At 37.0% G+C, this 143,592-nt stretch overlaps 10 protein-coding genes and 4 long non-coding RNA genes across 19 annotated transcripts in view; 10 read left to right on the top strand and 4 right to left on the bottom strand.

The window, feature by feature from the left end:
* The first annotated feature begins 4,206 nt into the window (after window positions 1–4,206).
* On the top strand, window positions 4,207–6,564 carry LOC135071514 (uncharacterized). The gene is made up of 3 exons (XR_010257266.1): window positions 4,207–4,399; window positions 5,611–5,841; window positions 6,512–6,564. It is a non-coding gene; the product is annotated as an uncharacterized LOC135071514 (long non-coding RNA).
* Window positions 6,565–13,249: 6,685 nt separating this feature from the next.
* Window positions 13,250–17,758, bottom strand: LOC135071082 (GTPase Era, mitochondrial). The gene is made up of 5 exons (XM_063964834.1): window positions 17,415–17,758; window positions 17,067–17,191; window positions 16,675–16,849; window positions 14,192–14,377; window positions 13,250–13,886 (listed from the first exon to the last, which is right to left on the bottom strand). Exons 1-5 carry the CDS (start codon window positions 17,601–17,603, stop codon window positions 13,521–13,523), a joined length of 1,041 nt encoding a protein of 346 aa, XP_063820904.1. The 5' UTR covers window positions 17,604–17,758; the 3' UTR covers window positions 13,250–13,520.
* A 318-nt stretch (window positions 17,759–18,076) lies between these two features.
* Window positions 18,077–20,867, top strand: LOC135071515 (histone-lysine N-methyltransferase 2D-like). Of its 2 annotated transcripts, none has more exons than XM_063965296.1 (6): window positions 18,077–18,258; window positions 18,349–18,597; window positions 19,027–19,328; window positions 19,559–20,113; window positions 20,223–20,582; window positions 20,667–20,867. In XM_063965296.1, exons 2-6 carry the CDS (start codon window positions 18,351–18,353, stop codon window positions 20,811–20,813), a joined length of 1,611 nt encoding a protein of 536 aa, XP_063821366.1. In that variant the 5' UTR covers window positions 18,077–18,258; window positions 18,349–18,350; the 3' UTR covers window positions 20,814–20,867. The 2 variants fall into 2 exon arrangements, with proteins under 2 accessions (XP_063821366.1, XP_063821367.1); XM_063965297.1 differs by lacking the exon at window positions 18,077–18,258 and adding an exon at window positions 18,655–18,782 and having other exon boundaries at window positions 18,348–18,438.
* Window positions 20,868–21,108: 241 nt separating this feature from the next.
* Window positions 21,109–22,622, bottom strand: LOC135071083 (mpv17-like protein 2). Of its 2 annotated transcripts, none has more exons than XM_063964835.1 (4): window positions 22,590–22,622; window positions 22,177–22,407; window positions 21,864–22,102; window positions 21,109–21,784 (listed from the first exon to the last, which is right to left on the bottom strand). In XM_063964835.1, the coding sequence occupies exons 2-4, from the start codon at window positions 22,403–22,405 to the stop codon at window positions 21,644–21,646; spliced, it is 609 nt and encodes a 202-aa protein (XP_063820905.1). In that variant the 5' UTR covers window positions 22,406–22,407; window positions 22,590–22,622; the 3' UTR covers window positions 21,109–21,643. The 2 variants fall into 2 exon arrangements, with proteins under 2 accessions (XP_063820905.1, XP_063820906.1); XM_063964836.1 differs by having other exon boundaries at window positions 22,502–22,592.
* Window positions 22,623–28,960: 6,338 nt separating this feature from the next.
* On the top strand, window positions 28,961–34,798 carry LOC135071084 (uncharacterized). Its single transcript, XR_010257208.1, has 3 exons — window positions 28,961–29,300; window positions 29,651–29,775; window positions 29,866–34,798. It is a non-coding gene; the product is annotated as an uncharacterized LOC135071084 (long non-coding RNA).
* Window positions 34,799–37,313: 2,515 nt separating this feature from the next.
* LOC135071309 (uncharacterized) lies at window positions 37,314–41,023 on the top strand. Its single transcript, XM_063965101.1, has 7 exons — window positions 37,314–38,116; window positions 38,528–38,650; window positions 38,764–38,941; window positions 39,026–39,180; window positions 39,258–39,413; window positions 40,048–40,268; window positions 40,843–41,023. The coding sequence occupies exons 1-7, from the start codon at window positions 37,679–37,681 to the stop codon at window positions 41,021–41,023; spliced, it is 1,452 nt and encodes a 483-aa protein (XP_063821171.1). The 5' UTR covers window positions 37,314–37,678.
* Window positions 41,024–41,436: 413 nt separating this feature from the next.
* LOC135071085 (uncharacterized) lies at window positions 41,437–57,308 on the top strand. The gene is made up of 12 exons (XM_063964837.1): window positions 41,437–41,502; window positions 45,609–45,772; window positions 46,658–46,940; window positions 47,173–47,256; window positions 47,508–47,798; window positions 48,323–48,519; window positions 49,327–49,411; window positions 52,628–52,810; window positions 53,315–53,482; window positions 55,268–55,352; window positions 55,462–55,667; window positions 55,753–57,308. Exons 1-12 carry the CDS (start codon window positions 41,446–41,448, stop codon window positions 56,674–56,676), a joined length of 2,727 nt encoding a protein of 908 aa, XP_063820907.1. The 5' UTR covers window positions 41,437–41,445; the 3' UTR covers window positions 56,677–57,308.
* A 30-nt stretch (window positions 57,309–57,338) lies between these two features.
* Window positions 57,339–66,026, bottom strand: LOC135071087 (dihydrolipoyl dehydrogenase). Its single transcript, XM_063964838.1, has 12 exons — window positions 65,911–66,026; window positions 65,430–65,552; window positions 65,071–65,307; window positions 63,957–64,097; window positions 63,421–63,586; window positions 62,476–62,633; window positions 61,660–61,796; window positions 61,237–61,324; window positions 60,966–61,067; window positions 60,055–60,192; window positions 59,320–59,409; window positions 57,339–57,882 (listed from the first exon to the last, which is right to left on the bottom strand). Exons 1-12 carry the CDS (start codon window positions 65,950–65,952, stop codon window positions 57,817–57,819), a joined length of 1,488 nt encoding a protein of 495 aa, XP_063820908.1. The 5' UTR covers window positions 65,953–66,026; the 3' UTR covers window positions 57,339–57,816.
* A 227-nt stretch (window positions 66,027–66,253) lies between these two features.
* On the bottom strand, window positions 66,254–67,651 carry LOC135071088 (uncharacterized). Its single transcript, XR_010257209.1, has 5 exons — window positions 67,297–67,651; window positions 67,106–67,212; window positions 66,891–66,987; window positions 66,741–66,797; window positions 66,254–66,544 (listed from the first exon to the last, which is right to left on the bottom strand). It is a non-coding gene; the product is annotated as an uncharacterized LOC135071088 (long non-coding RNA).
* Window positions 67,652–68,288: 637 nt separating this feature from the next.
* Window positions 68,289–69,676, top strand: LOC135071127 (uncharacterized). Its single transcript, XR_010257211.1, has 4 exons — window positions 68,289–68,615; window positions 68,703–68,993; window positions 69,095–69,157; window positions 69,366–69,676. It is a non-coding gene; the product is annotated as an uncharacterized LOC135071127 (long non-coding RNA).
* A 683-nt stretch (window positions 69,677–70,359) lies between these two features.
* LOC135071116 (protein FAM107B) lies at window positions 70,360–106,125 on the top strand. 2 transcript variants are annotated; one of them, XM_063964887.1, is made up of 4 exons: window positions 70,360–70,527; window positions 92,663–92,867; window positions 102,086–102,189; window positions 105,946–106,125. In XM_063964887.1, the coding sequence occupies exons 2-4, from the start codon at window positions 92,746–92,748 to the stop codon at window positions 106,095–106,097; spliced, it is 378 nt and encodes a 125-aa protein (XP_063820957.1). In that variant the 5' UTR covers window positions 70,360–70,527; window positions 92,663–92,745; the 3' UTR covers window positions 106,098–106,125. The 2 variants fall into 2 exon arrangements, with proteins under 2 accessions (XP_063820957.1, XP_063820955.1); XM_063964885.1 differs by lacking the exon at window positions 70,360–70,527 and adding an exon at window positions 72,984–73,069.
* A 7,020-nt stretch (window positions 106,126–113,145) lies between these two features.
* LOC135071089 (GATA zinc finger domain-containing protein 14-like) lies at window positions 113,146–118,973 on the top strand. 3 transcript variants are annotated; one of them, XM_063964840.1, is made up of 5 exons: window positions 113,146–113,896; window positions 114,056–115,191; window positions 116,263–116,454; window positions 117,019–117,194; window positions 117,625–118,973. In XM_063964840.1, the coding sequence occupies exons 1-5, from the start codon at window positions 113,254–113,256 to the stop codon at window positions 117,854–117,856; spliced, it is 2,379 nt and encodes a 792-aa protein (XP_063820910.1). In that variant the 5' UTR covers window positions 113,146–113,253; the 3' UTR covers window positions 117,857–118,973. The 3 variants fall into 3 exon arrangements, with proteins under 3 accessions (XP_063820910.1, XP_063820909.1, XP_063820912.1); XM_063964839.1 differs by having other exon boundaries at window positions 113,146–115,191; XM_063964842.1 differs by lacking the exon at window positions 116,263–116,454 and having other exon boundaries at window positions 113,146–115,191.
* Window positions 118,974–126,449: 7,476 nt separating this feature from the next.
* LOC135071090 (protein yellow-like) lies at window positions 126,450–140,532 on the top strand. The gene is made up of 8 exons (XM_063964843.1): window positions 126,450–126,529; window positions 129,648–130,083; window positions 132,644–132,765; window positions 134,970–135,196; window positions 136,527–136,641; window positions 137,440–137,520; window positions 138,804–138,914; window positions 139,135–140,532. Exons 2-8 carry the CDS (start codon window positions 129,654–129,656, stop codon window positions 139,273–139,275), a joined length of 1,227 nt encoding a protein of 408 aa, XP_063820913.1. The 5' UTR covers window positions 126,450–126,529; window positions 129,648–129,653; the 3' UTR covers window positions 139,276–140,532.
* A 1,998-nt stretch (window positions 140,533–142,530) lies between these two features.
* The window catches only part of LOC135071516 (lambda-crystallin homolog), a 4,908-nt gene continuing 3,846 nt past the window's right edge, over window positions 142,531–143,592 (top strand). The window contains exon 1 of the mRNA XM_063965298.1: window positions 142,531–142,632. Coding sequence (XP_063821368.1) covers window positions 142,589–142,632 — 44 coding nt within the window. The 5' untranslated portion in view covers window positions 142,531–142,588. The remainder of the gene's footprint in view (window positions 142,633–143,592) is intronic.

The following is a 143,592-nucleotide window of genomic DNA, read 5'->3' on the forward strand; positions in this document are numbered from 1 at the left end:
TAAAAATCATATAATATTTTAGTTCTACGCTTCAGAAGTTGTCTACTTACAAAGTCAGCCAACACTTCAAAAGCTCGCATAAAAAGCAAAATCAAATTATTGTTTGCAAAATAATTTTACATGTTCGAATTTTTGCGTGTTTTCGTGATTATTCGTGTAGAGTAAACAAATCGCGAACACGGGTTGTGTATCCGAGTCTCCGTTAAAGCCCGCATTGAAGTGTGAAATTCAAAAATCAACTAAAATTATTCTGAACCAGTGAACCTCTCATCCCTCAGTACTCTTTTGCTTGAGGTGTTTGTTCAACGCAGAGATTTCCCCCTCGGAGGTACATTTGTTGATTCTACATTGTTTACAATAAAATCCTTTTAGGAGAGGCTGAAGGCTTGTTTTTATTTTTTAAAGAAATTGCAAGATTTGTTTTGCCGCTTTTTATAAACGTTGCTTAAAATACCAAACACAAAAACTCTTACCTTAGTCATTTACCTACAACTCGTGGGGGTAGGTATTTATCAGTGTTTAGAATCTATTTAAAACCAAACTTCGGAATAATAAATACTTTTTTCTTGAAAATCTACTCTGAAATGAAGACATTGTTTTAATTAAGTTTAGGTTCGTCCTGACTATTCTTCTTCTCTGTCGGTACACTCTTGTCAGAGTGGTCGTGGTCATCATTTTGAATCACGATTCAGAGTGATGTTCCTCGTAATACGGCGCCATTCCTCCTGACTATTAGGATATTGTTATTTGATATCTTTCAGGAGATCAGTACTACCAATACCAGTAGATACCAATCCACGTCACATCATGTTATGCCAAGGATTAAACCATTAACGAAGGATTACATTGTGTAATGCTCCTTGGCAAATTCGTGTGATAGAGAGAATGTTTTGCTACAGATTAACACGGCGTCATTAATTGATCAAACTCCGGTAAACCTATTACAATACGATGTACTTACGGCTTAATCAACGGCTGCCATTCCTCGTTATAGCTATAATCATATCTGAAATGTTCAGGTGTTACGTACTATTATGCTAATATTGTCTATTAGGAGGTTAATTGTTTGAGTACCTTACCTAAGTACCTTTCTTTTCATTTTTTTAAAGGTTTAGGTAGGTACATAAGTATGATCAATCTTAGTAGGTACAAAACGTTAAATCGCGTTTGAATAAAGGTAAGTTTTGGTCAAAGATTTGTCGAACACAAACTCTCCAATACCATCGCCACAATCGGTCGGAAACCGTTCGAATGTCACAAGAGTCTGCATTTACTTAAACATTGCGCTCGTGAAACCGCGTCGAAATGGTGCTTTTATGAAACAAAACTGTATGTTTATGCATAAGCATTTCCCTCAGAGGGTTATGTCCTAGCGATAGTTCGTATGACCGCGGCGTTCCTCGCCTGTTATTTCCATTAACCCCTTATCTTCAAGATTCATGGCCAGCCCCGGCAAAAATGATGGTCGTTAAAGAAATTGAATACCCTTTACTCATGCTTAAACTTTCTCTCATAGTCACTTCTTAAGTTTGAGAGCGGGTCTTGCACAATGCCACGATAAACTACCGCGGGGAAATTTAAAAGGTATTTTTGTGGCTTTATGGGTGGGTGTTTCATAAATCATCAAAGTTTATAGATAACTATTAAAATAAGTACCTACTAGCGTATTTAAAATATTGATTCGAAGCGTCTTCTTCCAGATCTCTGAAAGAGAATATGTGAATCAGCCGAAAAAGGACCGTTGAACTTGTTTCCTATGATTCTTTTAGTCTAAATTAATTAAAATCTATTATTAATACTGTTACTCATATGGACACGAAGGTAATCAAGCCCTTGAATGGGTCGCATAATTGTAACGTTAACCTTGTTACCAGCTCCGTTTGTGGACATTGTTGTCTATAATTTCAATAATTTGGTTTGCCAATAACAGAAGCAATTTATAATGACTGTTTGCAATATTGCAATGCTTATAACTAAGTAGGTAAATTCTACGAGTAGGTATATGTTAAGTTTTTAAACTGACTACTTAGAATAATTTTAACCTTAACTTCGAACTCCTATGTTCTTCTGATTAATTTCGTTGCGGATCAAAACTAAGTAGGTCTTCACGGTTAGGTTTTTATTGGCGGTCAAGCTGTAGATCCTGGCTACACAGGAGTTGCAGCAGTGGAAAGAGTCCCGAATATTGCAATGCTTTTCTGATTAATTGAATTAATGTTTCATTTAATGTTTGCATTAAAGTATATACCGACATATTCGAATTTTGTGCACGTGGAATATCAATTAATTAACAACATTATTAGCCTTGATAACCGTGTTTATTTTCCTCTTAGGTATGTAAGAGGGCGTAGGTTTTTTCAAAGAATTGTAGATATAACACGAACACGATATTTAATAATAGGTAGAAATCAGATAAGTAACCTACTGGTATATCTATTAGCGTTTACGATAGTGAATCGTTCTTTTTCTTTTTCAAAAACGGAAATTTTATCAGGATCTTTTGCTTAAATTGTTTTAGTAGGTAAGATCTACTTAAGTATAAAATATTGGGCAGCTGTATCCAACTAACGTAACATTGGTTTTGAAAAAGATCTTACGGGTGTTTAGAGTTTAAAAGATTTCTCAACCGTTTAATAATTCATTTTGCTAATGAGCTAGGCAGTAGGTAAGGTACTTACTTACGCCTACCACATATCAAAACGAGTGAAGGTAACGGGTCGAGCTTTAAATTAGTTTACAACACTAGAAAATAGAGCCCCTTTTAGTAATATATGTACCTACTACCTAATTAAGTATTTATAGGTAGGTTGAATGATGTTACGTCATGTCTTTTAATAATAAAGAAAGCAGGGTAATACGAGTTACCTACCTATTCTTAACCGAATTTGCGAGCACATTTTATTTCGATCACATACCCACATGCCTCCTGCATCCACCAGCGTACAATTCTACCATGTCTTCATCTGCCATCAAGATAAATCTTGAAGATACGGGTCCTAAGGAACACATTATGTGAAAATATCGCCGGGTGATGCCGGGAATGAGCTCGCGTGTTTCTTTCACTTGGGACGCTATATATCGTCGCGATATCAATCGTCATTCTCAAGAAAATTGAACTTACAACTAGGTCTTTCAGCTCAGATGATATGAAGGAGAAATGGCGCAGTTATTATCTAAGATAGCCTATTCGATCGGTTATCGAGATAATAAGATGACATCAATAGCGCTTTTTGATTGCTCAGGGGTGCTCAGGATGCGGTAGCTGACGGTTGCTAGCGACTTCGTTTACGTAGCTAAACTCATAAATTCACATAATGCAGTCGTATACTTAATATGAAATCTATAATTTCAAGTTCATGTTAGGTAGTTTAGTAAAGAGATTCGTGAAAATCAGCATCCAAACCATTTTCCGTTATAGTTCCGTTCCGTTCCGGAAACTTTTGTTACATTTTTTTAATTAATATATTTTTTCTGCTAGTAGATATACCTACGCATGCGCAGCGACGTATCGCAGGGTAGTGTAGATATATCGGTAGGTAGATAGAGCCACTCGATCCTAAAGTTCCCACAACAATTACACTCGTTTCGGTTTTATGGAACTTTTCAGCTTTGCAGTCAGCGATTATTATTTTGGCCGCGCTTCACTTCTACTCGTATTTCGAATTTTTATGATTGCTGTTGCCGAGTTTTTACTGTTGGCGGGAAGAATGCTCATTTTATAGGATTAACACTCAACTTTTCTGCACAACTATAAAAGTTTGGTTTTATTGACGTCACGGTGAATCAAATTCAAAAGTTTCATGAAATAAAAGTTCACTTCGCAGATCTATTTTTATTTTACGAGGAACATCACTATTAAATAAAAGTATCTTTGGAAATCCCGCTAAGAAGTGTTTTGAAATATGGGAAATCAACTTTGGTATACATTAACTTTACTCACTGAAACTTGAGATTTTGAGTAAGTAAAAGTAAAAATTTCTTGGCCCAAAATCGAATGAGTTCTATTGGTAGGTATCATATCAAAACTGAAAGAAAAATAGGTAGGTACTTTACGTTGGTGCGAGTATTGTTAAAACTGAAACGACGTTACCCAACTAAACAAAGTTCAATTTAATCAAAACAATGTTAGCATTATTATATCTACTAGGTACTACAGTTTCTCCTGAATTCTCCCATTGACTGAATTCGCTTGCCTTGCAGTGCGCCTCGTGGTCGAACATTCAAAATGTTAATAAGGGAGGTAACTTTCTGCTGGCGACTTAGACACAGCCGGCAGGCCAGCGCCTCGGGTGGATTGTAAATACCGTCTCAGCAGTCGGCTAACATCTGCGGCTATTTACCGACGGAGCCGATGGCCGATTACAATAGGTATGCTGTGAGCACAAATATCAGCTATCAGGTAGGTAGGTATCAGCTATCAGGCAAACATTTGCTTGCTTCCGTTTCAGTCCTTGAGATATTGTGTCCGCAATATTTGAACGCTTTATTGTTTACTTAGCTACGATGCTTCTTCATCTAGCTATGGTATAATTTCTTGTGTCACGTGTTACCTACTTACGAAGTTTCTGCTGGAAATCCATTCCGGCGTGTGGGTCTACCGCACGCTTTGAGAAATTAGACGAATTTACACAAAACTACGAAAAAAGGTTTATGCTCTGTGGTTTCCGATTAGGGTTTCTGATTTCTCGACTTATTTTTTTTCTCGAGTTTCGGGAATTCTCGAGGCCAAAGTCTCGAGTTTTCTCGGGTCTCGAGTCTTTTAATTAAAACTGTTGAAATCGGTTGAAATTTAATAAAAACACGGGTTTTTATTAATGTTATAATGTGTCTGGGTTATAATCAATAATACTGTAAAGTTTCAACAAAATCCGTTCAGTAGTTTTTGCGTGAAAGAGTAACAAACATCCAGACATCCACACAAACTTTCGCATTAATAATATTAGTAGGATAATTATAACTTAGTAATTAACTAAAGGAACAAAAGTCATAAAGTCGCGTGTACTTTAAGGATAAATAACCATACATATCTGGAGCTCCAATTGAATCACTTGTTTTCCAAAGAACACAAGTCCAAATTAATAGAAAAATTACGATAATAAACCTACATTTACAAACAAAAAAAGACTTTTAAATAAATTTTTAAACTTAAAGATAAAGACTTGAATAAACGTATTTACGAATAGGTACCTAAACTAACAGATAGTCAACAAAAAAATTTCAGTCTTTAAATTGTTTAAATCAGTCAGTTATACAAACATAATAAAATATAGCATACTCGTAGGTGAACATTATTAGTTTCGGTTAAGATCATTACTTGCAAATCAAATTAGTTAAAAAAAGGAAAGACTAGGCCAGTCTAAACGCAACGTTAACCTATTAAATAATTGAAAACTTACTTTTGTCTAAGAAAATAGGCTTTCAAGAATATTAAAGCTTCAAAATCGAAACTCGAGAATTCTCGAGCTCCGGTAATTTTTTTCTCGTCTCGAATGAAGCCAAATTTCTCGAGTTTTCTCGAGTTCGAGAAAGCTCGAGCAGAAACCCTATTTCCGATCATACTCAGAAATCACTGAGCTAATAGGCCTATGATTCAATCCTTGAAAATTTCAGATAGCTAAGTAAGAATTACTTATCGGTTGGAAAACTTCGATTTGAAATCGCTTTATGAGGCAAACAAACGCTGTTCTTACCTGGAGATGTTGCAAAGTTTGCCGCTTGTTACTAAGCAGGCCCTAAGTTGGTAAACGTGCGCTGGCACGTGTGCGGTTAAATTTTCGGCTTGCTCAGCTAAGAGCACTGCACACAGGATGGTTATCAAACCAAGCTGCCTCTTAAAAGTAGGTACGTAATCAGATGCTGCTAAAATAAAAGATGATGATCTGAGATAAAATGAACCTTCAATCATAAGAATTAATCACCTAAAATAACCGCTATTAAGATGGAAGAGATAATTATAAATGGCTTCTTAATCCTCCTGAATTACTTATATCTTAAACTTTGGTATTCCTAAAGACAATGAAAAACGGAATGGTGGAGAATTGTATTATTTAGCAAAAATAAAGCTTTATAGAGTCAATTTCGCTCTTCAAACAATTTTCATTGTATAAACGTATTTACAAACCTTGTAAAAGAACCTAGACATTAATCTTGTACTAACCTGAAGTGTATTATAGAAACAGTAATTTAACTAATATATCCAGACAATAGTCGTCGGCCGTTTGGTGTAGTGGTTCGAAACGGACTACTATTCCGGAGGTAGCGGGTTCGATTCCCGCACAGTACAAACATTTGTGTGCATGAACATATTTGTTTGTATTGGACTGGGTGTTTTCTATGTATAATAAGTATGTATTTACAAAAAAAAAAAGTATTTAAGTATGTTTATATCCGTTGTCTAGTACCCATAGTACAAGCTTTGCTTAGTTTGGGACTAGAAGCGCAGTGTAAAATGTCCAAGGATATTTATTTATTATTATTAATAGATAGTCAACTATCAATATTCATATTCCAGGCACTCTCCATCCACGAGCGAGACAACTTAAAATCACAACAAAATTGACGGTGGGGGAATACCCAACCAACAGAACTGACGGAACTATAACTTATCGTAACTTAACGAACAACCAAATAAAGTAATATCAATCAATCAAATGGAAGGTGCGATAATACCTTCCCAAATCCCACTGGGGATTTATGGGAATTACAGGCCAAGAAGCTCAGAACAACTGAAGCTATCCGATGATGATTAAAATCCTTTTATTGAAACAAAAACATTACTTTTTAGTTAAAAAGATGTATCTGAGTAGGCCTAATAACATAATAGATAAGTAAGTACCTACTGTTAATATTATTTTTGCTATAGCTCCCTGCTGAGCAATCGTAACCAGTGATACTACCGCATTATCAATATCCAAAGGACTTGGGCTTATGGCTAAATCCCACAACTTGCAAAGGCTTTCTATAAATAAATTAAACCCTGCATGACGGCAACTATGGTCCTTTGAGCCGGATCTAATTCAACCGTTTTTGTTGGGGCTATAAGCTTTGATACACACTGTTATAGACGTGAACCCGTCATTCGGGGTCCGTCTTGCCACAACATTAAAATTCAATAGTCATGTCTAAAACAATTCATTTACCTAACACTTATGTAACGAAAATCCCTAGACCGTCGTATGTCATAGCGTACATGGACTTAGTTTGTACACATGTTTTGATTCCATTTATAAAGGTAAACCTAATCCTTTTAAAGCTATCCCAACACAACAGTGACACATTAGATCTAGCCGAGGAAGTATTACCTCTTTGAACGCGAGTTACCTACCTAAGCCAGAGCAACTTTGTTGTTGCAACTAATGGCAAATTGTAACTTTTGGGAACTGGACTTAGTAGGTACGATCGAACTCTCAGGGCTACGGTACACGAAAATCAATTTTGACCCTCCAGAATTTGTAGAAGGATAATTTGAATAATCAGTACCTAGCAAAAACGTTTCACTGCAGACCCACGATACCCCTGGCGATACCCCTGGTGGTATCGTGGGTCTCGTTAAAGAACTACACTTCAGACTTTTTTTCTCAAGGGCTAACTACTCATTTAAATCATTATCACACACAACGTGGTAGATGAAATTACCTTTTTATCACATCAAATAACACAGATTAAAGTACCAGAACAAAAATAAATAATTATAGTCAAAATGTTAATTTATAAGTGCTATTAATTAATTATTCGTTGTATGTAGGTATGAATTGTTGTTATTTTATTTTTATTTTTAACGATATAAATTTTATTGCATGTTCAATGAAATCAATTTAGAATTCATAGAGGTATTCCACAACACTGTGCGCGCGATGTGCCGCGCCCGCGCCGCGCCCGCGCCGGTCCTCGTTTGCCAACTTTACTCCCAGGGGTATCGTGGGTCTGAAGTGTAGTTCTTTAACGAGACCCACGATACCACCAGGGGTATCGCCAGGGGGTTACCTACGCCATATCGAATGACAAATGATCGAAAATCAAAATATCGAATACGTTTCATCGAACGATCAAAATATCGAACGATCAAAATATCGAATGCTCAAAACATCGAACGTTCAGAATATCGAACGATCAAAATATCGAACGATCAAAATATCGAACAATCAAAATATCGAAAGTCGATATAGACGTTTTTATTTAATTCATCTACCTTCAGCAAGGAGCCGAGGAACATTTGTTGAAAAGTTGTACGACCAAACACAACCATGCACCGGAGCCGAGCAAGGTAGATGAAATTGAATAAAAACGTCTATATCGACTTTCGATATTTTGATCGTTCGATATTTTGATCGTTCGATATTCTGAACGTTCGATATTTTGAGCATTCGATATTTTGATCGTTCGATATTTTGATCATTCGATGAAACGTATTCGATATTATGATTTTCGATCATTTGTCATTCGATATGGCGTAGGTAACCCATCGCCAGGGGTATTGATGTGCCGTTCCCGAGAACGCTCTCTCGACTGAGAATATTCTCGGGAGCGTTCCCGGGAGCGTTCTCCTAAGTGAGAAAGGTTGAGAATCATGTTTATCAAATGGAAATAAACAAACTTTCTTAAGTAAAATAGTATTAAATTAAGTCAACAGATAAGTGTATATTAAACAATACACTCTATCTGCAGTGAAAGGCTATATTCTCAGTGTTCCCGAGAATATTCTCGGGAACTTTCTCGGCAATATTCTTGGCAACTGCACCTTGATTATATTTTTTTTTTTCGTCGTGAAATGTCGTTTTAATGATATGTAAGATGACAGAAATTTCTTTTTACACGTAATTAAATAATGTAACTGTCTATTTTTTCGTTTTTAACACGCTCTTATTAGGTCGTCGTGTATGTAACTAACTATGTAATGGAATCTTAGAATCTGAATTACACGCACTTCTAAGTCTTGTATCATCATGAAACTTGGCAATTATATGTAGATTAGAAATGACAATACAATATTGTGGTACCAGCTGGTCTGATGATGGGACTGGAAGGTGGCCAAAAGAACTCCTAAACGAAACGGCGGAATCACATCGAGCTTGGGTTCATTGGATGTCTTTTCGAGATCTTTAAGTGCTAGAAAATGTCCAGGGTCCTAATGATGGAGTCAGGAGGTAGCCATAGGAACTCCTAAACGAAACGGCGGAAAGTCATCGAGTTTGGGTTCATTGGATTTGTCTTTTCGATCACTTTAATGCTAGATGATCTCCAGGGTCCTGATGATTTTTTGGCTTTTTAGTGCTGTTAGTAATTAAAAGCGTGTTTTTAGTTTTTTAAACTATTCTTATTTGACATTAAGGGCATATTTCACAATCGCTTAGTAAGGGCCTGTTTCGCCACTTCTGGATAAGTTGTGGATAGCCTGTCTGACGGATCATTTGACACATTTTTATAGAAAATACGTGCTAGCTAGATTGATCCGACACTTAGAAGAATGGTAATACTCCTCTTCAAAAAAGGTGACAAAACCTTGTTGAAGAATAATAAATTATAGAGCCATTTTGCTTCTGAGCCATGTCTACAAGCTGTTTTCGATAGTCATTACGAATTGTCACGCTAGCAGGCTCGACGACTTTCAGTTCAGCCCCCCAAACAAGCCGGTTTCCGAAAAGGCTTTAGTACCATATTATACCATAATAATATACGCAACGGCAGATTATACGGAAGAACAAGGAGTAAATCAGCCACTTTGCGTTTGTGAACTATGAGAAAGCCTTCGATTCATTTGAAACATGGGCAGTGCTTCAGTCTCTTCAACTGTGTCAAATTGACTATTGATACATTAAAGTGTTGAAAGGCTTGTACAAACACGCCACAGTGACAGTCCGTTTGAAGATCAGGACCCGAAACCTATCCAGTTGCAGCGAGGGGTGAGACAGGTAGACGTCATCACCACCGCCTTGGAAGATGTTTTCAAGCTTCTGGGCTGGAGCGGAGTCAGCATAAATATCAACGGCGAGTACATCACCCAGACAGCAGACGATATCGTAGTCATGGCTGAGATCGTGGAAGATCTAGGCACAATGCTCGATGGCCTCAATAGAGTCTCAACAAGTGGGTCTCAAAATGAACATGGACAATATTTAAAAATCATGTCTAAAGACCGTGTTGCACCCACTCCTCTAAAAGTTGGAGACTCTACACACAAGGTTGTTGACAATAATGTGTACCTGGGACAAATAGTCTAATTAGGTAGGTCAAATTTCGAAAAAAAGGTCGTTCATCGAATCCAGTTCGGCTGGGCAGCCTTTGGGAAGCTTTACGATATTTTCACGCGGCTTCTCCGTCGCGTCGCCACTCCGCTTTAAATCCACTTTGAATCCGCTTTGAATCCGCTTTGAATCCGCTTGTAATCCGCTAGGGTGGCAAGGGCCTTAAAACTCAGAGGCACACTGATGTTCAAATACCGTAGCCGAGTCCTAAAGCCGAGGTACGCGTTCGCCACGAAAAGAGTGAGCAAGACAGCAATATTTCACTCACACGTTTCATGCCTTGTTTATAACGATTAGTCTTAACGCCCAGTTAATAAAACATCGAAACATTACAAATAATATCACATATAAACAACAAAATTAAAATTAAAACTAAATGTATTCTGTCGAGAACACTGAGAATATTCCCGGGAGCGTTCTCGGTTCTCGAGAATATTCTCACTGGGAATATTGCCGGGAACGAGAACTTTCTCAGCGGCACATCTCTAGCCAGGGGTATCGTGGGTCTGAAGTGAAACGTTTTAGGTACCTATTTAGAGTTCTCAGTATCATTTCATCCTTAAGCTTTAATATAAATGGACAGTTGGATATTTGTAACAAATTATGAATACGAAATGATGAAATTAACTTCAAGCAAACGAATTTTCAAGTTACTTCTACTCATCAAGAGCATGAGATATAATTACGAAAGAAGAACTAGAAAATGCATGGTGTTGAGGCATGAAATAATTTATTCAAAGTTATATCAATATGCCTATATAAAATATACTGAGGATCACTGTGGAACAATCAAATCAATCTGAGTAATGTAATTAAAACGCGATAATGTTTAATTAATAAGGGCGGGAAAACTTGACGTTTGATAGCAACGCACTTAAGATTTTAAAAAGACAGAAAGAATTCTCCCCAGCGTCCAACTACGGTTGTAATTAAGTTAATTTGGTTAAACGCCCCAATGCGACAAAAATACAGAACAGGAATAAAATAGGTATCTATCTAAAAAACCTCGGAATAGCTACTTATTTAATGTACCTAGATGAATTATTATTGTCATTTGCTACTATACTTACTCAACATCAAATAAATCGCACCTTCCTCGACGCGAACTTTAAAGATTTTCTTCTGACACAATCATGGTGCCTCATCAATATTGGTGTTATTTGAAAGCCCAATAAATATCCTTAAAGAAAAACACATTCAATTTCTTAATAAATGATTAACATATACCTACCATAAATGTGACTTGAAAAAGACCTCACTTTGGGCTGACCTCTGGGATCAATTAGACCAATTTTTATGTTTATAAAACCAAATAATGATCTCACGTGTCCTCTTTAACCGATGGATGGAGCGATTAATCCCAACAGTTTTATAGCCATAAAAGTTGGCTCAAGCGTAACTACCCATTTTTTGAAGAAGTGACTCTGGATCCTTCTAAAGACACATTTTTGGGGTAAAAACCTTTCCTATAATGAAATCAAGTTTAGAACTAGGCTTTTAAGTAGTGCCAATATTGGTGGGAAGTGGGGATGCATACGTTTAAAAGTGCTTGTCGCGGGAGGTGCGATTTATTTGACGAGTGTAGATTATTTGCTAAACGAACCATAAATTGAAAACTGAGGGTCCCACCTGGGAATTGAACCTAGAACCCCTAAACTCTATATTTCGGGTTTATCTGTCGCAGTCGCGCGTGCCAATATCTCGTTAAGACTGATAAGGATAGCTTGATACAAAAATACAGAAACGTAACGTAGGTAACATAGGTCTAAGTCGAAAGCGTCTATAACTTTACGAACGGAGTTATCATTTTGATTGTGTGCTAAATCCAACATATCTCCCATTCTAACTTTATTACTGGAATCTTGGTGACTATGAAAGTACACAGTAGGTAGGAAATGTTAAATACATAGCAACTTAGAGACCGCCATCACATAAACCGAAACTGTAACAGTCCGTAAACAAGTCTTAACAAAGTTGTGCGGTTAAGTTGTAGACAGTCTCTTTAGTGTTCCCTACAATTCTATTGTTAGGCATGAATAGCTTAACACGGAGATAACTTTAAACCACTTTTATTTATTACCTCGATATGCAAATCTCCCGTAGTGAAACTTTACAGGCACTTTAAATGTTTATTCACTAACAACCTCACCTTACACAACATTAAACGAAATACCTAAAGCCTGGTCCGTGAGCACGTAGAATTTTGTCCAATGACCCCAAGCTACCCATCCTTATCGCTCGCGCGTAATTATGTTGCTGTTGCGCTCGAACACTCACTGCGGGCGCACGTCGCACAGTCGCGACAGCGATAAGGATGGGTAGCTTGGGGTCATTAAATAAAAAATCAAATAACCTATTTCATTATACAGGGTGTCGCAAAAAGTAGCGTCAAGCGCCACAGTGAGCAAAAACAGAAACGTAAAACAATTATAACTCGAAAACTATCAAAAATCGTAGATCATAGACATGGGGGTAGCCCTAGTCATGCTCTACCTCTGGGCTTCAGCTGGACACTACTTTTTGGGACACTTTGTATATTACTTACATGCTAGCGGCTACGCATGCATGGATTGCGGTCTGTCATTAAATGGATAGTTCAATAAGTTTTACGTATTTTCGCGGGATAGCAGCAGATCAAGCGCCGCAAGTGGAACTGGATTGGCCACACTCTCCGAAGGGATCCCGATCACATCCCTAAGCAGGCTCAGGATTGGAACCCCCAAGGAAAACGCAAACGTGGTCGCCCCAAGCAAACTTGGCGGCGCACGTCGCAGACGAGGCGAAGAAAATCGGCAAGACCTGGAGCGAGATAAAGCGCGAAGCTAAGACCGAACGCGATGGAGGACTGTTGTGCACGTCCTCTGCCCCATCTAGGGGACATAAGACCTTAAGTCAAGTAAGTCATTTGCGTGGGATCCGAACTTTTTTCGAAAATAAAATAGGTTGGATATCTACCTATACTATACTACGCATGTGAGGCAAATTGAGACAAATTAGAAAAAACTACATAACAAATAAAGCCATTTTATTACAAATAAGTTAATAGTTAACATTACATTCGTCCAGGCATATTTTTAGAGTTTAATTGATTACATAGTTTGTGTGTTTGTAGTTGAGGCACAATAGTAAAACAGTAGGTATTGAAGATTTTTAGTTCAACCACACCAACGCGTGCAGTGCAGTTCCGCTACCTGTCATTGGCCTATGATCGCACCGGCGATGGCGATCTGCACGCGTTGGTGTGGTTGAAGCTTTATCAAAATCTATGTCATTAAAAAACTACTCAGTTCTAATTTTGGACTTCAATTTGATATCTATTACAACTAGTTTCTTAAATAACTCTGTGAGATCGGCTCTCACATGTGACTTAATTTGTTGCAGTCTGCCTCCGCCCGCACCACTCACTAATTTCACCAACCTCTCAGTAGGACATTCGGCTGAGACGAAGCATATTATTTTATTTTCCTCTACATTATCTTCATAATACTCCAATTCTACCTTTATATTATAAGGTATTTCCTTTGAAAGAAAGTCTAGGAATTTGGCTCTCACCGCCTCTATGATTAAGGTCTCGGGTTTCTGATCTGTCCATTCGTTTGGCGTGTAATGTAGATTTGCAGGTTTTGCATTACTAAGTAGGTATTCCTGAAATAAAAGCAGATAATAATTTTCATTTTGAATGAAAGAAAATATAATAAAATGTGCTACTGTCTACGTAGCGTCGCTTCATAGACGCGTATTCGTCATTATACGGTTGTTGTACATACGCTTGCGAAATTATGAAACGCTGTCAACGGAAGGCCAACGTCGCGCTCTCGTCGCAGCATCGCTGCTGTCGACAGTATTTCATAGTTTTTTATGAAGCGACGTTACGTGGACAGTGGACAGTAGCAGTAACAGAATATTATTTGACTAAAACAAAAGGTCTTAATTTGATTGGTCTCACTTACTCTTATATCAGTAATTCCATCTCCCTTCAAAGCTGACACCAAGAATACATCAGAGAACTTGCTATACCCCCTATCTAATATTCTCTTATCTCTGTCCTGAGCAGGCACGGGGTTTCCAGCAATAAAACCATTGGTCAAGTTTCTAATGCAAGTTAGCAATTGCGTTTTCGATTTCAGTAGATCGACCTGTAACAAAACAGAGATATGATTTTATTATTTGGTCTTAATAAAGTCATTTAACTTTTTTTGTTAAACTAATTCACACTTGATCGTAAAACCACGTCATGTCATATTATGATATTCTTTATCTTATTTCCAAATAAAAACAAACACACAAGACATGGTGTTTTTTTATTTTTCAGAACTTATTAACCGACTCAAAAAAGGAGGAGGTTATTTATTTATATTTACATATACACCATCATAGCTGGGCATTAACTCGTTAATCCGTTAATCGTTAATTAACGAAGTTAACATTTCTATTAACGGATTAACTTTTAAGTTAACTTTAAAAAATGTTAACGGACCCGTTAACTTCCGTTAAATTATCCTAAGTCCGTTAATCGTTAACCAGGTACCTACTATTTACCAAAAAGATACAGCAGGCACGCTGAACAACGCGTTCTGACAAGTACGTTCGGACTTCCAGAACTTCCAGCAGAACCCAAAACAACAGTTTTTGTAACCATAACGAAACGATATAAAAATGCTGTTTTTTTATTTATTTACAAGCTTTATATTGACTTCACCTGTTAGTATGTGTGGGACAAATCTTGCAACTGAATTTAAGACCAGTTGTAGAAACCAGTACGATGAAAATGCAATGTTATGGTACCATTAAGCTGGTCTGATGATGGAGTCAGGAGGTGGCCATAGGAACTCCTAAATGAAACGGCGAATTTGGGTTCGTTGGATTTGTCTTTTCGAGCACTTTAATACTAGATGATGTCCAGGTAGGGTTGCCAGGTGTCCGGCTTTAGCCATGTTCGGCTTTTTACGGTCTTGTCCGGCCAAATATTGCCTTGTCCGGCCTGTCCGGCTTTTGTTAGGCCTTTTATTTGGCTGCCGCGCCAGGCGAAAGTCGAGCCACAGAAATGAGCGCACGCATCAGGATGGTTGGGCAACCGATGATGATAGTACTCACTCGTGAGCTTTGCACCCCCCTCCCCCCTCACATGTCCGGCATTTAGGGTGAAATGTCCGGCCAAATGAAGCACCCTAAATGACCCTAGATGACCTGGTAACCCTATGTCCAGGGTCCTGATTACGGAGTCAGGAGGTGGCCATAGGAATTCCTAAACGAAACGGTGGAAACTTATCGACTTTGGATTTGTCTTTTCGAGCACTTTAGTGCTAAATTGTATTGTAATTAAACCAAGGCTCTGAGATTGAGATACTATAGACTAAGAGCTGGTGAACGCCGTAGGTCTGGCGTTCATGCATCATTTTATAAAAGCTGAAAGTTTGTCAGCGTATGCTCCCAATATAGGTTAGAATGTTGGTGGATTATGAAGTTTGGGTCATCGTCGCTTTGGCAGCTATCCTAAAAAAACTGTCTGGCAAGGAGTTGGAACTGTCAAAACTGTGTGGCTGATGTCGAAACAACTTCTAATCATTGCCCAAATATTATACATAAAAATCAGATTTTATGGTATAACATATTGAATATACTTACAGAAAAAGCCACCGTAAAAGTTAGGCTTACATTATACCATAAAAGCTGATTTTTATATAAAATATTAGGGCAATAATTAGAAGTAGTTTCCTCATCAGTCAGACAGTTTTGACAGTTCCAACTCCTTGCCAGACAGTTTTTTTAGGATAGCTGCTAGAGCCACGATGACCCAAACTTCATGATTCACCAACATTCTATCCTATATTGGGAGCATACGCTGACAAACTTTCAGCTTGTATAAAATGACGTAGGCGTTCACTAGCTCGGCCCAGCTACTACTAAAAAGTGTAAAATAAAATTATAATAATAAAATACTTTTTTAAAAACAAGCTTTTATTCTTAAATGCAGTTGTTACTAAAACGAAAAAAATAATTGTATGCTAAGTTCAAATAATTTCGAAAGCTTGTAGCGCAAACATAAAAGAGGAATAAATTCCGTGAGCGATACAAGCTTTCGAAATTATTTGAACCTTGCATAAAATTACTTTTTTCGTTTTATTATCATGTGTTAACGGATTAACGATTAACGTTAACTTGCGTTAAATCTTGCTAAACGTAACGTTTTAACGTTTAACGAAGTTAACTTTTTTATTAACGGTTTAACGATTAACGAAGTTAACTATTTGATTAACGGTGCCCAGCTATGTACACCATGTCCCAAAATTCAAAGAAGCCGGCGCCGTAGGGTGGACATGACTACTTTAGGAAAAGTCTTATTTTTTTTCTTATTTATAAAAGTATTCAATACCATGTCCTACAACACAGGCTTATCGTTGAAATTTTGGGACAGTATGTATGTATCATTTACCTTATTTATAATTAGGAAGCTTGGTGTGTCTTTGACAGATTCTAGCATGCTGACCACGTCATGGTGAAGGCTGTCTTTGGTGAACCGATTGGAAATATCATGAACCACTCCGACCACGTCAGCGCATCTTAGGCCTTTGTAACACGAACCAATCATTGATTCTGGTAGCTTGTATCTGAAATAATAAATACAAAGCATTTTTGTTATAAATATTTGTCTTTATTTTTTTATGAATAACTTGTTTGTGCTTGAAGTAAAGTAAGTACAGTCTGCACATCTGAATTACAATGCAGGTTGAGATTAATTTTAATTTTCAATATCACACTAAACATTCTAATAACATGGTTAATAATTTATTAGTTTAAAGTCGATGTTTATTCTGTCAAACTTACTTCTTTTGCTCCCTTTCAGTCACCACTCCAGGCGTATCTAAGAATATTATCTGTGTATCATTTTGAAAATACATTGCTCTTATCATCTTTGTAGTCGTATGAACTTTATTAGATGCAGCACATATCTGAAAAAATATTTTCAATCTCGATAAATTCAAAAAATATGACAAAATATGATTTTTACAAATTTTTAGTGTATGTAATAGTTTAATTTTAGGCTGTTAATTTGTTTAGTTCTGACAGATGTAAATAAATTCTCACTTATTCAAAAAGAACATTGCATTTTTAGTAATTAATAAGCAGTAGTGTACATTTATAAGGTTTTTAATAATGATAAAAAGAACTAACCTTCCTGTCCACTATTTTGTTGATAAGTGTACTCTTTCCTGAATTAGGCGCCCCAATTATTGCAACGTTTACAACTTTAGCTGCATTATTTTTGTTTGCTTGTTTAGGTTGAGATGAATAATTTGCAAACCTCAAGTAACATGGCTTGCTAAATTTACAACGGAAAACACTAATTACCAGTGTAGACATTATGGCAGTTATATAAAATCCATCTAAATAAATTAAATTAATATTACTCAAATGCTTGGAGTACTAATTATTTATTTTCTTAAAATCTTTTGAATACAATTTTAACATTTAACTCTTATTATCATAACCTAAAATACTAAAATTTGTATTCTTGATGCATACGGATTATTTAGGAAAATTAAAACGATGTACATTACAACCAATCAAAAGCATGTACGCTGTCCAATGACCAATAGTAATAGCCAATGATTAAATAGATGATTATCCTGAAAAATCCATGATCAACGATGGCGTAGTATTATTTGTATTATGACATTTTGACATTTGTTTTTTTAAGGTTTAGAAGGGCTGCACTAGCTTCTCGATAAAAATATCGACATTAATGAGCATTTAATGAGCTAAAAATTTACTTGGGTACTCCCACACTTACGTTTTTTTCTGTAGCCCAACACTACCAAACTGATAAAAAAAATTAAAAAAAAAGTAAAGTACACCAAAAGTAGAGCGAGCGAGTTGACGCTTCGTCGATTTAATTTAAATTAAAATACCTATTTGTGAGAAATGATTGTGAGCATGTTATTTTCCACGCAACTGGTTTAGTCACCTATCTTATTATTGAAGAACCGTTCTAATTCGCCGGCATGTTTTGTCTTAGGTATGTATCTAAGTGCTATGTCTAACTTATTAGAACAAAGTTATTTCCACTCCGTATTTGTACTGTATTTAATAATTTTAAATATTTCAGAAATGTCAGAGATAAAGTATAAGAATCAAATTTTGGCTGCAATAGATCATTTACGTGCTCGGAAGTCGAGACCAGACATCAATAGGATCTGTAAGTTCATGATAAAGTGCTATAAAGTAGCTCCCAAGGATACTAAAGCTGACCTAAAACGCTGTTTAAAGGAAAAAAGTATATTTAAAGTAGACTACAAAGATAATGTAAGCTACAGAAACGCTGCTAAGTGGCGAAAAAAGTCGAATCTCAGTGACAGTAAGTTTTCCTTTTATTTATGTGCTATTGCTAAACTAATAATTGTTTTTGTTACAGCATTGGCTATATTTTGAAGAGGGTCGCATTGTGCTAAAAATTTTATTTATTTCTGATTTTTGTGAGCATAAAATAAATAATTGGCTAACCAATCAAAAAGACTGAAACTTGTTACATATTTATAGACAGTAATAATTTTTTTGTTTACTTACATACATATTAATATCGCTTTATTAATCTAAGTTAATATCTACATTTCTAAGTACCTACTTTAAGAACAACAGAACACATAATTTGGTTTAATATCCACCATGAAAACTAATCTACAAACTTTTACCCTTTCTTCCTTTGGAGAACACCAATTTATGTTGTTTTTTTGCCACATATTTGCTGTCTATAAACATGAAACCATATCTTATTATTAAAATGCAGACATGGCGGCAACTATTGCAACTAACGAGAGAAGAATAATAACATCAGCAATAGCAACACTAATTTATCAAGATCAAAGTTACTTGGAAAATGGTATTGGATTCGATGACCTTATCAAAGCAGCAGTTTCCCAAGAAACTAAATATACAAAGAAACAGCTGGAAGCAATGGTTAACAAAGAACTGGCTACAGGAAGTCTGGTAAAATTGCCTAACGGCAATTTGGCTCTTGGCCCCGCTGATCATGATGGTGATAGTTCAGATAGTTTTAAGTTTGAATATACAATGGACTCTAACACCAAAGTAAGTAGCACCATTTATTGTTTAATACTTAACCTTTCTAACGCTTGGTTTTATATCAACTGCTGTGACTCTAGCACCCAACTAAAAAAAAATGTTATAACAGCTCATAAAAGTTAAAAGAACAATGCATGAATTAACATGCAGCATAGCATTTTAAATCCAATGTGTAGTCCACAGCCAGGTGGCTGTTAATAATTTAATACTAAATCAATTATATTCATATGTTTCAGATGACTTCTTCTGCCAACTCATCATGTCGATCGTCACCTCAACGAATGAGAGGTCGCCCGAAAAAGAGGGGAGGAGCTAATTCAAGCACAACAAGTAACAGCAATACTCGTAATGCTGGCGTGAGAGTAGGCGAGAGGCGTAAAATGGCCAAAAAAGTATTTGATCCATCTGATAATAATCTGCCAAGCAAACGTAAAAGAGGGAGACCTGTTGGTTCACTCAACAAAAGTACAATAAAAAAAAGACAGATGGGAGGTCCTAAAAGTGACAAAGAAGGCACTCCTTTATCTGATGGTGAAGGAGAAGTAAGCGCTGAGGAAATTGAACTTGAAGAGCCAATACCGCATGAAACATCAGGAGGTGTATGCTCCGTTTGTCTTGTACAGAAGCCTCGTGGGTCCAGCGATAGGCTGGTGGAGTGTCGCGACTGTAATAATAAAGCTCATTTGAGTTGTTTGCAATCAGGTTCCGGCATACTCAAACCCAGGCCTGATAACACATGGCAATGCCCCCATTGTAAAACATGTGTTGTTTGCTGTGAAACTAATGATGCTGTAAGTTTAATAGTCTCTTTATTATTAATTCTGTTACATAATCAACATATTGATCAATAATTTCTTCAATTAATTAGTACCGTACATAATTACTTTCTTTTGTTTACAGGGTATACTAACTGTATGCAGTATTTGTTCAGATGCATATCACGCACTTTGCCACACGCCGCGCATACCAGAACGCCAAAAAGCTTGGGACCAATGGGAATGCAATAATTGTCTAGAGTCACGGCCTACAGTAGTGGGTTCCCCAGCCATCATTCCTAGGTGTATTGACTTTGAAAAGCAAAATTCACCTACAGCTGACCCATTCTTAAAACCACACGAATTAGACAGGGCACCTTCTAAACTTAAAGAAGAAGTGCCAGTAGACCCAACTATCCCAGACATAACGAACTGGACTACTGAAGAAGTGTATGAATACTTTACAAAACATTTTCCAGAGGCTGCACCAATCTTGAAAGAACAGGTAGGTACATAGAAATAAAATTAATACAATTTCCTATATTTTACTTTTAAATTCCTAGTTGTTTATATTGATTTTTTCTTTCAGGAATTTGATGGTCAAGCCCTGAGCATGGCGCGTCGGGCTGATATCGTCAGGGGTTTAGGATTGCCATTGGGCCCAGCCCTGGCGTTATATCGAATCGTGGTCAAATTACAAACAAGAAAAGACGATTGGACTATGTGCTGGGGCTAGACGATATTTTATATATTTTAATAATTTTAGTGTAATAAACTCTCAGTATTTTTATTCTAGACTTTCATTAATGTAACCCTCAACTCATTAGGAAGTTCGATTTCGGTTCCCGCGCAACACATGTAGGTACATGCGTTTTAACATAAACACAGTAGAGCTGGAATCCAAGGTGAAAAGTACTACATAAGTAGGCAACATAGTAGGTAGGTAAGTAGGTAAGCTTTTTAACCCTATAAAACAAAGTAACTATTGATTTTAGCTTTACACTAGTGATATAGAAATTAAACAATGAACATAATAAATATAAATTTTATTTACATAATACTATTTACATTCACTGTACAGATATAACATTAAGCTAAAAGTTTTTGGTTTACTTCAATACCTGCATTTATTACATTTGTATGTATGTTCAGATAGTTATTATTGTACATTACCTAAAAACAGGCACCTACCACACTCATTTAAAGTAATTCAAAGACCTTGAATTCACAATGGCAAAAGGGGTGTCCAGTAATGCATTCATTATCATCTTGCAATAAATAATGTTGTTATGAAAGTCTAATATTGTATTGGTCATGCAACAAGAGTTAAGGCCATCAACAAGTGTGGTAGCTAGTGTATTTGATGTTTGAAAATGAATTTGTGTTCTGTATTCAAATATTACATCAGTTTGAGTATTGTGTTCACCTCAACTTTCGTAGAGTGACCTAATATTATCAGAGGTTAAGTGCAATGTAACATGAAGGTTAAACAAAGTCCATCCACTCATTCTATCGTTCACAAATAAGGAATATTATAATTTGTGCTACCTATAAAGTATTTTCTTATCAGTGTTGATCATAATGTTTCATGTAAGATAAAAAGATGTTAAAAATCATTGTTGCCCCATTAATGTAAAATACTCTATACTCTGTTGGTAGATAGTAGAAGTTAACAAACTGCACTGGAGGCCAGTATAGACAGTCACCCTGAAATAAATTACAAATAATTAGGTTTCACATAATAACAAATAAGCAAATCAAAACCAAAGTAATTAGTTCCACTTACAGTGTAGACATATCTAAATTTCTGAGTTATTTCACTAGTACTTTGAGAAAATGACTTTGATTCTAAGAAACCCATGCCATAGAAGAAACAAAGTATGGTTGCTGGTGAGGCAAAAAGTTGGTCACACATAATTTTTTGAAAGACTGTCTTCAAATCTACTTTGGGTAAAACCTTATCAAGGTATAAGTAGTAATAATGATGCATCGGACCCATCAGAGTTCCAACAATAAACATTCGACCTGAAAATTAAGTTTCAGTGAAAATTAGGTATAAGAGTATTAGATACGGCATCTAAATAAATTATACAACTTACCTAACCGCGCCCAATCATATCTTTTTAATAATACTTTTGATTGGAATTCAAACTCCTGCTGAACCAAGTCACCAATCGCCATGAAACCGCCAGAACTGATACTATTTGTGATCAACAGATTTTTCTTAAACAGAAAGTTCACTCCACGGCGAAAAGATGAGTACATATTGGTACGATTTCTAGATAGGTTCCCTCCTTGTCTCACAGAAAAACATCGAACTGGAAACATTGCTGAAATAAAGAAAAGAATACAATCTCAAAAAAATCGACAGGTTAAAACATTTAGTTTACATTGAAGACAGGAGACTTAACTAGATAACCTTACTTTTTCATACAATAAGAATACATTATTAATAACTCAGCCCTTACTATTAATATTATTTACATAAAAATAAAGTAAAATTACAACTCACAAGGCCAAGATTTTCAAAATAATTTGCGCCCTTCTTCTTCTTCTTCTTCTTTTATTTTGGCGACGGCTTGGTTTTGAGAACCATGATTTCGCCAATGTCACGTAAACAGCTTTGACAAAGTTACAGGGTTTTTAAAAAGAAAAAATAAAATTTACAATATTTAATTTTTTAACAATAAGCGAAATTATTTGTGTGAGTACCTAAAACAAAACAAAAAAGACATCACAGATTGAGACAACACAAATATATACATAATACAGGGATTAAAATAGTTGGAAGGAGGAGGGTAGGATGGGAGATTGGGAGAGGAAAAATAATTTTGATTATACCTACAAGCGAATTTTTCGGGATTGGATAAATTTTGATATTTGTTTTATAAGCGGAGGATTCATGGAGTTTAGTAAACATTTAATATTAGTAGGACGAGGGACGCTGTCAGGGAGGAAATCTAATAAGGAGGAACCTATGTTTGGACAATTAAAAAAAATATGATTGGTTGTGCCTTCGTCTAAGCCACATTCGCACAAGGAACTATCCTTTATATGCATCTTCGCGAGGTGAACCGGAGTACACGCATGACCAATTCGCAACCGACAAATAATTGAAACCGAGCTTTTAGGAAGGTGTTTGTATTTAAAAAACCAAGGTCTAGGGGGAATATCTTTCTGAATATCTGCATAATATTTGCCAGCCAACCTTTTTGAGTTATCCCAATGAGTTCTCCACGATTTATAGAGATGGGCTTGGGAGAGAGATGCAGCATCGTGTGAGAATAAAAAGTAGTGCTCTAGTGAACCAAAGGATATGGCATGTTTAGCACATGAGTCGACAGATTCATTACCTGGGATTCCTCTGTGACTAGGAATCCAAGCCAATACTATGTTGATATCCTTCAGTCGACAATCGAAAAGGGCTTGTCTTATTTTTAGAACTGTGGGAAATTTTACTTTGCATTTGAAAGGGTTAGCCAAAATTGATTGGAGGCAACTAAGGGAATCCGAGAAAATTAAAACGTTATTTAACGAATGGGATTTCACATAAAGTATGGCTTCTAAGATAGCTGTAGCTTCACCGGTGAAGACCGATGTAACCGGGGGACATTTAAAGCTAAGTGCGACTTTGTACACAGGTATCCACACTGCTGCGCCGACACAGCCGTCATCAGCGAGCTTGGACGCATCTGTGTACATCGTGAGCCATCCTTGCCAGTGTTCGGACAAAATATTTCTAAATTCTTGGGGAGCTGTAGGAGAGTCTTTTGAAATACCAAAATTTAGAATAATAGGAGGTTGAAATATTAAGGATTCGAAGCTGTTTGAGAAAAGGGGGAAAGTAGTAATTTTAGTAATGGGACATGGGAGACGACCAAATTTTTGAAAGCTTAGCAGAATGCAAGGGGTTTTTTGAGATGATGATGGGTTGTTAGGAGAGGAGAGAAGCTCAAGTTTTTCTAAAAGAGGGTGGGAAGCATTCTGAGCAACCTTGACAAAGAAACGGTCACTGAGGTATTGCCTACGTAAATAGAGGGGAGGGTCAACGCACTCAACTTGTAACGCGTTTATAGGCGAAGATTTCATGGCTCCCAAAATTATACGTAAGCACTTTGACTGGCTTTTAGCTAATTTATCGAGGGGAACTTTATTGCAAGGGTCTAGAAGAAAAGACGCGTAATCAAAGTGGCTGCGAACGATGGCGTTATAAAGAAGCTTTTGGGAGTAGGGGTGGGCCCCCCACCAAGTGCCAGAAAGGGCGCGAATTACATTGATTCCTTTTTCTGCTTTTTTAAGGATGTAGGTAAAGTGAGCGACACCTGATAATCTAGTATCCAGGATCAGACCTAAGAATTTAACCTGGTTGCAGTTAGGAATAGGGTCACCGTTTAAAGATACCTCGATATCTGGAATGTGCCGTTTCCGGGTGAAAATAACACAGCAACATTTCGGCACAGAGATGGATAGGCCGTGAGTAGTCATCCAGTCGCCGAGATAGTTAAGAGCAGCACTAAGGCGTGTGTTTGCCTCATCTATCGATTTAGATGTAATGTAAAGGGCAATATCATCGGCGTACTGTAGAATGTTGCAGAAGGAATTCACAGCTTGGTCAAGGTCGTAGGTGTATAAGTTATAAAGAAGTGGGCTGAGCACCGATCCTTGAGGGAGACCCTTCCAGAGTAAACGGGGCGGGGATGTGATATTTTGGCATTTAATTGAGACAGATCTTGCCATTAGAGAGTTACAGATGAAACGTACCAACTTCTCCGAGCCACTCAGATGTAGCAGTTTTTGCCTGAGCACTGGAAGCAAGACGTTATCGTAAGCGGAAGAAATGTCCAAAAAAATTCCCACCAGGAATTCCTTATTTGTGAATGCCAGTCTGATATCCGTAGTAAGTATGCTTAGGCTGTCCAGAGTACTAAGACCTTTGCGAAAACCAAATTGAGACTTCGCCAGAATACCGCGAGACTCCATAAACCATTCTAGACGGTTTCTAATCATGTGTTCCATGATTTTTAGAAGGGCAGAGGATAGGGCAATAGGGCGGTAGGAGCTATGTTCCAAGGGGTCTTTCCCTGGCTTCGGTATAGGAATGACGATTTGTTCCTTCCAAGAGTCAGGAACGATACCCTGGTCAAAAAAGTTGTTAATTAGTTGTAGAAAGAAAGATTTAGCACGAAGGGAGGAATTAATTAAAAACGAATATGGCAATCCGTCGGCTCCAGGGGAAGAATCAGAGAGGCCACTTAATGCGGACAAGAGTTCATCAACGGTAAAGAGGGAATCTAAAATACCGGTTGGAGCGATGGAAACAAGGGGAGAGGATGGGAAGCAATCTATATAAGGAACAAAGGGAGGGGCTAATTTGTCAGCAAATTTATCCAACCAAACAGAGGGATCATTAGAGGGAGAGTTGGATGCTGAAAGGGATTGGCGGTACCTTCTTATCTGTTTCCATACCACAGAAGACGGAGTCCTAGGGGACAAAGACTCACAGAAATTAATCCATCCTAACTTTTTCTTTTTGGATAAAAATTTCTTTGTCTGGGCAGCTGTCTGCTGATAGTGTAGGTAGTTCTCCATAGTCATAGACCTATTATATTGCTTTTCGGCCTCCTTACGTTTAAGAATAATGGCTGAACATTCTGCATCCCACCACGGAGGGGAGATCTTTTGAATAGGTTTTTTTTGGGGGAAATGTTCATCTGCAGACGACCGAAGGATATTTGTAAAGTTTTCGTATACTAAAATAGGATTTAAAGGAGTAATTATAGGGAGGGAATCTAATTTGTTATCCACCGATACGGAAAAAGCTGACCAATCGGCGTTCTTTAATTTGTATCTCAGTAAAGGAGGGGGTCGGGCTGTTGGGGATGATTTGTTAGGGATGGTGATCAAAATAGGGAAGTGGTCGCTGCCGAAAGTACTTTTCAGAACATTCCAGGAAAGCAGAGACATAAGGTTGGGGGAGCAAAAAGACACATCCACAGCGGTAGCTGGGTTCTGAGATGGAGAGCATCTTCTAGTCGGGCAGCCATTGTTCAGAACGCATAGGTTAAGGTCGTCTAAAAGGTCTAGAAGTAAGGAACCTGGAGAGTCCGTATGGTATGAGCCCCAAGCGGTATTATGGGCATTAAGGTCACCTAGGACAAGGACGGGAGAAGGGAGAGCTAAAATGGCTGAACGCAGTTCATTAAGAGAGGATGAGTTAGGACGGGGAATATATACGGATAGGATGGAAAGGTCGAAAATTCTCACAGCCACGACATTAATGTCTTGGCTGTGTGAGGGAAGAGGGATTTGGGAGTAGGAAAGGGAACGCCTTACAAGAAAGGCGCTTCCTGCGTATCCGTCGTTTCTATCATCACGGAGACATGAGTAGCCAGACACACGGAAGTGTGATTCCGGTACAAGCCAGGTCTCCGAGACGGCTAGAAACGACGGGGAATATTTATTGATTAAGTAGGATAATTCATGTTTCTTCCGTCTAATGCTCTGGCAGTTCCACTGGACCGCCTGGATTGCCATTATTGTTGGATAACTGAGAAATTTGGAAAAGTTTGTGGGCAACGTTGGACGGTATATTATTTTTGTGCTGGGTAACAATCTGAAGGATGAGAGTTAGGACGAGGTCTAATAGACTCTCGTCGGATAACGGCGATGATGAAGAGTTGTTGGTATTAATGGCACAACCATTAGGGAGGCTAGACGCACAATTGCCAATAATGGCTTGGTGTGCCTGCCTATCATAACCTTTTCCTAATGGCGCGTGAGAGCGGGGGGTGCGGGAAATGGTTTTCTTGTAGGAGAGAGGGAGGTGAGATGAATGCGAATGGAGTGGTTGGGAAGGGGAGGATAGAGGTTGTGAAGATGGAGACTTGGTGATGTCGGCATAAGACCTACGAGTTGATGGGTACAGGGATGAAGCCTCAGCGTAGGAAATATTATCTTGAGACATGGCTATTTTAATTGCTTTTTGTCTGGAGTGCTCAGGACAGGATTTGTTGAGTGCAAAGTGCGGGCCAGTGCAGTGAATGCAGGTGGCCTTTTCCTCTGTAACATCACAGCTATCCGCGGAGTGAGGTTGCGTGCATCGAAAACATCTTGCCTTCGACCTGCATTGGGCTTTGACATGGCCAAAGCGGCAGCAGTTGAGGCACTGAATGGTGGGGAGCTGATATGTCTCGACCGGTATAGAGTTGTGGAACAAAAACACCCTTTTTGGCAAGACCTGTCCTTTAAATGTAACAACCACTGATTGAGTAGGGACCCAGGACGCCTGTCCATCTGTGGTCACTTTTCTATTTAAACGTCGGGCTTTCAGAAGGATGCCACATCCATCAGGGATCGTCAATGACTCTGCAAGTTCTTCCATTGGAAGGTCAGAAGGGATTTGTTTAATAAGGCCCATGCGGGTCACATTATAAGTGGGGATAGTAGCAGAGTACTTACAAAGTGATAAGACCTCACTATTTAAAAATTTGTTCGCCGCACTGGCAGAGGAGAACTCTACGGAGATTCGGTTCCTGCCAATTTTTTTAACACCGTCATTGATGACGTCAGATATTTTGTTGGTGACCAAAAATTTTCCAAATCGTATTGGTTGGATGAAGGTTGGGGAATTAGGCTCCGATTCAATGCGTGAAACATGAACCAAGAAAGGGCCTTTGTCAAGGTCAGTATATGTTTTAGGAGCAATAACTAAGGATGGGTGCGTGTACACCGGTTGACTGCTTGGGGATGTCATTGGAGCAGAAGGGTTGTTGGATCTCTTAGCGGGCTCTGCGATAACCTCCGTATCTAGGCGGCGCTTTGTCGCGGCTTGTGAAAAAAGCGGTTGAGAAATGTCCATTGGGAGGGAAGCCGGGTCCGGGGGATCCGGGGGTTCAGGAGGGGTTAAATCCATTATACTTACGGTTTACCCGATAAGACCGTCACCTGTGTTTACTTATTAGAAATAACTAAGCTTAGAATTAAATTATTTGCTTAAAATGAACGCTAAAGCTTTGATTTTTCACTGAAAACACCGAAAACACCTGAAACACGTGTTGCCACTGTCACATGCGGCGAGCCAGTCATTTGCGCCCTTGGCTGGCCGAGAGCGAAACCGGAGACATCAGCTGTCACTGTCACTGATGCCTGTCTAGTGATGTTACGTTATTATCGATATTTAAATCCAATTGAGCTCATAATGAGCTCTAAATCTCAGATTTTAAGGACTTTTTCAAATAACATTTTTTTTTGAGCTAGTTAGTCCATTCTACGGGTGGAAGATATTAATTGAATAATCGGATAACATTTTAATATTATTCAATTGTAGTAAACGTGTCCAATCCAAACCAAAAACTTAGTCGAGTATTATACTAATTGATTAGACGAGCGAGTCAATTCATTTGTGCTAGTTTGACAGGGGAGTAGCACGTTCCTGCTCTGAATCGGGCGGTCATTTATAAACCACTTAATATTACAACTTGTACTTCTTGTTACTCGACCAAAGTGCGAACAGTTTTTGGTCAGCAGCGATGTTTAGTAACTAAAGCAACTCGGCTTTACTAAATGTCCCGACTAATAATAAGGCTTTTAATATAATTCTCCAAAACTGAGATAAACTTAGTCGAGTTAATGTTAGATGTTAACTAAGTACCTATTAAATTATTGTGACTTTGCTACACCCTCACAGGGTCAATGTATGAATGCATGTATACCTGTATGTGCTGAATATGTTAATGCAAATGAATAAATAAATAAATAAATCATCGATTATTAAAATAAAATAGAAAGACACGGGTCTTAACGCGACGTTTATTAATGAGTTTATTGTTTTTAATTGAAATGGAACGCGAAAGTTTAAAATCTTAAATCATCGATTATATTCGATAATTTGTATATTGATTTTCAACTAAATCGGAGAGCAGCACTATTTAGGTAACCAAAAAAAAGCCAACCAAGCGAAGCGAACGGCTTTCTGGGTTCTAAGGACTGCTTTATGAATCAGTAAAAAATAAAATCATTTTGTACGTATTCATAATAAGTCTCTACGGGTGATATTTTTATTCAAATAAAAAAGTTGATCAATCGATTTTTGATTTCCTAATTCAAATTTGACATGACAAAAAAAAATTAATCTGTCTGTTTGTTTGTCGAAGTCGAACCGTCTTGTGGGGTTATAAAAATTTAAATAAATATTATTTTAATTATTTTTACTGCTTATTGATTAGTGAGTACCTACTATTATTTATTAAAATTTCATTTTTTTCTTTTTTCAATAACCAACTTGGTTATTTTTAATAGCACGATTTTAAAAGAGCTGGCACGAATGAAGCTTTTAAAAGATGTAAAAATACTTTTTCTACGTATTTGGTTATCATAAATGCATTCGTGCCAATTCTAATAATTACCTAATAATTTTGTTGTAATTTTTGTAAGGTAAGTGTTAATAATCATAACCTATTAATATTTTATAAGGAGCTAGCATGGTATGTTGAAATTCAATATTATCAGCATTTTATGAATTACTATCCAGGTGCAATTTATTTTTCATAATATCTGTTTTATTCCAACTTTTAGCTAACCCAACATGGATGATGATATAGACATCGAAGAACATGATTTGTTAGACAATCCAGCCATGAGAAACATATTTCCTGATCTCTCTGTTGTAAAGAAAGAGTTGACTGGATATTTTGAGGAAGGTAAATACTTGTTTGTTCCATTTAATTGTATAAAAGCTTAGCTGTGCATGCACACAATATTCTTTCTATTAATTATACTTTAATTTTCAGCTTCAACAATAAATTGTCAACCAAACACATTTCATATTGATAAACTGATCATACCAAAAAATGAAGAGCATGACCTTTTGCCAGATTCAAATAGTATGCAGACAGGAATAACACAGCCTCTTGATAATGCTTCTTTTCAATCTGGAGTGTCTGTTAATCAGATAAACCAAACACCTTTTAAGACAAATAAAATCATTTTGGGGTCAAAGCCAAGTCTGACTCAGAATGTAGTATGTGAAAAGGCTGACAGAGATGTATATTCGGCACAGGTAAAATTGATTGATATTGAAGCCTACATAAAAAACAGTGAAAGATTCTGCAATATTTGTCTTATACTATTTCCTGAAAAAGAAGATCTTGATGTACATACAACATTAAATCACAAACAGATTAGTCTATGCAATATGGCAAGAAAGAAGAATACGATAACTATTGGATCAGTCGTAAGAAAATACAAATGTGTTGAATGTGGTGAAATTTTTACACAGCATAATCAATTAAGAAGGCATTTGATTAATATTCATAGAAAAAACCACAAAAACAATTGGACTGCCAGAAAACACATTACGCACCAGTTATCATCAACAGAAACTAAAATGATATCTGAAACAGAATCGCATGAATGTTTTCATTGTAAAGTTACATTTTCTTCAAAAAAATTGCTCATTGATCACATCTATAAAGTTTTACAATCAAAACAAGTCAGTGATATTAATGGTCCACAAGCTTTAACAACCTTAGGGAAACTAGCAGAAGATAAGTTGAAAAATAATCTACAAGTAACTAAAAGGGTCTTGAGTAAGGAAATGGGAGACTCTGATTCTACACATGGCACTAAAATTAGACCCATAAGACAGAAAAGATATGAATCTGGTCAAAGAAATGTGAACGGAATACAGAAAAACATTTTAATATTTAAATGTATTTACTGTTCTTATAATTTTTCACTTCTGAAGTTTTGCTTGAGTCATATTGAAAATAAACACAAAGATTTCAGTTTAAAGAAAATAAAGCCAACAAAATTTAATGAGCAATGTGATCATTGTTCAAAAAAATTAGTTGATTACAGAGTTTATAATTCACATTTGCGATTATATCACAAAGAAAAAATTGAAAAAACGATTAAAGTATATCCAAAACTATGTTTACCGAAAATAGACATCATAATGCCTCTAACTGAAAAACCTAAAGTAATGACTCAAGGAAATAACTACAATAATTTGACTATGAGAAGCTTAAAGGTTGATCACTGTGAAAACCTTGATTCTGAAGGTAATAAACAAGGTGAGGAATCCTATTCAGACTGTAACGAGCAGCTTGTACTGAAATCAATTTTATTTAAATGTCTGCGATGTGATATTCACTTTTTATCAGCTAAAACTGCAATGAATCATGCAGATCATATGGAATTGTTAATTAACTGGAAATGTTTATCATGCAATAAAATTTTTAAAAAAGTTGACGAAAAATTACATGTAAGGCAGCATTCGTTTTCTGACAACTTCACAGTATATGAATTTTCTGAGACTCAACTATCACAATTGTTATATAAATGTTCCAAGTGTGCAATCCATTTTAATGCGAATGGTTTTGAACCACATATAAAAAAATGTGAAATTGTTGTGGCAGAATCAGTTTATTGCAAGATTTGTGATATTCTTATTGATAGATGTATTGCTGGAACTCATGAAGACTATCATCACAGGAGAAAATTTAAACCAACTGACTTTACTATATTATTATCTGAACCTATTGGTGCTGAATCAGTGCAAAAACCAGAAACAATACCCATGGTTAAAAAGTTACCCAAAAAGAAGATAAAGCAAACACGGGATAGGAGTAATTTCAATCTAAAGTATTGTCAAACATGCAATTCTTTTATAAGAATGAGAGGAGTTAAGCGTTTAGTTCATTTGGAATCACGCTGTGCACATTTACCAGTTCATATTTGTAAAATATGTGGACTTACGTTTACAAACAAATCTATGGGCGCCCACAGAGCTATGCATTTAAAGAAAAAAGGCATAAAATTACAAGACTTTACATTTTACTGCTTTAGAAAAAATAAACAAATTTCACCGCCCGTACCCAAATATCCGGAGTGTAAGAATTGCAACGTTCATTTCATATCCAAAGTTGCTGTATTAAATCACATATGCAGTGAAGATTATCTAACATGCCACATTTGTAATATAAAACTATCCGAAGCAGTTTTTAAATTACATTTGTCATTCCATTACTATTCAATCACAAATAAAAATAAAAAAATTATACTGTACCAAAGTGATGCAATACATTCAGGCGAACAACTGGAAGTGCGTGAAATTAAACGTCCGCGACCACCTCCGAGAAAAAGAAATTTGTCTGAACCAGGTCATAGCTCGGAGGCAGAGATCCAAGAACCAAAATGCTCGGCAAGATCTGATCGGAATCTGTCAAGTCATACAGAAAGATTACATGAAGGACAGGGTGATGAATACCTGCATGAAAACGAAAATAATTCTACCATAGCGGATGTCAAACCTGAACCTGAAATTGCTTCTGAGGAGTGCAAACTTACATCCTCAAAACATATAATTTCTGTTGAAAAACATTTAGTAAATCAAAAAGCTGGACAATCGGACTTTGTTCTCTTTGAAGTCCTATATTGTTGCACAAATTGTCACATCACAATTGATACTTATGATAAAGTGGTAGAACATTGCCAAGATCATTTATGTGGAGTGGAAATTGAGAAAAAAGGATGTGAAACCTGTAAAATAACACTGGATCGTAACAGCTATGATAACCACATTAAAGAATTCCACAGTGATGAAGTAACAAGAAAATCTTTTAAATTACTGGAATTTGACACATTTTATTTTACAGAAGATAACAAAATTTGGACTAAACATATATTTCGAAATATTAGTCAAGAAAAGTCACTACAAATTTTAAGAAGATCGATTTACAGATATGGTTGCAAAACTAAAATGCAAGTAATTCAAGATGGATCCCCTGATTTAACAGTTTATAAATGTAATAGCTGCTTTGTTATTGTAGATCCAGAATCTGTAATTAAACATGTGGAAAATTCATGTTTTAAGTCACGTAAACATCCATGCTCATATTGTGGATTACCTTTCATGTCTTATTTGTCGTTAAAAGAACATTTAAGTGTCCACAAAACAATGAACATAACGCTGAAATCGTACAGGATTGTTTTAATCAATCAAGAGAAGGATAAAAAGAGCAACAAAATTATAAATGGTCACAACAAATTCTTCCTTTTATATAAGTGTAGAAAATGTAACTGTATCCTTGATCAGTTTCAACGTCATAGTCATACATTGTGTTCCGAAATGGATTTGAAAAACTGTCCTGTATGTGGCTTACTGTTTTACCATTCTGACTATAAACTCCATAAGACTAAACATGAATTAGTTTATAACTTTGAACCAAAGAACATGAAAATTATTTTATTTGGGGATAGAGCTTCGAAGGAAGCATCTCTGGATTCCATTGACCAAAAGACATTCAAGGGCACAATTGTGGACTTTACATTTATTCAATGCTCAAAATGCGGTGTATGCCTGGAGAAATCTCCAATAACTACAATAAACCATATTAAATGCTATGAAGACAACGAAAAATCAAAATGTCCAAAATGTGAAATGTATGTTTTAAAACATAAATTTTCTCGTCACTCTAAATTACACGATATTAATGTTCATTTTGTTAAAGAAAATATTAATATAATACCTTACGATCATAATGAACAGTTAAAAAAGTTTATACCAGCCTCATTAAATCTATCAAATGAAGCAAAGAATGCAAATCAAACAATAAACAGAATTTCACATCAAACGAAAGAAAAAAGTCCAATACTACCAGAAAAAACAGTAAAATTGTTTAAATGTACTTGTGGGTTACATTATTTGGATAAAAATGGTATAGACGAACATTTTGGCCACTGCAATCCTAAAACATCTAAACAATATTGCTCTAAATGCAATCTTTTGTTTACTCCATCCGTTTTATTTACTCATTTGTTGTTACATCATGGTGACAAAAAATATGTTTATAAATACAACATTATTGAAATGTCTCAGAACAAAAATCTAATTATAAATATATACAATTGTGCACATTGTAGAACGCATTTCATAGAATATGATAAAGCTTTAGAACATTTTGGGAATTGCGAAGACGTTGAAGTGGAAAGAAAAGAATGTATAAAATGTAAGGTATTTTTCCCTATTGACTCTATTGCAGAACATGAGACTAAACATCACAATGAAAGCGTTGCAGATATTAACATAATAGATGTTACTGACAAAAAGGACCAAAATAAGGCAGATGCAAAATCTATAGATAATGTAATTGATCAAGCGGATATTGTAAGAGAAACGAAATATAATATTTCTGAAGAGAGTCTATCACAAATTGATTTAAGTCGGTATGACAATACTATTTATAAATGCGAACCGTGTAACACCCATTTTTTAACCGAACATACTTTAAGACGACATGTCGCCCATGATAGGCATGTGTTATCTCCTCAACAGACATGTGATTTTTGCAAATTGAGTTTTTCTTTGCAGTCACTTACTAAACATATTTATATTCACCATGATAGAATGAAGATCAATAAAAATGAATTTATAATCAAAACTAATTAAATCAAAATTGTTGTAAATAATTTTGTTAATAGATTTTCTTAACTTTGTAATGCATGTAAATAAATAGGTATATTAATAGAGGTAGTTCGATTAAATTTTTTGTTGAAATAAGTACCTACATCTTGCTGATGACCATTGCAAGGATTAGAACTTTTATTTGTAATGGTTATGTTGGACTGTTAATATTTTATGTTAGAAAGTGACCTTCACAAATGTTTGATTATTTTAGTTCATTGTGGTATGTTTGATTTTAATAAAATGCAATAAATTGATTTTGTTTTCTTTTGTATTTAATTGTTTTATTTGAACCCCTCAGTTTGTTAAGAAAGTTGCAAGTCCTAGTGGACTCTAAAAGACACTGCTATAATTTTTGAGAAGTAGGTACATATAAAATCTTTATCCAAATGATACACTCTATTCGTTTTTTAATTATTTTAGAAATTTTATGTGGGTTTTATTAAATGATGGTGTTAAATAGTATTAAACAATAACAAAAAAATAAATTTTTTTGGCTTTCAATATTCAGTTCTGAATTATTGAAAAATAACTTAAAAATACCTATTTCAATTGAACAGAGATTTTTTTACCAATCGCCTAACCGATGTGTAGGATTTTATTGGAGTACCCAAAGGACCTTTACTTAGACCGAAACTGTATGTATAAAAATTATGGAGCTGCGATCCAAATGTGCTAGTTTAAATAATAAAATTATTACGTAATATCATAAGAAAATAAAACGGCATTTTAATTATTTTGCTTAGATTAATAATCAAAGTTATTTTGTAAAAAGATACAAAAAAATGAATGGGGGCGTTTGGCCGAAAATAGCATTATTATCGCTAGTAAGAAAAATGGAGTCCTTTTATATCACTGCTAAAAAATTTATAAGAAAACGCCACTTTTGAAGTTCTAACAAACGTGTCCTCGCCGAAAACGTGCTGAAGTTGCCAAAAATGGCGATCGCAATTTTGCTAACAAATTCTATTTTCGGCCAAACACCCCCATTGACAGTTCGTCTCAGGGGCTAAGGATGTTAAAAGTCAGAATTATCGATATCACAAATTAAATTAAGACCAAAAATAATATTATTCTTTACTTCTACTATATTATAGTCTCCATAGATTAATAAAACCTATAGATAGTAAGCGCACGAAAAGTGAGGCAACTTTTAGTAGACCATTTTGGTCCACTTGAAAATTAAAACTTTTTTTGTTTTAATTAAATGTCTTAATAAATAACAAAGTTTTGACAGTAATGACATAAGATTTTTGCCTCTAATTTTTGACGAAGCGTTTTATGAAGACTATCCATCTAAGCTTTATTTATCTAAGATAATCTAATTTTTAACCAACTTCAAAAAAGGAGGACCTTCTAACCCTTCCATTCTTCCAACCTTCCATCTGTTTTTGATTATGTATTTTTATCTTACAACTAAGTCAATTATGAACCTATTTTAAAAGATTTTTATAAACATTAATTCTCTTTACAATGACGTAAAAACATCACAGTTTCATTCTCCAAAGTTAGAAATTTACTAAAATGAAATTGCCGGAAATTCGAAAAAAAAAACGTCATCGCTTGTAATATTTCAAATTTTAAATTCGAACTATATATTTTCAACTTTATAGATGCCTTAATGTATTACCTATCTACTAGTATCATTGTTTTCGTAATCACAACTATACTTTTCTTTAAATAATCGTTTTTATCGGGACGCGTACCGCGCGCAAATGTCGCGCGGAAGCGCAGACGGTTCTGCCGGGTCATAGTCTGACAGCGCGGAGGATGTGACCCCCAATTTATAAATTTGTATTTTTATGTCATCTATGTAAAATGAAATTGCTAGTTTTTTTAGGTTATATGTAGTCCCAAAATAATAAGGCAACATTTCTATCAAAGTTAATCGATATCATCGTTATCTATGAAAATCGGCTATATTTATCTACGCACAGACATCGCACAGAGCACGTAATATGTAGTACTACCAGGCCTGGCTCACTCCGCGCGGTACATCCGATAATTACCTACAGCGAAGCGCCCCGCCGGCGGGTATTATATCAGTCGAGTGTCACGCGCGCGCCCGTCAGGACGCTGGCGTGCGTTGTAGTATGATTATAATTCTATGATCGAAGTATTATTTCAAAATGGACATAAAGAGAAAGAAATATTGTGCGGCGTTCGGGTGTTTAAATTGGAAAAGAAATCTACCGGATTTATCTTTTTTTTTGGCTTCCCAAAGATGCTGAAAGGTATGTTGGCCATGTAGGTAATCAATAATTCTTAGGATAGTATAGGAACCTAACCTACTATGACTACTGCTCAGAATGCGTTCGTTCGTTTCAGCCAAATGACGTCCACTGCTGGACAAAGGCCTATCCCAAGGTTTTCCATAATGAATGCATACTTACCTACATACGTACCTCATTACAAATAAGTAGATTAATTATTTTTTCACTAGACAGCAACCCTAACAGTGTAAGAAGAGTTCAGAGGCACGCGATAGAAAGAGACAAAACTTGTAGGTGAATAAAATTGTAGGTACGTAGTGCTGTGCGAGCTGAATTCCACTGTATCGCGTCGTAGCAAGACTCGCATTTATTTAAATCGTCTTGCGGAGTAATCCTTCTGTACCTGTACTATTACTTATTCTGTGGTACTACTTAAAATTAATGAAAAGGAAGGACGATATAATAATAAGATCTGAAATTGGGTTGTCGTGTACTATCACAGTATAACATTGTTTGTTTGTAAAAGGGGATAAAGTGTGAAATTGCCGATTTTTTCTTCGATATTCATTAGTGCCTAAATAATTCCTTTAATACAATAAAGCCCGGTCTGGGAGCACGTAGAATTTTGTCCAATGACCCCAAACTACCCATCCTTATCGCTCGCACGTAATTATATTGCTGTCGCGACCAGACTATAGCTTTGACGCTATGTATATGTTATAAAAACTAATGTGCATGGAATTTAATAATATCGATACTATTCGAAATTTTTGACATGTCTAGTTAGTTTGACAACTGCCTGCCTGCTTCTTCTGCGTGATTTGTGCGCGATTTGTTGCTATTTTGCAAGTGAATCTGAGTGAATCCAGTGATTTGATTTTGGAAGAAATGTTCATAAAATTTACTCATTATTAACAATTAACAATGGCTCAGCAAAGTGAAAATCTGGATTTCTCTGGTTTATTTAAATTGGATGTTTTGGTCCATCTTGATATTGTAAATTATAGTTTCTACGAAGTGGGTCTGAAGAAGTTCCTAGCATTTTCTAGTGATAAAGAATTGTTGTTCTTCTACATCAATCCTCAGACAGAAAGATTTGAACGAAATTATGATTGGGATTTCGTCGACAATCCTATTTATTGCATGTGCTTTGAGCCAAGTGGCACTTGGGTTCTCATTTTAAGTGAACAAAAAGTACTCCTAGTACCATTTCTCCCTTTATTCATCCCGCAAAATACTTTCGATCATAAATGGTCTCTATCAAGTGTCACTGTTCTTCCGATCGCAAATATACAGAAGCCATCCTCTGTTGTGTGGTGGCTTACAAAAGAGTCTGAAAATATACTAATAATTGGATCTAAGGTAATTATAAAAAAAACGTGTTATTGCTTGATAATGTTCTGGCTAGCAATTAGCAAAATGATTGATTATTACACAAACTATTACAAATACTTTTATTTTATTTTATTAGAAAAAAATAGGTTATTGAATACAGTTTCAAACCTCAAATTTCTACATACTACTTAGCTTTAAAGTTTTTAGAAAATGGTATTTGCTTTTAAATTCACAGATTGTGTTCTTTAAATGTTTTTTATTTTTGTCCCATGCATATTTTATGGCTAAGTAACAAAATGCAAAAGCACTAAGTTTTTCTGTCATAAAACTAATGAATGCTGCTTTTGCTAAAACCATGAAAGGCTAAAACATACTACGTAGGTACTAACTTTACTATCATAATCATTATACACTGTAATGAGGCTCTTTTTATCTTAGACAGGAACAATCACATTTTATTCATTGGAATCTCAAACAATAGTCGGAGAATGTAAAGTTTCGGGGGAAATAATTGACTTGCAAATGTGTTTTGATGACTCCCTCGATTTGTTGGCACTGTTGGTGAGTAAACCTTAGTACACTTTGATGTTAATTTGTTGGAATAATTTTGAAATTAAAGAATTATTACTCTCTTAGTATTGGTAAAGAATCAGAATGTTTTATTAAAATTTTAGATATCAAGAAATAAAGCACAGCAATGGAAGCTTGTCTTAGAGCACAGGTCTTATGGCTACAACTGGCTACAGCAGACTAGAATACAAACTGACAAAGAGAAAAAAGATGGCTTCATGTCCTATATAAAACAGTTGTCCAAAGATAAAATAACTTTATTCATACAGGGTGGTTCAAAAGGTAAATTTTAGAATTACACTTGTAGTATTGCACTCATACTTAAAGGAAGTAATTGTTTATATCTTAATGATTTATTTTTTGCAGATGACAGTAAATCTCAGAGTGTGGAATATGTCCTGAAGCCTGTTGAGTACTTACCATTATTTCGCAAAGGCTCTAATAATTGGGCACTGTCAGCCCAGTATGTCAATGGAAGACATTTTCTGACTGCTTTCGAGTTAAATGAGGGGACTTTAATTGTTAGTTTCTTATCTGTCTGTTATTATAAATATGTAATAATTTTAAAATTGTTTTTTAAACTTGTTCTTAATTTCAGCTTGAAAGTCCTGAAGACGAAACACCATCTAGAACTTTGCGACCTAAAATCAAGAAAGATGGCTTGTATATTCAAGGACTTTGGTCCCAGAGACTCATTTATTTAATGAGAAAAAATGAATTGGAAGTGCACAGTGCCAACTTTTCTGTGATACAGGTATCTATATTTTGTTTCATAGTTGCCAATCTATTATTGTTTTATTATTGTAAATGTGTATGTGACAATGATTATATTGCATTTTCATGGTAAAATCACTAAATCGATTTAGGTTGAATTTTGTATAAAGATAGTATGAGACCCAGGCATAGGATAGTTGCTTGCTGTCCTAGTTTTTGATGGGAGGAATCTATAGACTATCGCCTTTTTGTGGCAGGTCGAAGCCGTGGGTAATAGTAGTATATTTTTGTGCTAGGTATTACCCCTGCTTGTAACAGATAGACTAGACATACCCTAGCTTCTTCTATACATATCACATCAAACTGCTATAATTTCCTGATTAATTTCATTGCGGGTCCAATGACCAGTCCAAACTTGACCTTCACTGGTTGGATTTTTATTGGCGGTCAAGCTGTAGATCCTGGCTGCACAGGAGTTGCAGCGATGGGAACGAAAGGTGGGAATAGTCCCGTGTATATCCTAGGTCACGATTATTTACTAAAATAGTAAGACATAATGTAACTCATTAATAAACGTCGCGTTAAGACCCGCGTCTTACTATTTTAGTTGAAATGGAACGCGAAAGTTTCAAATCTTATGATTATTTACATTTAAAATGACTCTAAATTCCCAGGGTGAAGGTTTGCTAGGTGCGAAGCGGGAATTCTCCGAGCTCTGGTCGGCTGAGCTGATAGGGGATGTGCGGCGAGCGCACCTGATGTCTGCCAAGGAGCCGGCTGCGGGTAGCAGTGGTTGGCGCGAGCCCACCTTCCTCTGTGACTTGCAACTGCCGCGGTTCAGCGTGGAGCCCTGCCTCGTCGTTACGAATTGTGGCGCGTATATTCTGAACACTGTGTAAGTTCTTTTTCCTATTTTATGATAACTGAATAGTGTCCTTCTGAACTTAGGAGGGCCACTCTACACCAAATGATCTTTTGCTGTGCCATATTTTTCCAAAAAGCTGCAGACAAGAGCGTCTTTTACATACAAGTTCACTTCACAAAAAGTTATGGAGCTACAATTCAGAATTTATGACGTGGATTAAGAGCCGTAAGGGCGGGGTCGACGAACCGTAAGCTAGTTGACCACCGTTCGTGAGCTTCTCCCGAGCTGATTCAATTACGTTGTGAGTTCGATTAGCGTGCGTTGCAGCTTACCCCTTAGAGTTTCATAAAAGAAATTCTGAACGGCTTGAGCTTATACAGTGACGGTCCCTTTCCGAGTTGATAAGTGTGCTTAACCGTATCAACTCGAGGCGGACAGTATTCTTTGTATGGAATTCCATACTGCGACGCACACTTATCCGCATCGTAAAGTAAACGCCTCGCTTCGCGGCGAAAGGCGATACGATATTGATTCCTTTCCGAGTTTACAACTATGCATCGACCTTTAATCTACTTGGAAAGGTACAAAAGTGTTTTGTTTCTAGATGCGAGCCGTGCGAATGGCTGGTGGGTCTCATTATGCGCGGGGGCACCGGCGCCGAGCAGTCCGCGGCGGCGTTGGGCGCGCCCGTGGCCACGTTGTTACGCGCCGCCGCCGATATGCTCATGTCACGCGGGAAAGTGGCGCCCGCGCAGTATCTCTACTCTCTCTCGCAGGTACAATAGGTTATATTGGTACAGAACAAATCTAGTGATACCGCGAAGTTGAACGGGACAGCGCCATCTCCTTGTCAAATCGGCAACTAATACTAGTAAAGGTGTTTCACGAGCCGGGGGGCGGGGCCTACAGTCCGCGGCGGCGCTGGGCGCGCCCGTGGCCACGTTGTTACGCGCCGCCGCCGATATGCTCATGTCGCGCGGGAAAGTGGCGCCTGCGCAGTATCTCTACTCTCTCTCGCAGGTACAATAGGTTATATTGGTACAGAACAAATCTAGTGATAACGCGAAGTTGAACGGGACAGCGCCATCTCTTGGTCAAATCGACACTTAATACTAGTAAAGGTGTTTCACGAGCCGGGGGGCGGGGCCTACAGTCAGCGGCGGCGTTGGGCGCGCCCGTGGCCACGCTGTTACGCGCTGCCGCTGATATGCTCATGTCGCGCGGGAAAGTGGCGCCTGCGCAGTATCTCTACTCGCTCTCGCAGGTACAATAGCTTATTTTGTAGATTACACAGGATTAAAACTCGCAAGGACTAAACAGCGCCATCTCTTGGTCAATTCGACAACTATTAACTAACAATGGCGTTTCGCGAGCGCCTACAGTTCGCGGCAGCTCTGGGCGCGCCCGTCGCCACGTTGTTACGCGCCGCCGCTGATATGCTCATGTCACGCGCGAAAGTGGCGCCCGCGCAGTATCTGTACTCGCTGTCGCAGGTACAATAGTTTATTTTTGGAGCTTACACAGGATTAAAGCGGCGGAACAGCGCCATCTCTTGGTCAAATCGGCAACTATTGACTAATAAAGGCATTTCGCGAGCCGGATGGGGCCTACAGTCCGCGGCGGCGCTGGGCGCGCCCGTGGCCACGCTGCTACGCGCCGTCGCCGATATGCTCATATCGCGTGGGAAGGTGGCGCCCGCGCAGTACTTGTACTCTCTCTCGCAGGTACAATAGCTTATAACGGGTGTAAAAAAACCTATCCCGAAGCCGAAGACTACTTATTCTCCACATCATGGGGATCATTTTTTTCTTTGGGACCATACCTGGGAAACTTGTGGTTTAGGAGATATTGAAGGTCAAAGTCAGAATATTTTTTTCAAGATTTTTACATTATCAATTTCAATTCGTTGTTTAAAATTTTTTTTTCTAAGAAACCTTATTAAAATTTTGAGTATTTTCGTCACAATAAGGCTTTTGTCTTTACAATAAGAAATGAACATCAGCGCGCGCACACACGCTCAAGCGCTGCCCCCACGCCCCGAACCGCAACCCGCGCTCGCCCATGAGTCATTCAACTCTACTATGAGTTCAACGACTACGACTGGACCAACTGAACTGAGCTTAATCCAAATCTACCTAGTTTGTAAAAATGAAATGAGTACTTAAATTAGTTACTTACACCTTAATATCACCTTACCAGTTTAGTTTTTATTCTAAAAAATAATAAATTACATTTTAATTAATAAAAACCCTTTACACGAATTTGTTTCTTTCCGCAAATTAAATAATCTTACAGAACCTAGGTTGTTAACTAAACCGTGCTTTTACGCATAACCGTTATTCTATCACAATGTAGTATCACAGGTCTTATTAGCTACGCAAGTGTGATAAGCGTAAGTAGGTACCTAGGTATCATTAAAAAGTACCGTAAACAGATGAATAATGATCTTTTGAATGAGGCCTGTCATTCTTTACATTAATAACTCTCTACTTCAATAACTTAAGTCTTTACGATAGTAATAAAATTCATAAAGTAAAACTCAAATTATTGCTTACACCACACCGCTCTAAACGCCTAGAGTAAACACCTGGCAATGTTACTCCTATCGTTGATTAAGGCATTCACTTTCGATAGGAGTGATGATTGTGTGTTCTTTAAACTTAATTGATTTCAGCAACTAAATAAAAAGGTCTCTTTTTCAGTCTTCCTTCCATACTCATTACTTCCTTTCTTCATAATTTACTTGAAATAAATAATGGTTATGCACGCGATTCTAAATAAACGTAATTTTAATCGTTAATCACAGGCAATAAGCAGATGTGATAAACTTGTATCATTAAAAAGTACTGTAAACAAATGACAAATGCTCTTACATACAGGTTCATTATTTCTAGCTCTCTAACTTAATAAATTTTACGTCTTTACGATAGTAATTAATAAAATAAAACTTAACTTACTTATTACTGCAATCTGAACGCCTAGAAATAACACACTGGCAAACTCTTGCTCCTTCACTTTCGATGGGAGATTGAAAGATAAGATTTTATTTTTAAACTCGATTGATTTTAGAAACTAAACAAAATTTCATATCTTTTAGCACTTCTTTCATACCAATTACTTCCATTCTTCAACATAAAAAGATTCATCGTCTTGTTCGTGATTATTTTAAATGAACGTAACTTTATTACACGGAATAACTATCAAAATGTATTGATATTCTTATTGTTTTATTAATAACCATTGCGCATCTACAATTCATTCAAATTTGAGTATTTTGGAAGCTTGCTTAAAGCATTAATTATTATTAAGTATGCTAGGACGGATCTTTAGTTAACAAAGATTAATCAAAGTATTTTTGCCGCCGCTTTTACAATCTCATTCGTTGATAGACTTGCCTGTACTAAAGTGATGAAATTACATTTTTGTTAAGTTAAAAATTACGTAAATTTGTAGTTGAAAATGAAGAGTAATAACAAAGCGCTACCGATTCACGACGACACATTCGATAGACGTATTGCTTGACTGTTATTGGTCAGTCAGTCTCGCCGCGCGGGGCAGTGCCTTTGTTCGAGGGGCCGCTCGCGCCTCGTACGGCCAGTTCGGTTTCTTCGGCCGTCGAATGCGCTTGCGACTTTTGATTGTTTTCGCGTGCGGATAGTTAGTGTGTGAACGTGTGATAGTGAGTGTGGTAATAGTGAATGTGTGTTAGAAAGATGCCTAACCATACGTACAGTGCTCGTGAGTACGTAAACATGGTTTACTGTTATGGGAGGGCACGTGGAAACGCATCTGAAGCCCTGCAGGCTGTAGGTATCGGGCTGAACATCCTACAGCGCACCACCGTACTGATGCACGTATTATTGTTCTGGCTGTACAACGTCTGTTGGACAATCAGCCGATTGTGCCTCCGTCCGCCTCGTCTAGGCGTGTATTGTGTCGGATTTGAGGAACTTAAATACCGGTCTGTACGTGAAGGAATACTGGAGCGCGCATCAAAACACGATTTACCTGGCACGCGTTTGCTTGCACGTGGAAGGCCGTCAGTTCGAGCCACAACTTGTCCGGTTGGAGCGGCCGATTCCAGACGACATCGAAGGGGATTAGTCGGTAAGTACTTAGTTCTAAACCTAAACAAATGCTAAAGGAATGTGTTTTTTAAATGTAGGAAGTGAATAATCTGGTAATTTTGTGTACAAAATACTTCTGCGGTCGCGGTAGGTAGTGGCGGGAAAGCGCGTACGCTCCAATACACTCACACACACATAGGCACGGTCATTGCGTTGCGTGGCGCGCTGTACATTGCGGGCTGCGGAATATTGTATTTTTTTTAATCATAAAAATAAAAAATATTTCCCACCAATAATATTTTGTAATATTACTTGGTTGGGTGTACAGAAGGCGTAGTTTCAGTCTTCGTGATAGGTTTTTTTACACCCTGTATTTATACAGAAAAAATTTAACGATACCGCGAAGTAAAACGGAACAGCGCCATCTCTTGGTCAAATCGGCAACTAATACTAGTAAAGGTGTTTCACATGCCGGGGGGCGGGGCCTACAGACAGCGGCGGCGCTGGGCGCGCCCATGGCTACGCTGTTACGCGCCGCCGCCGATATGCTCATGTCGCACGGGAAAGTAGCGCCCGCGCAGTATCTGTACTCTCTATCTCAGGTCAGTGGCGTCGTAAGCTTGCTGGTGATAGCGCTATGGTCGTGCACTCCCTTTTAATTCCAGATTACTCATTAAATACATATCACAATAGTTTATTTTTGTAGCTTACATAGGATAAAGCGGAATAGCGCCATCTCTTGGTCAATTCGACAACTATTAACTAACAATGGCGTTTCACGAGCGCCTACAGTCCGCGGCGGCGCTGGGCGCGCCCGTGGCCATGCTGCTACGCGCCGCCGCTGATATTTTCATGTCGCGCGGCAAGGTGGCGCCCGCGCAGTATCTGTACTCGCTATCTTAGGTCAGTGGTGTCGTAAGCTTGCTAGTGATTGATAGCGCTATGGTCGCGCACTCCTTTTTAATTCCAGATTACTCATTCATTGCACTGACTTTAGGGCTTTAAACGGCTTCTCCAGTTTCACCAGTCGCCAATTTCTTGAAACAGCGCCATCTCTTGGTCAAATCGACAACTATTGAGTAATAAAGGCATTTCGCGATCCGGATGGGGCCTACAGTCCGCAGCGGCGCTGGGCGCGCCCGTGGCCACGTTGCTGCTCGCCATCGCCGCCGCCGATACGATAACTTTCCCAATCGCTTAATGTATTTTTGCCCTGAAAAAATCAAACGAAACCGCAAAGTAAAACGGCCCAGCGCCATCTCTTGGTCAATCCAAGAACTAACGAAGTTGTTCTGCTTCACAGAGCCAGCCAGACGGCTGGGTGGCGCGCCTAGGAACCTTCGGGCGTCTGCAGGAGCTGGCTTTATGGCGCATTAGCTCGGGCGCGCTGGGCTGCGCCGCCGTGGCCGTCAAGCTGCTAGCTTCGCTGCTGCAGTGCGCCACCCGAGATGAGGCCATCTTCGACCCGTGAGTGCTTATCATTCATCATCATCATCATTTCAGCCACAGGACGTCCACTGCTGAACATAGGCTTCCCCTAACGCTTTCCACGTTGATCGATTGGTAGCGGCCTGCATCCAGCGCTTCCCTGCTACCTTTACGATGTCTTCGGTCCACCTGTTACTTTTACTATGTATAGAATGGCTCAATCATTACCATCGGGTTATTTGGTCTGATGGAGAGTACGACATTATAACTTTCCCCTGGGACAAATTTGACCTTCACTGGTTGGGTTTTAGTTGGCGGTCACGCTGTAGATCTTCTACACAGGAGTTGCTGGGGAACGAGAAGTGGGAATAGTCCTGTTTTTAGGAGCACGCACGACCCTCTCTTAGTGTCGGCCTAAATGGGCCACCGATCACAGCCACCGGTGGTCAGCGACGGCGACTTAACACACTTTTTAATATATTTTGTATACACGCGCCGCACACGTGTATCCGGTAGCGGCCACTCGCCACAGTAGTGTCCGCGACTCGCCACTATACCAAAAGTGTGTTAAGTCGCCGTCGCTGGCCACCGGTGGCCCATTTGCGCCGAGTCTTATTTACTAGAGGTAAATAAAAAATTCGTACTCCCCATCCTGGCTGTCTAAACGGGTCAACGAGGTCTGATATTCGCATATTTGTCTCTTGATCGCTTCTTACGATATTTTTCCTATTCCAGAGTAGTATCTACAGGATAGTTTTCTTATTCTGTGTGTCCACACAAGGAGTACTTATAGTAATAGAATATATCTAGTGAACACTGTTATTACAGCCGTTGCATGAAAATGACGTATCCTTTATTACTTTATCACTGTTACACTATTGATGCACCAAATCGTCACACCATTAACTTAAACCTTTTTTCCAGGAGCGTAAAGTTCACATCACTCAGCACGATGGAACTCTCTGAACTATCATCCATAGCCGCTTCCATCGGCTTATGGGATCTAGTGCCCATATTCAGCGTACACCGAGGACAACCCAACCTAATGGTGACCGCGCTAAAGGCCCGCAGCGAACTGTGTAGAGGCGCCTTAGACTGCTTGCTTGGACAGAGATGCCTTGTTCCGTTGCTGTTGGAAGAAAACGCACAGTGGCTGTTTGACTTCCTGATTGAAAAGTGCAACAAGTTTGACACGAAGATTTTGAAGGTGAGAATAAAGTTTTTGAAAAGTAACAAGATAAATAATAACGCTACGGAGATGCAAATTTTCAAAATAAATAAAAATACTCCACCGTGCTTAATATTTGTCGCGGGACAAAAAACTGAGGCTAATCAAATGACAAAACTACTCACTCTCTATCTTGTTCTGTAACAAATTTTCTATATGAATAACAATTAACAAATTACTTGATTACATAATGCAGCTTTTTAATTTTTAGCGCATCTGTTTATGGTTGAATCCGTTACAAGACCAGCTGCGTCCAGTGATCCGTGATATGAAGCAAGGAATTAGTTCCATTTATGTAAGTTCTACATTTATAACCATCAAAACAGTTAAACGGGTTTTTCATACTAAAGCCTGGTCCGTGAGTACGTAGAATCCCGTTCGCACGCTCGCACACTCACTGCGGGCGCGCGTCGCACAGTCGCGACAGCAATATAATTACGCGCGAGCGATAAGGATGGGTAGCTTGGGGTCATTGGACGGGATTCTACGTGCTCACGGACCAGGCTTTAGTAATTTTTTTTCTAATGATGTTACAACTAATTTCAGACAACCAGAATGCTGTATCTAATAGCGACATTCATGCACGTGGCCTCTGCTATCGAGTCTCGGCACCCCTGCCCTGATATTCACTTAGCAATCACTCAGACCGCTGAGACTTGGAAGCACCAGTTTGTTCCCCGAAGGGCCGTCAGTAGCGGCTTAGCCCATTGGGCGGTGGTGGATGATGGCAACGCCAAGGTGATGATGACGAATACGCCGGTGAATACGGAGTTAATCGGGAGGGTGATCGATGTGGCTTGCGGCAGACATCACACGCTGGTGTTGACTGAGAATGGCGTAAGTTATTGCTTTGTTACATACATTTTGATTCAGTAGTCTTACACCTTACACCCGTTTTCACAAACATTACTATGAGGTCTTACAATGCGCGTGGACGTACAGGGTCCCAAAAACGTATTCATAGACAATACTTGAGTGGCGGATTGACAAACACGAACTAATCACAAAGCTTTATTCAACGCTGTACGTTCGCCTTCGCATAGCGTTGCTGCTTTACGTTTGTGAATACAGGTGATTTCTGTGTTGTCACTTCTTTTGCATAACTTAGATATCAGATAGACTTTTGATACCCAGTCACTGTGACCTACCCCTACGGCACTCTACTCGTATTACAATTTGGCAGCCATCGCTTCGACCTTATCCAACTTAATGATAGATTGCAGCCTACGTTTAGCAGTGGTCGTCTTATGGTTGAATGATGATAGATCACCAATATCTATGCTAAGACATATCTTGTGGTTGTTTAAATCTTACCATCTTAGTTAATTACCAGTTTACTTTATTTCAATTGTTTCCCACAGATATACTCAGCAGGGGAGAACTCCTTCGGTCAACTAGGCGTGGGCTCGGCTTGGGCGGGCGCCGTGGGCGACGCTGCAAATTCTGCTGGGGCGTTGATGCACGTGCCGTATGAATGGACTGCACCCCTGATATCAGTGGCCGCCGGGCACTACCATTCTGCTGCTATTGATGCAGGAGGCCGACTTTATATGTGGGGGTGAGTGTATTATACAAGATAGTCTTAGCAGGCCTGTTCATCTCCGCGAGTTTACATCGAAAACAAAACACGCACGATGGCCCACCTACAGGATACTATTCGACAAGGCCTCACATACGAGCGAACATTGACTCACGCACGCGTATTCTTGTGTATGATGGAAGAAAATAAAGAAAATGGTGTACTAAATACTGTGCAGTATTTAACTGCCTAAATAATAATAAAACACAGAATGTACTTTTTTAAGTTGCCTCAAGACACTGAGAGGTAAATAAGTAGTTAATATTATTCATGATAATTCATGCCAAATCATGTATTTCCTCCGCCATTTTCCGCAGTTTGGCACCTCACGTCACATCATTTTACCGAAGTCAGCCCTATAGCTTCGGCGCAGTGCCGATCACTGACGTTTGTCAACAAAATGGTGCTTGACTCTTGAGACAGGCTAAATTACACCATATTGTTAATGACATTGAGCATACATTTTTTTAAATACCTTCGCGAAGTAAAACTTCTGTACGTAGTACTTATTATTATTCTGTGGTCTTAGTTCGAGTCTATTTGGGCAGGCTATGGGCTAAACCGCGACTCCTAATTTATTTGTCGAAGCGCTGACGCTCAATATGTGAATCAGCAAATTCAGCTGAACAGTGTCTTCGAATTATTATGACTCGAATATTTATTTATCTACTTATATGCATATTCGTTACTATTGTTGCTGTTCTTGGTAAAATCCTTTTTCCTCCTTAAGCCTTGTTTCTAACACAAGCTAAGCCACATAAAGTGTAACAAGAAACTTTGTTTCAGATGGGGCGTTCACGGCCAACTCGGTCTCGGTAGCATTGACGATGAATGGAGCCCTAAAATGGTAACCAGATTTCAAGGAAGAAAGGTAAATAGCAATACCAGTTTTACACGTAAAGTTTGCTAAACTGATGTACTGTTTTTTTACGCCTGTGGCACACCTCCGCGGAGTTCCGCCGTGAAACCAAACCATGACAACGAAACGATTTCAATATACATCTCTGAAATGACATCACCACATTAGCAACAAGGCCAAGTAAACGCAGAGATGTATATTGAAATCCTTTCGCTGTCATGGTAAGTCGAGTGGGCCCGATGGAATCCCTCCTATCGTGCTGAGGACGTGCGCTCCAGAGTTAGCACCGGTTTTAACGCGCCTTTTTCGGCTCTCCTACCTCTCTGGCATAGTCCCGACCTCATGGAGGACAGCTTTGGTGCACCCGATCCCTAAAAAAGGTGACCGCTCAAATCCGTCCAACTATAGGCCGATAGCAATCACCTCCTTGTTCTCGAAGATAATGGAATCCATTATCAACAGCCAGCTCCTTCGGTACCTAGAGGCCCACCAGTTGCTAAGTGACCGACAGTACGGTTTCCGTGGAAGTCGCTCGGCTGGTGATCTTCTGGTCTACTTGACACATTGTTGGGCACAGGCGATCGAGACTAAGGGGGAAGCATTGGCGGTCAGTTTGGACATGGCGAAGGCCTTCGATCGGGTTTGGCACAAAGCGCTTCTTTCGAAGCTCCCTTCCTATGGGCTTCCCGAGAAATTATGCGGATGGGTCGCCAGCTTTTTAGCAGACAGAAGCATTAAGGTCGTTGTCGACAGCAAATGCTCAGACTCTATGTCTGTGAATGCTGGTGTCCCCCAAGGCTGTGTGCTATCGCCTACGCTCTTCCTTCTGCATATCAATGATATGCTGCAAATTAGCGGCATTCATTGCTATGCGGACGACAGCACGGTTGATGCCGCTTATACCGGCCGCGCAAATATCTCTCGGGAGAACGTCATTGAGAGCCGTAACAAACTTGTGTCCGAAATTGAAACCTCCTTGAAGGAGGTCTCAGACTGGGGTCGACGCAATTTGGTCCAATTTAACCCTACAAAGACACAAGTTTGCGCGTTCACCGCCAAAAAGTTGCCGTTTGTCGTATCCCGCTGTTTCGAGAGCACTCCCCTAACTGCCTCAGCCAATATCGGAATCCTTGGTGTCGACATATCGAGCGAAGTCCAGTTCCGTGGTCATTTAGAGGGTAAGGCTAAATTAGCCTCGAAGAAGCTTGGTGTGCTCAATAGATCGAGACGGTATTTCACTCCAGCCCATCGTCTGCAACTTTACAAGGCGCAGGTTCGGCCTCATATGGAATACTGTTCTCATCTTTGGGCAGGTGCGCCCCAGTACCAGCTTCTCCCTCTGGACCGCATTGAACGGAGAGCAGCTCGAATCGTTGACTGCCAGGACATTTCGGATCGGCTTGACCCCTTGGCACTGCGTAGAGATGTATCCTCACTGTGCATCTTCTATCGCATTTATCACGGGGAGTGCTCCGAAGAATTATCCGGACTTATTCCTGCCGCCACTTTTCGCCACCGATCTACCCGACAGCACTTCCACCCCCATCACTTAGATGGTTGGCAGTCCACAACAGTACGTTTCTCTAGAAACTTCCTGCCCCGTACAACCAAACTGTGGAATGGACTGTCGACTGCGCTAAGTTATAATCAATCTTTATCAGTGTGGATGGCCATACCGGTAAATTGCAGATCATCTGAAATGTTCCAAAAACATGAATCTACGATGCAGTGGCTTATTTCAAAATCATGAAACCACAGAAAGTATGCCTAGAAGGAAGAGGCCAATAAAAACACTCCCCACAAGATGATCGCAGAATGGTCACTCTCGCAAAGAGAGACCCCTTTAAGGGTTCCGTTCTGATCAAGAGCGAGATTTTTGGACCAGAACCGACTGCTGGAGTATCTGCGAGGACCGTCAGAAGGCGACTGGTGGAGGCAAAGCTTGTAGGAAGAGTTCCTCGAAAAGTTCCACTACTGAAGATGGAACACAAAGAAGCAAGATTGGCGTTTGCATGAATGTATGAATTAGGCTTTTGCTCAATGGATAAATGTGCTGTTTTCTGATGAGACCAAGATAAATCTTATTTCATCCGATGGCAGACAATACGTGCGACGACCTATAAAGTCCGAAATTATACCAAAGTAAACGAAGAAGCAGGTGAAACATAGTGGCGGCAATATAAAAATCTGGGGCTGTTTTTCTGGACATAGAGTGTGACCTATAAAAACAACTGAAGTTAAACTTGAGCAATTCCAATTCAAATAAATATTGGAGAAAACGATGCTATCGTATGCTGAAGAAGTCTTACCAGTCTCATGAACATTTCAACACGATAACGACCCAAAACATACCGCGTTCTCTGTTTAATCGTTCCTAGCGCAACAGTCAGTGACGGTACTAGATTGGCCCGAAAACAACTCAGACTTAAGCCCTATAGAGCTTATGGTATGAAACGAAGGAAAAAGTTGCAGCTCAACGTACTGGCACTAAAAATCAGCTTTTCGTGGCATTTTATGGTGTTTGGAATAATATTTCTTTAGAAACCTGTAATGATTTGATTGCATCCATGCCGCGCCGATGTTAAATGGTTATAACCAACAAAACCTACCATATTGGTTATAAAAATACGTTTGATGATTTTGTTTTGTATTCTATATTTATTAATGAAAACTTTTTATGTAATAAACACTTAAATAATTTCCAATTTATTTACATTTACAGTGAAAGTGTTACGTGTCCCTAATTAGTTGTCCATCCCTAGGTCAATAAATGTGTAGGTGGCAATGATTTATCTATTTTAAAAATATTGATCGCAACTAGCTAGTTTCTCTTCTGGCCTGTAAATATTTAGAATACTAGCCAAATTACTTGTTATTAATAGGCACAAGCTACAAAGCCTCGTAAAGATTTTTTTTTCGGACTGGAGAGACGGTCTTTTGTTTTAGTCATATAACGTCCCTAATTAGTTGACCACGACTGTATATCCCTTGATATATATCCTCGAACCCTGGGAATAATGAACTAAAAAGTTCAATAATCCCCGTTATATTAGGATTTTATTTTTAACGTAAAACGTATAAGCACAGGTATAAGCTCCAATTGGCGTTAACAGGGATTGTCAACGGGGAATAGTGGAATAAGCCGTTAATTTGAAGGATGTTGTCTTTACAACATCCTTCCACTATTCCCCGTTAAATAACTTTTATGATTATTTTTATATTCTGTAGGTTCTTAGCGTCGGTTGTGGGGCCTGTCATACGGTGATGTTGATGCGTAACGGCGAAGTTTGGGCGTGCGGCGCGGCCGTGTTTGGGCAACTGGGCTCGGGCAACCGGGAGAAGAGCTCCGTGCCGGTCCGAATTACGTTCCCTGATGCTATTGACGCTATAGCGGTCGGATACTTCCATAACGTGAGTTGTTACTTTCCCATATTGATGAGCATGCAAGGGTAGTTGTGGGTGGGTGATTTTGAATTGTGAATCGAGTGTTGTTTCATAATAAAAAAATCTTCTAGCCTAGCCCTTTCCCTACGGGCTCTTGGAAACCAAAATGCGTCTCTCAATACGAGGTATTTTTGTAAAATTTTTTGCTCACTTTACATCCTTTACATCAAGATATTTTAAAAAGTATGAGACTTACGGTATAGAAATTCGGAATATTATATCTGCAACTAATGTAGTTTCGTAATTATATTATTATGCTCTGTTTACACTTCATTTGCAATTTTTTTGTTTATCGTAAGTCGTGATTTAGATTTGTTTGCCACCCGTATTGAGAAGTGACTTTTACCTTGGCATTAATAGGTGCCTTCCGTAGGGAAAAGGCTAGAACGGGTAAAAATAGGTACACCAAAAGTTGTGTCTTGAGATTATCGGTCACTAGAACTGTTCTTTAATATTGCTGTCATTCCGTAGTTGGCGTTATCGTGCAAAGGGCAGCTATACACGTGGGGAGCGAGCCCGCAGCAGGTGCGAGCGGCGCACGCGCGGCGCCAGGCCTCGCCGGCCCCCGACCCGCCGCGCGACCCGCACCTACTACCCGCGGTCGTGGATACTGCCACTGTGCAGGGACACATTGTGCGGGTGAGATGTTGTACAGGTCGCTACAGGTCTTCGCAGCTGGAACTGACTTCTTAGAGGCTGCTAGCTCTCCACAGCTGGCCCTACCTCCTATATGATGCTATACACGCGCGGCGGCAGGCCTCGCCGGCCCCCGACCCGCCGCGCGACCCGCACCTGCTGCCCGCGGTCGTGGATACTGCCACTGTGCAGGGACACATCGTGCGGGTGAGATGTTAAAAGGTCGCTAGAGCTCTCCACAGCTGGCCCTGACTTCCTAGAGGCTGCTAGCTCTCCACAGCTGGCTTTTATTTCCAAGAAGTACTAAACACGCGCGGCGCCAGGCCTCGCCGGCCCCCGACCCGCCGCGCGACCCGCACCTACTACCCGCGGTCGTGGATACTGCCACTGTGCAAGGACATATCGTGCGGGTGAGATGTTGTACAGGTCGCTGTAGCTCTCCACAACTGGGACTGACTTTCTAGAGGCTGCTAGCTCTCCACAGTTGGCTTTTATTTCCAAGAAGTACTAAACACGCGCGGCGCCAGGCCTCGCCGGCCTTCAGGTTCAGAATGTCCAATTCCCAAAATGTCCAACGGTTTCAAAATGTCCAGTTCCCGGAATGTCCAATTCCCAAAATGTCCAATTCTCAAAATGTCCAATTCCCGAAATGTCCAATTCCTGAAAATTAAATGTCCAGTTCCCGAAACGTCCAATTCCCAAAATGTCCAATCTACTATTATGATGGGTTTGTTAAATAAGTCCTCATAGGCTTTCTTAAAAATATTAAATAAATAACCATACCTAAATTTAAACAATCATTTATTTATTTACAAATTATTAAAAATATAAATAACTGTACATACTTGTACGAGTATAAAGTGCAGTAGCTACAAATTTTTTCTACATACTTTTTGCAAATATGTAATACAAATTTTCTATGTTTATATGCCGATTTTGCAAAAACTAAACGCATTCGTACAGAAATATATTAATTACTAATTTTTAAGAAAGGCTATGAGGACTTATTTAACAAACCCATCATATTAATAGATTGGACATTTTGGGAATTGGACATTTCGGGAACTGGACATTTCAGGAATTGGACATTTCGGGAATTGGACATTTCGGGAATTGGACATTTTGGGAATTGGACATACTGGGAATTGGACATTTTGAAACCATTGGACATTTTGGGAATTGGACATTCTGAACCTGAAGGCTCGCCGGCCCCCGACCTGCCGCGCGACCCGCACCTGCTGCCCGCGGTCGTGGATACTGCCACTGTGCAAGGACACATCGTGCGGGTGAGATGTTAAAAGGTCGCTACAGGTGTCCACAGCTGGCTGACCTCCCAAGGGGCAGATACATTGAGTGTGGCTCGCGCCTGACTCACTTCTAATAATGACACTGGGCGCTCGGGCTCGCGTGGCACGCTGGTCATCCTGCTCACCCTGCTCTTGAGTGAGCAGGATGTCGAGTTTGCCGCGCGAGCCCGTTCACCCAGTGTGGACGCACCATAACTGCGCCTGCGACACCGCCGCCGTGTAAGGACTTATATTATCGTGCGGTTGAAATGTTGTATAGTTCGCTCCAGGTGTTCTAGAGCTGGACCTGACCTCGCACACGCCTGTTAGTTTCACAGGCTGCAAACTGTGTGAAAACAGCTGTGAAAACCAGTTGCACGCACCTGCGCTGCTCATTACATTTCAAAAGAGACGCGCGTGGATGCGCCCGCGTAGATTTTAGCGTAGTCTCTTATGAAACTCACTCGGTTAACTTCTGATAATATGATATTTTTTGTTACAGTTGGCGGCAGGCTGGCATCACTCATGTATTATGAACAATTTCGGCACTCTGTACTCTTGGGGCTTAAATTTCGATGGACAATTAGGTACATATTATTTTACATTGTTTTTTAGCTCACGAACCCTCTTAGTTCGTAAAAATCTATTTAATTATCATGAAATACGTGTGTATAAATTAGGTATTATGTTTCTCAGGCAGTGGCGACCGTAAACAGGTGAACGTGCCGACTGAAGTGAAAATTCGCAATGAAAATCAAACAGTTAAAAACGGCAGCTCCAAAACGCCCGACATTGAGAACAAAGACTTCAAAACTAAGGCGTTGATGGCTTGCGGCGGGGATTTCACCATATACATAGACGAAGAAGGTCGTATATACGCGACAGGAAATACTCATTTGCAAGTAAGTTTTGTACAAATTAAGTTTTTATGCATTTATTATTCCAGTTTAAGTTTCGTATTTATGTATGTCTTTTTTTCCTCCTCAGATAAACAATGAAAAAGAAAAAGGTACTAACCGCGTGATAATGATGAAAACCACAAAACGCGTCATCAAAATACCCGCAAGCCGCAGCAACAACAAGTTCATCTTCCAGCCCATCGATAGGATCGACATCATGTTTCCTTTCGACCTCGAGGACTCGAAAAGAAAACCTATCGAACCTCGGCAAAACCCACTTCGATGCATGAACGATTTCAAGAAGAAGTCTTGGGCTGACGACATAATACTCCTCCTCAAACCTTGGATCAACGACGAAACGTTGAACGGGAATCTCAACATGGCTGCCAAACTGGCTTATCACAATAATATTTACTCTGACTGTTTGTCTATGCTCCTAGACGATCTGAAAACGACGCCCCAAGACGACTGTCTCTATCTCACTCACACTGAAGTTTTAGATGAACAGGAATTAGATAAAGATTCGTCACGAAAGAAAGACGAACTCAAGATTATCGTAACAAATGTTATGTCAAAGCGAATCAAAGAAGTTTCATTGACTATTTTGAACGAGGAGCCTTATCCTGAAATAGATCAGGCGGTCTGTCAGTCTTTGCCTTGTTGTTGCGATGAACTCAAATATTTGCCCAAAGCTGTGACAAAAAGTTCCGTTATGAACGTTGAACGAAACCTTTCTATTCAAGCGGCAGATATAGTAGACAAATGCATGAGCATTTTCCCAATCGATACTCAGCTGTGGGAAACATGTTTCAGGAATGCGAAGAATTTTTTTATAGACAACAACTTGTCTATTCCAGATTTGGAATCAGTGCTGAAGAAATATATGGAATCTGATGCCACTACTATGGCAGCAGCTATAATGTACTCAAACGATTGTGACCAGTACAGCGAGATACTCTCGCCGAAGTTTTACTTGAACATGTGCAGTCAAGTCCTGGACACTTGGGGTTGAAGTCACCAGTGTTCAGTGAATGGAAAAGAAATTTGAACCTTCGGGTTTTAATCCAGTATTGATCATTATTATAGAAAGCTATTTTTGCATATTTATGACATATCTTAACGAGGGAAAGCAAAGTGAAAGAAATTGAAATGTGTGATATTGCACACAAATAGATGAACGTTGAAAATGTCGGATTCAATTCTGAAAACGGCGCCAGTGAAGCAGGGATACACGTAGACTCTAATATTATCGTATTAAAACTCTTGCCTTGATTAACAATGCTCATAGGTTTTTTGCTTTAGTATTATACTTTGTAGCTAGTTGCAATTTTTTGTCCCATTTACTAGTTGTGTAAATCTTTGTTGTGAATTCATTGTTAGTGTTATATTTTTACATACCCCAATTTATTTTAATACTGATGTAGTCAATGTCCATTGTTTTTATGTATAAGCTATTATGAATTTAACCATTGTTGTGACTCATCAAGTATACTAAATACATGTGTTCTCTCTTGCATCTAGTCATAGTTATAGAATTTTTTGAGACTTTTATGTTGGCTTTATCAACCTGTTATTTTCTTAATACCCAATAACTATTATACCATATAACTCTAATCAAATTAAATCAATTATTATGCATCCATATACCTTCTTTTCATTTCTAATAAAACAATATTTAAACAAAGTAAGTTTTTTATATAATTGTATTTCTGTATAACTATTTACAAAAGAAAATAAATACACCAATATACACAACATTTACTCGCAGTAAATGCAGGCGGTTTTGGTTACTCTCAACGAAACGGAATGAGTCAGCTCAAAAACAAGGTAGATTAAAAAGAAAATAATCCGAAATAAATATATTAAAAAGAAATATCACATGTTTGGATGATATCGGCACATCGGATTGCAATAAATTAATGTGTACACATTCAAGACGAAAACGTGAAAGTTTTTCCTTGCGAGTGCTTCGTTTAAATTCTACGATAGAATGACGATTGATTATGCGTGATATAACATTTTACATCCAAAGTCATTTAAATCAGATTCATACAAGATTCCTTAGAGCAGACGAGCGACGCGACAGTAGCCTACGACTAATAGTACCCTGCTGGTCTGTGGGTTACACACTTGCACAATAACGTTACTAAAGTTAGAAGTTGATGGGCTTGCCGCAGTACGCGGCCAGGTTCGCTTCGCGGAGGGCCTCTGCACAGGTCTGCAACGAAAATACACATGATAATGCGATGGCTATAAAATTTGTAAATATACATGATATGGGATGGCTTTATGTTTTCTTTATATTTCAACATAATTTACATAGTTTCGTGTCAATGCTTCACGTCACAGCTTTGTGGAATGTCGCTAGATAATGACGCTTGCTTTCAAACGGAAGCCGTTCTGCGTCACGTAAATGCGTCAAACATGGCGATCTGCGTCACCTAAATGCGTCAATCGAGTGAACGTTGGGGTTGCTGCGCGTCACATTATTGAACAAAAGAAACAGCTAGAGAAGGGAAATATTCCAATCTGGTGGTACTGGGTTCGTTTCTCAGAAAGGGCACAAATTCAAGGGTACTTTGTGCATTCATATTCGGTCGGAACGTTCAGCAGCGATCGACGAGCATCGAATGAATCCCCGAATCGTCACTCCGATGCCGATACTTTTGTGTTATTTTCATCTGACAGCCCATAAAGTGAATAATTCTTTCGGAATAAAGCAATAATCACGAGCTGTCTTCAGGATGTCACTGGATGTCATTTGTGTGTCAGTTCTCAGGATTTTGTATAATAAATCAATCACTGAACCAGTCACCACGTTTTTGAAGCACTATTTCTTATAAATATCACGATTTTACTTACGTAAAATTTGAAAAAATCTCAGAGCTTAAATTTTTAGCGTATGCGTGTGTTTCAATGAGTGCTAATGAACCTTTAACTGTTAAATAGTGCAAAAAAAACGGTTCTGTTACGTTGCATCACGCATCACTTTTTATCACACAGTGTTGCTGCTAGTGATATCTCGCTCGCTCAGTCTTTTGTTGTTCTATTCCGTTAGGTATAATAACTTTATGTGACATCATCATCATCATCATTTCAGCCACAGGACGTCCACTGCTGAACATAGGCCTCCCCCAATGACTTCCACATCGCACGGTTGGTAGCGGCCTGCATCCAGCGCCTTCCCGCTACCTTTATCAGGTCGTCGGTCCACCTTGTGGGTGGACGTCTCACGCTGCGTTTTCCGGTACGTGGCCTCCATTCCAGAACCTTGCTGCCCTATCGGCCGTCAGTTCTGCGTACTATGTGCCCTGCCCACTGCCACTTCAGCTTGCTGATCCGTCGGGCTATGTCAGCGACTTTAGTTCGTTTACGGATCTCCTCATTTCTGATTCGATCTCGTAAAGAAACACCGAGCATAGCCCTCTCCATAGCACGCTGTGCAACTTTGAGCTTCTGTATAAGGCCTATAGTGAGGGGCCACGTTTCCGAGCCATAAGTCATCACAGGTAACACACATTGGTTGTAGACTTTCGTCTTCAGGCACTGTGGTATTTTGGACGAAAAGATGTGACAGCCGCGTGTTATTTTATTTGTTTTATAGCGAACCCACATAACATAAAAGGTTGGAGAAAAAGAAGTAAACTATGCTTACTGGATGCGCGTGGCAGACGCGCGCCACGTCCTCGGCCGCGGCGCCGTACTCCTGGGCCAGCACCGCCTCGTTGATGAGCTCGCCGCCGCCCTGACACAAAATGTTAGGTTACTTTCTAGCACATATCCATAACCCACAAACAAGAACCAGCCGGGCTAGGATGCGCGACGTGATAAAATCTTATCGATGATTTTAGACGTCAAAATGTATGGGCGTTAAATTGATAAAATGGCGCGAAAATCGCTTATCACGGCGCGCATCCTAGGCCTACAGCAAATCTAGACTTTTTTGTTTTCATTATGGTTTAAATATTGAAATTATATCAATAAATGAATCTAAATTTGGGTTTGAATCTTATTTTGAGGGTAGTTCCACAATACGCGTTTTAGTTTCAGTACCTCGTAACTGAAGTCACGAGGCTTGTAACTATACTACATGATAATAAGCATTCAAATTATCATTATCATTAATAGTTGCATTATGGACTGTATTCACGAAAGAGGACCCTGGATATAAAAACAGTAAACCTAGGCGCAGACCATCGATTTTTTGTCGGCAGATAGTTTAGTCGGCATGTATGAGAGTGCGCACATTGGATCGGCCGATTCTTCATTCAAATTAAAATCAGGCCTAACTATCGGCCAACTAAAAATCGATGGTCTGCAGCTAGGCTAAGTAAGCATTTACTTTTCTAGCTAGTATTTTAAGACTTCAATGTAAATCCTCAATACTCACGGGGCCGATGATGTGTGTGCCGAGGATGACGTCGGTGGCCTTGTCGGAGAGCACCTTGACGAAGCCCTCGGGCTCGCCGTTCGTCTTCGCCCTGGAGTTCGCCATGAACGGGAATTTGCCCACTTTGTACGCCCTGCCCTGGTGACGGAAACATAAAAAATATTCATAAAAAACTCATACAGGTTTATCTTTTTTCTTTGTTCATCACATCGAAATTGACATGTCGTAGAAAATGACAAAGTTATAACGCTATACGATTATAATTAAAATACAGATCTACATCAACAACCTCTTTTTTTCATTAGTTCAAAATATTGTCTTTGAAAAATAGGTAAGTTCGTGATAAGGAGATTCATTAATTACTAGATAACGAATAACCGGAGGTGAATAACCCTGCAATAACGTCATAACGTTCTCTTTTAGTAGGTTGACTTGCGGAGCTATTCGCTAACTCCGTTTTCATATTTCCTGATCATCTGTCATTGTCGTTCATACTAGTATCTCGCTATGATTGAAAAGGATGGAAGGAATCAGCGTTAATTTGAACCCCCCAGGATTTAAATGTATCAACTTTTGTAGTTATGACCTATTAAACTCTGTTATCAGGTCACGTAATATGGATCATGCTAACAAAAAACCTTGTAATGACTGATAACATGGTTTACATAATGTTGAACCGCTAAAATATGATAAACTAGCTTTTGCCCGCGTCTTCACCCGCGTGAAATTTAGTGTCACAGATTCGCATAAATTATAGCCTATATGTTAATCTGGGTTACAAATAATAATACTGTAAAGTTTCAACCAAATCCGTTCAGTAGTTTTTGCGTGAAAGAGTAACAAACATCCACACAAACTTTCACCTTTATAATATTAGTAGGATTAACATAATTTTAGAATTTGTTACTTACTTCTTTCTTCAGATCTTCTTCAGTTTTGCCGACCCAGCCGACTTCGGGGGATGTGTAGATGACGGATGGAATGGCGTCGTAGTTGAAGTGGACTGGCATACCCTGCAATAAACATGTACATTTTACTGGGAATACTAATTTAAAAAAAAACAAATAATCAAAATCCTTCAAGTACTTTTTGCGTGACAGAGAATGAAGCATCTGTATTAACTTTCGTATACTCGTAATATTAATTTAATATAGAGTAACTTTTCAAATAAATTAGTTTTACCTTGATGCCTTCGACACACACGATGCCTTCGTCTTCAGCTTTGTGGGCCAACATGGGTCCGTGGATAATGTCACCGATGGCGTAGATTCTGTGAAAAACCACTGGTTAATTTCAATTCACATAGTTATATTGTAGTTCGTTATCAACATTTTTGTATCTGATTTGACACAAATTAGAAATTGTACCTTGTAGGCAAGTTAAATTGTCTAAAAGCGCAAGAAACAGACTAGATTGAAGGTACTTTCAATATAAATAAAACATGAAAGTCTAATACAAATAAAACCCGGTCGGTGTGCGGGTGAGTGCGAGGGAAAGTCGTATTCTTACGAGGTGCGCAGTTATTTCGATCGGGTTGTAAATACCCATAGCACAAACTCTGCTAGACTGGATCTAGATGACTTTTATTAACATTTAGCAACTCACCCAGGGACGGTAGTCTGGAATTTGTTGTTAACCGGTACCCTGCCGCGGTCGTCGAGCGCGATGCCCACTTTGTCGAGCCCGAGGTCCTTGGTGTAGGGCCGGCGGCCAATGGATAGCAGTACGACGTCGCACTCCAGCTGAAATGTTATTTATGTTGTGATATTGGTGAAATAAACCACTTAAAAACCTCTTACAAATGGTTGTTTGTCGTAAAATATGTAAAAATCAGTTTTAAAGCATAACTTTTTACCACCAAAACTAATGCCCGTTTTCACCATCATTCTTTATTTTTAAGTGACCCCTATCAGGCATTTTGTTTTTATAGGGGTCACTTTTATAATTTATTAGGGATTAATGGTGAAAACGGGCATATGACATCCACTGCTGAACAAAACTCTCCCCCAAGGATTTACACTAGTTATGCACTGCCCACATTCAAGTGCATTCTGCGATCAGCGATCCATTGAGAGGGGAATATTTATAACTTTAGCTCAATGTTACTCACTAATATTTTATGAATATCTACTAGTGATATTTCCATCCAGCCATCTTTAGTAAAAATCTTTCTCTTAAAAAGCAAGCAGGCAACCTTTTTCTGATTGAATGGCCAGGAAGACTAAAATATGTATATAGGATTATAATTAGAATTCAGGCGGGCTAGGATGCGTGCCGTAATATACTTTATCGACGTCAAAATATGTTGGTATGGGCAGGCACAATCGATAAAATGGCGTGATAACCGCCTATCGCGGCGCGCATCCTAGGCCTACAGGGCACTCTTACCAACTAACTTATCCACGCTACAGTTCTACTTACCGTTTCCTTGTTCCCGCCCTTGGAAGCCTCGACTTCCACCTTGACGACGCCGCCCTCCTTCTTGATGCCCATGACCTTGGTGTTCAGTTTGAACTTCAAGCCTTCCTTGCCGAGGATCTTCTGCAGAGTCTTTGCGACTTCGCCGTCGATGCCGACGCCTGGTAAAATTATATTATTACTTTAATTAAACTCGCATTTGTTATGGCGCAGTTACACTATACGGGAAATCGAAACATATAATGTAAACACGCACTTCAGTTAGTTTCGCCGTGCGTCGTCTATACTTCGATCGATGTGCGTGCCCGCGCTTTGTTGCGGTCAATTTCGCGCATATTGTAACTGAGCCATTAATAAATAAAAATACAACATTTTAATTTATTAGCAACACAAGGCTATAAGCCATGTAAATACGTATCCAGAATAAATCTATATAAATAAGAATGAATTGCTGTTCGTTAGTCTGATTAAAACTCGAGAACGGCTGGGCCCATTGAGCTGATTTTGGTTTTAAAATGTTTGTCGTAGTCCAGGGTAGGTCTAAACGGTGAGCAAATAAGGAAAAATTGCGATGGCTTATTTATTGCCTTTAAGGCGGAACAGAGTTCGCCGGGTCAGCTAGTAAATAATAGACTTGAATGGTTTGATTGGAAGAATGAAAAGGCTTGAATATAATTCAATCACTTGTAGTGTAAGCAAGCAGTATAAATATTGCAATTGCATAAATGTTGTAAACAAGTTGGGGAACATATTTTTTGAACTTTTCCTTGGTTGCATGCAATTGCAACATGTGTGTGACATGATCACAATTCATATCTAATCAATGTCACATGATGTCTTAATACCTACTCATGATGGAACTAATCCAGATTAATTTTAAAATGTGATAATAATTCAAACATTAAATATAAAATTCATGTACCTACAGTTTATGTATCAGATCTTTACCTCCAATGGTGCCCAGGAACTCAATGGCAGTGACGTCAGAACCTAGCCTCTGGTATACCGAGCCCAACTCCAAGCCGATCACTCCGGCACCAATGACCAGCATCTTCTTGGGAACAGCAGGCAGAGATAGGGCTCCCGTTGATGAGATGATTTGTTGTTCATCAATCTGCAAAACATTTGTAGATTATTTTTCAATTTATTTACAGGTAACCAAAAAAGCATACACCATACATTCATAGATGTTTTTAATCTAAGTTGTTGCCTTAATTAAAGGCTGCCACGACATGCACCAAAAAATGTGTTGGACAGACAAGGGAAGTCATTTAAATATAAAGTTGTTACAGGAAAATTATGGATGGATAAAACTAAATGAACAAATAGGTTGAACAAGTTTATTGAAACATTGTTAATTTAAAAGCATGAATACTTTGTGGCTTTGATAATGGGAGCAGGTTAAGATAAATACAAGGATATTTATAACAAATAGATTAGTCATCAAAGAGACTAAAAAAAGTAACAAAAATATTTCTACTAACCGTAACACCAGGGAAGGGTGTGACCTCTGATCCGGTAGCCAGTAGAATATTCTTTGTGTTGACTACTTCAACTCCTTTCTCACCTTTAACTTCAACTTTATTGGGCGCCACCAATGTACCCACACCACGGACTAGCTTTACCTATAGGTAAAAGGAAAATAAGTAGGTAATATAGATTCATAAAATCCCAGGCTTTGCATGGTCATGATTTCTATTTAATTTTGTTTATTGATATTTGGGGAACAATCAATTTTCATAGACACAGATAAACAAAAATATTTATCTTTTTTATCATGTTTTACTGATATGTGAATAATAATAGCACCTAAAATTGTGTTATATGCTATACTCTGATTTTTAATTCGACGGAATTTTGACATTTCAGAAGTGTTACCAACATTGAAACATTCCCACTAAGAATGGAGAGCATTTTCACAAATTAAAAAATAATCCTATCTTAAATTTAAGGTTTCACTTGAAAAACTAAGGCTTAAAAATGTACTGATCATTTCAAAATGGTTATTTGAATTTTTATTATCATATTTTTGAAGTTACAAAAAAAATTGGGATATTATTTTTCTATTACTGGACTCCCTGACCAATAATCCATGGGTTACAAACCTTTTTTATGAAAATCAATTTGTTAATAAAATATTAGCTTCATAAAATAACAAATTTAACAAGATGCCAATTTTATAATCCAAGTTGATTATGATGACGATAATGATGATTGATGTTCAATACATATTTTCGTTCATGATAATATGTTGTTTTACTGTATTAAAAACACGTTTTTTTCTATTTAATCTCTAAAATGTACATAATAATTAGTGTACATTGAATTCACAATACAAACAATAGTTCATTCTTGTAAGTTGTACTTGATGAAATTTAATTTAATATTATTTATTATTAATTCTAAGCAAAAAAGGCTTATTACATCTGAATTGTCAAAAAATGACAGCTGTCAGAATTCCGTCGAATTAAAAATCGGACTTTAGTCCATTCTTTGTAAAACAGACAAACATTGGGTTAAAATAAAAGAAATACAAAATTATTAAAAAATATAACAACAAGATTTCTTATAAGCACTATAGTAGCTCATTTTGCATACCTTATTCTTTTGAAACAGCATGCCGATGCCTCCTGTCAAGGCTTTCACGGCTTTGACTTTGTAGTCCATCATAGCTTTGAAGTCAAATGTAACATTGCCCACTTCAATACCCCGGTGCTTGAAGTCATGTTTGGCCATGTGGTACAGGTGAGAGTTATGCAGGAGTGCTTTTGAAGGGATGCACCCAACATTCAGGCAAGTACCTCCTAGGGAAGCATCTTTTTCTACTGAAACTACCTATAAGAGAGAAAAAGAACATAATAAATAAAAGTTTCTGATTAGGACTATGATTGAGGTTGTCTTTTGAGAGGAACTCAAATATTTAAATATTGGTTTACCTATAAAAAAGGCTTTTTTACCTTCATGCCCAGCTGGGCAGCTTTAATGGCAGCTACATAACCGCCAGGACCCGCGCCAATCACCACCAAATCAGCGTCATGAGTGGTAGCATAATTTCTAGAAATAATCCTTGAACCTCCACTCTGAAATTTAATCAATAAGCTTATAAATGTATGTGCAATAACGTTGAGGCAAAATCAGAGTCATGATAATACATAAATCAATCAGCTTTTAAAGATATTGATATGATAAAAGTGCAGGATCGATTTGACAGACGGTCACATGCCTGAAGGTCAATGCAGCACATCGAAATTACAGTGGAAAACATGGAATAAAAATATATGAAATCGTCAAATATTTACACTGGAGCATGCGTAGGAGTAGGAGTACCCCAGGGGGATAAAATTAGATGAATAAATAATCCTTAAAAGCAAGTATTGCATAACGTTGTCAGATTTCTATCAAACATTTGTAAGGGAAATACAGCTTATCGTGTCTTACCCTGAATGGAGTAGAAGCCAGTTTTAAAAATTTGAAACCCATTCCTATTATCTGTATGAACAGATTATTAAAAATTGCCGAAAATCTATATTTTCGGAGCCCTGGCGATTCGGTGGTCACTCCACGGGGTGGAAACCACAGATTAGAGAGTATGTCTAAAGACAGATAGGAAACGGCCCTAGTATTGGTTGAACGATAAACAAACTGGTACCGAGCTAGATTGTCCAGTAGGTGGCGCTGAATACAATATGGCGTCTGACGCCGACAGATTAAATATACCTGTCATACTTTTTTATGATCCGTTCCTTTTCATGTATTGCGGTTAAAAATAAAACTATTGAAGTATCAAATGAAACTTTATTGATGAAATATAACATGAAATATTTTGTTTACGAAAATCAATAAGCATTAAAACTATTTTATTTTAAAAGATTACAGTACATTGTTTTAGTTTTTACATAGTGTAGGTACTCACGGCTTGACATTTGTATGTAACTCATACAAAATAAGTTGCGTTATGACTTATAGTAAAATAGTTTAATGTTCTCCATAAATTCACACGTTCACTCTCACTTTAGTTCTGTCGAATCCAATAGCCACTGTAAGCAGGCCAGACCTACACGTTTCTCACCACCTGTAAAATATATGAAATATTTGTAAATTTAGAGCAAAAAGATGCACATGTCACCGTAAGACTGTAATCTCCTACATTCTACACTAATATTATAGAGTACAGCCGATAAACAAGTGATCTGTCTTATCTACCATACCTACCTACTGTCTGTTTTGTTTCTAGATTTGCACTACTTTGTTAAATAAAATTAATTTACCTTGTCAAATGTGCACTTTTCAATCAATTACATGTACAGAATCTGGATTCCACCAATCTGTAATTAAATAATTAACTTTTAGGTCTTTCTATTTGATATCAATAAAGTTAGAATCATTTTGAGGGTGTTTTAAATTTTAAAGGTACTTACCAAATGTTCTTATCAACAGAAGTTGTTTTAATTGTTATCTGGGTAATTCATCCAATACAAATCTTCCTAATTTAATGCATTTATGTCACAGCATAACCTGCAAATGAAATGAGTTCATCGTTTGAATCAAGCGTTCTTGGTCTGGTTTTATTGCTTAAATAGGTTTCTTCTAAAGTTATTTGAATAGGAAGTAAAGGTTATGTATCATTTTGTACCAAATAAATATTTTTTCTTTCTTTCTTTCAGCACCGGTGATTCCATAGCAAGCACTTTTATTGTAATTGCAGCTTAACACCTTATAAGTTCGAAGTTCGATATTAACCTGAAACAAATAGGTACTTAGATTCACTGTATAAAACACGTATCATTCACTGTGTCCTGCAATCTATGCCTGCAATGTACCTACGTGTATTGTATTTTGGGTCCAAAGCCAAACTCCAAAGTATGTTGTTACTCCATGAAACGATCCATATTTAGTTTCCATTGATTTAAATGGAGTTATGAATGATATTGTAATGAAGATTTAATCCTTTGTGTGGTTCAATACTTGATAAAACATGATGTTGCTGCAAGCTGCAATAACCTTTCTCGAGTCTTACTTTAGAGAAATTTCTTCTTAAACAAACATCAATCCAACAGGCAATCCATGCACATGTAGTTCTTATTAATTAATAATGAATATAATGATTGAGCAATAATTATTGATTTTAATTAGATAAAATTTGTAGAAAAACACGTTTTTTCAATGAAAATTTTTGACGTTTATTTTTTTTTTAAATGTCACAGTTGTAGACTTGAGACGGAACTAAAGTGATTAAAGTGAAAATTACGACTTTGTATTAATATACTTTTAAATAATCATTTCATTTATAGAATGCAAACAGATTCAATAAAATAATTTATAAATAAAAGTTGAGTTGTAATTCGAAAATGTTTACTAACTTGATTCCAGACACGCAAAAGACCATTGTCGCATACAAAGGACAACTATAATAAAAGTCACTTCCTCTCGGAACTGTCAAAAAAATTCACTCTCTATGGAGCTGTCAAACTCTATGGCGTTTCCACCCCGTGGTGGAAACGCCATAGAGTTTGACAGCTCCATAGAGAGTGAATTTTTTTGACAGTTCCGAGAGGAAGTGACTTTTTTTATAGTTGTCCTTTATGCGACAATGGCAATGGTCTTTTGCGTGTCTGGAATCAAGTTAGTAAACATTTTCGAATTACAACTTCAACTTTTATTTATAAATTATTTTATTGAATCTATTTGCATTCTATAAATGAAATGTTTATTTAAAAGTATATTAATTCAAAGTCGTAATTTTCACTTTAATCAATTTAGTTCCGTCTCAAGTCTACAACTGTGACATTATTAAAAAAAAAAACGTCAAAAATTTTCATCGAAAAAACGTGTTTTTCTTTAAACAAATTTTATCTAAAATCAATAATTTCTCAATCAATATTAATAAGAACTACATGTGCATGGATTGCCAGTTGGATTGATGTTTGTTTCAAGAAGAAATTTCTCTCAAGTAAGATATCCACTCGAGAAAGGTTATTGCAGCTTGCAGCAACATCATGTTTTATCAAGTATTGAACCACACAAAGGATTAAATCTTCATTACAATATCATTCATAACTCCATTTAAATCAATGGAAACTAAATATGGATCGTTTCATGGAGTAACAACATACTTTGGAGTTTGGACCCAAAATACAATACACGTAGGTACATTGCAGGCATAGATTGCAGGACACAGTGAATGATGATACGTGTTTTATACAGTGAATCTAAGTACCTATTTGTTTCAGGTTAATATCGAACTTATAAGGTGTTAAGCTGCAATTACAATAAAAGTGCTTGCTATGGAATCACCGGTGCTGATCATTATTGTCAACTGTTACTTAAAATCCAGATGAACCAACCTTTACTTCCTATTCAAATAAGTTTAGAAGAAACCTATATAAACAATAAAACCAGACCAAGAATGCTTGATTACAAACGATGAACTCATTTCATTTGCAAGTTATGCCATGACAAATGCATTAAATTAGGAAGATTTGTATTAGATGAATATTAACTTCTGTTGATAAGAACATTTGGTAAGTACCTTTAAAATTTAAAACACCCTCAAAATGATTCTAACACTATCCTCTGACGCTTTTCGACTAGGATCAAATAAAAGTTAATTATTTAATTACAGATTGGTGGAATCCAGATTCTGTGAATGTACATGTAATTGATTGACAAGTACACATTTGACAAGGTAAATTAATTTTATTTAACAAAGTAGTGCAAATCTAGAAACAAAACAGACAGTAAGATAGGTATGGTAGATAAGACAGATCACTTGTTCATCTGCTGTACTCTTTATAATATTAGTGTAGAATGTAGATGATGTAGGAGATTACAGTCTTGCGGTGACATGCGCATCTTTTTGCTCTTAATTTACAAATATTTCATATATTTTACAGGTGGTGAGAAACGTGTAGATCTGGCCTGCTTACAGTGGCTATTGGATTGGACAGAACCAAAGTGAGAGTGAACGTGTGAATTTATGGAGAACATTAAAAACTATTTTACTATAAGTCATAACGCAACTTATTTTGTATGAGTTACATACAAATGTCAAGCCGTGAGTACATTATGTAAAAACTAAAACAATGTACCTACTGTAATCACAACAGTAACTGTAATCTTTTAAAATCCAATAGTTTTAATGCTTATTGATTTTCGTAAACAAAATATTTCATGTTATATTTCATCAATAAAGTTTCATTTGATACTTCAATAGTTTTATTTTTAACCGCAATACATGAAAAGGAACGGATCATAAAAAAGTATGACAGGTATATTTAATCTGTGGGCGGCAGACGCCATATTGTATTCAGCGCCACCTACTGGACAATCTAGCTCGGTACCAGTTTGTTTATCGTTTAACCAATACTAGGGCCGTTTCCTATCTGTCTTTAGACATACTCTCTAATCTGTGGGTCACTCAGTTAAATGTCAAAGTGACGTTTTCGATCAGTCAGGAAATCTGTGGACAGGAAGGAGGTGTTGCCAATTAAAAAAATGATATAGTAGCGTTCATTGTTCAATAAATTAGATGCATTATTTTAATTGTCCAAATTAAAAAAAAACTAAGGCAGCTTGACTCAATTTCAGATTAAGGCCATTAAAGTTATTTTCGTCAATAAAAGCACATTATCGTAGGAAAAACATTCTTCTGATCTTCTAATATAAACTCACTTTAGTGTCTGCAATTTGATGAATGACATGATGTAATAGGCGTAATTAATTACCGTGATACTTTATGTTCAATTACTATAAGTTATCGTGTTATAAATTATAAACAATACCTCCTTTGAAAAAATAAATATAAATTATACATAAAAAAATTATATTTATACTAGCAACACCAAAATGCGCGCGCTGCGAGAAGCGGAAGTTTTGTTTATCAATCAAATCAAGCGAAGGACCGTGATCGGTAGTGTTGGTGGAAAGAAACGTGTTTATTTTTTCGTAAATCGATGTTAAATTATAATTTGCCAAAATTATAAATTTGATGCTATAGAACACTCTGTGAATACATTTACGACGGCCTAGTTGCCCAGGACATTTTTTCTTGACAAGGTAAGTGGATTTTATGTTATTGCGTGATTTAAATTTCGTAAAATGTAGACTGCTTATTTTATGTATTTACCTATTTAGTTAAATTAGATACATATACTTACCTACATCCCTAGGGTTATGTTAACATGTACAATTATTCTTATTAATTATTTCAGAGATGATGATTTAATACATGAATAGTTTAGTTTATTTTGATAAGTAAGTAGTGCCTAGTAGAATTTTTCTAAAATTTTCCTGTGCTGATGAGACAAGTGAAAAGTTGATTGATTTGTATGCTGCTTTTTCTAATTAAATAATAATGAAATTAAATAAGCCTAATTGGTAATTATTAATGTAATTTAAAACTAAAATACCTACTTAATTGAAGACGCAAGAGTTTTTATTAATAAGAATTTAGTCTTTGATTTTGACTTTATACAGGCGTCCTAAGGCGTCAATATAATCATTATTTAATAAAAGAAAACGAAGAAAGCACGTTAAATATTTTTTTTCTTGGCTTTCAAAGTAGGTATACTTATAATGGTACTTTTAAATAGCTACGAGTGCTACGACTGAGAAATTGAGCCTGGATTTCTGGCATAAAGCCAAAGGCAATTTTAATCTGATTTATTTAGATCTAAAATAATGGCCCACCATTGACGAGTTGGAACCTTGGGCAAATAAAGTTAGATCATTAACAACCATTAATGTTCTACCTTTATTTGCCCAAGGTGCCAACTCGCAACACACGTTGGCCATAAACTTTCGCACGCTTAAAATAAACAAAAATAAATCGGATCATTGGATTCTTATTTAAAAAAAAAAGTACTTAGGTTGTTTTTTTATCAATAGAAAAGAGACAAAACTAAATAAAAAAATGTTGTTGATTGTTAGTTTTTATGAATAAAGGTGGGATTGTAACTCAGTATCTACCTAATTCATATAGCAATACCAGGCATGTCTGACATATCATATCAGGAAGGAAATTCTTGCTACTATGATTAGGTACATACTCTAGCAAAGTATACCATACAACCTACCTGCCAATTGGAAATTGTGAGAAAAGTTCAGTCCAGGTTCTGAGCAACTGCTATTTTCCCGCGAGGAAAACATATCTTTTCATGTTACTAATTAAGTACGTACTAATGTTAGGTGACGTGATTATTATAAAAGCTATGAGAACAAAACGAGATTGGTAACATTAATAAGGGTACTAACTAAGTATGTATTTATTTTAACTTCAATGTAAACTGTACTAAGCACCGATTTAAACTTTAACTAGGCCTACAACCTGTGAGATAATAGTTTAGATTTTAGATACTTAAAAATTTATTCGAGTAAGTAAGTGATTACTTACAAGATTTTGTAATTACGACAAGATAGATTTTATTAGCTTAATCTCGTAGGTAAATATGATTAAGGTAAGCTTGTACTTAGTTTCCACGATACTCGGTTTCATGTTCTTTACTCACGTTGCTCATGAGCAAACATGCGCTTCAAAAGTAGGTAGGTGTCGGACTTCGAAATATCGCGTATCTATAGCACCTCGGATCCATTACTAATGAGAATTGTGAAGGAGAAACAGCCCATGACTACTGGTACATAAAAAGGTTCTCAATGAGAATGTTTCTCTACTTCTTCTAACGATTAGGTACCTATGTAGGTTCCAAATAAAGGAAATAGGTATTAACATAATATAACTATGTACCAACATAATGTGATGACCCGATATGAAAATCTTTCAGTCTTTTGCTTTCAGTTAGTTTTTTGTAACTTCGTAAAAATATTTCTGCGTACTGGATGTGGATAAATAAGTGAATTATTTTATTAAAACCTGTAAGGAACCACTGACTTTGTAAGTAATTCGGAGCACAAAAAACAGCTTACAAAATAAATTAAATTATTACCAAACTTCATTGCCCATTTACGATACTACATTAAATTTCAATTAAAACGGTTAGTGTAACAATGTTACAATGTGTAAAATATCGCAACAGGTTAACGGATAACAGCGGAAAACTATAATTTTCTAGAAATCTAATAGGAGAGGCCTTCTGCTAATTTGTATCAGCGTACAAATTAGGAAAAATCTGTGTCAGTTTAATTATCTTTACAGTAAGTACAGTTTTTGAGCTTCAAATCGTATGTAAAACACATTATCATACGATCCGAAAACAAAAGGAAACACAACTGTCATAAGAGTGTGCCCTTACCTTATACGAAAAGGAGGGAAAGCCTGTCAATGAGTAGCATGTTAGTAATTTGATCGTGGGCTTTACAAAAAGGTTGCATGAAGGTTCAAGCTTGGTTCTGTTCAAAATCCGTTCAAATATAGTTTTAAGCCGGTTAAGGCATCTTGCGGTCTGATGAGTAGTACGCTTTACCTGCGCAGTAGGACAGGTAAGTTAATCCTGTTAGGTGGCCGTGACACGTTGCCCGGCTTCTGTGTTCAGCACAAGGCATTTAGTCGCCGTCGCTGCGCGCATCCGTCCCGCGATGTGCGACACGAGAACTCGCAGAACCGCACCTGCCATACAAGAGAAGCTAGCCATCTATGAAAACGGTATCGAAATCATAAACCACAACTACCATACTCGATTATCATCTGTCATTCCCTAATTAGACTGACGATTTACGATGGAAAGTACCAATCATAACCTGATTTGAACGCACGCATTTGCGTTTTAGTTTGGACAGAGTTGTGTTTCACTACGCCTAGTTGTCATTTGGCACACGCACTAATAAAGCGGTTAGAACAAAAGCACATGTCCACCGCTTTCACGCCGTGTGATTGCGATATCCGATCGCTGACATACTGCACCGGTCATTTAATACCCTGAGTTACGTCCGCCTTATCGTTTGTTTACATGCATATCATTATTCGTAGTAATTGACACCCGTATATTTGGCCTGTTGTAATAACAGCCACTCATTGTTAACACACAATGTTTTACGTAATATAACAATAATATGCATTAATCATTATTACTCAGAAATATAGTATGAATCAGCTCTTTGATGAGACGAGTGAAGAGCATTCTTTTGACGTTGACCGCAAGTACGCTACGCTACGTTATTTATTCGTTTAACCTACTTAGGATCAATGTACATGCCATTATAGAGTCGGGACTTTGTTGTTTAAAAAAAGGTGTCATTACTAAGCTGATAATGAAGCTGACCGTCGAACACAAAATACTTATACCAGACGAGTGTCGGCGTTAGTCAGTTTACAAAAAATGTTGTTCCCACGTCAGCATATGAATAACAACCGGTAGATTAGACCCGCTTTGTACGCTGTCAGAAAACGACTTAACTTATTTATTTCGTAAACGTTTGTTGTCCAGACTAAGGGACTAAGCGGGAAAATGCAGACATATTTTCTTTGCAGAAATGTGAAGTTCACACAATTTTGAATGTCTGCAATAGTTTTCTAGACAAGCAAGTAAAATATGTAGATGGATGTCAGAAATGCGTGCTTTGAACAAATAACTAAAGCCTTTTGAGATAAAACATGATTGCGCTGCATATTAAGTTGCCTAACAGTTAGTTTCTACTAATAGCTTATTTATGTCCAGAATGTGAAAATAATTGTGTAACATGACACAGAACTGGAGCATTGCAAAAATGGAAACTGGAAAGATACTTTTTATTGCACTGCTTTAAATTATATCGCATGTAGAGTTGGAGAAACAGATGTACCATCTATAAAGTACGGGACAATTTATGTTCATTTTTTATGAATTCTGCAGGAAAAACGCACTGTAGCAATGCATGTAATTACGAGTTTAATTTTTTTCACAAATTGATTGTGCGGATAAGTGAAATGTTGACAACAAAATAACACGCTATCTTAAGCTACGTCTCCTCGACGATTTAAAGTAAGCTGGTGGAATAAGAACTTGTTATCGTAAAACTTATCATCATCATCATCATCATTTCAGCCACAGGACGTCCACTGCTGAACATAGGCCTCCCCCAATGCTTTCCATGTTGATCGATTGGTAGCGGCCTGCGTCCAGCGCTTCCCTTATACTTAAAACTTTCCCGTAAAACTTATACGTAACTTTATAGTCATTATCAATTTACCAGAGATCGGAGATGATCTGCGGTATGCATAACAATCGTTGAGGAGGTCGCGTAACAACGCGATTGCGGATACAAAATCACTACAGTTACATTTTTGTGCGGCGCATGACAAAACATACGGTGCATTGTAAGTGCACTTTGTATGCCAGAGCGTTTGGCACGGCTGCCGGACAAAGGATCGGGATCGCAGGATAAGCTGCCAGCGCCATGGGTGGCGCGCTCGCTCCTTTCTAGCCACTTGTCTACTCGAATGCCATCTGCATATTTCTCCTCATACATATGCATGGAGATCGATATTTATGTGCGGCAATACGCTATGCTCTTTTTCCAATCGTTCATCGTAAACAAGCTATGCCAGCTATTTCTTCAACCTTTCATTCTTAGTAAAATTGTTTATTTGTGCCTAGAGCACGAAAGAGGAAGTCGGTTAACGTACAGAAATATCTTGCAATTGTTCGATTAGTAATGTTTGGTTCAACATCTGGTTCGCTCCAATAATACACCGCCTGAATACATTAACTTGTTTGTTAACACTCGTATTCACACTCCTATTCAAAGTTTCTTTATAGCTCTACCTTTTAAAATCGTAAAATACTACGACCTCTAATTAAATAGTGTCAGATAAATTATTGATTGGCGTACTAAAAATAATAGCAGGCAGTAAAATATGTGTGATATTTAGTGACCGATTTAACATTAATATTCAATACAAAATTGTGTTCAGTAAATATTGTGGATTATGATGTCAAATTACTATCTAAAATTAAATAATCAAGTACACGTATGCACACATTATTTACTTAAAATATTAATTTATGCATTAGCGTGTCACTTCAGTTGAATGGGTATAGTATACTAAATGTGGCCTGCTATTAATATTCATAAATACTTGACGTTACGCACGTTGCTCAAAGGGTTGGAGATTGTACCTACCTTCAATGATTTATCAATGTATGTATGTATGCCCAGTTACTCGTAGAATAATTACCTACATGAATGAATGATAATAATATGTTTTTAAGGATAGTATTTAAAAGCTAAACTAAAAAGTGGTATCCAAAAGTGAAGGTAAAATTTACCTTACTTAGATTATACTATACTACTCCGTAGTATAATTTAGATATTTTGCAAAGCTATAATTCTAAAATCGTGTAATGAGCTATTGTTATGAAAATTAGTAAACCGATCGAGTCAAAGATACGAATGCTTTCTTTTTTTGAATGCACTGATCCAGTGCCGTAATTTTTCATGTTAATAACACGCTTGTAATCTGAAATCGATTTTCGATGCTGCGGAACGGACTGTGCTCTAAAATTATGAAAGCTAACTGCATTATAGGAGACAATATCCGCGAAGACGATGGTCTCAAGAAAGTGGTAAAGTGGTCCTCTTACGACACGCCCATTACGCATTTGTCGTAATTTCTTATGAGAGCGGAGCGAACCTGTTTGTTTGATAAAAACACATCATTTTTCGTTTATTTAACGTTTTATTTGCTTTTTTAATTAAACTATTCAGGTTTCGCTGTTTATATGAATATATGGCATAACGACGTACGTCGGCGCATGCGCAGGAATTTTAGGACTCTCCACAATGAAAGTCACACTAAACACCTTTTGATGCTTGTTTTCACTTCACTTTAATTAATGAAAATTTCAAAGAAGAATGTAATTTAATGACCACCAGTACCACCACATCTAAAGCTGCTTTGATGCTCTATTTTATTACTAACCGAAGAAAATGTTTTGATATTAACAGTTAGTTACGAGTGACTGACACACAAATGTTTACCATGTTGAGCGGTAGCCTTCCTGTCTATAAAGTGAGGTAGTGAAACATAAAACGTACGTGCGCCAGCGACCGCAGCGGCAGCCGTTGAAAGGGAAAGTGCAATCAAGTGGCGATACCAATGCAACTCGCCTGCACTTCGAGAAATTATAGGAATAGATGCATTTTTTTACGAAAAGCGAGAACTTGGTAATTTGTATAAATAGTCGATAAGAGTAGCATTAATAAATGACCAACGTTTAATCTTGCGGAACTTAACGATAATTTTGTTTGGCTCTCAGTTGTGGTTAGTTCAGTTAATAACAAAATGTGATGTTTGTCCCGAAAATGTTGAACATTACAGTAAGTATCCATACACTTGTTTAATCATAATCAGTATACGAGTATTTCCCATTTATCTACCAAGCAAAGTAGATAGTAGTTTAGGTGGCACCATGTGATACCGGCATGTCTAAAATTTCAAGGAAATAACCCTTATCTGTATATACCTGTAGCACCTACTCAAACATTTGAAGCGTCTTTTCAGTAATAGCTAATTAGTGGGAGTGTCCCTGATAGCACTTAGCGCGAGGGTGTGTTCCGTTACAAGCAAGTCCTTGAGCACGAATTTTCGGCAGAAAATCCCATCTTGTTAGACACGCCTAGTATTTGAGAAGCAACAATGTCATTGTTTTTTATTATACTACAGTAAAATTCATAAAATATCTAAGCTATCTAGAGATAAGCGTGCGACTCCACGTCGGAAATAATTAAAAGTCATCATTGGTCTTCCCATTTACTACGGTTATCTGAGTGAGACGTGACCATGTTTTCCTGTTTCAAGAAATCTAAATGCGAAGTTTTAGGTTTAGTTCGCATGAGTTCCATCATGATCTGATTAGATGATCGGTCTTAAGTTGGATGAAAATAAACTTATGGGTCGTTTCTATATCTCGTAATTTTCTTTGTTTCTCTTTATGTGTATACTTTCTAACAACAAAGGAATGAAAATGTTATTCAATTTGGTCACATTTTGAAAGAACATAATTAATCAAAAGCAATTAAAGTTGAACATTTGTTTTTCATGTTTTATAACCGAGTTACGGTAATAAAACATGAAAAACAATGTTAAACTTAACCAATAAGCATTTTATTGGATGAAAAAAACTGTCTTTGCGTAAAAATTACGTACGATTACGCGAGCTGGGCGGGCGGGCGGCAAGTAGGGCGAGACGCGAAAAGCTCCGTCTGCGGGGTCAACGCCCTTCGAGCCCTGCCCGTGAACGCACGCTAAGGGATGCCCTCGACTATTGTTATCGATATTGTTTGCCAAAACTATTTGATGTCACTTTGATGGTTTTAGGCAGATTAGCTGCGCTACTTGATTTGTAAAGGAGAGGCTTTACAATTGTACACCTTTCAAAAATACTTTAGCATCGACTCTGCGATGTTTTGGGGTTTGGTAATGTTAGATAAATAATAATAAGTCGAGTTATTGATGGATTATCCATATTGATTAATAAGAATATTTCCGCAGTAATAGCGCCCATAATTAAAGGTAGAGCTAAGACACACTCCAATTACCTAGCTGAAAACATTTATTTTTGTACATACTGAGGGGTATAGCTACTATGTATAAATACTATTGATTGGAAATTCATAAGTAAATAGTTATTTTAAAAGATATGTATTAAAGTTTTTCGATAGTTTTACTCCTCGTCGCTACGCAACGGGATTTCCTCCCAGAACGATAGGCGACACTACGTGCACAAGCGAATGAATGTCCTTACACCACGCCGCACATGAATAAAAACGACTTCGTCCGGAAACATCGACATGAAACAACCTTTTTTTCTTTTCTAATTAGATCATTCGCGTGATGTACGGCCGTAAAACTACTGTTACAAAAATTATCTTTGGTTAACTGAAACTCAAGAGCCGTTTGAAGGTCCCGATAAAGTTAAAGGCGCGGTCGAATCGTGTCTAGCATATGCGCATGTTTGTTCATGATAAATAGATAGTAACGTAAATAGATAGGTTGATAACGAGTACCTACCCATGTGGATTTGAAGACAATGCGATGTTTCACAAAAGTTTTGTTTTTTACGATAACGCAACTAACAGCTATTTTTCAATCGTAATAAATATAGAATGTCGAATATACTTACCTAGATGTATCTTTAAGATAAGGCTTAGGTAGTAGGTTGCTAACTACGCGTCTAGGTTGCTACGAACGGTGCGTGCGTAGTCGCCCGCACCTTATTTGAACGCATAATGGGGTCGCGCTCAGGGCCCACTGAACTTGCAGGCCTCTAAATTTTCCCTATGACAACTGACCGAATTTGTTACTTTAACGGACATACATTTAAACAATTGCTATTCCGTCCCCTCTGCCGCAACTACGCACCCTGCGTGACCTGCGTTTGATGACGTCATTGCCAGTTGTATTTCTACTACGTGATAGACTAGTAAATTAACATAGCACATTCATACTTAGACGTTTTCTCTTTCGTGCATTTTCATCATGTAATAATGGCGGAAATGTTTAAAATAATGTATCCACATTAATATGTCTGTCTGTTGTCTAGTAAAATGGTATTTCTTGATTCATCTCACAAATAGCTATCCATACGCATGTAAGTTATAGTAGAGTTACCACATTTTTTATATACAATATCACTATGTACATCAACAGCACAAGCCAAGTGTAGAGTAGCCATTTAAGCATTAACATCAGATAAAAATAATTAATTATCCTTCTATTACTTTGCAAATTATTCAGCGGTTTGGAAATTACTTACCTGCTTATGAAGATAATTTCAATCAATCAAAATGTAAAATCAGAAAAACGAAAGAAATTAGATATTTACTCGTATAAATAATTTATGTAATTGATTCTTACTTACTTAATTACCTAATTATAAATTGTTTTGTAGCTTTTAATCGTTTGATGTTCAGTTACCAATACATGCATTCTACAACACAATAACGTATAGCTTTGTATTTTAAACTTTGATGTTAGCACTCCCTAGAGAGATGCAACGCGATACTGACAAATGACGAACAGTCGCATTTGCTTAATAACTAATAGTGTCCGCGATCAAAAACGGGGTCGTCCCCTAAATCGCTCAACCCTTTCCAGTTCAACCCTAGTTATTTTTTGTAAGTTCCATAATCTGGAACGACAGACCATAATTGCGTGTGTGTGGCGCACAAACCGATAAAGGTTTGAGCTTAACGCTCTTTTGTTCTTTTAATCTGATACTGCACTGATTTATTAGGTACCTATATGTACCTAAACGTTGTTGATATTATTAGTCGCTATTCAGGATTTACAAGATAAGTATGTCCTTTTTACTCTTTTCATAAATGTAACTTTCAGCATTTGATATCTTGGTAGTTGTAGAGCCAATACAATAAGTAATCACTGCATATTATGAGTAATAACGAGTAAGTATGGTGTGGTGTGTTTTACAAGTTCAGTATCCCACTAATCGTTGTTATCGTCATATTAAAACCAGTGTTAATGTATTATTCTTTTTTCATTCGCATGCGTAAAGTCGCGCGCGCTCGCTATGACTCTAGTCAGTTATTACCGTTAAGTCGCAGAGATGTGACCAAAAATACGAATTTAAACAAGTCCGTCTATTAGTTCAATGAAGTTCTATTAGTTTTATTGGACTCATTAAGAGAACGAGTGCAGCCGCTTGTGCATCTTCTTTGGTCGAATTAGTTGACCTCGTCCATTGAGGCACACGGGAAAATTTGTATCGCAGTCGTCAGTGTAATAAGTGAATCGTGCGCGCCCGCATGAGGAAGTGGCTTATTGATTGAGCCACGCATCAGCGGGGGGTCGCGCCGACGATGATTGAGATACGTCAGCACATCTGTCTAAAGATTCATTCTGCATAGACAAACCACCTTGTTCCAGTTTCAACATTGCTCAAGAATTTATGTTTCGGCAACTCTTTTACGCTACATTTCTCAAACGTGTCTTAAAACTAGTGTCCGACCGAATATGGATTTTCAGCCGAAAACGGAAACGAAAACGAAGCTTCGGCTGCAGTCTCATTTTCGGCCGAAAACGAAAACGAAAACGAAAATGACCTTCAACTCTCAAATTTTAATCTGAAATTATGTAAAAACTTTAAAAACCGTTATTGTTTTGACCAAAAACATAATGACGTTTGACAGTTGATTTTGATAAGGATTGATTAAAGAAAACCGGCATTAAAACACAAAAAATTTAATCATGAATTCTTAGTAGAATATTATATCCGGTGTATATTGAAATATTGGGAAGTGAAGAAGAAATAAAGGGTGTCCAGTGGGAATTTTTCAACTTCAAAAATGAATACAAATAAATTAATGATTTTTTTTATTATTTATTACAAATGCAAACTGGAGTTTAACAATGCGAACTTAATTTTTTATAGGCAATGTCTTAGATGATTCCCGTTTCACTATAGGCACTCTCACAGCCGGACCCTTACATTCACAACTATGCGAGAGCCAATCGCGCTAATAATTTTCCTGCAACTTCACGGCGGATATTTTCTTACAGAACCTGAATTATTTAAGGATTGTTTGCTGTAAACTATTGACTTGAGATATCCCCACAAGAAAAAGTCGCATGCATGGTGTGAGATCTGGTGACCGAGGCGACTAGGGTATGTACCCCTGTGCTTGCTAATCATTTATTTGAAAAAAAAATAGTCCTCAGTGTCTCCATCGAGGTAATCTCCGTGTGTGGTGAGACACCTTCTTGCTAAAATAGAGCTACGTAGTTGACCGGGATGCAGTTGCAGTTGTGGTATCAGACATTCATCGATCATTCGACAATACATTTCAAATACTTATTGCTCAACTGCGAACGCTCTGTAGGCTCCCGCCCGACCAGTGACTCATGGCGTATTTCAAATCCGCATTAGACTCTATTTTGAAACAATTAAACTTAATGAAAACTCTTTGGTTTTATTTGTATTCAATTTTGAACTTGGAAAATTCTCACTGGACACCCTTTACAACGTAACCTCACTTCACAACTTCAAAAGAGAGTGACAATACCACGTCCGTTCAAGTCTGATTGGAACCATGAGTGCACCAAATTCACTCCCGAAGATATCGGAACGATAAACGTCACCATCTTATTCAAGTATTTCTGATATTCGGTTTGGCCGAAGCTTCGGCTGGTTTTTGGCCGAAAACGAAAATATGGCCGAATGTCCATTTTTTGGCCGAAAATGGCCGAAAACGAAAACGAAAACGAATATTCGGTCGGTCACTACTTAAAACACTCCCCGTCCATTTATAATTTATGCGCCATAAACATCCGACCCCACTGACGCACGTGCCCTGGGATTCATATATTATTATCTGATGCAGTATTTTCTATTCCCATTATCTTGTCGAAACATAAACTGTTCGCTTTATTGTCTAATGGTCGCGCCTGTTTCGTAACGATTGCCCAAATTGTTAAGTCGGTCAGAAATGCTCATTAAAAATAATGTTCTGTGATTGGGGTTTCATAGGAATTCGTCGATACTTTTCTAATTACTACAGCCCTCATAAAATATACCGCACGGTAGTTGCTACATCGAAATCAAACAGGTAGGGAATGTGTTGAGGTTTTATGACTACTGCCTACACAAGAATGTCTATTTCGCAAGTGTGTAACTGATTTTGTACGGGTAGATGCAGATTGCGTTAGCCAGTTTTAGCTATATGGGTTCTATTATGGTCGATCGTGCCGAAAACAATAATACATGTAAGTGCGATAGGTATGTAGTATGTATACCCATTGTTAGTGCAGTCAAATTCGATAGTAATAGTATATCGATATTAATTTAAGTAATATAATTTTTATACGCGTTTTCATTGACACCATGATCAATTTACGTCCATTCTTTTCATTCTAATTTTATTCGAAACAAAAATGTACACGTTGAATATAATATGTATCGTAGACAAAGAGGAACAAAAGATTGTGTAGGCAAATAAAAAAATCGTAAAAATTCATCAGATAAGTGCTGATGGAGGTAGTTAGATTACGCTGATTGTCAAGAGTCCAGCGTGCTCATTCAGCCATTAATCGGATTAAAAGGGGTGCCTATTAATCTCATTTGTCAACCATTGGTCTGTCCTCTTGTGACCCCAGTACAAAGCTCTGCTGACGGTTACGTGAGTCCAATTATGCAAAACATATCCTATTCCTGTAAAAGATTGAGCAGATAATATACATACTCTCAGACTTTCCGACGAGAATGTGATCTATCGACTATTATTCTTTTGTATGGAAGGTTAAACAAACACTATTATTTTTCTAGGAAATATTGTTTGCAAAGAACAATGGATTTAACAAATGTATTGTTTTATCCGACCGTTGCGATGTTAAGTCGGCATTATAGACTAAACTTTGATAATTGCTCGGTCTTTTCAGTTTGTAACAATGTATTACTACAGTAAGGTAGCTATCTACTGAAATCTTCCGTCAATCTTTTAATAAGGTTTATTTGAGTTTCGGAATAGTGTCTTATGTCATAATTATGGGTTTTTCTGAATATTCTTCATAGGTACCTATTCTTCTTCTATTTAGCTATTAAATCTCTTGATGTTTAACAGTACGAAAATAACAACGAATGTTTCTACAGACTTGCTAAGTAAGAGGACCGACACGTTTCTGAATAGGAAATTCATAAGAGCCATGCTCAAGAAAAGTAAGGAGGAAAACTTGGATGCAAAGTTTTCAAAGGCATCTTCCACTTTGGTGTAAGGCAACATTTTTAATCCACATTTTGCTTGGGTTGGAACAATTAAATTGTGATACGGTAGTTCTCGATTTTCATTTGTGTTGTTAGGTAGAGCCAAGCCTCGTGTAGCTGATTAAGTCAGTAAACGTTGCTAGATGGCAGCCTTCAGCTTCGAATGACGTCAATTGTTTCAGCCAATGAGCACTATAGTGCGGCCTTGCTGGAGTTATATTGCTAGATGGAGGGCTAAAAATAGCCGTAGGTCAGGGGTCAGCCCATGGCGTTCTACTATCGGCTTGATAAATATTCCACCAGGAAACTTTATAGGCTTGACCATTTGACATTTATTATGGCTGGAATCGGCAAAAGTAACTTTATAGCATATTTTCCACTGGAGATCGATCAATAACAATGATGTTGACTTGCAGCACGTATACATATACGTGTATGTTTATAATATCTTTAATATCTTTCAAATTGCCGCAATATTAAACATCGATTGCCCTTTTTATAAAATACTGCATTACTTAGAATTCTGATGTCACCCTGCCTCAAGCAAAGAATATTGACCTGTCTAAGATTTAAGAAGGAATATGTATCTCAAATGAGACCTTGAAAGGGAGTTTACTTCGAGAGCGACGCACACGAACTTAGGTCGACCTTCACGGGCACCGGGTTCAATATCGCCCCTCGGTGCCCTACGTCTGAATAAAATATCCTTACCAAGGACATTCCTTTAAACGGTCTGTGCACATAAACAAGAATTTTATATAACCGACCTTTCTATAGCGACAGTTACTTTACGATGCTTATTGCGATAATACGAGCCTCTTAAAGTAGCTCTAATGATGGAGCGCTGTTATGGTCCCGAGTGAAAATACTTTTATTGGTGTAAATGTTTAGATGTAATTACCAAGCTCGACGGTCGTGGTAATTATTTGGCTATTTCGTCTATCGTGGTTCCGTGTTGGACTGCGGTGTCACTTAGCTTAGTTTCCTGAATTATTGCGATTATTTACGGTACACTAATAGCGCTAATCGCCGCAATCTGCCGTATGATAATTAATTTCTTATATTGTGAAAGCATACATAGAAGGTTGGTGGCGCATTCTTTTATTATTTTATCAGTGGGTAGTTTCTTTCTAAGGTATTAGACCTTGTTTACAACCATTAATTAGGCTGGTTCTATTATGATAATTCTTTGGAAAACCAGTCGATATCGAGTTACGCTATTTAGCCATATATCTCGTCTAGACAGCCTGACTGACTGTATGAAACCGGCCCACACATTTCCAGTGCATTTATCAAACTGGAATTCATAGTAAGTTAGTAGGTACAAAGTTCCAACGTTATAAAGAAAAACGTTACTACGGTTATTTAATCCACTAAAAGCTTGGCCTTTAGACATCAAAGATTTCAGATTAATGGGCCTTCATAAAATGTTAGATTCCATTATCCACCACACAATCTCTATCTTTTGTATATTATTATTAAGTTTGCCAACAGTAATGTTGATCAAGTAGGAAAAAATGATACGCAAATAGTGTCGTGCAATTAATTATAAAACGACGCAATCAGTGAAGGATAATCACACGGAATATATTTTGAATAAGATATTTTAGATATCGTATGTAAATTCAACGACACTCGAAAACATCTAACGTTAAAAACTTAGCAGCTTTGTTAGGAAGCGGGTTAAATACATAGTAATTTCAAGTGTTACGTATTACAAACGAGTAAACAGCATGTCAAAAGTTGTAGTCATCGTGACTGGAGGCTATACCATGGTTCAAAGAAACTTTGCAATCGACCAATATAACACGAGCGTGGTCCAGATATAAATGTCCTCAGTCGGGTTGGGGCCTACTTTCAGAAATGTCAAAGCGAACGGGAATTGGGAACGTAGCATACCCTAACTTTAGCTATTTCCTATTTACTGGCCTGTTTATAGTGCATTGCACTATGTACCTATTTTGTAGCAATTACTTAGTAAAAAATGTTTTTAGCAGTACCTATCGTGATTCGCGGGGTCAATTTGAGAACAGAACCGTACATTAATATTTATACATTTGAAGCGTATTAAAAATATGCTTTATTTTCTGGTTATGCTGACAGCGAAATTACAAGTCTTAATTAAGATTTTTTTTCCTAAAATAAGTTTTTAGGTACAACTAGTTAAAAACATTTTTGCATTTATGACCAACGCATAAAAATAACTTCATTCCTACTTAACTAACCTGAAAAAATATAGGTTTCCCATACAAAGTTGAATCCCCCACAGATTTATTTTTGTCATAAAAAGAAACCTAAGGTCCCAGCATGAAATCATAACAAACAAACAGATAGAGCCCAGAGTTACTTTCGCATGACTGTGCTTTTTCATCGACGTTCTTAATTAATGGACGAGTATTAAAAATGTTTAAAAGTATTTGTAAAATGTAACTGGCGCGAATATTTTCAATGCAATGCGCGGAGTCTGCACAAGTTCATTCCGAGTGCGTCGTATTGTAGAGATATTGATCAGCGGTTGCGCATTATGTAAACGGCGTTATATCATGTGAGACGCGGTGCGATAAAATTTTGGCCAGCTGCAAGTGAATTAGGGTCAAATTTGAAACTTCTATGATACAAAATTACGAGTAAGTTAATAGACGCTGCATTTCAATTCAATATGTAATCAGTCGACTCGATTATCAAAATTGAAAACGTTACTTATCTGCTAATTAATATCTTGTTTTCGCTGTTTGTTAAGTAAAATAAATATTGATAGTTTATATCACATTTGAATAAATAGTTGTAGAATAAATATTTATTTTATGATTTCCATTACTTCCTTCAAGGCTCTTGTCGCAAATGAATTAAATAACAGAATCATAAATGGTTTTGCAAAGGCTAATCTTGTGAAGTTTCACACCGAAACAATTCGCTTCAGAACCGTCATATTTGTGCAACTTCTACCAAAAATTTGCTACAGCGTTATGCAAGAGTCGATAACGCCTATCTCCCTTTTGGTATCGTCGGTTGCTCCATGTTTCCACTGTTTTAACTGCAGATAGTACCTACAACCCAATTAATGTTTAAACATTACGTTTTCAATTGAAAATGATTTGAAATTACCTTGAATCAATTGAAACGCCCTATCAATGATGAATTGGCGTGTAATAGAATTTCGTAGTACATATTTGATTGTAAAACGGAACATTGTCTATGATCCTATCTACAACTGTGTACTGAACTGTTGTAAAATCATGCGTTTTCCTGTATGATGGATGAATAATGTTAACATTATTCAATGATGTGTGTAAAACAGTGTTGTTCAATCTTTACGTGACGCGAGCAAAATTGGTAGAGTTGCTTTACTTGATCGATTCAGTGCAACGAAAATCTTACTCGTAGCGACGTTTATTATCAAACAACCGCAACTTTCATTCCGTTGGCTTGAAATGAATTTAAAAGTTCATAACTGGCAACTGCACCGTTTGCGTTTGTGTAAAGCACCAGAAATGAGGCCGGGGCGTGAGATAACGAGCCGCAATAAGTGGTGTACATTACAACTACCCCAAGCCTCTGTGGCTACTGTTGAGTTTGCCCTACCTTCAATTTACTATCTAGCAAAAACTTAAGACCAATTCTGTGGAAAATATCCAGAACACTTTTCCACTTGTTACTCGCTTACATACAACAGACACTGTTTATAAAAGAAGTGTAAAATTTCGTTAAAATGAAGTCATGGTCATGCCTATAATTAACTAAGAAACACATGTGGTGAACGCCGAAAAAGTTGTATTAAATGTTAGGCACGTTCCTTTAGACTCGCATCATCCAACTGAAAATAGGTAGATCCGTCTCTACGAAGTTTCGTACGTGAGTAAAAAATTCATGAGCTAAGTTTTCTTCCTTAATTAAAGTAAAAGAGAAAAAAATTCGGACGAAGGACTCGTGACAGTGAACATTGCTTATATTTGAAGTAATGATACTTTGTGCTTATGTTGAAAGTGTCGTTACTTCTACGAGGATACACAGCAACTCATGCGTAGTTAGTAGGACAAAGGTGTTGTTACTCCCTCGTGGCTCGAATATTCCTGTGTTTTGTTAAACGTCAACTAAAAGTGAGGAAAATACGCAGAAAAGCAGTCAAAGTAGAGCTGCAGCCCTATTTAAGAGCACGAGGCAGGAGGAAACAGCCCCCAGCGCGCTTATTAACCTGAGTTCATTGCAGGGACGTGCAATCACGGCGGAGGAGTATTGTCACAAACATACCGAAAGAGGTCACAGCTACGAAACAATACCCAGCCACTTTTCATATCGACGGCAGAAAGCGGAAATGTCGTATCTCAAAAATTGGCTAAAATGACTTTTAATTGTATTGTATTAAGAAAAAAAAGCCGCGTCGAATGGTGTATGTATCGTCTTTCTACGATGAAAAAAAATATAGATACGTCATAGAATTTTTTCCAGTTTTTTTACAATTTACTTGACCAATTGCTGTAACTGGTCAAAAAAAACGCAACTTTCGGAAATAAAATAGATACGACCACACTACTAGTATGTTAAACAGTTACAGCACTCTTTTTCTGAGTCAAACATTGATTTTTAAGGAGATACAGCATTTCAGCCGCCCTAAAATCTTACGATGTCGAACATACAGCAAATGAGCCGAACTGACGTGAGTACTTATAAAATAGTTACTGCATTTCAAACGTATCATCTAATAGCGAAAATCTTACTAACATCATTAGAATAGAGTCTTGTTTTGTGTACAGCAAGTAATACGTCACTCTAGCAAAACAAACCCCCTCCACCCGCTGCGTCATACGCCATTCTGATCGCGCGGCAGTTGTGCGTTAGCGCCGATAGTGAGAACGCAGAATTGTAAATTCTTAAAATAAATATTATTTTACATTTTTATTTGTTGTTTCGTTTCAGCCGAAAGACGTCCACTGCTGGACAAAGGCCTCCCCCAAGGATTTCCACAAAGACCGGTCCTGCGCCGCTCGCATCCAGGCCACGCATTTTGTCTTGTCCATGTTCATTTTAAGACCCACTTGTTGAGAGGCTCTACTGTGGCCATCGAGCATTGTGTTTAGGTCCTCCACGGTCTCAGCTATGACTACGATATCGTCCGCGAAACGAAGGTGGGTGATATACTCGCCGTTGATATTTATGCCGAATCCGCTCCAGTCCAGAAGCTTGAAAAAATTTTCCAGGGCGGTGGTGAACAGTTTCGGAGATATGATATCTCCCTGTCTCACTCCTCGCTGCAACTGGATAAGTTTCGAGTTCTGATCCTGGAGGCGGACCGACATTGTAGCGTTTTCGTACAAGCCCTTCAGCACTTCGATGTATCTATAGTCAATTTGGCACCGTTGGAGAGACTGTAGCACTGCCCAGGTCAGTCGAAGGCTTTTTCATAGTCCACAAACGCCTAAGTGGCTGATTATAATCTGCCGTAGCGTATGTATCTGGTATATGGTACTAAAGCCTTTTCGGAAACCGGCTTGTTCGGGAGGCTGGAAGTCGTCGAGCCTGCGTGCGAGACGATTCGTGATGACTCTCGAAAACAGCTTGTAGACATGGCTCAGAAGTGAGATAGGTCTATAAATTTTTCAACAAGGTTTTGTCGCCTTTTTTGAAGAAAAGTTTCACCACACTTCTGTGCCATGCCGTAGGCGTTTTTCCCTCAAGTATGACGGAATCGAACAGCCTCTGAAGAGCCTTTAGTACCGGCGTTCCACCTGCTTTCAGAAGCTCAGCCGTGATTACATCATCACCCGGTGCCTTGTTGTTTTTCAGCAGTTTGAGAGCCATTCTAATCTCGTACAGACTGACGTCCGGGATATCTTCGGTGTAGTGTCGGGTGAATCTAGCTTTTGGGTCTTCAGCTAGATTTGGGAAGTACACTCGTGTATAATTGTCCGTAGAACTTCTCAACTTCTTCCAATAACTCAGGCCCCGACGAGATGTCTCTGCCATCCTCGGTCTTCAGCTTGGTCAGTTGACTTTGGCCAACAGACAGATCCCTTGCGAACACTTTAGAGCCTTTGTTACGCTCAATCGCCTCCTTAATACGATCTGTATCAAATTGGCGTTGGTCGCGAGTCAAAGACTTGGAGATCTGTCTGTTAAGACGCCGATACTGAGCAGCATCTTTAGAGGACTGCAGAACCAAGTTTCGTCTCTCTTCTATAAGTTTATTGGTGAGGTCAGAGATCTTTTTGGTTTCTTTTGAACGACGGGTTTTAAAGAACTTAGACCCAGTCGTTTGGACAATTTCCACGAACCTGTCATTGTATTCGTCCACAATTTCGCAGTCTCCCAAGAATCCCAGGCATTCGAAACGATTTTGCAACTCGAGCTGAAAGCTTTCGGGGTTTTGGAGTTGGACGGGCGCTGGGCGGAGCGTAGACTTCATCAGTCGACGCCTCTCGAGCTTCACAACGGTAAAATGGGACCGGGAGCTATGTATGTATGGCTCTGGAAATATCCTCATATACATATAGTCTCCACTTCGTCGTCGGGGTGTTCCGTGGTCGGTGCGTATACCTGTATGACCTTCAGCAAATACCGTTTGGTGATTCTGAGTATAAGGTACGCTACCCTCGCCGAAATACTCTCGATCTGGACCACGTTGTTGACAAGGGACTTGTGGACGATAAACCCGACACCACTCTGGGACTGTTGGTCGCCCTCCCGGAAATAGAGCAGGTTTCCGGATTTCAGGATTATGGTGTCCTCCCCCTCTCTTCGGACTTCGCATAATCCTACGATATCCCACCGCAACCTGCTCAGTTCTTCCTCGAATTCGGCGAGCCTCACGTCAGGCCGCAGCGTGCGAGTGTTAAATGTTGCCAGGGCCAGAGGTCGTCGGGGTTGGTAGCCTGTCGGTACCCGGTGATTCTTAGCACCTCTCGCCCCAACGTTACCGTGACCGCTACCGTGGCCCGGGATAGTAGGGCCGCCGGGGACTAGGGGCCGTGTTTTTTTGTGTCTCTTCATGAGGGGATTTTGCCTTAATCGCCACGCTTGGCAGGCGGGTTAGCGATCGCAGTTTTTTTTTGTGAGGTTTCGCACGCAGACGCTGCTGCCCGTCCGGTGCTGCAGGGATTTTGTCGCCTATTACGTACGACACGCCTCCTGTTGGCGGTGGGGAAGAGTATTCTTTATGGCCGTCCCCCCCATACGGCACTTGTTGTTTACGTATTTAAAAATAATAAATGGCAAACCTCAGGACAAAGTATAAGTAAGTGATTGTTGCAAGCAATAAAGAGAAAGTATAACAGACTGATTTATGCAACTAATGAACAAAGAAGGAAAAGTAACATGATGATTATTCTTATTTAGTTTAAAAACTAATACTGAATTTAGCAGATTGATTGTTGAAACTAATGAAGAAGAAAAACTATGGCAGGCTGATTGTTAAACTTTTAAAGAGAAAGTGTATGCTTCTTAAAATTAATGAAGAAGAGAGATAAACTAATAAAGAAGAATATTTTTGTCGGACTGATTATTATAATTAAAAAACAGACTGATTTTTTTGTGCCATTACATTCTTAAAATTTAAATAAAACAGTTAAGAAAAAGATACAGTATTTTATTGTTTTCACATCTCTGACTCTTATTGTAGATAAAACATTTCAAATGTAGAAAGTTATTTCATTATAAGGTCCATACAGCTAAATAGCCCTGTACAGTTTATCGTTTCTTTGAGATACAGCAGATCCGCTGCCTGGGAATTGAAGTCAACTTAAATAAGCCATACATTTTACCTTCCTGATACAACATTTCTGCAGCTCGACATTAAAAAATCAATTGCTGTAACTAGTCAAAAGTCAATGAAGTAGTAACTCTAGATTATTCCAATCACCTTTATTAAATAAAGTTTAATTAGTAGACAAAACATGTAAAATTTCAGCTTTCTAACTTTCTTAATTTAAGATTTATGAATTTTTGAAATAGTTTTTTTGCTCTGGTGTAAAATCGGACTTTTTGAGATACGACAAAATCGCTTTCTGCCGTCGATATGCCGTTTTACTCTTAAGTGTATTGCTATACAGCGATAATCTTTTGGACTGCTTATCACTGTTTTGTATTCGAAGATAATTCGCAAGAATTTTCAACTAAAGTGGAATTGCAAAAGATTGTAACTGTTTAATTCAATTTGTATTCCAAAACATCTGTGCGGCGGACCAAATTACAAAACATTATTTAAGTTGCAAAAACGCTACACGTGTTAGCATAATATTACAAAAAAATAATTTTAAAGGTCATACTTATTCTTGAAATCGAAAACAAATTGTTATAAATAATTTATTGCTATTTTGTCTTAAGAAATAGCCAGTGTTAATAATTTTAGATTATCGTTACATTTTATGCTTCAGTACGACACGACGCCTTATTTAGTTGCAACATGTTATTAGTTATTCTCATTTAGTAACGCGCGATTGGATGATATCATTCTCGCCGTGATTCATTAGATTCTTTTGAGGTACCTGTTTTGAGTACAAACACTTCTTTGATTTATAGCTATTCATATGTACGAGCCATAATTTTAGTTGTAAGTAAAATACATACATAAAGTTAGTATCACCTTGAGTGTCATTGACTTAGGTGGCATCATAAAAGAGTATTTTACTTAATATGTATTATAAATTATAATACGAGTATATTAAAAATACCTTTTAACGAATCGCAAACTGACACAATTAAGATAGGTACGAACAATGAATAATATAATATAATTAATTATTATTAATTTATTTGTAAATTAATTAGTGTCTGCAGCTAATAGTGCACGATTGTGCAGCAGTAATTGTCATTGAAAATATTTAATACGGTGATATTCGTATATGCTAAGTAATTACGTCTACACGTGTTAAATATTTCAATGGACAATTGAGTTAAATAAATCAGTAATTAACGTCATTTATCGGCGTGGACAGTGATGATTGAAAGATTAACATATTGTGAAATTTAATGTACCTACCTAATTTGATTTAATTTCGGAGATTCTGAAATACCAATCTTTTGTATGACAAGTCTACCTGCATATCCAGCTTGCAAACAGCACAGAAAATAAAAATCTCGAGATAATGTCCCGATCTTACCCGATAAAAGATGTTTGCGATTAAAAGCTTCATATCAAGTCTTAATCAAACCTCATCGGATAAACAAGCTAGAAAGAAGTCCTGCACAATTTGATTAGTTTTGATGTTTTGAATTGTATCGAAATTTTAATAAAGAATGTCTTTAAGTATATTGCAGTTGTTTGTTACCTATAATTAATTTAGCAATTATTAATTTATTTTTATTATTTCCTATCTATCGAGTTTCCTACTTATAATTATCTAAAAAAGATACTTATTATCATCATATTTCAACTTTTTTGCGAATTTAATTGTGCTCTACTAATAGGAAAAGTTGCGTGAGCAGCCTAACTCACTGTACAATGTAAAAATTGATTATAATATACAATTATTCTTATTAAAATTTCTAGCGTTAAGAGTCGCATCTCAAAGGAGATTTTTCAAGTAAAAAAAATGTTTTTATTCCTACAGTTCTATCAGTGAGCGCGCTGAGCGCGACAAGCGGCGTCAGCCTGGGTCCGTTAGTGCCGGAGTCAGTCCCTGGCGCGGACGAGATGGTGCAGGAGGGCGAGGGCGCGGCCGACGGCCTCATCGCGCCCCGGCGGCTGCCCAACCCGTGCCTCGAGAGCCCTCAGCGCATGGACCTGCACAGGGAACTACTCTTTAACCAGAGGATGTAAGTGTTATTATTCTAACCATGGCATTGTTCAGTGGTCGCAATGCAAGCAACGTCAGCCTGAGTCCCTTAGTACCGGATTCAGTCCCTGGCGCGGACGAGATGGTGCAGGAGGGCGAGGGCGCGGCCGACGGCCTCATCGCGCCCCGGCGGCTGCCCAACCCGTGCCTCGAGAGCCCTTAGCGCATGGACCTGCACAGGGAACTACTCTTTAACCAGAGGATGTAAGTGTCATTATTCTAACCATGGCATTGTTTAGTGGTCGCAATGCAAGCAACGTCAGCCTGGGTCTGTTAGTGCCGGAGTCAGTCCCTGGCGCGGACGAGATGGTGCAGGAGGGCGAGGGCGCGGCCGACGGCCTCGTCGCGCCCCGGCGGCTGCCCAACCCGTGCCTCGAGAGCCCTTAGCGCATGGACCTGCACAGGGAACTACTCTTTAACCAGAGGATGTAAGTCTCATTATTGTAACCACCGCATTGTTCAGCGGTCGAATTGCTAGCGGCATCAGCCTCGGTCTGTCAGTGCCGGAGTCAGTCCCTGGCGCTGACGAGATACATAGCATTGTCCAGCGGTCGCGCAAGCGATGGCGCTACCAACTTTGTTGATACTATGTGTACGTGTCTAATGTTAGTAAGTAAGTATGTACTGAAGGTAGAGTCGGTGATTGGTGTCATACAAGACGCTATGACCACGACCTTTAATGTCCCATTATCCATTGTTCAATACTAGCCACTGTTCCAATACAGAAACTTTCTAGATCGCGTACGTATACTAGTATTCAGTATTCATCTATTATCATAATAATATGCACCTAATCTATGAAGTTTTTCTATCCGCAGAGGATGTAATGTAGAGAGTTATATTGTGAACCATCTAGGGAGATCTGTACGTACATGTATTAACTACTATAATTTGTCTGCTATAAAAATAATGCCGACATATCGTTAGTTTATAAACAAGTTTGGGCCCAGAAGGTAGATTTACTTGTTTTTCTACTCAGTCAACTGATGTCGCGTCTTGCGAGTAAAAATACGAAAGTGAATATTATTACAGTGCCAACTGCTCATTAAAGTCATTATTATTTCACATTTATTTAATATTGAAGTAAAGATATAAACTTATAATGTACATTATTTTATTTATGTGTACAGCTGTACAAAGGTTTAGCGTTTAATTTACAAAATGTCACGTAATGTATCTCTACATTATATATTATTTTATCCTCATCGAGGCAAACACTGGTACCTTATCAAGTTGTAATAGGTGTTATTTTGCTACAAAACTGTATAGTCTGATATGCTGTGGCTACTTACATATCTACACGTGGTTCACATTTTCTTAACGTCGTCGATCTCGTGTATTACTTTTCAACGACTCAAGCACCTGCCGTCACTTCTCTTATCTTTTGTCGTGAAGGAGCACCTCCGTCAAAGGCTTTATTGTTCTTCACACAAAAGCCTCTGGCGACTGCTTTTAAGAAAGGTTCAGCATTCTATTGGGAATCCCGTTTCTCGATTTATTATTTTCTGTGATGGTATCGTCGTCCTACTAAAGTCAATTCTTTTGTAACTATCATAGAATCATAGCAACAAACGATCACAACTAGTTTTATAATAGTGTCACGTAAAATTGAGCATGCCTTCTTTAATAACAGTCTCTATGGAACATTGTATCGAAGCACGTATGCATCGAGTTTAATATTTGAACAATGACTGCTATTGGCGCCGGAATTCCTTTATAACCTGAGCATCAAGCCGAGGGTGCGTTTTTTGTCTGCATTCTTGCGAGTAAAATTGATTCCCCTGATCAAAGTTGCCGCGCCTAACTTCATTAAAGCTTGAATGTTTTAGTTAAGTTGTAGGTATACTTCTTGCTGCAGTTCCTTTGGCAATTCATCAACGCGGCATTTTTTGTAAGGATTTTTTTAACCCTTCTATCCACTTAGCAATTAGGATGTGTCATTAAAGTACTAAAATACCTAGATGTCACTAATTCACATTCTGGTTGTTTGCTGGAAAATTATTATGACATTCGGGGTCGATTGTGGTGTAGTGAATTATGTTTTTTTATAGTGACTCATAATTAAGTAGGTAAATGTCACTTTCATAACCATAAGAGTCATTATACTCGTAATTTCTGAGTCACACATAATATCCAACTCTGCCTTATCAGCATTTCAACAGAGGGCTTTACATCTTAACAAAACAATGAATGGAGTGTACTGGCCTCCGATTGTTGAACCCCAGGACTTGCACCAAAAATAGAAGTCGGTTTTTGCTAGGCGTGCGTTTTGGATTCTTGGCGCACAGGTGCGCGACATCCTGCCGGATCCTGTGAACTGGCTGCAATTATCGAACATCTGTCGCCTGAATGAGTTCTCCGGGGATGCGAGATGGAATGGAGTTAGCTTTGTGATGCACTTGTTAATGGCATTCGTTATTATTTTATTTTTTCTTTATTTTAATCCTCTTTCTGTAGGTGTTGTTGTCATTTTTGTTCAATTTTAGATTAAGTTTCAACTCTTGATAAATGAGCGGGTGTAGGGGAGAAGTACCAAATACTGGATACTTTTTGAAAACTTAAAAAAAAACTCATACAAATTCAAAAATTTATTCATTAATTGCACTAAAAATTATTGCGTATCATTATACTTTAAGTTAGTAAACCAAATTATGTCTTAACTCTTTTATTTATTTTTATAAATAAATATTTATCCAAAATGGCACAAATCAATCATGAAATTTTGTGTACCCTAATTCTGGATACTGTATCTTCCTAATATTGGATATCCCATAATAGGATAACAATTTAATATGGAGGCCTGTTTTCAGCAGTGGACGTCCTATGGCTGAGATGATGATGATGATGATGGTCGCGGTAGCTAGTTTATTAGGTAACTGAATTATTTTGTTATTTATAGCTAGTTTTTTTTTTAATTTTTTTATCCACAACGAGGAATCTCTTGGCCTGTATCTCATCTGATGGTAAGTGATGATCAGGCCGAAGGTGAAAGCGAGCTTCACCCGGAATCCTCAACCACGGAGGAACTGGCTCTAACTGCCGGATCTAATGCTGTTAACATTGTTGTTATGGCGACAGACTTAGGTAAGGTAGTTAGTTAGGTAGTTATAAAGCTAATTTGCGAACGTCGAAAGCTCTCAAGCCATGACAACTGTTGACCATCAGTAAACAGTAGTTAATAAGCTCCTTTTCCATTTCAGGATAAAAAGTAGCTTTTCGTCCTAGCATCGTTTTAATTAACTGGTCTATTGTTTTATATCGGTTTTTCACAGCTTTTTAATGTTGATCGAGCCCCGCGAAAAGCTTTGGATGCTTTTAAATTTCCATGTCCTTATTAATATAGCATTTTATGCATGTCACACTGTCAGAAGAATAATAAATGCTACAATTTATTTAGGTACCCTTATACTGGATACCCAGTATTGGGAATAGCTAGGTATCCAATATTGAGGTAACTACCTATTTTTACAAAAACCGTTATGAAATTTTTAACCTATTCCAATTATCGAGAAAACGCATTTAATATGCTTCAATAACTTTATACCTGACTATTATTACTATCACTAAAATAAAAACATCACTTATCATAGTTTTATTGCCTCCTGAAGTCAATATCAAAAATAAAACGACGAACGAAAAACGCACTTTAAAATTTGATTGCCAAGTAAAGAGAGATATGGCGATGCCGTTTAGGAAACGACCCCTAACATTGCATTGACCAACTGGTTTTAAATATTTCATGAAGATAGCGTTGTTACTTTTTCAGTAATTGGAGTATCCAGTATTGCGCACGTATCCAATATTCGGTTCCGCTCCCCTACCGTGCGTAGTTTATTTTACTAACTTTCCCTTAACCAGGTTTTGCTTTATAACTTTTGGCAATTTGGCAAAATTAGTCCCCGGACAGGTCCTTAATTTACCCGCGAATTACGTTAGCGTTACGACGGAATAGAAAATTACAATTGGAGTTTGTAGATTAGATACTTTGTAAAATTTTGTAAAGTCACATTCAGTCTTCGTTAGTCTTGTCATTTCAATTATAATGACTGTCTAGTAGTCCATGCCATAATCGGACTTGCCCGTATCACTAATGAAATCTAATATTCAGAGCTTTCTTGTGACATTTATTTTCTAAAGTGCCGCGTAGTTTACTTAAGACTTAAGTAGTTCCACTAGAAGCCCGGGTAAGTCGCTTAGGTGCTCGAGACACTGGTTGTGCTAAAGATAAGGGTATAAGCTTTATTGCTCGGGTTCAAATTACAGAGTTCTTTTGTTTTACCTTTTACGTTGTTACTTTGTTCAATTATGGAAGGAGCAGTAACGCGTTCAGAAACGTTCAGTAAATTATTTCCAATGACTCAAGAGTCACGTCTTTTTATGGATTTACCACGAGTGATGTGTTTGTTTACAGGACAATCGGTCATCAATCAGTTACTTTACCTCAAACTACTACTACTTTGCCTGGCCCATTCCCATTTTATTTGGGGTCGGCCCTCCGCGTCACTTTACTTTACCTCATACTATCTGTGTTTAATGCACTCCTCGTGAAACCTTTATGCCGGTCCAGTTTATGTCTTTTATTATTTTGTTGTATAGGTACGTACCTCCATGATAAGGTTAATAGGAAAAGCGACAGGCGTTCTAAGGTGAATAGCTTCACAATCATGTTGACCTGTTGATTCAGTTCATTTCCCCGTGAATGCGATTGTCGGAGCCATCTCTGGCTGTTATTTCCGCGCCCGCCGTCGGCCCAGGGCGGAAGGAAGCAATTCCCAGGCAGCTAACGGGAGCGCAATTCTATATAAGTGGTAGTTGCAGCAAGGCTGCTTATAGATATTCCACGGGTATATTGCTGTAGTTTGTAACATGTAAATTCATACCTTCCTGTAAAACGTGTGCAGTGTGCACGCACGTATTTAGAAGAAAAATAACCGTCTATTTTTTAAATGATAGTCATGATAAGCTTTTTGATATGCTCTGAAAACAAGCACGGTTGTTAATGTAGAAACAAGTTATCGACGATCAATGAATTTTTAAAATAGCCTGTTTCCATTTCATACAAATTATATGTTGTAGTAAATAATTTGCATTTTAAACTAAATATAACCTACGATCAACGATACTAAGTTAATTTAGAGTTAAACATAACTTCTGTAAAAGCTAAATTATGGTGATCAAATTTATAATTATAATTATCCTCGTACCTACGTAATTTTCATTACATTGCTCTACGTAAGTGAAGTAGTTTCTTTAATGTTAAACTTTCTTATAATAATGATTATTGTCAGCAATTATGTTTAGTACTATCATAATTATTATACGCAGGTGGAGTGATTATAAAATCGTGTTGTTCCTCGAGAGTAGGTACTTTATCTTATAATGAGTACTAGCAAGTCAAAGAAAAATGCTAAAGTAAAAAACATGCTTCATTCATCGTATGGATAGATGTTTTTAAGGCTATTGTGTGGGTTGTAACAGCTGAGACAACATTCACAAGGAATATTATGCGATTTCTTGTCCACTGTGAAACAGAAACAGTCTGAAATTTTGAATTCGAAGCAGCGAGTCCAGATTTTCGGAATCGATAAATAAAATGGGAACGAGACCTATATTTATTGTATCGATTTCGTAGAATCCACTTCTCGGCCCCATCGATAAGTACGAACACGTGCTAACTAGATGTTTCTTGGAAAAAGAAACCAAACTATTTTTATAGTACTTAATACTTAAAAATAACTTAGTCAAAATCAGCCACTTTGAGTATAATTTGCGGTCAACTCTACATCCTATTATGATAATAGCAAATCATATGGCCATAATTACAGAAATAACCTTGAATGAAGCATTATAACTTACTCAAACATGAAATAATATGTATCACAATATTGTTGCCTTCTATTTTGTTTGTCAGAGTAGATTACTAACAGCAGTGGTTTACCGTAAAACGACAGCTCATTGATTTGCTATTGCGGAAAGATCACGGAAAATGTCTAGTCAGGCTGTTAGTTTGCAAATGGTGTAACATTTCATTAGCTTCGTAGGCGGAGGCCGTGCTGGGAATCTGATAGTAATTAGCAGCGAGAAACGGAATTTGCTGGGGTGGTGCCTTATAGGGTCAGCAAACGGCACCAGTGTCTTAGCACTCATTATTATACGAGTACTATGGTCTTGGTAAGATATTCAATGTGACTTTGTTTTTATGACCTCACTAACTCTTAAATAGACAACTTCGCTGAAAAACAGCGATAGCGATTTCCCTTTCAATACACATCTCTGCGCTTATTCCACCACGTTGCTAACGTGAAGAACTGAACGCGGAAATGTGTGTGCTAATAAATAATGTGCATGAATTCGCGATAGTACTTAGTGCTGTTCTTACCGGTGGTGTAAACAATTTTTAGCTTTTCCACTACATATTGTAGTGACCGCGTCGACCTCTGACTAAGTTTTTACGCGTTCAATGTGTTTTTTGGAAAAAATACTTATACAATTAGATTACGCTAAGGTTAGAAGTTTGACCTGGCCAATCAGTATGATACGCAATATTTGATGGTAGCACTATATTTGTTTGTGACGAAGCTATTATCCAAATGTCACGACTTTAGACAGGTAGACCGATTGACAAAATCTTTAACAGTGCACTCCAACTGTCATTTTACCAATTTTATTGAATTTGGTCTTAGAATTCGGGTTATTTTCATGGACGTCGACATGCTATACTTACTCGTATGCCTACCATGTCTTCACATTCATATTATTAACTGACCGCAACATCCTGTATTTAAACTTATTTTGTAAACAATTAGCAGTACGTCAAGTTGATTAAGCTCTCGTCGGGACCCGCACCAATCCTAAATGCTCCAGTGAACTTTCTGATTGCGAACCTATTTACAGTCGCGCCGCTACTGCAACGTTACGCGGAGACCGAGTACGGAAATTAATTTTATAAACGGGATTAATTAATTTTGAGCGGGAATATTTTAGAAGCGTTCCAAAATAAGGACGCGTACACATCAGCTTTGGAGGTATTTTTGACAATATGTATTTGCAAAGTCATCGCATGGGCCCTTCCTGTTTTGATAGAAACTTAGTAGGATTAGCTTAGACAGTAAATAGTTTTATTGGAATTTCCACAGGCTTAGAAACTGAAATCTAATCATTTTATCGACGAACAGGTAGTCTGGCTCCGCTTGATGATTGAGTTTAATGTTATTTTATACGAGTTACAGCGATACACTATAAAACGACTTTCTTCCATTAATTTTCCAATTTAAGGCATTATAATATAAATTAAATTTAAAATGGCTAAATTTAAATGTCATAAACGATTTCAAATCATAACCAATTTCAATTATGCTCGCAATATATTTCATAATTTACTATCTGCGCAATTATTGTCCTTATTTATTGTTATTTGGCCATTATAGGTCCTTAAAAGTTTCAAAAGGTTTTCAAGGTAAGAATAAATTGGGAAAGTTGCCTCGAAAAATTGGAAAATCTTTTACAATTATTCTTTAAACTTTTTGTTCTTTCACAATATGATACCTACGTAAACTGTACTCTGTACCTAACTGAAAAACTAAGTGCATATATGCATGTATATTTAGGCCCGGCCACATTTCACGGAATACGTTTTACTCATACGGAATCGAAAGCACTAAACAGAAGCAATTGACGGATAAATAACGTTACACAACACATGTGCGAGGGGCAATAAAACAATGCAGTGCCCGTTGACGTCAGAGCACTAAATAGTTCACACATGCAGGTATCGGTCGTGGGAATCGTGCTGCAACAAACAATAATAACATGGTTTTGTGATTGCTTGATGACATAATTGTCTAGAGTTTTCTTGCAAACAACGTGCAAGCCACATTGTACAAGTTTTTTTGGGAGATTAGCGTCAGTTCTTGGAAGGAAAGATATCGGGTAAAGATATCCGAAAATACTTACAATCTGGTCTGTTTATTCTAATAACATTGCAAATCAGAATTGATTTAATTAAACAAAAAAATATAAATGGTAACAAAGGCCTTCCTCATCTTTATCTGTCTTCGTCATAGTTTAAACCGCCTGAAACCTAATAAATATGTCATTGTTATACAAAAAAAACGATTTTTAGTTGTTATAAATGATATTATAGAGCAAATGTTGTTATCATCACAGCAATGTCGACGATGGCCATATATGGTAGCGCGCCAGTCAATTTCAGTTGATAAGATATGCCTTCGCTACGTAGACCTTATCAATTGTGACGTTTTTTTACATACAGAAGCATCTTCTATAAAAGTCGTGTTAGTTACACCACTTATAACTCAAGAACGGCTGAACCGATTTAGCTGAAAATTATCAGGGAGGTAGTTTAGAGCCAGGAGAAGGACATAGGATACTTTTTATCCCGTTCGAAATTAAAAAAAAAGTCTGCTTATTTATTGCCATTAAGGCAGAACAAAGTTCGCCGGGTCAGCTAGTTTACAATCATTTCATTTATGGTCCTATGTCCCCTAGATGGGGCAGAGGGCGTCCACAACAGTCCTCCATCTCGTTCGGTCTTGAGCTTCTCGCTTGATCTCGCTCCAGGTCTTGCCGATCTTCTTCGCCTCGTCCGCTACAGTGCGCCGCCAAGTTTGCCTGGGTCGACCACGTTTGCGTTTTCCTTGGGGATTCCAATCCAGAGCCTGCTTAGTTTACAATGAAACCTACTTATTTGTAATCATTCTTTACAACTCAATAATTGGAATTAAAGTGTTAAAATCAATAAAGGTAATTTAAAAAATAAGGCCGAATAACAAATCCGATGTTACGCCACAACTGTTTGAGTTTGATACCGACCTTTATTTCAGTCATTGCATAAAATACCAAGCGTTCAAATAAGGTTGGTCGAAAACACCCTGAAAAATACATAAATATAGGCAATGGACTGGAAATCGTTATTGCTGCAGTAGGTATAGTTTACTGGAACTAACTTCTTTGATTAACATACGAGTACTGGCAGTATCTGTTAATTTACTTTTTGCTTGATAGGAATTTCAAGGTTTTTCCAATTGTATCTTGTACAGGTTTTAGAGACATGTATGAGAGCTTTAATTAAGAATTCCATGCTAGTTAACCACAAAATCTGCCGGTTCTAAATGTCTGGTATCGCCGAGTTCACTATTGTTTCTCAAAAATGCTTAATTAAATTCCTATCTTTTTCAGAGGAAAAAATGTTCTGAATCAAAAGACCGAGCTGCAAAAGGCGCTCTCGAAGCACAAAGAGAAGCAGATCTTGAATCAAGTCCGAGAACACAGAGAAACCCCAGGTAATCTTAATTTAATATTTAGATAATAAAATAGAGATACACGAGTGAATGCGACTTAGGTTTATCTGTTGATTGTACAAATTGTGGTAGGTAGGTACATATGTTTTGAACATTAGCATAGAGATTAGATTTCACAGAAGCGCAAAATACGTTTTGAAAATTATTTTATCACTCGTGAAAATCCTTTTCCTTATATTTAAGGCATTTTTCATAAATTAAGGACAGTTAACGCGTAATGAGTTTTGAAGTTATCTGCTCAGCGACTAAGTAAACATTTTAATGCAAATACGTTTTGCAAGAACGAGGTCTCGACGAACGAGATAACCAGCTCGTCACAAAGTTGTTAACTATAATATATCGGAGGTTGTCCTTATACCTCATAAAAATTATCTGCATTATCATGCATGTGCTTAATGTCTGAACGGGTAAATGAGAGAGAGCGTAGTGCGATGTCAAAGTCCAGTTTCATTACAGAGCATTTGCAGAAAAAACCGTGTGTTGCTTTACATCTTTATGCTCTACCGGCTCTCTGAGACAAACATTTGGTCATGCAAAATGTCCAAATCAATACTTATCGAGGTCTCGGTTGGAATTCGCGGAATTAACTCGTGCGTATATTTCAGCATTTTTATCTCTGGTCACAAAGGCGCTTGCAAAACCCGTTTGAAGTTTTTGATGCATATTCGACCTCGCTCTTTATCCGGTCATCCCGATGCAGCCAGTGCTGCGTAGATATGATTTTTAACTCTCCTTTTAAAAATTCGTGGCCCATTTTCCTTCGTACTTAGGTATTTATTTTTTTATAAATGTTAAGTATAATTACTTATTTATTTGCTAACAGACGTGTTAAAATATTACATGATTGATGTACACAATATTTTTGATTGATGTTACAATTTACAAGTTCCAGCATGTTTTAATTAGGAAATTATATTTCTTAGTTAAATAAATAGAGTGTTAACAATATTGCATTTTAATTACATCGGATATGTTTACATTATGATTATGAGCAATTTATTTTCTGCTCTACATGGTTAACGAAATACTTGTTTTGTATGATTTTAGTAAAAAAACGTACGAGTACATTAACGCATGTACCTACTATTTTTTATTGTGAAAAAGTTGGTACCTATTTGTTCAAATCAAATTCAAATACAACTTGACTCGAGATAAGTGTCTTCTCGCCCGTTGAGTGACCACTTAAATTTCTGAGGTGTTTACTCAAGAACAAGTTTAACATTCGGAGGTGTTATCGATCCTTTGACAACACTGGGTGTAGTCCGAGCTGCACAGGTGCGCGCGGCCGTTCACCCCGCGCCCAATAATTGCGCAGGCGCATCCTTTTATTAATCGGCCAATATTTCCACCGGCCTTGCCAATAAATGGGTCTGGTCAGGTTTAATTTAGATTCTGTGAGAGGAATGTCGGAACATGTAAATTGAATTCCATTTTGTTATGCTTTTTATACGAGGCTTGGTAGCAAATTATAGCGCAAGTGACATGTATTGAACTGCCAACTATTCTTCTTCTTCTATCGAGTACTTAGGCTTTAACAATCCTCTAAGTCTAATCTAGGCTGCTTAAGCGCTTAAGCTATAGCGCGATTAAACCTTTTTTGTCGGGAAAAAATGCAATAAATTACTTATTGCTATGCTATGATCTAATGTGTACTTAAAGTTCAGGGAACCACCAGGTTTACTGAAGCCTGTAACCTTCACGAAATTGAGTAACTATATCACATAAGGTGATGTTATCATCACATGTTTCGTTTGTGTACTTAACCTAGCTGAAATTATCCCACAAGATACAAACAGTAGGTACTTAGGTTTCAAAAAATTTTCACGCAGTTGAAAAATAATATTGCTCTTCTTTGCTTCATCATAAGATTATCTAATCTGAGTTACCGACATATTCACTACATAGTTAACTTTTAACAAGAAGCTTTTTCGCATACAGGATGGAAAACCACTAAGCAACTACATTATTTAATTTTGGAGATTGTTTTGTTTTAACTAACCATATTATTAGGGGGTACTCCCGTGTATCAACTAATTAATATAAGGATAAAATAATAATTGGTAATACAATACAGACGCTATCATCCAAGGTTATATGAAAGTGAAAATGTTGCCGCACTTCCCGTTGGTCCGCGGGCCAGATAGACCGAGGCGTGGGAGACATTAAATACGGAAACATAATACTGTTTATCTATACATACAGGGTGTCATTTTTGTACTAGATCAAACAAAAAGGGTTGATTCTACTACTTTTCCTAAATAGCCAACATCGAATTATCAAAAAAAAAGTTTGGTCCCAGTACTAAATACTTACCCCCTTACTAATAAAAAGTTAAACAGTTATTGAACACTGTTTTAAAATGACATTTCCATACTAAACGTCACTTTAAAACACTGTTCAACGAGCGTGTAAGTTTTATTAGTAAGGAAGGGGGTTATTGTTCTTATAGGAAAAGTTGTGACTTTTTGTTTAGTCAAGTATACATATATAAAAATTACATCCTGTGTAGAACGTCCCCCAATAGTTAGCTAAACCATAATTATTGATTTATAAATTGAAATAGTTTTTCCACATTACATGCATGAACACGTGAAAGCAGTACAAAACTATTGTATGCATGTACTTTACTAACTTTTTGTAGCCGCCGAACTCAATATTTACAATACATTGCGGTTGCTTTTCCGCACGAAAGGCATATTTTATAATGTTTTTATAAGTTTTTCCTGCCTAAAACGTCGGGTTTAATATAAAGTAATTAATAAGTTTTGCGTCAGTAGTGTGCTAATCGATAAAACATGTACACAAATATTTATTGTTATTTAGTAAACAGGATTTACGTGTGAATATAAGTTAACATTAATGTAAAATAATTACCTATTTCGTTTTTGTGCAAGTCGGTTAATTGTTAAATATGTGAATGAAAATAAAAATACACGTGTAGAATCAAGCTTTTGTAGTGCATAATATTGGTAGATTAGTTTCTAGCCTTTTTTTCATTCTACTTAGTGCTGTAAGACTTTTCAAACATATTTTGTTGCAAGTAGGTAGGTATTGCATTAAAAAGTGAAATTCTTCAAGTAACTACTAAAATTAACATAAATATTACTGACTCTACCTGCGATAAAATAGTATAATTTCTTATATTCCATTATAGGCAAGTAGGTATTAAATTATAATTAGGTAAGTGTTTTATTCGTAACTTTTACTGTATTAATTTACACCACATAATTATTTGTACTCACTGCAGGGAACAATTAATATAAAGCAGTGTATTGAAACGGAAATAACGACAAAGTTATTTTTATTTTGTATTGTAAATGACTGTTAATGATTATTTATTTCGGAAGTTAAGTATTACTCGTATTACGTAATTAAATATATTTTTTATATTACTCGTATGTTTATTATTGTCAAAACATGTAACGAATCGTGTTAATCAAATGATGTAAGCACACGTTACTAGCTGGAGCGTGCATTGCGCTGCGTGCCCCGTTAAACTTTTATATTAAGCGTGAAACAATAAATAACTTGTAGTAAAAAACTCAGGAATAGATTAATTTGGGGGTCATTTTATACCACCAAAAATCAATCGTTCCACATAACTCGATTACTCTTAGGCATAAAGAGATTTATAGTAGAGAAAAAACTGATTGATCCATGCAAAAGATGAGAGTGTTATCGACAATTCATTTACGCCTGAACTACCATACTAATATTCGGTTTTTTTGGTCCTTCCAGAACTAGAGCGCGCCATAGCGGAGCGCGCGAGGCGGCTCGAGCAAGCGGAGCAGAGCGGAGAGGAAGCGGAGCCGGGTACCAGTCCCGCGCTGCAGCAGATTCGGGCGCGTCTCCGCCACGCCGCGCCCGCGCCCGCCGCCTCCGCGCACTAGGTAACCGGGACTTGGTAACCGGGACACGGGACACGGGACACTACCTGACCGATCATGGGCTGACTGGACTCTACTCTACATGGTTTAGATGTACTCATCACTCTCACTCCATTCTATTTTTGAATTCAGATCAACTTGACATTCAATAAACTTCATATTTTGGTGCGCGGTGGCCTGTTTTTGATATAAATTGTAAAAAGCAGCTGAAAATTTGTTTAGAAGTAAATCCTTATATCTTAAATCTTTCCTACGATTTTAATCTTGTATTATCGGATTGATATTGGAAAAGTGACTTCCATTATAACAAAGCAGCTATAAAAACAAGTGCTAGAACTGTACGGCTAGCACGAAAAACTTTCGAGTTCAAATCGTTTGCGTACTCGAATCGCCATCAAAAGATTTAGTAAGAAAACTACAACAGCGCCCTTGTGAACGTGTCGTAAAGTGAACTTAATATGAGATGTGGTTGCACGAAACTTATTTTGAGAATCAAAATTGTCACGTTATTGTTTAATTCGAAGACTGAGTATCGAATTTTATCGAGTACGCAAACGATTCGAAGACGAAAGCTGTTCATGCTAGAGGTACTGCAACGTTTAGAAACCTAAATGCTTCGAGTTGTCTTAGAGTTTTGATTATGTGAAGTCGGATCACTTTTCAATACTAAACCGGTACGATCGATTTAAGATGATTAGGAAAACTTACCTACCTGTAGCTGTTTATAACGGAAAATTTTTGTCTGTTTAATTGTACTTCACCAAAAATAAATTAACCGCTAGAATAATTTATAAAATAGCCTGACGTGTTTAAATTAGCGATCATCCAAAGATCTGCTCTATAAAGAGTACGTTATAATATCGTTCTCTACCTACATGAATGTTTAAAAGGTGTTATTTTTGTAATTATTCTAGGATATACATAATACACTCCGCCTCGTTCGCACTTTAATGGTAGTAATAATACTTATGAATATTTAGGCGCATTGTTATGGTGCCTGGATCGTCTAAGTAGATAATAAACCTTCCTTAAAGTTTTTCATTAGTATCCAGTGCGAAATACCTAATTAACTACACGCCACTTTATTAAGCAAAACACTACAAGCACTGTCGTATAAATGTCAAATAAAATAAAACAGTGCCAAAGTATTTCACGAGAGTTAATAATTGCGTGAAAATATTGTAATTTTATTAATGAAGAATACCTTTATTCAGCCAATCGTACGAGAGAGTATTTTCCAGTTCTAGTCAGAATAAGCAGTCTCGAGTAATGAACATTCGTCTATGAGCCGTGTCGAGTCAAGTAGGATACTAGTTTGGTTTCAGAATAACCGAAAAATTGGTATCAGTTCATCTTTGGTCAAGTCAGCACTGTAAACATCCTCAACCATTATGCCATTAAAACTTCTCATGGACCCGTTTACATTCTTTACCATTACTCTTTTAATAAAATAGATTAAATTTCCAATTCTGTCGGCCTAATTCTCGATTCATTAACATATTTTTCTTATAAAAATCTTTTAAACGCGTAATATGTGAAGGGATGATGTCAAAACGCAATATACGGTTTTTACGGGAATTGTATTATTATGGAACTGAATGTAGAGCTAGAACTATAATAGACAACTAGCGCCATCTACTTGCATAGATCCGTACTAACTTGTGGCGCCATCTACCTTCACTTGCCTACCAACAGAACTATCAAGAATGTAAATCGAAGTTCAAAAAGAAAAGTATGATTTAAGCATAATTTGAGGAAATGCTACGAGGCAAGCACTGTAATAGGTATTGTTAAGGTGTGTGTTGCAGTTGGTGTGAGTGATGCTTTGTTTGCCAAAGCTTGTAAGAATTATTGGTTATTTTATTATGTAAGAAATAATAGCTTTAAATCATTTTGTCATCGAAATGATGTCACTGTAAGTGTCACAAAGTATTGTATGATTTTAATTATGCACCGCGTCTGGTAAGTTTTAGTTTTGTTGGAAATGACAGCATAAATTATATTAAAATCAACATACAGGCCGAAAAGAAACCTCACTAAATGGAATCCGTTTAGTATGGTACGTGCTACAGAATCGATTAATAGTTCGAAAAAATTGTTACCGTTTTAATTTATTTAAATGATCATAATATAGTATGAATCAACCATTGACTGAGGAATCGACTGCGTGTGGTATAAAAAGGGTAAACGTCGACTTCGAGCAAGAGAAAATAAATATTTTTTTAAACTTTTTAACGTCACAACTTGAAACTTCGTCGTAGAATCCATTTGTACGCGTTTACTGTTCTTGTTAAACTCCTTGGAACTTATCTAAGATAGATACTTAGAGATACCTATCGAAATAATTCTTGTAATGCATATTTTAATACAATATTGTAGAAAGTAGATAGATGTTGGAAAATTATAGAATGTATGATCTAGATATTACATTATTCATATTTTATTGAGAGTAGAAATCTTATGAGAATTAGTGCGAGTAAGTGATTGAATAAACATAATAGAGACCCCTTTATGTACACTCATATAGATATACTTATGTATGTATACAATCCCCTCCAGTCCCCAAGTCTATGCACCAATAAATAGTCGACCAGTATGTTTGAATTAAAAGTGTTCATGAAAGTGATAGATGAAAAATATTTTTATATATTGATGTAATTTCTGTAGACAACCTACAGTCCTATAAAGTCTAATAAAAATAGATTCCCCTTACTTTACTACTTAAATTTCAGTAGGTAAATAGAACTATAATTATTCTCTAATAGTTTTTAAATAAATAGTAATTGTGAGATTTATTGTCTACATTCTAATATTTCATTAGTCTCGGGAATTGTGGAAATGTTTAGAATCTCTGGTACTAATTATAAATAAAAATAAGCCACATTTACTTATCTACTCAAGTAATTTATTGTAACCCTTCAAAGTTAAGACCTTGTATACCTATTATATAACTTAAGAATTCATATATTTTTTCAAAACTTATGTTCTCCATTGTGCCTATTTGTAGAGTTGTTATTTAATTTGAGAGTATTCATTATTTATGGTTGATAAAATTGATTATGTATAAAATTATTGACACAAAAATACGCAAATAATATTTTGTAAACCATTCCACTTGTTATTTTTTCACTTTGACCATTATTAAATCACATTTGTACCTATTTCTTTTAAGTTTAGGTTATTGTTAAGTTGTATTGTATCTTAGTACAAAGTGGCGTCGTCATAATGTTTTAAGCTTTGGAAGCTAGTTACGTGGCCATTAAAGTATGATATATGACTATAGATTTAAGAACCATCTTCGTAAAAACAGTTTGAAGGTAAACTGTAACAGGATTCAATAATAATTTGCATAGACAAATAAACATGTTTTAGCAATTTGTGGATTTTTATTTTTTACTTGAATAGGTGAAGGGTAGGTCCCTTCTTATAGTTATCCTCGATTTTCCCCAGTGCTCCTCCCTACTGAAGATGAACAAACCAACTCGTTAAATATTGTCATGAAGCAGGGTTTTTGTGGGACGTGTAAAAGTGCTGTTTACTTAAAATCATTTCAACGTATGTGGTGGTAACGCATCTGTGTTCTAGTGGTAAAAGAGTTAAATTGGGTTCATCTCCCACGACATTATATTTCAACATCACTTTTGGAAATAAGTAGGTATTCATAGTGTGGTTAAGACGTTGAAGACTTCAGACGAAATAATTTTTGGGTAAAGTCTGGAGATCTTTGTGACCATAAAAAAAGATTAGACCAGTTACAGCAAAATTCATCGTGAGAAAAATTATCACTTAACGCCTGTCGGTTCTATCGAGCTATTTATGTAAGGCTTGAGCATTCAAGATAATCTAATAGTAATGTGCGTGTCAGGCGTTTTATGTACTGCACGCCTAGTAAATACACTTCTGGACACATCTATTAGCCCACCTTAGAGTTTAGGTTTCGATGGCCCCTACCGAAACATGATTGCTAGATTGAACAAAAACTGTTGATGCAGTTTTAAACCTGATACATTTTACCATCTTTTTCGATCGTATTGTTTTAAATTTGAATTCAGAATACCATACGACATGGAGCTACGCCTAACAAGTCGGATATGCGCCTTGTTAAAGGCAATTGATTTTTGAATAAAAAACCGGCCAAGTGCGAGTCGGACTCGCGCACCGAGGGTTCCGTACAAACCTGCAAGGTTTACAAAGTTCGTTCATTACGACAATCGAGTCATAACTATGGTATTTTTATTGCAAAATGAAATTGAGGAAAAAAGTAATAAGTTTATATTTATTAAAAAATATATATTTTGTAATGTAACTAAAAATTTAAGGTTTTCGGAATTTTTCCTTAATGTGTGCTATAAAACGTTGCTTCATGCCAAATTTCAAGATTCTAGGTCGACTGGAAGTACCCTTTAGGTTTTGATTCCCTTGCGAGTACTTGCGAGTTTCAAAATATGCAGCTTAAATTGCTGTTTCTTTTGATTGCGTTGACATAGAAGTTTGATTTTGTTACAGCTTAAAGGTATTATAGACCTGAGTATTTGGTATGAATTTCAATTTAATACCTTTACGCGTTTATGAGGAAATGGGTAGTAAGTTTAAAATTATTAAAAAAATATATATTATGTGATGTAACTAAAAATTTATGGTTTTCGTAATTTTTCCTTTATCTATGCTATAAGACGTTGCTTCGTCCCAAATTTCAAGATTCTGAGTTCACGGGAAGCACCCTGTAGGTTTTGATCCCTTGCAAGTGTCGAAAATTTGCGGCATAAACGGCTGTATCTTTTGATTGCGTTGGCTTAGAAGTTTGATTTTTTCACAGCTTCAAGGGACAGTAGACCTGAGTAATTGATATAAATTTCAGCTTCATACCTCCACGCGTTCCTGAGAAAAAGGGTCTTGACAGACGGACGGACAGACGGACAACAAAGTGATCCTATAAGGGTTCCGTTTTTTCCTTTTGAGGTACGGAACCCTAAAAACATGTTTTATCAAATAAAGGTTTAATTTAATAACGCGTGTTGCCTCCATGGGCATCTACCACAGCTCTCATACGATTAGGCATAGAGTTTATCAACCGCTCTACGAAATTTTGAGGGATCATCTCCCATTCCTCTTCTATGGCAGTTTTCAACTCCTGTATCGTCTGGGCAACTGGCTGACGAGCGCTAACACGTCTTTTTAGCTCGTCCCACGTGTGCTAAATGGGGTTCATGTCTGGGCTTCTGGCTGGCCAGTCCATAACTGTGATGTTCACATCCCGAAGATATTCCCTGACGATGCCGGCCGCATGGGCTCTTGCATTATCATGCATAAAAAGGAAATTTAAGCCCACATAGTCCGCGTATGGTATCACGTGAGGTTCTAAGCACTCACGAATGTACCTTTCAGCATTTAAAGTTGGCAGCCGTGGTCCTGTAACAACCTCAAGTTGAGTTTTGAGGCTCGCGGATATACCGCCCCAGACAGTCCATGAGCCACCTCCATAAGCAACCCTCTCTTCAAAGCAGCATTGTGCGAAACGCTCTCCCTTACGTCGGTAGACCTTCTTCCTTCCATCATTGCCATGTAACACAATTTTAGACTCATCAGAAAAGAGTACACGGCTGTGTCCAAATTAAATGACTGCGTGCGAAATGAAGGCGCGCTGTTCGGTGGGCTCTCGTTAGTTTGGGCCCATTAGCTGGCTTGTGTGGTACCATATCGCGTTCTTTTAACCTTCTCCGAACAGTTCGAGCGCTCACAGATACTCCGTGGAAGTCGCGAAGTTGGTTTTGTATCTCAATGGAGGTAAGGTGACGATTTCTCAAGCTGGTCGTCACGATGAATCGATCCTGCCTTTCAGTTGTGACCCGAGATCGTGGCCTTCCTTGGCGACGAACAAAGCCACCAGTCTCTAGGTACCTCCGATAAACATTTCGGACCGCAGTCGACTTAAATTAAGTTGAGCACTCACGTTTCTTTGGCTGTGTCCGGCCTGAATAAGTGCCACAGCTTGGGCGGCGACTTCAGGTGAAGTATCCATAGATTATTGATAGAACCTCACCTTAATGTTAAGAATCAGTAATGTTTGTTGCAAAACCAAAGATATCAATCACTTTTTCAAGAATTAAATCCAAGTAAACCAATAAAACCAAGTTTTTTTAGTATTCGATTGTTTGATATCAACAAACAGGCTCCAAATTGTCTTATGTTTCTTTAAACTCTGTGTTCGAAATTAAAAAAAAAGACTATTGAATGAAATTGTGAATGTGCCGGGTTCAAAACTGCATCAAAACTTTTTGCTCGACCTAATATAAAATTTTAGCTAGGACCAAATGAAACTGAAAATACAAGGTGGGCCAGTAGATGTGTCCAGAAGCGTATAATATTTTTATAATGTTAGTAGTATATGGGTCTGGTCTATGGGACTATGGGATGGGTCTACCTAGAGGAGATAATTGACAATTTATTTTGAAAATTAAGATTATTTTCACATGAAATATTGTAACTCTACCTACGTACTATTGGTCTCTAGATAAATTGTAGGTACATACATTAGTACATTTTTATAATGTGTACTTACTAAACAGTATTGCAAAACTAAAACCGTTCTTCTTACTCCTAAATAGGTACTGCTACCGAAGTGTCCTGTGAAAATAAAAATAGACATATTGATTGGTGCTAGTGCGGAATGTAGAGAAGCACAATCACTTATTTATTATATCGATCAATCTGTTTATTTTCGTAAAGCTGTAATAGGAAGGTAATTAATTACCAAAAATGACATCTAAGTGTGTATTGGTTTTTACTTGTTAATTATGCTAAACTGTTTACGTTCCTGATCACAATATATCAATGACGGAAGGCGCGGAGGCACACGAGAAGCTATTAAATTAGCGACTACGTATACTCAAGTATTGCAGCAAGACGACCTTATTAGAATGCATTAAACAGAATATTATTGAATAATTGATCGGGGGAAATTTGTCGAGTTTTTCAAGCGTGAAGCGCTTTCGTTTTCGTAGGACGGGGAGGCACGTCTGGTGGTGGTCGGCGCTCCACCCTCGAGCCTCGAGATTCATTACTCCCCCGCGGTCAGTCGCCGCCCGGTCTCCACCTGCAGCTCACGCTGCCATACGATGTTAACTGCGCGTTATCACACACTCCGGTGAACACTAACAACATGTACAAAAAAACTATTTACGTATTATTAATAGCAGTTTTGATTACTGCATACGCTACTGAAGGGAAGAAATCAAGAAGGAGTCGAAGACCTAACAATGAAGAGGACACCACACCGCAGCCTAGTGTGGTCTCATATTCCACCTTTGGATTTAATGACGTGGGATCTTATGACGGATTTGTGCCGACTTCACCGGACTATGCGAGTTATCTGAGTGATAATCAAGAATCAACTACAAGGTTGTATGCACCAGCGTTTCCATCATCTCCAGATTCTACAGGATTTAACAACAATTTTGGTTCTCCACTAGAAGGTGCATTCGGCAACAGTGATGATAGTGTACCGCAATCAAGTATGGTCCAATATCCTCAAAGTTCTGTTAGCTTTTTTAACACTCCAAGTTTTGATGGAGGTAATAGTCCAAATGCAAATTATAATGAACAAAATAGACAGAGTGATGATGACCCAACAGGCCTTGTATACGGAACCAAACTTAATTCTAAAAGCAAAAAGAATATGAATCAATTTAATCACACCGAGTTTAATGTGTACAGCAGTGGACCTTTGGCAAATGCGAATGATTTAGCATCACGATTCGTTATGCCTGGGATTCCATCAACACATGAAGGGAAAAATCCTTATGGTGAGTCTACACATGATCAAAGTATTCATAGTTTCGGTTCAAATTATCCGTCTTCTGATGTTGAAGATTTTGTAAAACCAGCTCCGTCTAATCCACACAATGCCCTTAAATTCCCAAGAGTCATTGATTTCACGAACATTAAACAATTTTATCCCGCAGAGATTGATGACAAATATCAGGTAGCAAGCTACAGTTCCATTTTCAATAATCAAAATGAAAATAATATGTTTTCAAATAATAATGATGAGCCAAATAATAAATTTATTCAACCAACAAAAACAATAAAAGATACTTCATCTTTCAACACTCAATACAGGGATAAAGATTCTGATAAAGAATCGATCAAGCAAAGTTCATATCAAAATCAAGAGTATAATAGACCAAATTTCATAGGCTCCTCCCCAAATAAACCAAGTTACAAAGGCTCTAATTATAATTTAGATTACAAAGACAATTTCAAGAATAAATGGAACTCAGGAAATTATAGTAACAACGAACCACAAGCTGCGAAAATGTCAACAAAAGGGTACGAATATTCCACTGATTTTAGCAATACTAGTTTTAGATACGATTTTGAAGAAGACAAAAAGCCTTTTAACATTAACACCGACGAGCTCGTCCCTGAAAGTAGTAACTTGGTTGATTTGACGAGCTATAACATCCCCGATAACGATTTTTCGAAATTTAAAAAAGTACCCGAAATAATAAAATACCCATTTGATGACGACTTTGGTGCACACTTGAGTAAAGATAAATACAAAAACGACGAATTTATCAATCAATTTAAGAACTTGTATACGACCACTCCAGCTGGTCAATGGGGAAATGCATTTAAGTCTAACGAGTATTCATATAAGCATAGACCTAAAAAGCCGCAGTTTGATGAAATCAATACTGATATTGTACACATACCAAAAAGACCAAGTAGTAACTACAAGTACAACTTTGGAAAGAATCAAGAAAGTAAGCCTAGTGAGTGGCCAAAAACCAGGCCGTATAAATCAAATAAATTTGAGAAACCCTCAGATTGGAACAAAGAAGTCTTTAGCACTCGATTTAAACTAGAAGAAGATTTACTAGGTCTCAGAAATCATGATACGTCACATTCGTCGTACATTCCACCTCATAGACCCAACAATAATAATGACCTTGTCGAACAGAACGATTACAAAAAGTTAGTAGAGAAATGGAGACAATCATATTTGAAGAGCAAATATAAAGATGCCTACCGCGACTACGAAAGCTATGCATCAGAAGCGAAACCTCTTCATGTACCTATCCCCAAACCATATCCGGTAAGTTAGCTTGAATATTTCCATGCTGTAAATATATGTGTGGTTGTATGTGGTAGCCAATGTGTATGTGATCACCTTTTTATGTAATTATCTAGCAAAAACTGATACAAAGGAATGCGGATCGGAAAAGCAGACAACGCACGTCGCGCACTAATTTCCTCGCCTGCTCTTGGTCAGTAAGATGATGCGCGTCCGTGCACTTGGGAGAAATCATGAAACTAAACACCACTTTGGATTTAATACTACATACGGGTTTTGCTAAAGATTTTTCAATGAGTTATTATAATTAAATTAATCTGGGGTGTTAGCTAATATTTATTTAACGTTACGTACAATACACAGAAAAAGTAATAGTCTAGAAAGCGAAAATCCAAGTTCCAAAGAAAACATAGTGTTCTGACAATTGATGGTTTAACGAGTGGTTGGGTGCTGGTAATGAGCTCGTTGACCCTCTGACTGCAGTCACGGACCATTTGCTTCAAGAAAATCATTGTAACAACAGTGAAAGTAAGATCAATCCTACGGGATATCAATAATAATAAAATGTCAGTTATGGCTGATAAGTAATATCTTAGCTATAGCTGATATTCCGATTTCATAACAAGAATAGTAACTAATAATACCTAAGGATAGAATTATGCGTGTCTCTTTAATCAATTAAATATTTAAACAAGGCAGTAGACTTCTGAAAAAAATGACATAGCGTGTGTATGCTAATGAGCAAACGTTTCATTTGCTCGAGTTATATAATAGTTTCCTCCATTCTACAGTCCAGTTACTATTTTTAATTGACAGGTATTTAATCAGTTTTCCCTGCGTTCATGCCATGTTCCTACTACGAAGTTTTCGAATTTCCGAGTTGTATCAATATCATATTAAGACAATGGCGTAGACAAAATCATACAAGAAAAACTAATATTCATAGAAGTTTGAGTAAGATTCTACTTAGATACTAAGTCTGATTAGCCAAGTTAAGGAAGTAAGTATTTATTTAGCACATAAAAAGAACTTTAAAAACTTAATCGATAGAACAGAGCAAAAAGGGCGGGTGACATCTTTAATATTTTGCAGATAGAAGTTCCTCATCCGGTGATTGTGCCGGTTCCACAACCGTACCCGGTGCGGGTACCGGTACCTAAACCGGTGGCGGTGCCGGTCATCCGGGAGCTCACCGTACCTATTGAGAAACCGGTGCCGTACCCGGTTATCAAAAAAGTTCCTTACCCAGTAGAGAAGCCTGTCCCTGTGCCCGTTGAAAAGGAGGTCAGTCACTAGAAACTAAGTTGCAGGCTTCGTTAGTTAGACAAAACCGTTGAAACAAATATTCAGACAAAGATATTTGATGAAATAACCATTGACGTGTAGGAAATCTGCTAATTACATAGAACGTAACAACATGTACATAATATGTCATGCGAATGCTTTTACACTGTTTTGTGAACAACACGCATCTTTTTCTGTATGTAATGTAAATAACTATCTACCTAAACCGCTTTTGCATGACTTCGTGTGTATTATGCCCGTTTGTTTTAAGAGATAAGTTTTTACTATTTCTTCTACCGTGTGAATTTTATCAATCAGTACCAGATTTCTTGTAACACCACAATGTACGAGTATGTCCCCGAAAAAATGAAATTACTTTTCTTGTCGGACAATCACGTCGACTCATGTCAGTAATGTCTCTCCAAAATGGGAACTACTTTTTGAAATCTAATTAAAATTTTGTTTCAAATAAATTATATGCTTAAAGCACTAACTTGTCATATTTCTTTTGCCTGATATAATGATAGTCAATACACACACTATATCAAATTATTTGCGAACCAGGTTCACGTTCCAGTGGTGAAACCATACCCAGTGCACATCCCCCACGTGAGGCCAGTGTTTCACCACTCACGGCCTCCTCGAGAGGACTTCGACGAGATAGATGCAGATGAAGATGACTATCTACCGCGCCCTGAGGGTAGTAAGAGAATACCACCATATAAGAAGAGACCAAGAACGTGAGTATTCATTACCCTACATTTGCTGAGATGTAGTTTCTATCGAAAATCTTTCACCTTTTTTTGATCCTGTTACTTTGGTCTTTTGTCGAATGATGATGACATAGCTCATCACTGGTAAGAAGCACTAGTCCAATACCTTGTACTTCAGGTGCTTGGTGTAGTGACGACAATAAGTGATATGACGCAGTTTCTTAGGTAAATCGATCATCAAAACGTCCATCATTCGAAGTCAGGCTCTCATCCTTTCGATGAGTAGGGACATACTCATTTAATATCATTGTCTGGACATTGTATTCAGATATCATTTCATCATTTAATTATTTGATAAGATATCTGCGCTTGTGTTATACATGCCACTGATAAAAGATATTGCGTGTGTATTCACAATTTATGGTCTGTCAAGTTCAAAGACTTTTATTGGTTACAGCACGCGTGTGCGTCCACGCAGGCCCACTCGCACCTCGTACCGCGACCGCAACACGCGGGAGAGGAGACGGTGGCCCATTGGATACAGGCCATCAGAAACTAGAAGTAGACGACCCCCCACAGAATACCACCACTCCCCACCATACAAGTACCACGAATTCGAATCGGAACACTACGAAAACGAACCAACTGACTATTACTATTTGCACTGCAAGAGAACTGGCAATTGTTGAGCTAAGCAAATTCATGGCTATGCCTTGTAACTTCATGGAGATCTCTTAAAGGTATTTTCTTAGGACGAGTGTTCGAAGTAAAATAACTTATAATAAGTTGACGCTTTATCAATTCTGAAATCAAATCAATTCTATTATGTTTGCCAGATTCAATGAAAGTCCTGAAAGTGGAAAGATGATGATATTTAATTTTATAAGGATTTTTGAGAACTGTTATTTTAAATTTCTGGCACATCAAGCATGTGTCAGGACATAAATCCAACGATGATCTCTTTGGAGTGTATTCCTAACTCGCTTAGTATTAATATTACAAATGTTGCATTTTGTAGAATAAGCCATTTGGATATTATAAACTTTTTATTCTGTGGTATCAAAATTCAACACTCGCCGTTTTAGAAAATAAGATAATATGTTTAGGAATAGACGTAATTTTTTAAATGTTAAAACTCACATGTTTCTGATTTAAGGGAAACTTCTATGAATGAGTCAAAACTTTCTTCAAGTGTTAATAACATCTGTAATTCAGATAATATTGGTTTTTGTTATTAAGTTGTATAAATAGACATTTGAAATTCTGAACTAAAGTTAACTTTTAACAAACAGTCCTCAACGTCATCTATCAACCATATTACAATCCGTACTAAACTTTTTTACACTTGAAGCTTTTATAATTTTTGTCATGTTGCTGAAAATGCAGTTTTTGTAAGTTCTACCAGTCGGCGATTTTACAGGGTAGTTTATTATTAAAAGAAATGAGTTATTAGCCCAATTTAAATATACCTACAGTTGTAAGTACCAAATACATTGTTAAAGTTTTCAGTCCCACGGTTTCCTTCTGCGGTAATATTTTACACATGAAAGTCCCGAGAAACATGTATTTATTTAGCATTTATCATATGGATTTATCCATTACGTTGTACGTCATAATAATAAGTAGTAATCTTGGTTTCGATCGTTTCATTATGGAGTATTTCTATGTGCCAGTGCTATTGTTATTTTCTTTCTAATTACCATTGTTTTAGTATCTTGATTATTTTGTTAAGTTTCATACGTCTTTTATTTATACTTTAATAGCATGTATTGTATTATTATTGTAGTACATTTAGCCATAAGTAAACTGAAAAAGTTGTTTTGATTTCATACAATACCTGTTGTTTAGAAATGAATTTAATGCTATTAAGACTGAAAAATGAAATTCAGTTGAGCAAAAAAAGGTTTTATTCATATAAATGAGATCAATTAGAAAAGTATACATCTCGATCGTTGCAAATAAGATTCGAAAACTAAATCGTCACCAGTAAAAATATAAAAGTTTCACAACACGTGACAGCTCATCTAGCTGCATTGGTAAACATAATGCAGAAATAACTTATGCCAGCAATTATCTAGCCGAGTCACATTGCGGAGAGCAACGTCCAGTCGCGCTTGGCCGGTCGCTTTTACCAACGCTCCGATTGTCAGAATTCATTATTGGCAATACACATTAGAGATTCACAATAATGACGTTATTATTTCCGTATCGATCGCATTTTTTCACCATATCGTAATTATATCCTAAGGTAGATAGGTATCGAGACTCATATATTTCAATTATTGAAGAATTCAGTGATTAGTTTTCTTAAGAATAAGCAAATGGATTTTACAGTATCGCCACAATCGCTGAAACAGATACAGTTACTCGACACGACGGCTTTCAGCTGAAATTAATACAATATGATTGGTGTCTAGGTTCTGGAAGGAACCTAACCGAGCCTAAGAATGTTGTGAGGAACCTAACCTAATATTTTCAGTGACTTCAGAGTATGAAACCTAACCCTAATCGGTCACTTGATAACGTCCAAAGATGATCAGTGAACCTAATTATTTCCTAGTGTATGGGTGGAGTGCCCTGAAACAGATAGATTTAGCAAAATTTACTTTTGTACTAAAAGTAAACGTTTGGTAACACTCTCGATTTGTATTGTTTCATTCATTCACTCAATACCTACCTAAATTGAATGATAATTCACATAATTAAGCGGCATCAATATTTTTTCGATGGACCGACGACGTCAAGAAGATGGATGTTATATTGAGGATGAAGAAAGGGTAAGATCGTGCGTTGTGGCGCCTCTCGTCAAAGAGCTAGTTAACAGTTGAATGTTATTGGCTGAAATGATGATACTGATTGAAAATATGGTATATGCGTCATTTGTCAGCAGCTTGCTGATATATTTAAGAAGGAGCTATTTACGAAATTATAAATCAGCAGATGTGATTTACCAGTAAAAGGATCTTCACTTAGTAAGTTGTGCTGAATGTTTTCATGTACAGTACAAAGTACAAATGTACAAAGAACTCTTCAACATTAAAAAAATTGATTCAATAGCTCATTAATTAATATTGTTTGATGCATGAAACTGTTTCATCGTAGAGCTCTATATTTTCACCAACGCCTACGGTTTGCTACCAGCACTCCCTCGAAATGTAAACAACTAAAGGTAGGCGTTTGTAGAGTAATCAAAACAAAGACAAATTCAGCCAAGGAATGTAAATTAAATAAGTCTTAGGTAATTATATTAATTAACTCAGGTTTAGGTCATGACCGGCGGCTGTGGCTTTATTCGTTAGTGGGTTTAATTTCTGTTGCTCTACATATTTTTCGCTGCAGTAGGTAAAGGTCCACTAAACTTTTTGCAACTTAAACCCTATGTTTTTATAAGTAGCAATGACTCTGAGTCTTTAAACGTGTATTCTTTCTTTCTGTCTTTCTTTAAGTAAGTGACAGAAAAGCACTTATATCCTTCCTTACCCGCCAGTCGATATGTCTACACATAAAACACCGATTCTCACTTCGCCAATCATCGTGCAAAAACATTTCCGTCAACAATTTGACTGGTCATCACTGAAATTATTGGGAATTACTGTCGCTGTTGGAAATACTGACGCTGCCGAACAAATTCCTTACGCGATGAATACAAAGTACTATGTGACGATATTTATGACGTCTAGTATGGAGCGTTTTTGGGTAAGTCCATTACACAGTGATAAATATCTCGGGGAGTTTTTTTTCATACCGAAGTAATTATTTCACCAATTTTTCTATTAAAGAGAGGTCTATCTTTGAAGAACCTAAAAAAATTACATGATGCCCATTGGAGAGACATTTTGATTGTTTAATTTTAATGAACAAATGAAACAGCGCAGTGTCCACAGCAGTGATAACTGATAATCGATTCTGTTTGCACCTCAAAATAGACATATTTCTGGCTCTATCATCTACACTAATATTATAAAGAGGAAAACTTAGTTTGTTTGTTTGGTTGTAATGAATAGGCTCAAAAACTACTGGACCGTTTTTTTAAAAATTCTTTCACCATTCGAAAGCTACATTATCCACGAGTAATATAGGCTAAATTTTATTTTGGAAAAAAATAGGGTTCCGTAAAATATGTAGATAATGTTGTTGTACGATGTCGCGCGAAGCCGCGGGCGGAAAGCTAGTAAGCAATAAAAGCGACAGAAAATATGATAAGCCGGAGGTTATCATTAAATAAATCGATCTTAGCATGATCATAACACACAATAATTTAGCTGATGATATTGATTCTAGTCCCAGTGACGACCATCAAAGGTATCGTTTGTGGGAAATCCCATCAATTTTCCGTCTAACAATAGGTATGGGTTCATGTATCAATGATACAAGTTGCAATTTATAAAACAAATCCAATAGTCCAGTCAATAAAGCATTATAGATGGAAAACCGTGGAACACAATTTTTGACTTCGGGACTTTATTTAGACTAGTTAGGAGGTGAACATAGCAAAAGTCCCCGCCCTTAGCCCTTGAGCCGCCAGAGAGAGGGGAGTTTAAAGGTACCACTTTTCGGTTTTTCGCTTAATCCTCGGAAACTATGCGTCCTAGTGACATGACTACTATGAACCAAAAAAAGCTTATTCAATTTTCTACAGATGAGATAGTCAAGTTTTTCTATATCTTGTATAGTTTTCGCGGCATCTGCTCTAGAAGGTCTGTAATATTGGAAATTTTATTTTTGTCTTACATGTTCCCATTAGGAGAAAATCGACTAAATCAACATTGAGCTAATATTCTAGACATGCGGGAGCATGTTAAGCCTAGTTCCAGGGAGGGGACTGCACCGTGCGTATATTTAGACGAACCACTTGGAGCCACTTTTGACTCCTCATCACTCAAAAAGTACTATGCATTAACACTTCAAATTTGGCTCATCTATTGAGACTTGCAAGATAAACATCAGCTTCAAATTTCATAAACATACCTCAAATGGTTCTTTAGGTATTGACGTCCAAAAATCAACATGGTTGACCTTTATGACCAAATTCTAACCACTTCCAGATGACCTTGAAGGTTCAAATTTGGCATCCAGGTAGGTAGTTGTGTAAATACAAAGGAACAAATGAAAAATCAGTAAATTTTAATATTTCGCAGGTGATAGATAGATTTTAGTGCCCTAAATGTCGATTTTTGAACGTCAATACCTAAATAACCGTTTGAGGTATATTTATGAAATTTGAAGCTGATGTTTATCTTGCAAGTCTCAACACATGAGCCAAATTTGAAGTGTTAATGCACAGTACTTTTTGAGTGATGAGGAGTCAAAAGTGGCTCCAAGTGGTTCGTCTAAATATACGCACGGTGCAGTCCCCTCCCTGGAACTAGGCTTAACATGCTCCCGCATGTGTAGAATATTAGCTCAATGTTGATTTAGTCGATTTTCTCCTAATGGGAACATGTAAGACAAAAATAAAATTTCCAATATTACAGACCTTCTAGAGCAGATGCCGCGAAAACTATACAAGATATAGAAAAACTTGACTATCTCACCTGTAGAAAATTGAATAAGCTTTTTTTGGTTCATAGTAGTCATGTCACTAGGACGCATAGTTTCCGAGGATTAAGCGAAAAACCAAAAAGTGGTACCTTTAAACCCCCCTCTCCCCGCCGGCTTAAGGGCTAAGGGCGGGGACTTTTGCTATGTTCACCACCTAACTAGTCTAAATAAAGTCCCGAGGTCAGAAATTGTGTTCCATGGATTTCTCTCTACACCGTCGTTAAAGCATTCATTGACTGGACTACAACTACATAATCTTGAAATCAGAAATGGAATATCCTGTCGAGAGAATTCTACTTTTAAGTAATTCAAGTTATTAATTAACCCATCCCAATTTAATTGTTTCATTTTGGCGACTAATTGTATTGTTCAAAACACTTTTTATACTCACAAGGTAATGCCTATTCATGTAGGTAGGTAAGTACTGCGCAGGAACTTAAAAAAAGTTTTTCGCGTTAATGAGTTTACTATTGTTAATTATTATACGTACTTATTATTAAAACAGTATTCTGCTTTGATTTGTAGATGATAGGGGCGTATTGTAATGAGGTGTTTTAATGATTAATAATTATTCAGCATTGAATAATTATATTTATGCACATAATATAGTATAGTTACGTTACTTAATAATTGATCAAATAATCAAAACACTTTAAATAACAATACATACATCAAGTTCATATAGGTAATGATTTTTGGCACTAGGGAAGTGAAACTAGCTTTTACTTAATAATATTAATGTTACCTTTTTAATAGATATAAAAACATTGATAAAGGCCTTTTAAAATGAGCATTAGTTAGTATACCGAGTAATATAATAATATCCTGATTTTAGTAAATACCTAATTTATACCTTTGGAAAATATACAATATATAGAATCTGTACTAACTATACCTACTAGATACATGATTGTTAAGAAGTAGATAAGGTATATTGCAAAATCTGGTCGGTGATTTGTTTGAGGAAGCAAATATTTAAGAGCAGGAAAAAGGGAGGATCTTAGAATGATAAGAAACTAACGCTTAAGTTTCGTTCTCGAATATCCACTTAATTTTATGGAGATGTGAATGATTATAAACAAAAATATTACTAGTACCTACTAAATAAAATCCCTGTAGAATGTAGACACTCATCTCACTCGTCGTATGTAGACCACTGTAAATGAATGTCACCTTTAAATCTACTGTGACTGTCACCTCAGGTGCTTTGTATCGGGTATCAGATTGTCAAATCGTTCCAAAAAAAACATAGTTAGTAGGCAATTTAGTTGTCCGAATGAATAGGCAGTGGCAACGGATGCGTCGGTTACGGGAGCGAGCCTTGAATTACGCGGATTCAATTCACAGCATGCGCAAACGCAATCGGCTAGTTCACACGTGACAGGGTAATGAGCGTGTTCGTCCATTGATCGGAACTGTTGCTTAATATTTACGTTTTTAAATTGACCTTCAAATCTAAGTGGTCATCTGCACCAGCTTGGTCCCAGGATTTTAATGCACACTACATTAATTTAGGAAATTCATAAATATTTAAACACTAGCTTTCCGCCCGCGGCTTCGCCCGCGTGGAATTTTGTCTGTCACAGAAAAACTTTATCGCGCGCGTCCCTGTTTCAAAAACCGGGATAAAAACTATCCTATGTTCTTTCCCGGGACTCAAACTATCTCTATGCCAAATTTCATCAAAATCGGTTGCGAGGTTTAAGCGGGAAAGCGTAACAGACAGACAGACAGACAGACAGACAGACAGACAGACAGACAGAGTTACTTTCGCATTTATAATATTAGTTGGGATTACTATACTCGTACTACCCAGAATTCTTGTAAGCAGGTACATACGCTGGGTTTTTGGTAAAAAATTGCTCCAATTACGGTCAGCAAATGGAGTTCAAGTTAAAAACCAATTTTATCACTTCCTCTAATAATATGTGGGGCTATGTACGAGTAAGTGTGGTAATTTTTTCAGTACATTAACACCATGGGTGTCATATCCTATAGCGTGAAAAGTTACTTACTTGATAGTTATAAAAGTTCCTAACAAAGTCATAACATAGAATAGAAAATCCCAATTCACATGATACAAGAAGAGGATCACCATAAAGTCCACTACATATGTCAATGACATATTTCTACGAACAGTCTTTACGATGATCAGTTTTTAATACTTCCAACATCATTCAGCCATAACTAGGTATTTATAAAATCAAAAACCATATTATCATCTTTATCAAATCAATTTTCGATTAATTTCAGATTCAATTTTAGATTGATGATTGTTGTAACAATGATTTAAGTTTTTATGAATAAACATGCAATCCATTTCTTAGCCCTATTAATTGTTTTATGGAGAAACATTTACTACTACGAGTAGGTACTATCACTAAAATATAAGTGATAGTGATAAAAACAGTTAACTTTTGACCCAATAAATACCGTAATTTGTTAATGACGATATTGCCGAACGTCTTTTAAGTGTTTTTCGAGAAAGGTAACTCACGCTTCAGCCATTGATTGACTTTACCAAATAAACATTGAGTCATATTGTGAGAACCGATTAACGTCTTTATTAAATGATTCTTAATGAATACGTTTGTATAATTAGCAGTGGGTAAGTCTCTACATTTAATTTGAGTTGGTAAGTCCATTTACGCATGTTAAATTAGTATATTTGGATTAAACTGTCTAGCTCTAGGTTTTAAAATGACTAGATACCTAAAAGATTGTGAATGACCTAGGTTACGAGATTAATAATATTTCCTTAAGGTAAGTTTAAACTTTATTTATGAACCTTGGCTGAAAACTACCTACTGTCGATATGATCTTGGAGAGCAAGTTCATTGATGACTAGATATGGTCACTGCGATCGTAAAATATATATTTTCTTTTCTCCTTACCTTAACTTTTTCTTAGCTAAGAATGTTGAAGGTATCAAATGTTAAAGTATCTTTATGTTACTGTATATTGCGAACAATGAGCTTTAGGAAGGAGCGAATTTAAAGTAAAAGAAGAAAGTTCGACTCTATCTACATCATGATCTAAACAGACCTGGAAAAAATAAGAGTTTTCACAATTATGACTTCACAAAGTGAAAAATTAAAAAACTTCAGGTAATGTACCTAACCTAATTCTCCTTTTATTTTCGTATATTTTACCTGTAAGAAAACCTGATCAACAAAACAAATAAAATTGATAGAGCCTACGAAAAGTTATAGTATAAAAAGTCTCCCGATTAGATAATATTTAACCACTACCGCCAGCTCCGATATAGTGAACTCCTCTTTTAGGAGTCTAGTAATATCTATAAGAAAAAGCGCAATTGACTTTTAACCCAGATCGTGCTGAACAGTTGTATTTCTTCAACATAATTTACCTCTATTGAATTAGGAATATTAATTCTTCTACTGACTCATGTTTAATTGAAATAAATGTGAAACTAATAAACTGAAAAAAATATCCTAGACCTAATTACCCGGCAGTGCCGGGTATTCAGCGCCATTACCCGGTACCCGGCCTGATCCTGAAAATGTGCCGGATCCGCCGGGTACCGGATCCACGCCGGGTACCATCCCATCTCTAGTATTCAACTATTAACATTAAAGTTTTAATACGTCGGCTTGTATCAGTTAATTGATATCGTATGAACAAAATTATATAGATTCCCGCATTCGTTTATGCAAAAATCCTCAGTGTTGATATTGAATGTTGTTGTGTATATAAAAGGCTGGCGACACACCTAGCGGCATAGTGCGTGCCGGTCGCCGTAGCGAGCGAGACGTCAGGCTGTGACCTGCGGAGTGACATTCATTTACAAATACAAACACGTAAGTAAACTCAATTCTAATGCCTTTCCAGTAACAGAGAGTTTAACAAACGGTTTATGTAGAAGCAATACTAACACTAATGTTAAGTTAAATAAAAGTTAAAGGTCAATAAGCTCTACTTCGTGGAATTTTGAGACAGTCGGTAGGTGACATGACGAAAATAGCAGTAAGCTTGCAAAAAACATTCATGAGTGGTTACTTTTATATAAAACACAAAGTTGTTCAGTGAAAAATTTATAATTACATACATTATAGTTTCATAAAGCTCTTGTTCATTTAAGTGAGAGCTTAAAAAACTATTTATTATAAACGAGTGACACATACAATTATTTTGGTGAAAACTTAAAGCTGCTTATTCATAACGTTTTAGTAATGACGGCATTTTACTCAATCGTTGCACTAAGAAATATACGAGTATGTTATTAGATATTTAGTTTTTTTACAAAGGATAGTGAATTTTATTAAAAACAATTACTATGGTAAATATTAAGTTACTATGGTTAGCTACACAAAATTAGCTGTTTTCCCCATTTTTTTACTTAATGTTTTTAATTTTATTTAATAAACCAAAACTTTTTTCTTTTTAAAATATTTAATTTTAATAAAATCACCACAAGAAGTGCGTGCATTCTTGTATATTGATGAGCAATTTCATGGTCACTTTGTTCGCAATCTCTTGCCGTATTGGTGCAACTATGTAAATGCTATGCAGTTTTCCGGTAAATAAAGTTCCAATGTTTTGATTATAAACATACTGTATTTAATGGGCATGAAAACTCTAAAAAATAAAAAAATAGGTAAAGATTCCTTTTGGAGTATTTTATGATAGTAAATAATTAAATACATAGTTAATAAATTATTAGTATCATTTTTATTACTTTTACAGGGGGGAATTACTAGGTTCAATATTGTTAGCTCGAAGATTATCTAAGTAATTACAAAAACATTAGGTAGAGTCATTAGTAAGGAATAACCAGGCATTTATGAAAGTCTTGACTGATTTTAATTCTGTGACGGGTCTGGGTGTTTTCTATGTATAATATAATGTATGTATCAAGCATTGCAAGTATCTATCTTTGCTTAGTTTGGGACTAGCGGCGCAGTGTAAAATGTCCAATGATATTTATTTATTTATTTTATTAACTGCTTGGGTTTCCAGGCCGCTGAACAGCATCTGATAAAAGTACCCAGTATGAAGATAAAGCCTAAGATATAAACTTGAAAAAAATAATTACTAAGTACCAACTTTTCTATACGGTGATCAAAAGGGGCCACCTAGTGAGAAATAATCCCCTGTTCCCGCATAACTTTTCGACCTCCAACCGGTTATAGAAGTGGTGCAAACGAGGCAACATAATTATCAATTATGTTTGGAATTCGCGTGGTCCTTAAAAAAAAACAAAACAGCGCAGCCAATAATGGCCGAATGGTCATCGAACGAAATAGAATCTTCACAATGGAATCTGAACTCGATAATGCTTGTTGGTTACCCTGAAAAGTTTATAATTTCAGTGGTCTTTAGTGTAGAGATTCATCTGACAACCTTCATTGAGTTGAGTATTATACCTAAGATGAGTAAATACCTGACCTTTTATAGGTACTAAAATATGATTATAGTACTTTAACTAACTACTATTTGCAAAGGCGGAAAATCAAAGGCGTGTTAATGAAAATTGATGACCTGTCATTCAAGGAAAACTTTTTCTTGAAGTGACGATGTCCTGATTGACAGTAAATACATTATTTTCTAGCTAATTAGCACTCTGTACTGATAAGTTTACTCGAAGAAAAGTACGAACAAAGATATTGTTGTTACGCACTCCTTTACCAAAGGACTCGTTTAGGAGAAAACCTAAAAATAACATATTTTTGGCGTTAACGGTTAACGAAGCTTTCTTGTTTTGATTGTGGTTGGGTTTGTGTGTTGATGACTTTACCTCATACTAGTAATGTCATTCAAGCCAGCTAAAAATAGGAAAAGTAACAGTCATGGTTCTTCACCAACCAAAACACGGAAAGTTCTTGCACTATTGTGTTCATTTGCCTATTTCACACTAGATTACTTTCAACAATGAATTTCCTTGGGTACATGACTCGCCGTTTTATTTATTGTCGCTTACTACCGCAGACCTTGGGTTGAGCAAAGGCTCGTGGTCGTGACAACTACAATCCCTTCCTTCACAAGCTCGGGGCACGCTCGGTCGGAAGTCTCTATAAACGTCGTCTTAACTGTTTTTACTTCGACCCAGCATCCTTCCTTTCACTTAAATAACATCTGAGAATATCAACTGGCCTACATAAGGGTAACTTAATTTATTAATTTATACTAATAATGAGGTAAATAACTTCTAAATGTTTATAGCAGCTTTGCTTTTACATTTGAACTTGACATACCTCTACAGTATTGAAATTCATTTGAATCCGCATGATTAGGTATTAAAAATACCTAAGTCCTTTAAAACCTGAATATTTTATGCATTGCATCTGGAGTGTAATTTACCGCTGATATCAACGTTTCGTTGCATAATCTATCGCCACAATTCCCATGCCGAATACATAACAAGCTTGATCTGCAGAGATAAGGAAGAGTACGAGCCCCCAACTGGTTTCCCAATAATAAGATCACAAACCATCCGCAAAAACGTGAGCCAGCTATTATTATAGTTTGTGAGGTGCTCCGCTTCACAATACTGTCATTACCAAGTTACAACATCGCGGAGCATCTCGTTGCCTCGCTTGGTAAACATTATTCAGAACAGCTCAGGCTCTGATTAAATCTAGATTCTGTCTAGCTGAAGGCACGAATGTGTATGCTAGGACATTTGAACTTCCACATCATGACAACAAAAACGTAGCAGATGCAAAAAGATAATGCAGTACACCACAAGTAATTTAGCGACTGGCATCGTACCTAGTTGGTTTTTGTCAACTTATGCATCAACGTTTTCCAATTTTTTTACGGAATAACGTCAAAGTAGCGGTTCAAAATATAGCATTGCTGGGATTTCTAGTGAGTCCTAAAAGGAAGTAAGCAAATTAATTGTAGTACCTACCCAGTTTAAACTAGAGACATATTTTTTGTCATTAATGAAATAACTAATTGATACTTTGGTTTCAGGTCGAAATGAGAGCAATCAGTTTCGTCGTTGCCCTTGCAGTGGCATCCATCTGCGAGTCTGCGACTCCTAACCTCCGGTTCGCATGGAAACAGATAGACTACACATGGAACTCTACAGTAGACCGTGAAAATGCTCTCAAAGACGGATCGTTCGTGCCGGATAATAATCTCCCACTTGGTTTAGCACGGTGGAAAAACAAATTATTTATTACTGTCCCCCGATGGAAGAATGGAGTCGTGTCTTCGCTAAACTACATAGATGTGGACGGTGCCCAAGATCAGCTGTACAAACCGTACCCTTCGTTTGAGGACAACTTCATTGGTGACTCCACAACAGATTTGCCGTCGAACAACAGCATCGTATCTGTCTTCCGAGTTAGCGTGGATCCGTGTGACAGACTATGGGTTATGGACACAGGGTTAGCAGACATTTCAGGTAAAAAAATATCCTACTTATCAAGTAACAAGCATAAATAAAATACTTTAATTGGCTGTAGCTGCAATTTATATAAATTCTCAAAGATACTTAAAACTTATCAACGCGATGTATCTGTGTAGTAGAGGAGAAAACTGCATGAAATATGGACTACACAGATATTTATGAACGATTTATGTGGAAAGTGTTGTGTACGTGTCGTTGTTGTTTAACAATATCTTTATTTTTGTCAAATGAGTAAACAACGCAGCCAAATGTGAGATGATTCCGCGTATCTGTGAATGAAAATAAAATTATACCAATTAAATAGAGCCAACAATTTCAAACGAAAAAAAGTCAAACGGTTTTGAGTCTATAAATATTGAATTTATTGTATTATTTTTAAAAGTGAAAGACACTAAAAGAGAGAGTAACTAATCTGAAAACTCTGGAATCGATTTGAAATAATAGAAATTTTTACACAAAATTATCTGTTGCAAAGCAACATTTAATTAACGGATGTATTAGTTAGGACAGAGGCAGATAAAAAATAATATTATGGTAGTAAGAAATCGTTGTTAAGGAAGTTAATTGTTTATAGGTTTGCTTTAATTACAGTAGCTATGTCTACTTACCTACATACAGTCTATGTATGTATAGGACCACGGAAAATTACTTGGCCTTTGGTCTTGTGATCTGGCTTTGTGATCTAGTATTCTTAATTAATTATTACCTACTCGTTTTAAATTGCAAATTCTGCACATAACAACAAAGCCCCATTAAACGGTATTTAAGATATTAGTAATAACAAGCTATTGTTCATACATCAAGTTCCATTCTATCCTCGTAGCGCCCACGGATTTTTTGGATCCTCTTTAACTACGACCCGACCGTTCTTCTTATAGGACATCTAGTTATAGTCCTATCAGCCCAAGATTTTGAGTTGAAATTCGTATGTGTTAGAGTTACCGGTTTGAAGTGAAACTTTCTGGGTATAATTATGATTATATTAGCATGTGTTTTTAAATTCAATTATTTGTCTACCTTTTGTTCTTTACAAAGGCCATCGGGCCACAAATACTAGATTAAAAGGAATTATTAAGTGATGTAAAATTACATAATACAAAAATTAGTAGTGTAAAAAGTATTAAATTAATAAAGAAATAAAATATAATAAATATCTTTGAACAATTTCAAACATAACACTATCTAGCCCCATAGTAAGCAATTAATATGCTGTGTTATGGGTGCTAGCTTAACGGATATACTACATTATATACTTTTTAAATACCTACATATTATACATAGTAACACCCAGACCCGTCACAGAAATTAAAATTCATCATTTCAATTTCTGCCCGGCCGGGAATCGAACCCGGGACCTCTCGGCATAGTAGTACCTTTTAGAACTACTACACCAAACGGCTGACAAATAATTAATTAATTAAATTAATTATTAGTGAAAAATAAGTTGCATTTTTATATTAGTAATATTCCATAAACCAACATAACACAAAGCCACAAACTAAAAATATTATGATTTTTTAGTACTAGCTTCGACCCAACCGACTTCAGAAAGTACATATTATTTTAAACCAAGATTTCGCAGAATTTCAGCTCTAAAAATGCAAAGTAATTATCTCTATTTAAGTAATACCTATTCGTTAGCAACTTTTTGCATAAAAACATACTCAACAACCACGGATTATCATAAAAAAATGCGATTTACTAACTACGTGTTGGTGAGCCGTCCATACCGCCGGCCATTTTTCAAAAAATCCCATCTGTCAATTATGACAGCCAATGGTAGCATACCGGAAACTGTTCCCTAATATTTCGTTCAGAAATTGAATTAAATTATTTCTTTAAGCCGCGAAATTTCAAAAATCTGGACAGAGTTTAATAATATGGCCTTCTAAAAGGCGCATGAGCGGTAATTGAAAGTTGGTTGAAAAAAGTTCTGGGCTGTAGTCGCCATGTTTATTTTGGGTTATCAAAAGGCGCGTGGGCGCTACGAGGCTATGCAGGATTTATGAATACATTTTCACATGGAGTTAGCGATCTCTGCCATTGAGTGGCTCGTAAAGAAATTAAGTAAACTGAAGTAGGTGAAGTTGTGAACTTAATACATAACTTACAGATTAAGAACTGAGAAAAGTTCAATTTGGAACTGTGCTTAACTCGAAGCTGTGTTTCTGAACACATTTTATCGTTCTGAAACTACTATTTTAGGTACTGCTGAAAAAAGCATCGCTTAGATTAATTTCGCAGGTAGTTTGACGTAGTCTTACGCATCCATTAGCTAAATTGTTTCTGGAAATTGACAATCGATGGCATATCTCCTGACCGGAAAATTCGATGGTCAATTGTTTAGAATGACAAGTAAATTAACAACACAATACATACATCGCAATAGGAGCAACAGCTCAGCTGGGTAAAACCGAATTCCGCCGGTACAAAAATATGCCGAAATGATTATTTTTATTATAAATTGCTAGTATGATAATTACTTATTGTAATTTGATTGTTGTAATATTGCGAGTATGATAATGACTTGTTTATAACTTTAATTACTTCGTAGGTGTCGGAAACCAAGTTGCTGGGCCCTCGATCGTGATATTCGACTTGAACACCGACCGGCTGATCCACAGATATTTCTTCAAAGTGAGCGATATGAAAGCGGACTCGTTTTTTGCCAACATTGTAAGTCAAATAATAATTAACACTTTTTAAACGTTACATGCTTCTTTAGATATGAAATCTTACCATTTAATTACTCTATATTTTCTTTTTCTCAATTTGATAAATGTTTATCATGAAATAAGAAATGTTATTACGACAATGATTGACTTACACTCAGAGCCAATTTTAAAAAGAAATTAGGCCGACCGAAATCGATACAAAATTATTTATATCCTTAGAGATGTAAATAAATAAACCTATATTTGAAAGCAAGGTGATAATGTAGACTCTACAATATGTAGAGCAACATCTAAAATAGTAAGTTTAGAAGTTTGTTTTCATCTATTGTAACAAAAATGCACTACAGTATGTACTCAGGATACTGGAGCGTAGAACATAATTACAAAATGGAGCATTTTTCTTTTGAAACCCATTCACTCTCATGTATGGTCCTGCGGCAATTAAATTTCTCCATTCAAGGGCAATTTTGTGTATTTATAGACGTCATAGCAAAATGAGAGTGAATAGGGAGCAATTTAGGAAAACTGGACACGCTCCCGCTGCCAGTCTACTTTCGTGAAAACAAGGCATGATTATAAAATCGCATAAATATACAATCAAGATCGTAAAATTGTTTAACATTTGCCAACAATTTACATATTTAGTTTGTAAACAATGCTATTGCAAATTATATAATAAGCACTAGCCGAAATTTGTTGGCATTGGTCCAGATTACTTCACTGATCGCTCCGAATAAATCCATACAATGTTGCCGAATAATATAGAATTGTATGTGTGTAAGAGGACATTGACATGATAACCGGCCGTTATTTACAAATTCTTCGATCTTCTTTGACATCGTGACATGAAAAAGACTAGCATCAAACATAATTAATTAGCCACCTTCGATTACTTCAGCATAGGTTGTCTATTGAAAATACTTTAGAGTTAAGCTACACAAGAATTACACAGGCCTGCAAAAAAAAATTTTTTTTTTGGTGCAGCTCTTTTTGTATATACGATCGATAATATGGGTAATCTACAATATATTGACATACTTCATTTCAACTCATCAGCTCTAGTTTGTCGACTACCCTCATTTTAGTTTTTTCCACTTCTTGTTCGCAAATAGTCATGATTACAATAACATCGATGAACTTTATGTTACTATTTAGCTATGGCTAGTACGTCCAGATGTTGTGTTAACGATCCTAATTCATTATGATAAGTTTGTGGTGAATACTACTGAAATATCAGCGTGAAACCATTAAAAACACGGCGAATTTTTTGTATTTTGCTTACTTCGGTATTGAAATTCAATACAAAGGTAAGGTGTAGGTGCCTCAAATGGTATGTATAATGTGCGTTGAACATCTGCGAAGAGACTAAAAAGGCACACTTAAGTTTTTGAAGCTTGAAGTGCCTATGATATAGCGAAAATAACCAATATTTCCAGTTAATTTAACAGAAATTTCCAAGTTTAAGTACTGAAAAACTAAAAGCAGGTATATTTGATGGACTTCAAATAACTGTATTAATAAAAGACTTCACTAAATTTAAGATTTCTATGAACGATGTGGAATGGTTTGCGTGGAAATCTTTTGTAGCAGTTGTACAAAATTTCCTGGGAAAGCATAAGGCTTACAACTATGTAGAATTAGTTTAGGATGTGCTGGTTCAATTCAAAGATTTGAGCTGTTATATAGGTATAAAATTACACTATTTTAACAGTAAACTAGATCAATTCCAACAAAATTTAGGAGAACTAAGCGAAGAACAAGGAAAACGTTTTCACCAAGACAAAAAAACAATGGAGAATAGTTACCAAGGAAGATGGGACGCTCATATGATGACCGACTACAGTTGGAGAATCATGCGAGATTGCCCAAGTAAGTTTCATTCGAAAAAATCACTCAAAAGACAATTTCTTGATGTTTAATGCTAAAAAAAATATATATTTATTGTGAAAATCGTTTTTTAGTTATCTCGGGAACTAGAGCTGATAGAGAAAAACTGATTACATTTTTGATATCGCCATGCAAGACATACTTAAAATCAGGTCTTAAATCCTCGGCACCAAAATGGCTGTAGGCCAGTGTTATTTATCTACATTCTTTTCATACCAATTTTACCGTGACAATAACCCAAAAGTGTCGGTGTCGAACTGGCCCAATCAAGATCGAAATGAAATATGTAGTTGAGAGTACAAGATGATTATTTTAAAGGTGGTAGACACAGACAAGAACAGTTGCGATAATGCCTTCGCCTACGTTCCCGACTTGGGCGACTACGGCGTTGTGGTGTACAGTCTGAAACAAGATGATTCCTGGAGGGTGTCCCACCATTACTTCTACTTCGAACCCCTGGCTGGCTCTTACAATGTCGGAGGCGTGGAGTTCCACTGGACTGATGGAGTCTTCAGCTTGGCACTCTCAGAGCCTAAAGAGAATGGGTGAGTTTACCTAATATTGCCTAGTTGATTGTATTAGGCTTATTTAACTCCTATGTCACTTGCCTTGAACGCGGACGATAGGTCCCAGTTCGATAACTTGTCAGTTTAGCAAACAAAAATTTATAAATCAGTTAGGTGGAATTTACATAGATACCTAGGTATTCTCCAAGACGACTATGGCAAAGTTGTAACAGAAATTATTCGACTTTACAAAAAGCCCAGCATACTTACCTAACTATCTTGTCTGGCGTAAACGTAATATTATTTTTTTGAGACTCTATCTACTTTATGGCAGAAGGTCAGTAGAATGAGTTCCTTTGAACCGATCAAAGTCAGTGATAACAAGTTAATGGTTTTCAACTTGTGCCTATTCAACTAAGCATAACTGTGTATATGCATGACTGAGTCAGCTATTGATAATGTTCATGTAAAAACGTTTACAGTCAATCGATATGATGTTAAACATTTACTAGCCACTTATTTGAAGCTGTGTTAACCTAAATAACTTTAAAAGTATTTTCGAACGATATTTTTATAACATGCTACAATTAGTATGAAATTACAAATAGAGCATGCGGGTATACGAATATTAAATGAAGATAAGGGAAGGTAATTTACAAGACCTTGCACAAAACTATAAGTACTTTTTATGTAATCTTTGGAAAATGACCGGAAATGGTAATTAAATGAGATTTAAGTACAACTTTACGGCTATAAAACACTTACAGTTTCACTCCCAATTAGTATTTATATGTATTGCCGTTACATTTCTAGGTTGTTATGTAACATTTTGGGATCAGTTACAAACTTGCGATGTATCGAGCCGTAGTCACACGATTGAAGTCATTAAACTTGCGAGTTTATTGAGATCGGTCCACGGAGCAGTTTGACAACCGGTGAAAGGTTGAGATGCCCCGCTTCTGGTAAATATCAGCAAGCTGTTGGTGTCTGACATTGACCCCAAAACTAACCGTTCATTTATAACGGAGGTCAAGCAAAGGTCGACGTAAATACTCATTAATTTAGAATTGTTTTAGAAAGGTGCGTAATTGTTCTGCCAAAATTAAAATTTAAGTTAGGATATAACAATTGCAAAAAACAAAGATTCTTTTCCTTTGTAGTCGTAACAATTCTTGGTATTGAGCCTTGGAGATTGCGCATCGCACATATTAGGATGGAGTTTAAAGAGAAACCGTTATTTGATTTGTGCAACGTATTTTGAAATACAAAGTACCCGTATGCCAATGTGCATTGCAAAATTTGAATTTCGGCCATGTGTTTAACTCCTTCATTGAGGGATTTTTCAAATGTTATTGTTCATTGTCCACAGCTACCGAACAGTGTTCTTCCACGCTCTATCCAGTACAAAGGAGTTCTGCGTGTCGAGTGAACTCCTGCGCAATTACCCGCAAATCAACAAAAATGAAGCATTCCATGACTTCAAGGTATGTTTTAAAATAACACCATAATAGGTTAGGTTCAAAAGCCTCGTACCTACAAAAGGCCCAGTAATTAACTTATTCCTGAAACTAACATAGAATTCTCAGGCCACTTTCGCCTGATGGAACCTTTGGAAAGTGTATTTTATAACTAGCAAACATAAATTCCACAAACACTTGACTGACTGTAGCTGTGACTAAAATAGTTTCACGTATCGACTGGCGACAATGGCACACGTTGTGCATAAGATATCAAAGAGGTACGATAGATGTAATCCGTTATGTATAGATACATAACGTTTTTGTTGTTACTGTTTTGCGTCATTATATTCATAATGATGAGGTATCTGTACCACATTAACAAGATATTAATTTAAATTTTAATGAAAAACGAATTAAAAGATATTTTAGGATCAATTCTTAACTAGAACGGGACCTTAGGTCCCGTTTCCCACGTATTCCCACTTCACGTTCCCACCGCTGCAACTCCTGTGTAGCCAGGATCTACAGCTTGACCGCCAATAAAACCCAACCAGTGATGGTCAAGATTTTTCCCGGGCGAAAGTTAAACTGTCATTGGACCCGCAACGAAATTAATCATAAGAACATAGGGGGAGTTCCATAAGTTCAGGTTCATTCATCAATTCTCAGCTAGCTACTCGTAACTAAACGACTTCATCATTGTTACACCTGTTGCATCCCACAGCTGGGCAAAAACCTTCGCGTGGGAAGTAGGGCGTCTAACACTATTTATCTGTATGATTATAGTGATCAAATGATCAATCAATCATTGCCTTTTTTCAGCTGCTTGGAGACCGAGGTGAACGCACGCAGTCATCAGCTAGCGTCTACGATGCTAACAACACCGTGCTATTTTATACACAGGTAAATATTACTTCATACATACAATGTGAAAGTTTTTTTTATTGATAGAGATGTTTTATTACCGCATGTACATATTTAAAAAAAGATTGATGCTTCGTCTTACTACTTAATTAAAGAATAAGAAAAAATCATCTACTAATGTTCTTAACTATCCAACTCTGAAAACGTAGCTCCTAGAACCTGGTTAAGGATATGCGTGGTCAGTTAGTTGGTGATTATTAGTGCTGTAGTAATTAGTGTTTAATTTATAAAGTATATTATTGCATCATAATTGAATTGATTAAGTGCAAATCGCGTGAAATCAACATTACATTTCTTGACACTAAATGTGAAACAACGCAGTAACAATAATTTACTTACTTACATACTAAACAATAAACGGTAAATATTTTAGTTTTGTGAATGTGTTGCAATTTATACTTTACAATATCGCATTCTAGACCAATTTATTTATACTACTGCTTTAAAATTTGAAAGCATTAAATATGAATGAAACATGAAACATTACGACCGATCATCAAGGTGACCACCTTCTCAAAGCAGTTTTTTGCAATGATTAAAATTAATGACATTATTCTAAATATAGGTTCATAATTATCCTAGTGGAGATTATGTAGCTGTGAGCCATTTAAGTAGCAAAAACTTTTTGAATACTTGTCTGGGACTTATGGGGTTTACCAGGGCTTACCTAACTATTTTAATTTATGTATGAAAAAATCCTATTAGATTAGTGCTTATTAAATCCATTACAAGAATTATGCGTTTGTTACAAGCATTTGAAAAAAATAACAATAAGAACTACAAACTAAACAATTAAGGCTGAATTGCATCACATAACTTTAACCGTAACAATTACAATAACCGGTGCCTTTTGTGGGATTTGTCAAATTTTTGACGTTTGTCAAAGTTAAAGTAACCCACCCTAAACATGTGATTCAAATATTAATTAGTCAGCTAAAATGTTAACTTGGAAATTCAAGCTATTTAGGCTGTAGCTGTATTCTCGTTTGTTTAATTGCACCTTTTGGTAGAGCTAACCTAACGAGCTGGTAGTTAAGCTCATAGGTTTTTGGTCTAAAAGCATAGACACTCGTTAAACTAGTTATACACATGCCTATTTACCTCTATCTTAACTCCATAATAAGGTACTTACTGGTGTTTTTTCTTATTTATCGTCATAATTTTACGATAATCACAACATGAGTTTAACGTGTGTTAACTGTATAAACTTTTGAGTTTCTTTGAAATTGTGTTCTAAATGACATGAATTTTCTTGATTGCAGGTGAACCGCGATGGTATCGGCTGCTGGAACTCCAACAAGCCCTACACTCCTGAAAACAACCCCCTCATCATCTCTGACCCAGTTCTCTACGAGTTCCCCAATGATTTGAAGGTAACAAGATCTTTGATGGTTTAGAATTTAGATATTACAAATAGCTAAGGACTTCAGAATTCTTGAAAAAAAAAGTGATTCATAAGTGATCAGGAATACAATCCTTGTATTAACACGAGATCTTTTGTGTAGACACGTGTGTCAATGTTATAGATAAATTCTTTAGCTTTATCTAATCTTTTTTGAAAATTAAGGTAATTTCTTTTTGCATTTATTCCAGATCGACAGTGAAGACAACCTGTGGATCTTGAGTGACAGAATGCCGAGGTTCATCTACAAGTCCCTGGACCCCAATGAGGTCAACTACAGGATATTCAGCATCAGCACCGCGGACGCCATTGCCGGCACCGCTTGCCAATAAATTAATCACTAATTTTACGATTTCTACGGAAATCCTTCCTTAGGCCTATTACGTAACTGCTGACTAGTTGCCCCAGTCACTTTCAAGTACAATTTTTCTCTCAAATTCTCTAGTTTTAATAATTTTGTAGAGCAACCAGTTTAGAGCGAGTTGCGTAACTGGTCATTTATTTATTCATTCCAGTTGACCATCTGATCATATTTTTTATTGCTCACCTACTTATTCTAACAAGTAGGTAGGTAACATAAATCTGTTTAATAGCATCACGTCATTTGTTTTTTTAACAAACTGCTAATAATAGTTTTATGTGCCTTTTTCCTGTGATGCGGATTTTGGCACGCATGCGGATCTGGTCCGCGTGCGTGTAAAATCACGCTGCTGGTGTGCGCAGGGCAAAGATTTCATATTGTGTGCCCGCAGCCAATCCGCATTCCGCGTGCGTGTAGCCCCGTAATAAGAAAAACCATGGAATTATGAAATACGGGCATTCCGCATGCGGATTAAATTCGCACGCGTGCCGAAATCCGCATCACAGAAGAAAGCTCTAAGACAATAAGTATTGTTGTTCAGTGATAGAAATTAGAAATTATAAAAAGGTAATCAGTTTACTACGGGAAGTACTGATCCTGAATACTGATGATAACTACTTATAATATCTAAGTTAAATTCTTATAGAAATGACAATGAAGAAATAGAGTTTTTAAATGCACCTTAGCTGCAAAATTAGGTAAGTAGATCTCGCTAAAATAAGTTGGTTATGTGTACCTGTAAAAGAAATCATAAGTAACTACATATGCACAACAAGTGGACTCAAAGAAGATAGGTAGGTATTGTGTTACGAAGTTATCGTAATTTATTTTTACCAAAATATTTTTTATCGAATCTTGGTTAGTTTCAAAATATTTATAAATTATCAAAAGCTCATTCAAATATTAAGTATAGCATTTAATTAAGAGGTTAGAGAAAAATGAAATACTTACTTAGTCTACTAAGTTACTAACACAAGTTCATGTTATGTCAACTTTGGACAATAGTAAGTAGGTATTGAGGTAGGTAACATAATTTGAATTTGAATTTTATTCCGTCCAGTAAAGTCACTTGCAATTTTGAGGTGATTATCTTTTGCATGATGTACAAATTAAGAATAATATTCGGTGATAATAACATGACTGTTATTGTTTCAGCATTATCATGACAGTATTAAGATTTTTTCTGTGTGTCTAATAATATTTGCCAATAAAAGATTATAACATAAAACGTGTTGTTTTATTGTGAATCATCGCTCAAAATTAAAAGTACCTAGATACCTAAGTATTGTTTTGTTTCGCGATAGTTTTGAGGTAAGATTGTCAGTCCCTCTGAGGATTCTAGGTAAAATTTATCAAGGTGAGCTTAATGCCATTGGGCATTCTTGGCCAGTTAACCTTTGGACTATGAAGAAATTTCCGTGATGTGAGATGCAGACAAAGTGGTTTCCAGCAGTTAGTTGGTAACATTGAAGCTTGTGATTGGATGAATTTTTAATAAAATCTTGATTATTTTGTACAATATCGTTTGATGTCCTGCGTTGCAAAATGCGTACCTACCTAAACTAGAAACATCCTCTTGAATTAAAAGAAAAACCCAAAATATCTGTAAGCAATTAGGAGCAATCGTTATTTCATCAGACGCTTTTAGGCCGATTAATGACAAGACCTACGTAATAATATCTCTCATTTATCATAACATTTTTCTCTAGAAATAGGTATTTTCCCTGGTTTTCCACTTTGTTTATAAAAATATTTTTAGCTTTCCTGTTTTCTTCAAATCTGTGTTCTGTGTTTAACATATCTATTTATAACTTTCTTTTCTATATATTCGTACCTAGATATCAATCTGGTTTATGTTTTTCGACTTGGGCTCAACGTGTTTTGAAAAGTAAGTAGTCCACGATGCACGAAAAAAACATCTGAGACGATTCGATTACTAATTTTATAAAAACTTTCCTTGTTCGATCAAGAGAACACGGCCACTGAGATTCAATTTACGTCCACTAGTATCTATGTCATAGTCAAAGGTCGATATGCAGTCTCTTCGCGGAATGACTGGTCTATCCTAGGTTTGACCAAGGCCTTCAGGCAAACCCCGAAGTGAATTCTTATTTCGGCCTTTGACTAAGTCAAACCTAGAAGTGCCTAAACTGTTCAGTCAAACGTCGAAACTAAAATAATCTGTTTCGGGCTTTGCCTAGTCAATCCTAGAAACGACTGGCAGACTCGGTCAAAAGTAGACGGCAAATAGAAAACCGGCCAAGTGCGAGTCGGATTCGCTCACGAAGGGTTCCGTGAGACTTTGTTGTTGTATGGGAGCCCCCCATTTTTATTTTATTTTATTTTATGATTTATTTTTAAAATAGATATGCAACTAAATATTATGTGAATATTTCAAGGGTTCAACTGTTTACGTTTTAATATCGAGTAGAAAACTGAAACAAGTCACAGTTGCTGCTCCCATACAGCAGCCCCTCTTAAATATTTAGAAAGAAAGAAAGAAAGAAAAATATTTATTCAATGCAAGTAGGTACACAGCAAGATAATAACTAAAACTATTTATTTTTAAGGTGAAAAAAAACTAAATATTTTGAAAATGATTCATGAGATACGAGCTTGGTGACAGACAACCTTTAGCGAAGTCTACTATGACTTCGCTAAAGGTTATCGCTAAGGGTCGCGTTTTAACTCTTTATCCTTTAATTTAAGGTAACAGAACCCTAAAAATGAGTAATTTCAAGATCTATCTAGAAACACTGACAAACAACCTCAGTAAATAATAAACCTAAAGAGACAGCTGCGCGTGCGCGTGAAAACCGACCGTAACGCCTATGCAATAAGTTCAAGATCAGAATGAAGTATAGTTTAGTTTAAAGTCTTAATTGAGGTTTGACTAGTCAAACCCCGATTTCATTAAATTGAGTTTCGACCTTTGCCTGACCAAATTAGTTACTCCTAGGTTTGACTAACATTATTTAGTCAAAGGTCGAAATGTTTGGGCTTTGACTAAGACTTCTAGTCAGACCTGAGGTTGACTAGTCAAACCTAGGAGTGCCGGAACTTCGAGGTTTGACTATAACATCTACACCATTAAACAACGACTCAATGCTTTTCAAAGGCAGTCGACTTTGTGTCCGCAGTAATAGACTATATTTTCCCTTATTTGTTGTCCTCATATTGTACGAACCGATAACTTGTTTAGTGATGGTTATATACTTCGTGCAGTTTGACTCAGTGTCATTCAAGACTTGGGTACCGACAGTCGAACACCGCTCGTTAACACAATGGCGCCAAAATTCAAGACTGAAAAAGTAGGGATCGTTGGAAGGTAAGCACAATACAGAGCATTACAAACCATTGAAACCCAGTGTTCCGTACGATATACTTCACCTTGGAAGTTGCATGCTTTTTGTATGACAATAAACGTTACTAGCTTAGGTATTCAATTGTGCTGTTAGGTCAAGGAAAAGTAAAAAATTATATGATATGTACAATCAAAACATTTTGATTACTTACTTATTCATATTTAATACAAGACCTTCGGTAGGTCCTTTTATAGAAGTTAAGTAGCTTGGGCAATCAACTGGAACAAAAAGGTTCTTCCGATTTATTTCTCATCTCGCTTCGAGCATCACTAAATAATAACAAAATTAAGTAAAAATAAAATATGTATAATATAATAAATAATATTATGTATAACTAATGCTTAGTTTAAGTAATTAATAATTGCATTCATTAACTATAATTTAAAATTATCAATTAGAAAATAGAGGTGTCATTTTCAATTAAATTTCATCTGAAAGGAGTAATTAAAATTAAATAATAATATGTGGATGATATTTCTCAAGGATATTTTCAGATTACTGACCTATCAATTTTGTACCAAAACTGTAAGGTAGGTACCTAAGCTTTAGCAAAACTGATGATAACCATTATTTTTTATTTACACTTGTTCTCTTGAAAGATAAGAATATCGCGAAGTCAACAGAGGTTAATTTACATAATAAGATAAATTGATAACATCTGAATATAGATCATAAAACAAATCACAATACATATTCATAAACTAAAAACTAGTAGCAATATCTTTATTGTCATTTTAAAATATTATTATCGCTTTTAAAAATACTACAGCGATGTAGGTACTAACTCTTAAATGTAACGTCAATTCGGCAGGAAAGGAAAACTATTTAGGAAAATGCTCTTTAAATGCTGTAATTAGTTTTCTAGCTAGATAATAAATGTTGTAAAATAATTTTATATGTAATTTTGTCATAACTACTTAACT

Source organism: Ostrinia nubilalis, chromosome 4 (genome assembly GCF_963855985.1).
Source record: "Ostrinia nubilalis chromosome 4, ilOstNubi1.1, whole genome shotgun sequence".
Classification (NCBI taxonomy): domain Eukaryota; kingdom Metazoa; phylum Arthropoda; class Insecta; order Lepidoptera; family Crambidae; genus Ostrinia; species Ostrinia nubilalis.

Excerpts from the sequence above, each read along its gene's own strand:
- LOC135071082 (XM_063964834.1), bottom strand. The coding sequence starts at position 17,603 with ATGTCTACACTGGTAATTAGTGTTTTCCGTTGTAAATTTAGCAAGCCA. Across the intron at positions 16,850-17,066 it reads ACTGAAAGGGAGCAAAAGAA|ATACAAGCTACCAGAATCAA; the intron begins GTAAGTTTGACA and ends TTATTATTTCAG. Across the intron at positions 13,887-14,191 it reads ATGGAATTACTGATATAAGA|GAATACCTACTTAGTAATGC; the intron begins GTAAGTGAGACC and ends CTTTTATTTCAG.
- LOC135071515 (XM_063965296.1), top strand. The coding sequence starts at position 18,351 with ATGTCAGAGATAAAGTATAAGAATCAAATTTTGGCTGCAATAGATCAT. Across the intron at positions 18,598-19,026 it reads AAAGTCGAATCTCAGTGACA|ACATGGCGGCAACTATTGCA; the intron begins GTAAGTTTTCCT and ends ATTAAAATGCAG. Across the intron at positions 19,329-19,558 it reads CAATGGACTCTAACACCAAA|ATGACTTCTTCTGCCAACTC; the intron begins GTAAGTAGCACC and ends CATATGTTTCAG.
- LOC135071083 (XM_063964835.1), bottom strand. The coding sequence starts at position 22,405 with ATGTTTCCAGTTCGATGTTTTTCTGTGAGACAAGGAGGGAACCTATCT. Across the intron at positions 22,103-22,176 it reads ATATGATTGGGCGCGGTTAG|GTCGAATGTTTATTGTTGGA; the intron begins GTAAGTTGTATA and ends CTTAATTTTCAG. Across the intron at positions 21,785-21,863 it reads AATTTAGATATGTCTACACT|GGTGACTGTCTATACTGGCC; the intron begins GTAAGTGGAACT and ends AATTTATTTCAG.
- LOC135071309 (XM_063965101.1), top strand. The coding sequence starts at position 37,679 with ATGGCTCAGCAAAGTGAAAATCTGGATTTCTCTGGTTTATTTAAATTG. Across the intron at positions 38,117-38,527 it reads TACTAATAATTGGATCTAAG|ACAGGAACAATCACATTTTA; the intron begins GTAATTATAAAA and ends TTTTTATCTTAG. Across the intron at positions 38,942-39,025 it reads CATACAGGGTGGTTCAAAAG|ATGACAGTAAATCTCAGAGT; the intron begins GTAAATTTTAGA and ends TATTTTTTGCAG.
- LOC135071085 (XM_063964837.1), top strand. The coding sequence starts at position 41,446 with ATGCTCATGTCGCGCGGGAAAGTGGCGCCTGCGCAGTATCTCTACTCG. Across the intron at positions 45,773-46,657 it reads GATGAGGCCATCTTCGACCC|GAGCGTAAAGTTCACATCAC; the intron begins GTGAGTGCTTAT and ends CCTTTTTTCCAG. Across the intron at positions 49,412-52,627 it reads CCAGATTTCAAGGAAGAAAG|GTTCTTAGCGTCGGTTGTGG; the intron begins GTAAATAGCAAT and ends TATATTCTGTAG.
- LOC135071087 (XM_063964838.1), bottom strand. The coding sequence starts at position 65,952 with ATGGGTTTCAAATTTTTAAAACTGGCTTCTACTCCATTCAGG. Across the intron at positions 65,553-65,910 it reads TGGCTTCTACTCCATTCAGG|AGTGGAGGTTCAAGGATTAT; the intron begins GTAAGACACGAT and ends ATTAAATTTCAG. Across the intron at positions 61,068-61,236 it reads TGTGTGTCGAAGGCATCAAG|GGTATGCCAGTCCACTTCAA; the intron begins GTAAAACTAATT and ends TGTTTATTGCAG.
- LOC135071116 (XM_063964885.1), top strand. The coding sequence starts at position 73,003 with ATGTGCGACACGAGAACTCGCAGAACCGCACCTGCCATACAAGAGAAG. Across the intron at positions 73,070-92,662 it reads GCTAGCCATCTATGAAAACG|TTCTATCAGTGAGCGCGCTG; the intron begins GTATCGAAATCA and ends TTATTCCTACAG. Across the intron at positions 92,868-102,085 it reads CTACTCTTTAACCAGAGGAT|AGGAAAAAATGTTCTGAATC; the intron begins GTAAGTGTTATT and ends TATCTTTTTCAG.
- LOC135071089 (XM_063964839.1), top strand. The coding sequence starts at position 113,254 with ATGTACAAAAAAACTATTTACGTATTATTAATAGCAGTTTTGATTACT. Across the intron at positions 115,192-116,262 it reads CTATCCCCAAACCATATCCG|ATAGAAGTTCCTCATCCGGT; the intron begins GTAAGTTAGCTT and ends AATATTTTGCAG. Across the intron at positions 117,195-117,624 it reads TATAAGAAGAGACCAAGAAC|CACGCGTGTGCGTCCACGCA; the intron begins GTGAGTATTCAT and ends TATTGGTTACAG.
- LOC135071090 (XM_063964843.1), top strand. The coding sequence starts at position 129,654 with ATGAGAGCAATCAGTTTCGTCGTTGCCCTTGCAGTGGCATCCATCTGC. Across the intron at positions 136,642-137,439 it reads AAGCATTCCATGACTTCAAG|CTGCTTGGAGACCGAGGTGA; the intron begins GTATGTTTTAAA and ends GCCTTTTTTCAG. Across the intron at positions 137,521-138,803 it reads CCGTGCTATTTTATACACAG|GTGAACCGCGATGGTATCGG; the intron begins GTAAATATTACT and ends TCTTGATTGCAG.